The sequence below is a fragment of the Armigeres subalbatus genome, unplaced genomic scaffold (assembly GCF_024139115.2).
Source record: "Armigeres subalbatus isolate Guangzhou_Male unplaced genomic scaffold, GZ_Asu_2 Contig515, whole genome shotgun sequence".
Taxonomy (NCBI): Eukaryota; Metazoa; Arthropoda; class Insecta; order Diptera; family Culicidae; genus Armigeres; species Armigeres subalbatus.
Window position 1 is genome coordinate 335,321 of NW_026943277.1, and position 132,491 is coordinate 467,811.

General features: G+C 39.8%; 1 protein-coding gene across 7 annotated transcripts; it reads right to left on the reverse strand.

Annotated features, from left to right (window-relative positions):
* Window positions 1–14,037: 14,037 nt before the first annotated feature.
* Window positions 14,038–107,577, reverse strand: LOC134204299 (syntaxin-1A). 7 transcript variants are annotated; one of them, XR_009977828.1, is made up of 8 exons: window positions 107,364–107,577; window positions 99,693–99,766; window positions 99,440–99,623; window positions 99,269–99,342; window positions 99,025–99,162; window positions 84,968–85,078; window positions 32,360–32,830; window positions 18,036–18,175 (listed from the first exon to the last, which is right to left on the reverse strand). XR_009977828.1 is itself a non-coding variant. In XM_062679117.1 (7 exons), the coding sequence occupies exons 1-7, from the start codon at window positions 107,560–107,562 to the stop codon at window positions 18,044–18,046; spliced, it is 912 nt and encodes a 303-aa protein (XP_062535101.1). In that variant the 5' UTR covers window positions 107,563–107,577; the 3' UTR covers window positions 14,038–18,043. The 7 variants fall into 7 exon arrangements, 5 of the variants coding, with proteins under 5 accessions (XP_062535101.1, XP_062535105.1, XP_062535103.1 ...); XR_009977827.1 differs by lacking the exon at window positions 84,968–85,078 and adding an exon at window positions 86,311–86,421; XM_062679117.1 differs by lacking the exon at window positions 32,360–32,830 and having other exon boundaries at window positions 14,038–18,175.
* Window positions 107,578–132,491: the final 24,914 nt, after the last annotated feature.

The following is a 132,491-nucleotide window of genomic DNA, read 5'->3' on the forward strand; positions in this document are numbered from 1 at the left end:
AGATCAGGTTTACGAGCTTTTAGATATCATATCAGTCTTCAAAGACAAAACATTATATTTCATCATACTCATACCCCAACTAGAACCTTCCAGCTTCAACCAACTACTCTTAGAGCCAGTACCTATCAACGGTAGAACGATGAAGATACCTACAACATCAGCACTATTCGGAATAAACTCAACGTTTTTCATCAAAAGGGATTGTCGAGCAATCGAAACAAACACTTTATGCAACCGGAACGACCTCATGGATGTTTCCACAGATAACTGCTTTTCAAAAATTCTAAGAGGATACCCAGGTAAATGCCCTTTCACCGAACACTCCAATACAACAGTAGTCAAAAGACTCACCGAAAACCACATCATCATCAAGAACACATCATCTATTGAAATGGGTACAAACTGCAATTTATCCAACAGAACTCTGAAGGGAACAATACTGATATATTTTTCAAACTGTACAATAACACTGAATAACAAGACTTACAGTAACTTGGAACTGTACAGCAAACCTCATCAACACATCATCCCACTCGACGGAGTTCAGATAGAACACAAAATCGAACACGATATTTCCATGCACAAGCTACATGAGTTGCATATCCATAATCGTCAGAAACTTTCTGACTTAGAAAACGAGAATATCAAATCCACCTACACCAGTGTAGGCCTTTCAACTTTAGTATCCTTTCAGTGCTCCTTGTTACCTCATACATCATTATCAGGAGACGTTCAACAACCATTCCAATAATCGTATCGGGACGATACGATCTTAAAGGGAGCAGTTACCAACCAACCCACCACGTCACATCAAGTTGGCAACGATAAAACACCAAACATCCTACAAACACTATTTGGCCCGAATCATCAAAAGCATCAACCCCAACAACCACGTGAGCGACCGGCAAACGCATAACAGCCTACAGCACATTTACCTTTTGACGATAAACTGCGGCATCAACAAAATAACATCCGGACAACGACGACAACAGTGATCGACCCTTGGACAGGCTTCGGAAAGTGTAGGTCAGCTAGTTTCAATTGCATAGGTTAGCTCTAAGTAGAATTGAATATAATTATCATTCTTGGTTTAACAGTGATTTAGAGTAGACGTTCTTTTTTTAAAAACTCATGTTCGAATCCCCGTGATTTAACTTATATATATATATATATATATATATATATGCGACAAAATCGCATTCGCTAATATATATATATATATATATATATATATATATGCGACAAAATCGCATTCGCTAATATATATATATATATATATATATATATATATATATATATATATATATATATATATATATATATATATATATATATATATATATACAAAATCGCATTCGCATATATATATATATATATATATATATATATATATATATATATATATATATATATATATATATATATATGACAAAATCGCATTCACAATATATATATATATATATATATATGACAAAAACTCATACACTAATATACATATATATATATATATATATATATATATATATATATATGCGACAAAATCGCATTCGCTAATATATATATATATATATATATATATATATGACAAAATCGCATTCATAATATATATATATATATATATATATATATATATATATATATATATATATATGACACAAAATCGCATTCGCTAATATATATATATATATATATATATATATGCCACAAAATCGCATTCGCTAATATATATATATATATATATATATATATATATATATGCGACAAAATCGCATTCGCTAATATATATATATATATATATATATATATATATATATATATATATAGAATAGACCTCTTCATGTTTTCAAAAGGTATCAAAAATTTAACCGGTCAGCCCAGAATCACAATTCTGATGCTAAAATAAGCCTCCTGCCAAATTTTCAGCTTATTCGGATAAAATTTCGAGGTGGCTCAAGTCGATTTTGTGATTTTGGGCTATTTTCAATTTTGAAAAAAATGTATCAAGAGATATAAACGTCGGAAATCATCGCAACAACCTCTAAATGGAAGCTTTTGGTGTGCTCTACAAGTCTTGTGAACATTGCGATTCGTTCCGTTCACGTTTTGACCATGTTAAAGTGATTTTCAAGCTTTTAAGTGCATAAAAACACTGTTTCCCCTAAAAGTCGTTGTTCTACCAAATTCTTGAATTTATTACAAATCATGGCTAATTTATTATGTTATTGTTCCTCTGTTTTCCCTGGACATTTGAGTAATATAATTGCCAATTTGCGACTTACCGTTAAATTCTTAAAAATCAGAAGCCGAACCTTTGTCATAAATTTGCACGTTAGGATTTCTTCAAACAAATTATTCGAACAAAACATAAATCAAATCATATGATATTTGATGCCTACAACAAACGACTTCCAAATTTGATTCATTGCATCATATGTCTGTATGTTTTTACCATTGAGTGCATCCTAGTAACAAGTGAAATAAAAGCTTCTTTGTTCGAACAACTTGTTTGAAGAAATCCTAACGTGCAAATTTATGACAAGGGTTCGGATTCTGATTTTTAAGAATTTAACGGTAAGTCGCAAATTGGCAATTATATTACTCAAATGTCCAGGGAAAAAAGATGAATAATAACATAATAAATTAGCAATGATTTGTATTAAATTCAAGAATTTTGTAGAACAACGAATTTTAGGGGAAACAGTCTTTTTATGCACTTAAAAGCTTGAAAATCACTTTAACATAGTCAAAACGTAAACGGAACGAATCGCAATGTTCACAAGACTTGTAGAGCACACCCAAAGCTTCCGTTAGGAGGTTGTTGCGATGATTTCCGACGTTTATATCTATTGATACATTTTTTTCAAAATTGAAAATAGCCCAAAATCACAAAATTGACTTGAGCCACCTCGAAATTTTATCCGAATAAGCTGAAAATTTGACAGAAGCCTTATTTTAGCACCAGAATTGTGGTTGAATTTTCGATACTTTTTGAAAACATGAAGAGGTCTAATATATATATATAGCTAGCTATATGTACCCGGCTTTGCTCGGATTTGAAAGGTAAATTATGCAATTCAAATGTCCATTGTTGTAGCACGATACCCACAGAGGTAAATCTAAAGCGCTTCGAATTGTATCCATGTATCGATCTATTTTTATATATTTCTATAGCCATTCTACCTTTTCAATAAACATCTTTTAAAAATAAAGAATATGTTTACCAAATCTGGCTGGAATTGTTCCTGGGGGTTGGAGGTTACACTGAATTGCTCGTTTTCTGAAGACATTGGTGTGGGTTTAGTGAGCCGGCATTCTGTCAACCCCAATTCCCTGAGTGATAATTGCAGGTGTCTGTTTGCATATTTCCCTTCATCGCTCTATAAAAAAATACACACACAACCACAACCACATCCACGTCGACATCCACATCCCCATCCCCATCCACATCCCCATCCAAATCCCCATCCCCATCCCCATCCCCATCCCCATCCACATCCCCATCCTCATCCAAATCCAAGCCAGTTCCAATTCAAATCCAATCTAAATCCAATCCAAATCCAATCCAAATCCAATCCAGTCAAACCCAATCCAGTCAAATCCAAACCAGTCAAGTCAAATCCAATCCAGTCAAATCCAATCCAAATCTAATCCAGTCAAATCCAATCCAAATCCAATCCAGTCAAATCCAATCCAAAACCAATTCAGTAAAATCCAATCCAAATCCAATTCAGTCAAATCCAATCCAGTCAAATCCAAATCCAATCCCAATCCAATTAAAATACGTTCAAATCAAATCAAATCCAATCCAGTCAAATGCAATCCAAATCCAATCCAAATTCAGTCCAGTCAAATCCAAACCCAATCCCGATCCAATTCAAGTCCATTCCAAATCCTTTCCAAATCCATTCCATCTATTCTAAATCTATTCCAAATATATTCCAAATCAATTCCAAATCCATTCCAAATCCAATTCATATAAAATCCATATCCAATCCAAATCCAATCCAAATACAATTCAAATCCAAATCCAATCCAATCCAGTCAAATCCAATCCAATTCAAATCCATTCCATTCCAAATCTATTCTAAATCCATTCCAAATCTATTCCAAATCCTTTCCAAATCCAAATCCAATCCAAATTCAAACCAAATCCAATCCAGTCAAATCTAATCCATTCCAAGTCCATTCCAAATTCATTCCAAATCCATTCCAGATCCATTCCAATTCTATTCTAAATCCATTCTAAATATATTCCAAATCCATTCCAAATCCAATCCAAATCCAAACCAAATCCAATTCAGTCAAATCTAATTGAAATTCAATCCCGATCCCATTCCAAATCTATTCCAAATCCATTCCAAATCCATTCCAAATCCATTTCAAATCCGTTCCTTTCAGTCTTAGTTTACTTATACTTTCGCGTATTATAGGGTAAAGTGCCCAATAGTGGACCCCCAACCATTAGTGGACCCTCCAGCCATTTTTGCATTATTACAGCACAATGTGAACATTTTGCTATGAAATCTATTCCAAATCCTTTCCAAATCCAAATCCAATCCAAAATCCAATCCAAATTCAAACCAAATCCAATCCAGTCAAATCTAATCCAAATCCAATCCCGATCCAATTCAAATTCATTCATTCAAAATCATTCCAAGTCCATTCCAAATCCAATCCAAATCCAATCCAGTCAAATTCAATCCCGATCCCATTCCGAATCCATTCCAAATCCATTCCAAATCTATTCCAAATCCATTCCAAATCCATTTCAAATCCGTTCCTTTCAGTCTTAGTTTACTTATAATTTCGCGTATTATAGGGTAAAGTGCCCAATAGTGTACCCCCAACCATTTTTGCATTATTACAGCACAATGTGAACATTTTGCTATGAAATTCCATCGGGAGAAACTACCTTATAGTCCTATGATTTGATTACATGCATTAGAAATGCTATGGAAAGTAAAATTTTATGATATTTTGATGATTCTATAAAAAATAAACACGAGAGTGTCCACTATTGGAATATTTTGGGGGGTCCATAATAAAGAAGCAGTTATATTATACCGAAATGAGAGCCGTGAAAACTAATACACCCGGTTCTTTTTTTTTACACGGGTGGGTTTTAGTTGATTACGACCTTTAGCGTTGATGAAACTATGAGTTAATCCCATGGAAAAATTCACGAAAAATCAAAGAAAATTCAGGTGATATTTGAAAAGCTGTGAAAAATCAGGTTAACCGGGAAATTAAAAAATACCAACCGTGTAAAAAAATTGGGTGTACTGCTAGCCAATAACTCCAAACTAATCTTTCGCATAATAAATTCAAACTTCCGAATAGCTTTGTGAAAATCCAGCCCCTTATTAATTTTGCAAATTCCAAGATATCTGATCCTACTGGTAATTCCGCAACGGCTACTAAGTCAGCACATTCTAAGATAAATTTCCAGATAATATATTTGGTTTTCCGAACAGTTTCGAACAATACATCATAGAATATATCTCCATTTCTCTCAGATTTCTTAAATCATATAGCTCAATTGGTAGTCCCATGTACATGTACAGTATCGCCGCCAAGTGGCTACATGAAATCTAAATTTGTTTTCACCAAAATCAATGCTCCCAGGACTTTAAGATTCTCTAGTTCGTAAATCATTTTCATTTTGGTCTTCCATACGCACCTTGTAGTTTCACAAACTGATATACATTTTTCGGCCACTTCTCAGACACGTTTTATAGTTTTCTAAACCACAAACCATTTTCCACCGCTCCTCAGACGCGCATTGTGATTTTGGTTCTTCAAACCACATACCATTTTTTCCAGCGGTCTTTTAGACGCGCCACCACAATCTATTTTGGTGGATTTTCGGACGGTCTCCGAGACGCGTCTTGTGATTTTGCAAACCACAAACCAGTTTCCAAAGGTCTTCGTTGACACGTCTTGCAATTTTGCGAATCACAAACCAATATCCGACGGTCTTCAGACGTGCCTTGTGATTTTGCAAACCACAAATCATTTTTCGACGGTCTTCGAGACGCGTCTTGTGATTTTGCGAACCAAAAACCATCATCTAACCGTCTTCGAGTCGCGTCTCGTTATTTTGTGAACCACAAACCAATATCCGACGGTCTTCGAGAAGCGTCTAGTGATTTTCCAAACCACAAACCATTTTCAACGGTCTTCGCAATTTACCCACTTGAATTCAACACACCTGATGAAATCAGCGACAGGATTAAAAAGTAGACTGGATGGATCGCCAAAATGTGTGGCCCTAAATGGCCGGAAGGAAATTATGACAGCGACTCTCCGTGGATGTGTGTGCACGCCGTGGAGATTTGACCAGAAGAGCCAGCATCATGGCTTGCTGCTCGCCGATTGCCTCAAATCTATAAAAAAAATTCACTTGTCATAAGACGAGTTTGTACAATCCCATTTGATTCCACCACTTAATTCGACCTCAACAGTAAGGTCGTCTTCAATGTCTCGTACTTGACTCAACTCGTCGAGTTCCATGCGAATCTTCGGCGAACCCCAAGATCGAAGTACAAGAATCGAGTCACGTAGGTTTTAATGTTCGAATTGGTTGGCGTTTTGCGTTTGTCGTTCGATGTTGCGGGGATAATGGACACATCCGAACCCTTGTCGATTAGGAAGCGCATGTGGTTGACACGATCGCAAATAACTACGACTATGTGAAGCACCACCTCCGCTGTTTGAGATGAGTGTGTAATTAGTTTTTTTATGACCGCCTAAAACCACAAAGTGAACGACATCGACGGGCTCCGTTGCCTTTCTTATGATTGACGGACACAAGAAGTAGAACGTACTCGACGATTCCCCCATTGTCTTACTCTTAACTTACGAATTTCGACTGTGAGGAAAGCAACCTGCTCACTAGGCTCTTGTAGCTTTGGAACTACTGTTGAAGCTGTAATCGTTGGTGAAACAGAACATTCGGCGACAGCCTTTAAAGGAACAACATCTTCATCAGGTTGTCGTCGACTTTCAACCCAGCCGCCAGTTTTTGCATTTTGGCAAACAAATGAGTTGGCTTCATGTCCCCCAAGTCACACGAGGTTAGAAATTTCTCTATTTTTGCTTGAGGCAACATTTCGATGCGTTTGAGTAGCCTTTCCTTTACCGCATCATATTTGCCTGGTGCGGGTGGATTTGCGACGACAAAATACTGATAGTAAATCACGTTCAGTGCCGAACTTATTGATTTACTATCCAACCACTTCCGGTACGTAACATGTTCAATCACGAACTCCGCAATGTACTTACTTGCTCGAAGGCTACTGCAAACTATTGTAGATCGCGCTTGTTTCGACCAGAGCAAAGCGCAATACATGTGCGTGGGCCACCGAACACCAAACAAAAAGTAAAAAATCTTTCACACGATTGGCAATTAAAAGTGAGGATTTTTTTATTTTTTATTTAAAACTAGAATCAATAATACTATCCAATAAGCAGCTCGATGTAGCTCGAAGTGCGGGCTAGTCTCTGATTTGACGTTTGAGGAAGTCAACTCCACCCACCGTTCCGAGTATTTTATAGACAGAATCGCCGTCTTCGACAAGAGATCGCACATACTGAACATTTAACATCTAGCATGAGACAACGGACAGGACATTTTACACAACACCCAGTGGACCAGTGGATCGCTTTACGAAAAGTTTCCTTCTTACCAGGGTGGGAATCGAACTCACACTCCACAGCACATGCGTCTAGACGATTAACGTCGCTAACCGCACGGATACGAAGCCCACCACATCAATGTTGTAAATAAGAAGGTGCTGATGAAGTGAATTCACGCCTTCTTATTTACCACATTGGTCAAAATGCTCGGAACGGTGGGTGCTGTAGACCTCCACAAACGTCACAAAATCAGAGACTATCCCATAGGCAAGCTGTCGGCCATTACCGCTCGCAGAAAATTAGATAGAAGCCGAGTACAGGGGTGTATCATCACCACACACGTTTCAGGCCTGTGTTCAGTTTTGCCACCTTTGCAAATGTTTGGCCGACACCCACCGTACCGAGTATTTTATAGACAGAATCGCCGTCTTCGACCAGAGATCGTACATACTGAACATTTAACATCTAGCATGAGACAACGGACAGGATATTTTACACAACACCCAGTGGACCAGTGGATCGCTTTACGAAAAGTTTCCTTCTTACCAGGGTGGGAATCGAACTCACACTCCACAGCACATGCGTCTAGACGATTAACGTCGCTAACCGCACGGATACGAAGCCCACCACATCAATGTTGTAAATAAGAAGGTGCTGATGAAGTGAATTCACGCCTTCTTATTTACCACATTGGTCAAAATGCTCGGAACGGTGGGTGCTGTAGACCTCCACAAACGTCACAAAATCAGAGACTATCCCACAGGCAAGCTGACGGCCATTACCGCTCGCAGAAAATTGGATAGAAGCCGAGTACAGGGGTGTATCATCACCACACACGTTTCAGGCCTGTGTTCAGTTTTGCCACCTTTGCAAATGTTTGGCCGACAATGTCCATTAGAGTGGCCCAGCCTAGTATGGGGAGGAAAAAAAGTCGTCGGATTCTACGGGAAATATATGGGAAAATAGATCTCTGTTACTATTTCGTACAGGAAATTGGATGGAAAAGCCCGATTGAGCCCAGATTTGCAGGAAATGAAGTTAACATTCCAATGAACAATTCGACATAAAATTCTACTATTACTAAATAAACTTTAAATCAGTTTTTGACTGATTTATTTGGAGTTGGGTTGAGCACTTTAAAATTCATTAATTGCCATGAAATCATTAGGGTCTCGCCGACATTTCTCACCAACACGAACGCAGGTTCGTGGTTGCAAACAATCCCATTTGATTTTGCCGTGACAGCTGCTCGTGGTTGCAAACAAACCGAGTAAAAGTGTGAGTGAAACGTGCGTGTACGTACACGATCGCTGAAAGCCTAATATGCATGCAATCAAAGGTGCCTGCGATGCGTTATTTCGCGCGCACTGAAACATAAGTAACTGCACGCGCGCCACAACACATATCGCAGCTACCTTCGATTACATGCGCTTGTTTTCAAGGCAATCAATGAATTTCAAAGTGCTCAACCAAACTCCAAATAAATCAGCTAAAAACTAATTTAAAGTTTATTTAACCTTCTGTCTGTGCTCAAAAAAACTTACGTTGTCTGTGCTCTGGGGTCAAATTGACCCCAAATTGAAATTGATATAACTTTTTTAATGCTTGGCCAATTTTGGAATTTTGGGGCTGTTTCGAAAGATAATTTAATCATCTTTCAGGTCGTTACAAAATATTAACTATTGGTGGGCAGGTACATCGCGGGAGGGTTTTAGTGAACAAGGGTATTAAACCAGTGATTTTTATGATTATTTTACTTATATCCGAAAATCCTACCCATTTTGAACTGCACCTTTTTAAAAGGTTATGCAGGAAGGCATGTGCTCTGGCATGAGGCGTTGATAAGTTTAGAACTCGGCCGCCAGGTGGTGGTATATTTGAATTAATTATTTTGGACTACTTAAGATATTCCGATATATAGAATTCTCCTCAGTGTAAATATTCTTATCGCACAAATTCAAAACTTGGAAGACGTACTCATTATATTGAGCACCGCTTTGTAGTGCTAGACATCCTGAACAATGTTGCCGAATACAACTTGAGTGTAGGTATGAGGGATCTCAAGCTAAAGCAATATTTCATATATGCAAGGCGCCGCCTATTTGTAAATTTCCTAATTATTCATTTCGTCACATGACAGTCCATTCCCACCAGACGAACTTTATTAAAGACGTCATCTTTACAAATTTCAAATTTGTGCGATAAGAATATTTACAATGAGGAAAATTCCATATATCGGAATTACTTGAGTAGTCTAAAGTAATGAATTCAAATATACCGCCACCTAGCGACCAAGCTCTAAACTAATCAATGCCTCATATCAAAAAACACGCCTTCCTGCATAACCTTTTTGAAAAGGTGCAGTTCAAAATGGGTAGGATTTTCAGATATAAGTAAAATAAGCATGAAAAATCACTATTTTTGTACCCTTTTTACGAAAACCCCTCCCCGCGATGTACCCGCCCACCTATAGTCAATCTTTGGTAACGACCTGAAAGATGATTAAATTATCTTTCGAAACAGCCCCAAAAATCCAAAATTAGCCAAGCATTAAAAAAGTTATAGCAATTTCAATTTGGGGTCAATTTGACCCCAGAGCACAGACAACGTAAGTTTTTTGAAAAAAGTACACTGTAGCGCATATTTTCAAGATTTTTGAAGTGAATTTGCACCTAGGAGACAGATCTCGGCGAGTTTTACCAAACTACCAAAAATTAGGAGAATCGGTTGCAAATTAAAAAAATGGCAGCCACTCAAAGTGGCCTGGGGTCATATTGACCCCAGAGCACAGACAAAAGGTTAATCATAGTAGAATTTTATGCCGAATTGTTCATTGGAATGTTAACTTCATTTTCTGCAAATTTGGGCTCAATCGGGCTTTTCCATCCAATTTCCTGTACGAAATAGTAACAGAGGTGTATTTTCCCATATATTTCGGCTGAAACCCCCATATTAACTTCAAATCAATTGCGCCAGCTTATGCAATAACCAATCAGGCTGAAATTTTCAGAGAATGATTTTCTTACCCAAAGGCAAAATCCTGGTGGTGCCCCGTAGAATCGGACGACTTTTTGTATCCTGGGCCAGTCTAAATTTTCCATGTTATTCGCGAAACAAATAAATTGACTGGATCTGTTGAGAATCGTTCCCCGACTATTACACCCGGCTCTTCGCATGACACCTTCTAGCGCAATGTTGAACAGCAGGCTCGAGAGTTCATCACCTTCTCTTAGTCCCCGGCGCGATTCGAACGAACTGGAGTGTTCGCCCGAAATATTCTCTACCCACAGTTTTGCACACCATCCACCGTTGCTTTGGTGGGACCACCCTTGACCAGTTGGATGGTCGGCAAGCCTGCAGCGAAGGCCTTCGCTCCGACAAAGATAAAGCGCGTTTTACCAATTTCTATTCGGCAGAGTGGCAATTTATATTCACAACAAAAGTAGCGCCTCCTGAATTGGGTTTAATCAATTTCAAATATTTTTGATTTTCATCAGCTCTTTTCAATTTAGTTTTTGACCGTTTCTCAGACATTAAATTATTTATGATTAAACGAGAAATGAGAAACGAAAAAACATTGAAAACATGATTGTTCTTTCCAATAAAACGCAGTAGACTATAGAAGTCGTTTTTTTTTTTTTAATTTTTATCCTTAATATTTTCATCTTTATTGCAACGATTTTGTTTTTCTCTGGTTCTGTGAAATTTCATTACATACTATAATAGCATTTTTTTTGTTTGTTTTTGTTTTGAATTAGATTACAGCTGATTACTTGGTTTTTCATTCTCTGATTTTGCTTTCTGCGGTTTTATGCTTCCTGGTTTCTGTGTGTATGATAGTGTTTCGTAAATTACTTTTCTTCCATTTTTTCAGCGTGTTTTGCTGTGTTGTCTTTGTTGTTTCTGTGGTTTTGATGATTTTGTGGATGTTACACATTGAACCGATTCTTACTGAATTCGCGTTCAGTTACTATTGCTACTGAATTGTAGTCGAAAGAAGGAAATCCACTTTCATTTGGGTTTCGTTTCTATTTTCCCATTTTCACAAGTGTGATGGTAGCTGTTTGTGATAGGTTTGCATTTGTTTGACAACTGCGCTGGTTTCAAACTTAGTTTGATGATGTTGTTCTTGCTGTTGTTTGCTGGTTGTTTGTTGTTGCTGTTGTTCCTAAATGTTGGTTTTCGATTTTTCTTAGTAGATGTTTCATTTCTTTATGCTAAAAATTGACAAGTTTTACACACAGTTACTCTCACTTTGTTTGCATTTGCTTTGCTTTCTTGTTGGTTTGTGTTTTCTTTTGGGTACTACTGTTTCTCCCTCGAGCTGTTGTATTTCCTGTTGTAAAGTGATATGTTCTATTCCTTGAAGTGAAGGTACCAATAAGTTTCGGGCAGAACGAAAAGAGTTCTTCTACGACTTCTCTTGAAATGTGTGTATCTTCTGTGTTAGGTTTGTGTGAGTTGGGAAAGGAAATTTGGTAGCAGTAGTTGTAAAAGTTGTGGTAGTCCCGAGACGTGACCGGTGGGGTCGCACAAAAGATGGGCGATTCGCTTCATACGCTCGCACGTTCCTTCTTTGTGTATTAGGTAATCAATGTTTGTGAGTGTGAGTGTGTGTGTATTTGCTTTTGCATATTTGCGTTGCCTTAGAGACAGGGATATCTACCAGGAAGAAATTGAACGGTGTCGTTTATCTACGAGTGCGGTAAAATTTTCAAAGTCTTTCCGTTTGTTTTATCATTTATGTATTGTGATTTTTTTTTGTTCTTGTGTAAGTGTTTTCCTTCATATTGTTTCTATTATCTTCAGAGAGACAGAAACAGAGAGAAATATAATTTAGTATTGTTACTTTTCCTAATCACTGGTTGTTGGCTAGCATTGATGTTTTGTATGTTTGTGTTACATGTGTCAGTGTATGTATGTTTCGTGTACGTGATGTGTGTTTAATGCAAAAGGCGAAAAATTGTTAGCTTTTATTAACTTTATTTATTTTTTTAGATTCTTCTTTTATATAATTTTGAAAGCCATCACTTGATTCTCCTTTAATCTTATTAACTTGTTTCGTTTTATTAAATAACATGAAACCAATTTTCAATTGTCCATTTTTCATCTTGATTTTTCTTCGTTAGTCGCTATTTTTCCATTGTTATAGGTTATTGTTAATACATCATCTCTTTTCTATGTTCTTGGGTATGCCTTTAAACCTGTTGGTGTGGTTGATTTTATTCTCAGTTAAGTGACTAAAGTTTCTGTGTATGCTGAAATGAGTGTATGTATGTGTGTACATGAGTGTGTTTCCGTTTGATTTTCGTTCGGTAACTGGAACTGTGTGTACGTGTTTGTGTAATGGCAAACTGCTGTCAAACCGAGGAAGGGCTAATTGGTATTTTATTGTATTCCTTGCACTGCCTGTGTAGATAGAGATGAATGATTTTCCTACGATTCTTTCAACACTATTTTGAGAGATTCTTCATTAACTTGTCAGTAACTTCAAAATGGACTTACGATTAAATGTAACAATATACACGATCCATCTCTAAACATGTTTTGTTTATTTATACTTCTGTCAAACGCTTTTCCGCCGATTCCTCCCAATAGCAACGCTTGTTTCGCTTTCGTTTTGCAATATTTTTTTTTATCAACATCAAGATTTCAAGAAAAAATAAATGCCTTATCTAATACAAGAGAAAGGGTTAGGAGGAAAAATTAAAATTAACACGTGTCGATTTTTTTGTTTGTTTGTTTGCTTTTTATATCTCACAATAATGCTGCTGCCTCTGCTGCGCTTATATATATATTTGCTAATTTTCTCTTTTCCAGGTTGACATACCCAAGATGGCGCCGCTTGCGACTCGCTGTCACGACAGTCGTCTGTAAAAAACGTGTCACGAGTTTTCTAACAGGGTTAAAATTGAATGCAACTTTTTTGTGTGATTACAATATTGAGATATATGGAAAAGAAGAGAAACAATGATTCGAGTGCTATGCAGCGTCTAAATGGGATTGTAAAATCTTCACAACCTACAGTGCACGAAAATAGGGGGATTTTGATCTAGAGAGGGTTCACTGCAGGTGGTGACAGCACTCGCACGCAGTGCCATCTTTGGCCGGTCTGTCAATGCTTTTCGTCATCCAAGTAGCTTATGTTTTATTTAAATACTTTGTTCTTAATAGTAATCTTACTAGTTATTAACCGATATAGAGAAATATAGAGAAAAATATTTTCTGTACAACCAGAGGCGCTTTTATTTGTTTTTTCTCCTAGATGACGTGATATTGTTTGGTTTTGTTTTTGTGTGCATTCCTTTTTGTTAGGGCTTTCGTGTGTGTTTTGATCTTATTCGCAAAGTATCTTTTGTATTTGTTTTTTATTCGCTGTCCACGAGAGGAAGAAAGATTGAATTACATTTTATCTTTCACTTGATTTTAAATTTGTTGCTCTTTTAGCGATTAGCAGACGTCCTATACGTGAGTTCTTTTTCTAACTGACTAGTATTTCGGCTATAAGAATTTAATTGTTATTTTTACCTTGCTATTACTTGCTTCGTCTTTAAGGTAAATAACTATTTTAAATGAATAGGCTAGCTCTTTGTGTTTTCATCAGATATTACTTTTTTAAATGCTACATATATAGACTTCATTCCTTGTGTAATGCTGATAACGTTGTCGCTCACTGTTTTACTCAAAACTGTCATTAATAAATATGTTAACAAAAATAAAATATGTTGCTGCTATTTGCCTTTGGCTGATTTTCCAATTTTTCAATACAGGAGTCCAAACTATTGGGTTAAATCAAACCAGTTGAGCATTATGAGCAACAATTGTAGCCTCACTGCAGAAGATATTCTCTTTATTACACACGAACGTCTTATAAATTAAAACCTTACAAAAAAGGTAATTGTCATAAGCTCAAAACAAAAGATTTGGTGGCGCAACAACTGTACAGTTTGGGTAGCGTTTTTCGCCTTGATTTGCGTCTGGGTTTCGGTTTCCTACTAGTGAAAAATCTTATCGTGAATTGTTGTAAAATTCTTAAATCTCACTTTCGTAAGTTTAAATTTTCTGGGCAGTATAGTACGATTCATGTTTTCTCGTTTCTTTCTCTGAGTGTCGTCCCGCTTTGCGTCGAGTATTCTTTGTATGTGTGAGTGTAATGACTGTATGACTGAATGATTCGAATGAATTTCGGTAACGCTTCTTATCGCACCTTGATTAGCAAGTAAGAGAAACAATTGGAATATCAGAAAAAACTAAATTTTGAATATCAAAAATTGGGGAGCTGTATACAATCGTTTCATAATAATAAGTCGAGTTAAATGGGCAGTCAAGAGCGTATTTGAAAATCAAAGATTGACATTTACAATTACAGTATTGTCTACTATAGTGAACAATGGATCCCCATTTCTAAATTCACGAAAATAGAGATACAAAAATCATTGTCAAATCAAATCAAATTGGAGCAGCATCTGCATTACAGCAATCATGAATAGAAAAATAAAGGCGGTTGACTGGTGAATCATTGAGCTGTGTGCCCTTGACAATTCGGAAGGAACAAGGATGGCCATTGTGGCAACTATAGTTGCATACTAAGAGGTTCGTCGATTCGAGAATCAACCTAAACAATGTGGCCTTAATTCATAGTAAAATTGACAATTATTTTCGATTGTATGATTTTTTTAGTTTAACTGCTATCAATGCTTGTAAATAAACAATACACATTCGAAATGACACAAGATGCAATGGTGCTACAGTTGATGAAAATTTCATTCATTGTCAAGTCCATGATTCTCCATATTTTGTAATTTATTCAACGTTTATTTTGTGAGTAGCTACTCTTTTTAGATGGCTATAAATCAATTTTAACGAAGTATTTCCAAAAAAAAAATAAAAGAGTCGTGTTATCAGAAGCTGGGAGGGAGAAACAGATTCAAAAAATGTGTGTGTCAAGCCGAGCCGAAATCTATCTGTCATGACATGTCAGTGCGAGCCGAGAACAAAACCCTCGACAAGAAAATTTTCTAAGGCAATATAACAACAATAACACACAAAACTAAATTTAGTCTTTTTAGGTGGCGCCTACGTTGATTGTTTATTCTTGTAAAAAATTTGCTTGTTGCCTGACGACAGTATTTGTTTATTTGATGTGTAGTATCGAGAGCTCCCTCCCAGATCAGAAGTATTAGTGATTGACTCTAAAATGATGTTTTTTTAATGAGCGTCATCGATTTTGTCTGTACATCGATAATCGTAGCAATCTTGTTGTTTACAGAAAAAAAAATGACAGCATTATCAGTTGATACACAGTAGTCATGGAGAAAAAAAAAAGCAACTACGCTTGATGACTTGTTTATTGTGACAATTCGATTCCGGAGCGGCCATGAAAGAGCTGAAGTACTGACGATATCTATCTTTAATCAGCCATGGTTAAGATTCCAATCAACTACCGTGAAGCCGCTCTGCAGCCCTTTGAAGCATTCCTATTATAAGGCAACCCATGAGACAGCTCTGATCAGCTGACGAGATTTACTCGATTTTGACAGCTTCAGACCGGACTGACACAACAGCACAAAGAAATTTGTTAAGCGCGGGTAACACCAGCAGCTCATTGTCATTACCTTATTGAAACTCCCATCTCGATATCACATGAGAGACAAATAGCTTCTAAAAAATGCCCAAAGAAATTTCGCCACTCACAGATGAAATACAGAAGAACGTTGTCAACGGTCAAATGACCAACGGTTTCCCGCTATTGTCCATTTTTTTAAAGTCACTTGCTGACTTCTTGTTAGGATGTCTCGTCTCGTGAATAGGTGTTGTAGTAGCATGTAAGTAGTATATCTATAGGCTTCCTCTTGTATATTTCCCCTCAAATTAATGTTAGAGATTATTATTTTTTTAAATATTATCACACATTTTCTTGAACATTTTAAATTTTTTCTTCCTCTTTATTAGTGTTCGTGTTATGATTTTGTTCTGTACTCTCTTCTCGCATTTCTAAATCACGTGTTAGCCTTTACATTCATGCTCGCGCGCTAAAACAATCGCTTCCTTGAACTCGCACACTTGACCACTGATTTGTTCGGCATTTTGCTTTGCTATACATTTTGCTTGCATATATAGAGAGAGATCGTTAAGCCCATTTCAATAGCTTGCATGATTTTAACCTGTCCTCCCCTGAGTGCAATGGATTCCGTTGGCCGCAGACGATCGCACCACATTATGTACACTCGAGATCCGCAGACGGCCAATCAAACCCAGTGGGCTACCCTTTCCCCCGTGTGAGTGACTGTGTGTATGTGTAATTTATTCTACTTTTAACGCTGATTGGAAGTGTCCCTCTTCATTGTATTATTGCTAAGGAGGCGTCTCTAAATAGAACTTCTTATCACACACACTACATCCCGTTTTGTTTTCTTTTTAAAAGATCATTCTGTTTTATCTAATCGCCCAAATACGCATATGCATTGCCCTAAAACACTCCAATTTTGCAAGCAAAAACTGCAAACTGCAACTTGTATCAATTAGAACGAGAGTACATAACCTTGCGCGCAAAATTCAACCGTTTCCTTCATTCTTTATTGTTTACGGCTATTATGTTGTATGCTTGGAAAATAGCTTTGAAGTCACTGTTCATTTATAAACTTTAGCAGGGAATCTGTATTTTACATTGCTTGGTGCCTCATATATATTTACCATGTTTTACTTCTATGTTCACAATATTCGTCCTACTTTAAGATCATATCACTATATGGAGCACCAAACGTCTTCATTTCACAAATAAAGACATACAGTGTCCCTGACAAAGGTTTTAAACGAACTGAAACGTCAGTACTGAAAGCCATTTTCCAAGTTTCCGTTACACACCGCTTCGTTTCGAGTAGGATACATAGCTTCAACGAAAACGAAATAAAATTTCCCTAAATAGTATATACACATCAGAACCAACTCAAAGCCTAGCCCCGTACGAAGTCGGATGTTCGGGTGTTGTATGCGTTCGCTTGGTGTTCAACTAGGCTAAGAGTAACTTGATTATGGGGCGCCGAACTCCACTGCGGACTCGCCCGCCCATCACTCAGTTTGACTAGATATAGAGTGCAATGGCTGTTTCGCCTAATGTTCAAATCAACAGCGGAAAAAACCCATCGCGAATTGAATCAACAGTACAAACGCACGCCTCCCGACGACGGCGAGAAACTTATCCTAATCCTATACCCAAACTTAATGAAATATCTCAACCAACAAGCGGGGTGTGTTCAGAAGCTTTATACACAGTTTAAGCAATTGTTCGAGCCGAATCACGAGTTCGTGGATGGAAAGCACACTACACCACTAATCCTGTTAAACTGGAACGTATTTCGAGATTACACGACCGTCCCACACATATGGCCTAGGATAGTCTCTTCACTTATTCCCGCCAGCGTAATTGAATCGTGGCTCCTGATGCTGATGCTGAGTTGAACGCTAGTTGAATTGCATTGTCGACGGCATTGACGAAATCCGAAAAATATAGACCGACTGCCACTGAGACGAAAATTATCTAAAATGAAGAAATTGATAAATAATGTTTCATTTCGGTTTCATTCAGTACATTTAATGATATTAGGTCCTTGGATTGTACAATAATAATGAAACATATTATTTCGGTATGTTGTATTTACGTTTTTAAAATTTCATTACGTTGTGCTACAAAAACTAGTGTATTAATGTAGTATTCAAGATTTAAATAATAATACATTTCCTAGAAACTTTGTTAATCACATTATTCTGCAATTCAAACGTATTGAAATCGACGAGAGATTTGATTTTCTACTAATAAAACCGAATAATTTGTTATTGAAATCCACTGCTACGGCCAGAACAATGAAACTATGCTGTATTTTTATAACTTTCTTTTAGTGATTTTTGTATACGAGTTTTGAATACGCAGCACATAAACATTAGAAGAACATTGATCACTTGCGAAAAAACAAGTTGAAGAAAGCAACCGTATTCGACGAGAGGTCATTTAGACATTTGACGCCGCACAGCCACAAAACCCGCAGTTTTCGAGTTCAGTACGAGACACTGAGGAAGACCTTACTGCCGAGATCGAAATACGTATCTTTAAAGTTACAAAATAGTGGAATTGAACGACAAATCATCAGAATAGCCGTCGCGGCGATGAAATCGCTTAGGTCTGGGGTAACCTTAATACGGGGAATGCAGCCGCGTGATACGCGCCTGGCACCTAGCTACCAGACTCAACAGAAGAAATCCCCAACATCGTTAACCTTGCGTCTCCATCTAACCAAGTGACTGCGTTACAAACAGTGAAGAGACTTGAATGCCGTGAATCGACAAACCTTATAATCAGATGTTATAATAAAAAAAATTGTTTGCGTGAATTTCGCTAACTTTTGAAATACTGTCAGCTTGTCGCCATCGCTACATTATATTAACCCTTGAGCCCCCATTTCTGACCTGCATAGATTCTCAACGAACGCATAAACTGCGACGAAACTGTAAATCAAACTTTCGTGGATCTTCTTCTTCTTCTTATTGGCATTACATCCCCACACTGGGACAGAGCCGCCTCGCAGCTTAGTGTTCATTAAGCACTTCCACAGTTATTAACTGCGAGGTTTCTGAGCCAGGTTACCATTTTTGCATTCGTACATCATGAGCCTAACACGATGATACTTTTATGCCCAGGGAAGTCGAGACAATTTCCAATCCGAAAATTGCGTAGACCGGCACCGGGAATCGAACCCAGCCACCCTCAGCATGGTGTTGCTGTGTAGCCGCGCGTCTTACCGCACGGCTAAGGAGGGCCCGTGGATGATAGTTGCAAATAGGCAGTGGATAACGGTCGCATCGCGTTGAATGATGGCTCTCCAACGTACTATTGCAACACCTCGAGAGTTTTCACTGCAGTAGATACTTTTAGATACCTACCTAGATACTTGGTTGGCTACAGCGTCGATACTCAGTTGTTTTGCTTCACAGCTTGAACCAAGGAGGATAGGTAGAGATATTAGAAATTATCCAGCACCGTGGGCTTTTTGATCAATTTCGCATAAAAGTATTCATGAAAGTGTGCGGTATCGTTTGGCCGTGGATAGTAGACTGGCCCAGCCGTGTATGGGGAGAAAAAATGGTCCTCGAATTCTACGGGGCTCCCCCCAGGATTGTTCCTTTGGGTGAGAAAATCAATCAATGAAAATCGCAGCTCAATCACTTGTTGCATAAGCTGGCGCACGTTTTTCATGGCAATCAATGAATTCCAAAGTACACAATTTAACTCCCAATAAATCAGCCGGAAACTATATGAAAGTTCATTTAATAGTCGTATAATGTTCTGTGGGATTGATCTTTAACTCAACTACCTTTGTTGCAATTCTGAACTCAATCGAGCATACCGAACATACACACACATAGATTGTAGTCAGCTTACTACGCATTTATGATTCATTTGTTCGGTTAATAAAAAAAAGCTTTGGGCTCATGTGCAGCGGCTCATGATATATATTACACTAATTTGTTTTGAGTGCGTGCTGGGATATTCGACGGTTATGTGCGCACATATCTCTATATATAAAAATGAATTTGCATTTCCTTTGAGGCAATATAACCCACGATACGATGGAGCAATTCTTTTCCTGGATAAATAATTTTAATCCTGAAAAGGACTCACTTGTCATAAGACGAGTTAATACAATCCCATTGAATTCCACCACTTAATTGTATCTTGACAGATACGTATTTCGACCTCAACAGTAAGGCCGTCTTCAGTGTCTCGTACTTGACTCGACTTGAAGAAAATGATCGCAGCTTACACTATTTATATTATGCGTAGGTATAATAATTTATCTAGGTACTTATCTAGTTACATTTACTACGGTGTTTACTTTTACTTCTACTTAGTAGAAGTAAACATCGTAGTAAATGTAACTAACAATACCTAGATAAATATACTACTATAATAGTATAATTCAAAAATCGATTTTGCTCCACAGTGCTCATCTGATTCTTTACCATGTTCTGAGTGTCCTCTGAAAATTTGAGCTCATTTGGATTAAAACTGATTTAGCACAAGCCCTTTCAAGTTTGCATGCAAATTAGCACGGGGAAATTTATTTTTTCATTATACTGTTAATGACGCTTCCCCATCAAGCGCATGTTAAAAGAAAACCTTCATAGCCAAAAGGAATACTCAACAGCTTTCACTCAGTGAAAACCGCGTCTTAATTAATCGTTCCAATAATTAGTAATCGAATTTAATCTATACCGTGGTTTTCTGGAGCTAATTGCATAACTCATCAACAGGCAACATTGCTGCTCGTGGCGCGAAAGATATCACACACAAATTCAGGCTACTATGTTGCACTGCACATTTCAGTGATGCCCTCAAAGAAGTTTAACGATCATGACTAAAGATTCGCAACCTGTCTTAAAATCGATTACTAATTATTGGGACGATTAATCAACATGCGGTTTTCGTTGGGTGAAAGCTGTTGCGTATCCCTTCTAGCTATGTAGGTTTTCTGTTAACATGCGCTTGATGGGAAGCGTCATTAACAGTATAATAAAAAAAAATTTCCCATACTAATTTGCATGCAAACTTGAAACGGCTTGTGCTAAATCAGTTTTAATCCAAATGAGCTCAAATTTTCAGAGGACACTCAGAACATGGTAAAGAATCAGATGAGCACTGTGGAGCAAAATCGATTTTTTTTAACCACTCTTATAAATAGTGTAAGCTGCGATCATTTTCTTCAAGTCGAGTCAAGTACGAGACACTGAAGACGGCCTTACTGTTGAGGTCGAAATGTCAAGATACAATTAAGTGGTGGAATTCAATGGGATTGTATTAACTCGTCTTATGACAAGTGAAGACATTCCACTAAAAAGCTCAAAATAATTTTCTTAACTGAAAAGGACTGTTTGTAATCAATTCTTGAACTTCCTTTGCCTTTTTCATCGGCCCCATAGAGAACGATACACGTATCCCTCCACCGCGGGCGGAAACAAAACGTTGCAAACAAATATATTTGGGTTTAGTTTCACGCCGCTTCCGGTTCTGCTTGTTTTTTCTTTTTATTACATTTTTTGGAGGATGATGTTTTCTGGGATTCCGATGTCTTTCACCGATCCACCTGATCCCCATCGAAAACTAAAACCAACGGCTCTTTTTAGAGCCACCCATCTGTGATGAGGAAGAGAGAGTTTATACTGAGATTTTCTTAAGAGTGAAATATCAATGTTAATAAAGAAAGAGACACAAACTGTGATGACACTTACTTTACTTACTTATGGATCCTGTACACCTCCGGTGCACAGTGGGACCAATTTCAAAAAATATATTTCATTATATTTCATTGAATACATGGTTCATCTTATCCGCATTATATTCCAAAGTGGGGCTCACTGACTAGTAACTAGTAACGACTGACCAGTCGTCGCAAGCACGCTATAGTTCTTAAAGACAACGTGCTTGCACCAAGTGGTGCGCCATCAATTATCAATGTCTGGCGACGCCTGTGTAGCATTCTATGAGCAGTTCCACAGATATTAACTGCTAGCTTTAATTACCGATTTCAGTCGCCTCACTGCAATGCTAACGAAAAATGTATTCTATTATTGAAAATTGTAAACATATGGAATGGGTTTTGTTTCGTTGCTAATCAACGTAAAGCCGTAAAGGCGTAAATCGTGACTTGATATTACGGTTCATGTGAAAAATTCATGATCTTTTTCACAGAATGAGTTTGGAAAATTAGAGGTAAGGAATAAAACAAAATCCTCTCCTAAAATTATCCATTGCATCTAGACATGACTTGATAGTAGTCCTACTTTTCCTATCATTATTTAAAAAAAATCAGAGCGCAGGAGCTTCAGTGCGCAAAAGTAAGAATTTATGATCACGAGTAATTTCCTTAACAAAAGTACGTTTAAGGCAAGAACAAAATGTGCTAGATAATTCTCAGCAGATGTCGCACCAGTGCATTGGGGCACGAAGGAGAAAGAGAGGTGAAACATATTGTGCGTTGCTGTACTGCACTATCAAGGCCGAAAGGACCACCGTCAGTAAAACCGAAATAACTAAGCGGGCGGAGGGTGGCGGAACCTAATTTTTGCAGGATCGGATTCTTGAGAAAAAAAATTGAGCTACAGTGTGAATTTCATTGATGGTATCTTTTTGAATTTTACAATGAATATTGTAAATAAACAATATAATAATAATTTTATACATAATAAGGATCGAGTATTTTCTGCGCGATCGAAAAAAAATTACGAACGTAAATGTGTGGCTTTATTAGCTTTAGGGCTACACTTTGTAATGGTGCCGAATGTAATAGGTTTGGGTGATGTATACGTTGTTGTCACCATATTGAAGCAGTAAGATAAATGTTACAAGATTCAGCAGAATTGAAAATCAACAACATGCTCAACTTGTATTGACTGTAAACGTAAGATCCATCTGATTCAAATGACTCAAAACTGTGTTTACATCATCGTCAAGTATTCTACAATCAATTCGTGATCCAAGTTTGTAATTTGGATCACTTTGAAAAAATGGTTTTTTACCGTCTTTTTGAAGATTGGTCCTTCTGTGCGGTGGTGCTAAAGGCCGGTTTGAAAAATCTGCATCCTGAGCTATCGCTTTAACCTGTTGCCAGGTTAGATTTCGGTCGACTTCTTTTATTTCTCTATTGAGGCTTCGCCACCATGATCCTCCGGGTCTGCCTCTGCTGCGATGTCCCGCTGGGTTCCAGTTTAATGCTTGTTTGCAGATTTCGTTCCCGCCCCTACATACATACAGTGTGGCCGACCCAGCCCCACTTCCGGTCCCTAATTTCTGTTGCTATCGGCCTCTGGTGACAACGACGATGGAGCTCGTTGTTTGAGATCCAGTTGTGCGGCCACCAGGCCCGAATTATATACCGCAGGCATCTGTTGACGAACACCTGCAGCCGTAGTGTTCTCCACTAATACACACCATGTTTCGCTAGCATATGACAGCACAGATTTCACGTTAGAGTTGATTCGTAATTCGGTGCGTGCATTTATCTGCCTGTAATTCCAGATATTTCTTAAACTCGCAAAGGCAGCCCTTGCTTTCTTGATCCGTGCGCCTATGTCGATCTTGGTAACGCCGTCTAACACCATTTGGCTACCAAGATATTGGAAGCTTTCAACATTCTCCACTAGTTGCCCGGCTACTGTGAAACTGAAAGGGGTCACCGTGTCTACAGCCAACGATTTGGTTTTGTTGACGTTGATGACTAAACCTTCCGAAGAGGAGCGCTCGGCAAGGTTGTTGAGCTTACTCTGCATGTTAGAGCGCCGTTGAGCGAGGAGGGCAACGTCATCAGCCAATTCGAAGTCGTTTAGATGCTCCATGGTTATAGGCTGCCATAACAGCCCGCGGTTTGGTTCACGGTCAATCGCATCTACCAGAATCTCGTCGATTACGATGAGGAACAGTAACGGTGATAGAATACATCCTTGCCTCACACCAGCTACGACCCGGATAGGGTCGGACAAGACCCATTGTGCAGCACTCTACGCGGGAAGGCCTCGTAATGTGCCTCAATGAGGCCGATGATATCCTCAGGAGCCCCCTTACGTCTTAGGGCGCCCCACATATTCTCGTGATTGAGACGGGCGTAAGCTTATGCGTAGTCAATGAAAATCAAATGAAGGAACTCTTGGAATTCGTTGACCTGCTCCATGACGATGCGGAGCGTGATAATATGGTCCACACATGACCTACCGACACGGAATTCAGCCTGCTCCCGCCACATCGATCTTCTCCTGAATCTAGGCTAGGTTAACTTTGTAATGGACTTTGAGAGCGGTACACAGCAACATTATGCCTCGGCATTTATCGCATACAGTCAGATCATCCTTTTTTGGGTACCTTCACTAAGATACCTTGCATCCAGTCGACCGGGAAAGTTGCGGTGTCCCAGATATTACGAAATAAACGATGCAGTAGTTGAGCGGATATCATGGGGTCAGCTTTGAGCATCTCGGCTGATATGCGATCGACCCCTGGGGTTTTATTCGATTTCATGCTTTGGATGGCTGTTTGAATCTCTAGCAGTGATGGAGCTTCGGTATTGACGCGTGTTATACGGCACAAACTCCGCGTTTGGTGGGTGGAGATTTGTTTTTGATTTTTGTTGTTGTAATTTCAAAGCCTTCTTTCCAATTCTATGCCCTGAAAGCTTACTGTCAAGTATCTGAACAAGATAAGATTAATTATTTCTACATTAACTACCTTTAACCTCCTTTAATTTATTGATATCTCATAAGGTGGACGGATTTCGGTGCTGTACGGATTTCGGTCCCGCACGGTATATGGCCGGTTTGGCGAATTGGATTGCTATTGGTTACTTGCGAGGGATGCTCAAAATATGTTCCTATGTTCCAGGTGATGTCTTTCATATGTTATGTCAATATTTGGGGGCAGCAGGGACTATGTCCAAGGGCTTGACGATCCCTCCCCAGGCCATCTGCGAGTTGTGGCGCCTGCCTAGGATGTGGTGGGGGTTGACAGTGGGCCCTGTTAAACCTCTATAAAAAGCTGCATGTATCCGCAAGTAGGCTCCGCCAAAGCGACCGTGTGCCGCTCAAAGCGCACAAGCCCAAGTCCTGGTGTTAGGTGGGACGCTAAACAGCCCTGACACGACGGCCCTCCGGCGAGACAGGGGGTTTGCGCAGGCCCAATAAGCCGCCTTTAAAAACAACTATTCGAACGACACAGAAGATAATACGACTCGATACAATCGGCAACGACTTAGGCGACGAATAAAGGATCACGATTGAAAGCTTGGAACTGCCAGTCGCTAGGCTTCGCAGGTTGCGACAGGATAATCTACGATAAATTTCATCCCCGCAACTTCGATGTCGTAGCGTTGCAGGAAATCTGCTGGACAGGACAGAAAGTGTGGAAAAGCGGGCATCGAGCGGCTACCTTCTACCAAAGCTGTGGCACCACCAACGAGCTAGGAACCGGTTTCATAGTGCTGGGAAAGATGCGCCAACGCGTGATTGGGTGGCAGCCAATGAACGCAAGGATGTGCAAGCTGAAGATAAAAGGCCGTTTCTTCAACTATAGCATCATCAACGTGCACTGCCCACACGCAGGGAGATCCGACGACGAGAAAGAAGCGTTCTATGCGCAGCTGGAGCAGACCGGTGGATGGATGCCCACTGCGGGACGTCAAAATCGTCATCGGTGACATGAACGCTCAGGTAGGAAGGGAGGAAATGTATAGACCGGTCATCGGACCGGATAGTCTGCATACCGTATCGAACGACAACGGCCAACGATGCATAAACTTTGCAGCCTCCCGCGAAATGGTAGTCCGAAGCACTTTCTTCCCCCGCAAGAATATCCACAAGGCCACATGGAAATCACCTAATCAAGTAACGGAAAACCAAATCGACCACGTTCTAATCGACGGTAAATTCTTCTCCGACATCACGAACGTACGCACTTATCGCAGTGCGAATATTGAATCCGACCACTACCTCGTCGCAGTATGTCTGCGCTCAAAACTCTCGACGGTGATCAACACGCGTCGGAGTCGTCCGCCGCGGCTTAACATTGGGCGGTTACAAGACGGTAGACTAGCCCAAGAATACGCGCAGCAGCTGGAAGTGGCACTCCCAACGGAAGAGCAGCTAGGCGCAGCATCTCTTGAAGATGGCTGGAGAGATATTCGATCCGCCATTGGTAGCACCGCAACCACTGCACTAGGCACGGTGGCTCCGGATCAGAGAAACGACTGGTATGACGGCGAATGTGAGCAGTTAGTTGAGGAGAAGATGGCAGCATGGGCGAGATTGCTGCAGCAACGCACGAGGGCGAACGAGGCGCGATACAAACGGGCGCGGAACAGACAAAACTCGATTTTCCGGAGGAAAAAGCGCCAGCAGGAATATCGAGACCGTGAAGAGACGGAGGAACTGTACCGCGCTAATAAAGCACGAAAGTTCTATGAGAAGTTGAACCGTTCACGTAAGGGCCACGTGCCGCAGCCCGATATGTGTAAGGACATAAACGGGAACCTTCTTACGAACGAGCGTGAGGTGATCCAAAGGTGGCGGCAGCACTACGAAGAGCACCTGAATGGCAATATGGTAGACAACGGTAGCGGTATGGTAATGAACCTAGGAGCACGCGCGCAGGACATGCGACTTCCGGCTCAGAATCTCCAGGAAATCCATGAGGAGATCGGCTGGCTGAAAAACAACAAAGCCCCTGGAGTTGACCAACTACCAGGAGAGCTGTTTAAACACGGTGGTGAAGCACTGGCTAGAGCGCTGCACTGGGTGATTACCAAGGTTTGGGAGGATGAGGTTCTGCCGCAGGAGTGGATGGAAGGTGTCGTGTGTCCCATCTACAAAAAGGGCGATTAGCTGGAATGTAGGTGGTTGAAGAATTCGTGTACTTGGGCTCACTGATGACCGCCGATAACGATACCAGCAGAGAAATTCGGAGACGCATAGGGGCTGGAAATCGTACGTACTTTGGACTCCGCAAGACGCTCCGATCGAATAGAGTTCGCCGCCGTACCAAACTGACTATCTACAAAACGCTTATAAGACCGGTAGTTCTCTACGGACACGAGACCTGGACGATGCTCGTGGAGGACCAACGCGCACTGGGAGTTTTCGAAGGGAAAGTGTTGCGTACCATCTATGGTGGGGTGCAGATGGCGGACGGTACGTGGAGGAGGCGAATGAACCACGAGTTGCATCAGCTGTTGAAGAACCATCCATCGTTCACACCGCGAAAATCGGAAGACTGCGGTGGGCCGGGCACGTAGCCAGAATGTCGGACAGTAATCCGGTGAAAATGGTTCTTGACAACGATCCGACGGGAACAAGAAGGCGAGGTGCACAGCGGGCAAGGTGGATCGATCAGGTGGAGGACGACTTGCGGACCCTCCGCAGACTGCGTGGTTGGCGAAGTGCAGCCATGGACCGAGCTGAATGGAGAAGTCTTTTATGTGCAGCGCAGGCCACTCCGGCCTTAGTCTGATGATAAATAAATAAATCAATATTTCCATCATCACTAGATGGATATACATCATTTTCGGTAATAAAATATGATTATTATTATTTATTCAGACTAAGGCCGAAGTGGCCTGTGCGGTATATAAGAGTCTTCTCCATTCGGCTCGGTCCATGGCTACACGTCGCCAACCATGCAGTCTACGGAGGGTCGCAAGTCATCTTCCACCTGATCGATACACCTTGCTCGCTGCGCACCTTGCCTTCTTGTGCCCGTCGGATCGTTGTCGAGAACCATTTGCACCGGGTTACTGTCCGACATTCTGGCTACGTGCCCGGCCCACCGCAGTCATCCGATTTTCGCGTTGTGAATGATGGATGGTTCTCCCAACAGCTGATGCAACTCGTGGTTCATTCGCCTCCTCCACGTACCGTCCGCCATCTGCACCCCACCATAGATGGTACGCAGCACTTTCCTTTCGAAAACTCCAAGTGCGCGTTGGTCCTCCACGAGCATCGTCCAGGTCTCGTGTCCGTAAAGGACTACCGGTCTAATGAGCGTTTTGTAGATTGTCAGTTTGGTACGGCGGCGAACTCTATTCGATCGGAGCGATCGGATGTTTTCCATTTTTCTGTTAAAGAGCTCGATGAGTAGTACTCATTAACACCATTTTTGGAAAATAGCGTATACACTGGATTCTGTTTTTACGCGATTTACATTTTCTCAATTTTCCACTCACCCTAAATGTTTAACGCATATTAATTACTATGTGATTTTTCTTTGATTTATTCTGGATTTTTTGAAACATGTTGCGAAGAGTTTGGTGGTAAATTGAGGTCACACGATCAAAAATACGAGCGAAAAAAAATCGTGTAAAAACAAAATCCTGTGTACTTCACTTTTTCAGATTACGGCAGTACAATATCACGTTGAAATTTCAGAGATTTTTTTGTGATTGACAATGATTTTCTTGAAAATTCCATACAATTTCTTGTAGAAATTTCGAAAAACTTTCCGTAAAAAGTGAGAAAAAAAATCGTGTGAAAATTGCGATGGATTTCCCGTTGAAATTTAAAAAAAAAAGTCTTGTCGAAATTGAATTTCTGAACGGGAAAGGGTCCTTCGATAGAAACCCATTTGACCAAGGTTGAAAAAGTTATTTGACCGAATATTTCGTTTGACCGAATAAACCATTTGGAAAAAGACAATCTAGCCTAATGTTATTTGGCCAAAAATGTAATTTGGTCAAACAGTTCTTTCGGTTGAAAAAATTGGTTGACCGAAGAGCTCAATTGGTCGAAAACGCAATTTGGCCGAAATAGTTGTTTTACAGAAAGTGCCATTTGGTCGAAAGTTTCGTTCGGCTGAATTAGTCATATGGGATATTTGCAAGACACTAACGGAAGAATCTTTTCAATTTTACCTAAAAAATCTAACAAACTTCTTCAGAAAATGCTTTAAGTTTTTCAAACATATTCATTTGGATTTATTTTCCAGATTTTTCACGAGAACTGCTTCGAAGTTTCGAGAATTCTTTGGAATTACCAAGAAGAGCTCTATGAATATCCCAAGGAAAATTTCAGAGGAAAATTTGTGTGATTTTACATGAGAATCTCTCCAGACTTTTTACGGGAAGTTGTTCCAAATTTCTACAGGAAAAGATTAGGAATATACGCTGTTAGTTCCTGTTCAGTTTCTGTTCAGTATTCTTCGAAATGTACACAGAAAATGCTTCAATGTTGACTTTCTCAATCTAGATTATTTTGGTCTTAAAATGAAGAATATATATTCGATATTCTTAGCTTCGCCAATCATTCAAAACGCTTCAAGTTATTTTCCGACTCAGAAATCAAGAGGAACATTATTTAATTTGAAATTTAAAAGCAGATGGAAAATGCTTCCTCGACATTTTCGGTCTTGTTTGACGTACAGAATAAAGTGGTATAATGTGGTTTCAAACGCACAAACAAAACACAGCGGAGTACTTCATTCCAACTTTTGACAGTTAGTATATGGGGCTGACGTTTTGGATTGATGGTTCATTCGTACTGTAATGTTGCATTTTCAGTAAAAGGGGTTGCTCAGTCTAAAATTTTTCTCAAAGTGTTTTAAACACAAAAATATATTTTTTTACGGACTTGTATTTTCCATAAGAAGATCTTGGGAAATTCTACTGCCAGAAAGCGACATACGGCCGAACTATTAATTTGTCCGAAAAAGCCTAACAGGTCGTTTGGTCGTAGAAGTCATTAGGCCGAAATGCCGTTTGGCCATTTGGCCGAAAATGTCATTTGGCATACGGTCAAATGTCTACTGAACGGATAATATGGTCAAAAATGGCCACTCGTTTGGCGTAATGGCCTTTTAGTATAATGACCATTGAACAAAATACCGTAACCTCTCTACTTTTTAGGCCGATGCTGGCCTTTAATACGCCAAAATTCATCTAGCCAAATTCCATTTAGCCGAGCCAAATTGAACGTATATCTGAAACTATCATTAGGTCGAAAATGGTTTGGCCGAAAATGTAGTTAAGGTCGGAAGGAGCATTCAGCCGAACTGGTAATTTGACTGAAACAGTTGTTTGCCCTTAAAGGTCATTTGACTGAAAATACCATTCGGCCGAAAAAGTCGGTTGACCGAATAGATCATTTGACCAAAAAATGCAATTTGGTAATAATTGTCATTTGGCAGAAAGACCAAACGGCGACCAAAAACGTCCTATCTTCAAAACAACTATTTTGTCAAATTACTATTTATGTAACGGGTGGCAACAAAAAAATGGAATAACTTCAGTACTTTTTTATCAGAATAATAATCCTTTCACAGAAATATGACTTTATGGGAATGAATCCTTAGCATTGTCGCACACACACTAAAACTCCAACATTGCTTACAGCATGCTGTCGAAAACGGAAGTGTTTCGGCACACATTGTAACTTTTTCAAGCGAGCAAAAACCAAACACGGTCGAACATTTTAAGCCTGAGAATGTTTCGAAAACTGTCATTGCATTTTTTGGTCGACTTAGCTCCGTTGTATTGAAAGATGATTGTAAGACCAAAGACACGAAGCAACTCATAAGTAGGATCTGAAGCGGCATTCCGAAAATCGATGTGGCAGATCCGTACAGCGGTCATGTCATACCAGCAAGACTAAGCTGCTGGTTCAGTTCGGCTTTTTTTCATTCTTTTGTCGAGATCCGCACAGCCGAGTACTCGATTCGAGACTTTCTGCTGATATATCAGCTGAAAAAGTAATCTATTTATTGCGGCAGAGCCGCCGATATTACAGAAAACTAAATTAAACCGAGTATTGCACAGCCGAGATCGGTGAAAAAACTTAAGTGTGTAACAATTATATTATTTATGTAATTTACGAAAAAACAAACAACCGTAGAATTGCATTTGGTTTTTTCGATAGTTAAATAGCATTTCTATTTAACAGTTTGAACTGGAAAACAACGAAAATTCATATGGGACTGATATGCGATCATAGACAGTATCATCGTGCTTGTTGCTTCTGGTGCAAGATTAAACCATCATTTGTCACATCGAACCATTAAATCTATGGCAAACTTCCGCAATTCGCTTTAATAAAAGAAAAAACATCATCTAAAACAAATCGATCAATGCAGTTATATCCCTATGATAATAAGGGCTCATGTGTGTGTGTTAGAGGATTCTAAACACGAAATTCAACGTCTGTTAAAAACATAGTTTTTTTTTTTTTTCAATTCAAAATTTCCTGTAGGTTTTAGTTTGAAAGATGTTTATGGTAATTAGATATCAGTTGCATATGTGTGCAACATGTTGTATTCTATAATAACAATCGAACAATGCATGGCATGGAAGGCCAAGCGCCTCCTTCAAGTTTGCTTGTGAAATCGTCTTGCGATATCGTCTACTGTATGCATTCTATCTGACAAAGAAACCATGCCTACCTACAATCCTTATGAAAGCTTCAAAACAGATTACGCTTTGGCACGAAAATTACTTTATTTTATTATGAAGGAAGAGCATAACAGAGTTGCTTTTAAAGCTGATACTCACACGCCGTGACCGCTCCAAATTCTGCGCATTTTTTGCAACAGTTTTTACGAAATATTGGAATTACACAGAAATCTGTTTTTACACGATTTTTTTCCGGTCGTATTTTTGATTGCCTAGCGTCAATTTACCACCAAAATATATGCAACTTGTTCCTAAAAATCCTAAATAATTATAAGAGAAATCGGATGGTAATTAATGTACGGTAAACATTACACGGTGTCTCTATGGGGAAATATTATTTTTCAAACATCAGTATCTCTGAAACACCCACTTGGTAGTGGGTGTTTTGGAGATACTGATTTTTTGAAAATAAGCCTCATCGGACAAAGACACCGTGATTATAGATGAGCACAAAACTGAGAAAATGTAAATAGTGTAAAAACAGAATCCTGTGTATTACCCTGAACACTTACATAGTATGAAAAAAAAAATTCTACATTTGGGCTTTCATGAACTGCCATATATTATGTGTTTGATTTTCTATGACAAATACAAAGTGCTCAGAACAAGACCCTAAGTGCGAAGAATATGCTGCATTCGTCATAGTACTTTGTAGTATCTGTTTAAATAAATTTAGTATTCTCCAGATATATTTATGTATTTGAGATATTTTCCAAGGACCTACAATCAAAAGTTCTATTATCAGTAATAATACTTACGAATTGCATGGTAAATATATCACGTTCCCCGCTTTTCTGAGCAAAGCGATGATGCAGACAACGTATTGATGTTGCTGCTGCCTTCATTAGTGTTCTCCAGACATCGATGATAACCGCTGAAGCCTCGACAATGGACAAATCTGACTCTTCGAAATGTGGATGCGTCAGGGAAACCGAAGAAAAAACGTTTGGAATTCGCACGATAGCTTCTCCTGTAGGCTAATTGCCTTCTCACCATCATCACTGTCGTTGGCAACTGTTGATATCGTTAGGTTTGAATTGGCTGTGGGCGTGTGTATCTCGAAAAATCATTACGTTTCAACATTCGTTTTTCTTTTTGTCTTTTTTCTGCTTTTGGATTACGATACGATCGATGCTTTGCTTATTGATTTAAAAACCGAAATATCCGGCAATTGTTGACGCAACCACTATCAGAAGGATGCTCACACATATCAGGATAATGATCTTCTTCTGCTCTCACGTGTGCCGAAAGTATATTCGCAGGGTTGGAGTATGGAAATAGTTTTCGGAATGCGACAGTGGAAGAACAAGAGATGAAAAAAAGAGAAGAAAAAGTCCCAAATCGTAATTAGTTGGCATCTATCGAGAAAAAGTGAACGAAAAAAAAATCATTACGGCAGCGTGGAGCTTATTAGACTGTCGTATTTGAAAGAAAAAAACCTTCAGAACCGAAACTTGCACACAACAGAAAAGTGTAACAGAAGAGCTTGTGAATAAGAAAAAAGACAAATAAAAATATGTTTTAAACATTGAATTATTCATTTATTGATATTAAATTTCATTTGTTTTGTTCGATAGTTGTTCGAATTCGCTTAATTCGGCTTCAACATGATCGATTTAACACGAGTGTGAATTACGACGCTTACTAATTTACAACTCTTGCAACTTTGATGTTTAACGTCTTCGAATTAGAACTCCAATGATAGCATACCAATCCAACAATTATTGGTCGTTACTACTATGGAATCGTTAGCGGTACATTATATCAATAAATATAGGCAAACTTCTGAACAATGTAACACATGAGTGCCGAATCAGTTGATCATCAAAGTTGGTTGTATTCCGCAGGAACAGGCTTTTAAAACTAAAAGTAAAATATTAAATTATAAAAGTACAGTTTGAATACTTTTGCATTGTAAATAAAACTCATAAAACTAACTTGCATTTATTAACACACGCCGTTTCTGGCTGCTACATTTAGCGTAGTTTTGTTCGTTTGCTTGACTTATTTGCCCACAAAACCATAATAACAATAATTGTTAAAAACTATTTTACTTGCATTCTTCATTCGATCGCACAACACTTACATTATGTTATGTTCATATTTACTGTATTTACTTACACGATCATTCTCTTTTATGCACAATATCAATTATCAATAAGGGATTTTAGGGGCACATGAGCGTAGTTTTACATTATGCAAGGACAGGGCGAATGGGAGAATAACTAAACAAGGATGGTTGATATTTATGTCGTATCTATACACAATGATGGGAAATGATGTTTTTTTGTTTTGGAGGTAATTACAAACAAATACGTGTTCAAGTTCTAATACGATTGGACAATCAAAGTGGTCAATTGGATATGAATTTTCAAATGCGGTAGATTTACAGTATTCGAGATGACTGAATGCGATGCAAAACATAAAATAAATATGATGTTGTTAAACCTATAAGTGTCGATACTAAATATACAAGATAATGAGAAATGCTATTATCAAACGATTTACACGGGTTGCAAGATCTATCTGGGCTGATCAGCGGAAAGAACAGTTTTTTTACTTGAAAGAATAAACGACGTTTATAAATTATAATCTTTTATTAGAATGTTTTTCTTCGAAACCAATTGTGCTAAAATTGGGCATAAATATTGTTTGTACTTCAAAATATTCATTAACCAATTTCAGAAAAATATCTTCTATATCTAATTTCAGAAAAATATCTTCGAAGAACCCGTAAATAATGAATTAAAACCTACTGAAACACTTGTCATAAGACGAGTTTGTACAATTCCATTAAAATTCGACCTCAACAGTAAGGCTGTCTCCAGTGTCTCGTACTTGACTCGACTTAAGAGACACTGAGGACACTGAAATACGTATCGGTACAAGTACAATCAAGTGGTGGAATTAAATGGAATTGTACAGACTCGTCTTAAGACAAGTAAAGACATTCCACTGAAAGCTCAAAATAACTTTCTTATCTACTGAAACACAAATTTTTCCTCTCTTTACGATCTTTATTCTTTGAAACGGTAACTATACTTAAAATACACTATCCCAAATCAGTGTCTTTTTGACTTTTTAGACGAACTGTGCATTTCATGCGAGAACCGCTCAGGTGCATACAAAAATTAATAACCCTAAATCGTAATGATTTGCGGACCTTCCACAGACTACATGGCTGGCGACGTTGGGGAAGAAGAGACTGGTTTAATGTCTCAGCTGTAACGATTTTCACGAGTATATTTACCTCATGGAACAGTTAAACAATATGCTAGCTGATGCCTTCTAAAAATTGTAGAAAATCTCAATCATATTGATAATATTCACATTTCAAAAGAGTTATGATATTTCGTTTGTATAAAACTCATGCGGCAAATGCCTTTTAGCTGGCAGACAGTGCCCCACGCGTTGGCGAATCAACATTCTGGTATGGACAGTGCGTGGAGACGCGTAGTACATTGTAGTCCCACTAGGACGTATTGCCTTGCCGTTTTGGGACCTCTTCATCTACAGATATGGGCTGAATGGAGACGCACTGAGCACTAAATGTGAGTACTTTTCGCCTTCTTTACAAAAATTAGCAATACTTAGAGCAGATTCCTTCACCTCCGCTTAGTCAATAAACCCTTTTTGAGCGTATGAGTAAGCATCGCGTAAAGGTTAAGCGGAGGTGAAGATATTGGCTCAATGTCGTTCTCTCGCTCATACAAAAATTGGAAACACTAAATGTGATGTATCTGCAACCAAATATCGAATGAAACTCGTAAGTAGGGAAAATGATGCCTTTGGCAAGTTTTGCAGGGGTTTTTTTCCTAAGTATGCTCAAATTTGGCCTAACCATTCTTTGCATATCAATAAGTCAACAAAAACCCCCTGACAATAAAAGAACAAAATCTGCCAAAGTCGTCATTTCCCCCAAATAATTATGTCGCTTTCCTCCATACGTCCGTAATACTTTGAAATTATAGAGTGCCAATGATGCAGCAGTCACTTGGAATTTGTAATTGCAAATTCCATTGAAAAATCCTTCAGGATGTCTTCCTTTGAGTTCTTCTGGAATTCTTTCGAAAATACCTTCAGGAATTCCTCCAGGAATTCCTTCTGAAATTCCTCCACTAAAAATTCCTCAGGCACATGCACTAGCAATTGCTTCGCGAATTCCTCTCAAAAGCAATTTCGGAAGATTCGCCGAAAAATCCACTAGATACGGTTCTCAACCTTTTTCTTGACGGGTACCCCTTCGAATTTTTGCATTAATTGAGGAACCCCCTCCTGAAAGTAAGCTTCTAAGCCTATTAAAAGAAAGAGTGGCTTCCGAGCTCTTGAAAGGAGTTTCCAAATCTCTTGAAAGTAGGTTTCCGCACCTCTAGATAAGAGGCTTCTAAGCCTCTTGTAGAGAAACTTTCAAGCCTCTAAAATGACGGCTTTCGAGCTACTAAAAGGAGGCTCCCTTTGCATCTTGAAAAGACGCTTCTAAAAGGAGGTCTCCAAGCATCATGAAAGGATGCTTCCAAGCCTTTTGGAAGAAAGCTTCCAAGCCTATTGAAAGGAGGCTTCCAAGCCTCTTGAAAGGAGGCTTCCAAGCCTCTTGAAAGGAGGCTTCCAAGCCTCTTGAAAGGAGGCTTCCAAGTCTCTTGAAAGGAGGCTTCCGAGCCTCTTGAAAGAAGGCTTCCGAGCCTCTTGAAAGGAGGCTTCTGAGCTCTTGAAAGGAGGCTTCTGAGCCTCTTGAAAGGAGGCTTCCTGAGCCTCTTGAAAGGAGGCTTGAGCCTCTTGAAAGGAGGCTTCCTGAGCCTCTTGAAAGGAGGCTTCTGAGCCTCTTGAAAGGAGGCTTCCAGGCCTCTTGAAAGGAGGCTTCCTGAGCCTCTTGAAAGGAGGCCTGAGCCTCTTGAAAGGAGGCTTCCTGAGCCTCTTGAAAGGGGGCTTGGAGCCTCTTGAAAGGGGGCCTGAGCCTCTTGAAAGGAGGCTTCTGAGCCTCTTGAAAGGGGCCTGAGCCTCTTGAAAGGAGGCTCTGAGCCTCTTGAAAGGAGGCTTCTGAGCCTCTTGAAAGGAGGCTTCCAGGCCTCTTGAAAGGAGGCTCTGAGCTCTTGAAAGGAGGCTTCTGAGCCTCTTGAAAGGAGGCTTCCTGAGCCTCTTGAAAGGAGGCCTGAGCCTCTTAAAAGGAGGCTTCCGAGCCTCTTGAAAGGAGGCTTCGAGCCTCTTGAAAGGAGGCTCCTGAGCCTCTTGAAAGGAGGCTTCTGAGCCTCTTGAAAGGAGGCTTTGAGCCTCTTGAAAGGAGGCTTCGAGCCTCTTGAAAGGAGGCTTCTGAGCCTCTTGAAAGGAGGCTTCTGAGCCTCTTGAAAGGAAGCTTCCTGAGCCTCTTGAAAGGAGGCTTCTGAGCCTCTTGAAAGGAGGCTTGAGCCTCTTGAAAGGAGGCTTCTGAGCCTCTTGAAAGGAGGCTTGAGCCTCTTGAAAGGAGGCTTCTGAGCCTCTTGAAAGGAGGCTTCCGAGCCTCTTGAAAGGAGGCTTCTGAGCCTCTTGAAAGGGAGCTTCTGAGCTCTTGAAAGGAGGCTTCTGAGCCTCTTGAAAGGAGGCTTTGAGCCTCTTGAAAGGAGGCTTCTGAGCTCTTGAAAGGAGGCTTGAGCCTCTTGAAAGGAGGCTTCCAGCTCTTGAAAGGAGGCTTGAGCCTCTTGAAAGGAGGCTTCTGAGCCTCTTGAAAGGAGGCTGGAGCCTCTTGAAAGGAGGCTTCTGAGCCTCTTGAAAGGAGGCTTCTGAGCCTCTTGAAAGGAGGCTCTGAGCCTCTTGAAAGGAGGCTGGAGCCTCTTGAAAGGAGGCTTCTGAGCCTCTTGAAAGGAGGCTTCCGAGCCTCTTGAAAGGAGGCTTCTGAGCCTCTTGAAAGGAGGCTTCTGAGCCTTTGAAAGGAGGCTTGAGCCTCTTGAAAGGAGGCTTGAGCCTCTTGAAAGGAAGCTTCTGAGCCTCTTGAAAGGAGGCTTCCGAGCCTCTTGAAAGGAGGCTTGAGCCTCTTGAAAGGAGGCTTCCGAGCCTCTTGAAAGGAGGCTTCCGAGCCTCTTGAAAGGAGGCTTCCGAGCCTCTTGAAAGGAGGCTTCCGAGCCTCTTGAAAGGAGGCCTTTGAGCCTCTTGAAAGGAGGCTTCCGAGCCTCTTGAAAGGAGGCCTTTGAGCCTCTTGAAAGGAGGCTTCCGAGCCTCTTGAAAGGAGGCTTCCGAGCCTCTTGAAAGGAGGCTCTGAGCCTCTTGAAAGGAAGCTTCCTGAGCCTCTTGAAAGGAGGCTTCCAGGCCTCTTGAAAGGAGGCTTCCGAGCCTCTTGAAAGGAGGCTTCTGAGCCTCTTGAAAGGAGGCTTCTGAGCCTCTTGAAAGGAGGCTTCCTGAGCCTCTTGAAAGGAGGCTCTGAGCCTCTTGAAAGGAGGCTTCTGAGCCTCTTGAAAGGAGGCTCTGAGCCTCTTGAAAGGAAGCCTGAGCCTCTTGAAAGGAGGCTTCCGAGCCTCTTGAAAGGAGGCTTCTGAGCCTCTTGAAAGGAGGCTTCTGAGCCTCTTGAAAGGGAGGCTTCAGGCCTCTTGAAAGGAGGCTTCTGAGCCTCTTGAAAGGAGGCTTCCTAGCCTTTGAAAGGAGGCTTCTGAGCCTCTTGAAAGGAGGCTTCTGAGCCTCTTGAAAGGAAGCTTCCTGGAGCCTCTTGAAAGGAGGCTTCCGAGCCTCTTGAAAGGAGGCTCTGAGCCTCTTGAAAGCAGGCTTCCAGCCTCTTGAAAGAGGCTCTGAGCCTCTTGAAAGGAGGCTCTGAGCCTCTTGAAAGGAAGCTTCCAGAGCCTCTTGAAAGGAGGCTTCTGAGCCTCTTGAAAGGAGGCTTCTGAGCCTCTTGAAAGGAGGCTTCCAGGCCTCTTGAAAGGAGGCTTCCTGAGCCTCTTGAAAGGAGGCTTCTGAGCCTCTTGAAAGGAGGCTTCCTGAGCCTCTTGAAAGGAGGCTTGAGCCTCTTGAAAGGAGGCTGAGCTCTTGAAAGGAGGCTTTGAGCCTCTTGAAAGGAGGCTTTCGGGCCTCTTGAAGGAGGCTTTGAGGCCTCTTGAAAGGAGGCTTCTGAGCCTCTTGAAAGGAGGCTTCCTGAGCCTCTTGAAAGGAGGCTTCTGAGCCTCTTGAAAGGAGGCTTCTGAGCCTCTTGAAAGGAGGCTTCTGAGCCTCTTGAAAGGAGGCTTCCTGAGCCTCTTGAAAGGAGGCTTCCTGAGCCTCTTGAAAGGAGGCTTCTGAGCCTCTTGAAAGGAGGCTTCTGAGCCTCTTGAAAGGAGGCTTCTGAGCCTCTTGAAAGGAGGCTTCTGGAGCCTCTTGAAAGGAGGCTTCTGAGCCTCTTGAAAGGAGGCTTCTGAGCCTCTTGAAAGGAGGCTTCCAGGCCTCTTGAAAGGAGGCTTGAGCCTCTTGAAAGGAGGCTTCCTGAGCCTCTTGAAAGGAGGCTCTGAGCCTCTTGAAAGGAGGCTTGAGCCTCTTGAAAGGAGGCTTCCGAGCCTCTTGAAAGGAGGCTTCTGAGCCTCTTGAAAGGAGGCTTCTGAGCCTCTTGAAAGGAGGCTTCCGAGCCTCTTGAAAGGAGGCTTCCGAGCCTCTTGAAAGGATGCTTACAGCAGTTCCTCCTGGAACTTCCTCAGAAATTCCTTCTGGAGTTCGTTCTGGAATTCATACAGAAATGTCTTTCATTTATAAACCCTCCCAGTAGTTCCTCCGGGAATTCATCCGAGAGTTAGTGCTGGAATTACTCTAAGAGTTACTTCAGGAATTCCTTCAGTGGATCCTACTGAAATTCCATCAGAAGTTCCTCCTGGAATTCATCCAAAATTTTCACCTGAATCCAGGAATGTTCTTAGGTATTCTTCCATTAAATTCTTCCAAAAATTTCACCATGAAAAAGGTTCCTTAATAACATTCTCCAGGCATGCCTCCAGGAATTTGACCAGGACAACCTTGGGGAATTCCTCCAAATTTCGTCTATGTCCAAGTATGTCCAAGAATTCCTCCAGGAATTTATCCAGAATTACCTACAGGATACACCTGAAGGGAAATCCGGAAAAACTCGTGAGGAAGTCCTGGAAGGATTCTCGGAAGAATATCCAGAGCATATCCTGGAGTGATTTTCGGAGGAATTCAAGGAACAATTTCCGGAAGAAATGATGAAGGATATTTTGGAAGAATTCACAGATTAAATTATTACTAGAATGATTTTTAAGGATTTTATGGAAAAAGGTTTAAATAATTTTCAAAAAGATTTCCTACAGGAATTTCTAGATGAATTTGTGTGTAAAATAGCAGATGAAACACTGTATCATTTCTTAGAATTCTTTCAGAATTCACGACAGAAAATTTCGTATTTCGTATTATTTCGTATTTCTTCTCCAAATATTAATATGTATTGTACAATTCCATTCACAATGTATTCGAACATTTATGATCAGCCACAACAGATCTTGACAACCCGCCATGATAGTTATTTTAATCCTAGATTTCTTTCCGTCCATTTCCTCGAATAAAAACCCGTGAGATTCTAAAATTCCACTAACAAAAATTAAAATAATAAATTACAATCTACTCAAAATTGACGACGGTGTTTTTTTTTTCATAAGACTTATACAATTCGAATAAATATTGATTAAGATATGTACCTGATTAATTTACACGGGCTATTGACTTGCTCGAATACGAGTAGTGGTAGTACTAGCATTAGTAGTACGTGGTAGTGGGGTGGTGGTGGTAGTAGTAGTAGAGCGGTAGTATTGTTGGCTGTTGGTAATGGTGATGGTTGAAAGGGGGCATTCGCTACACTGACACTTTTTCTTGTTTACGGAGGGGGTTGCATTAGTCTGCTGTCTTATTTAGTGATATTGGTGATTGTGGTAGTGGTGACGACGCGTGCCGTCCGGGATAATTCTATTGTGAGCTTGCAACAGTAGATACGAAGGATATACACACGTACACAGAGACAACGACAGACATTACAAGAGATGGACACTCTGTGAGGGTTTGTGCACTTGTTTCGGATCGGACTCCGGTCGGATATCAATTTTTCGTTTTCATTTGTTGGTTGTTGTGATGCTGCGGTTTGTGCACGGGTTAGTAGTGGTTTTACAATAAATGCAAGGAGAGTTTTGCTGGGTTCTAGTAAAGTTCGGTGCATCGTCTCCGTCAGTTGAACTTCTCCATCACAGACTTCAGTTGTGAGTCCTTAAGTGTCATTGTCTGGTAGAACGCAGGGGCGGCAGCAACACACGACCGTATGTGGTGTAGTGTTAGTATGCATACTAATGCAGTGGTGGTTGCAGTTGTTGAGGGTGGCTATTACGCGGATCTGTGGTGTGGGAGCGTTCCATTCTCAGCGCACTTCACTTGGCATTGGCTCTCTTCGATACTCGTGGGAACAACGCGTGAAAATAACAAACAATTTAACTAAGGGATCATAAATTGAAGAGATTTGCTTCAACTTTTCTTCACTATGACCAACTTTTTACCGAGACACTAGTGAGAGATTGAGAGACACTGTGCTTAATGCTAATACCGAGCGATTACTTTTGTTTCGTATCTATATGACTATTTTGCTTATGATGATATCTTTCGCTTTGCTCCCGACTGGGGGCACTGCAACGCCGATGTAATACTAGATTTGTTCTGTTTGATAGTTGTTGTTGATGATGTTGGTGGTGATGGTGTTGTTTTATGCTACTGTTTTGTAGGGTAGTCCTACTGGAATTCTCAGATTTCTGACTGATTCTTCGTCTCTATCAGTTGTTTTCCTGCCGGATTTGATCGGGGCGGATTAGTAGTGGTTGTAGTAATAGTGGTTGTTGTTGATGGTGCTCTTGTTGGTTGTTATTGCCGCCGCTGGTGCTGAGACGTTTTACATAAAGTAGCTACTGACGTACGAGGCCGCAATGAGACCGAGTACGGTGAGACATATCAGGATCATGATCTTCTTCTGCAGGGTGTGCAACGAGAAAAGGGAGAGAAACGCACGTTGAGCAGTGAGGCAGAGGAAATGTAACGAAATAAGAGCAAAATAACGAATAATGAACAAAATAGGAAGACAATCAACATAAAACGAGTTTGGAAAAAGGTTGCAATGTTATCGAAGTGAAGATAAAACGACAACTCTCTATAGGTGAGAGAAATCATTAAGCTTAATGAAAGAATCGGAAGATGTAATAAAAAGTAATAGTTTGTACTAAGGGGGGTAACGTTACGAATGGTGCAACAATGCATAGTAATTGTATGTATCTGAACATTCAAAAAATGCATGAACGCTTGCTTTCACACATCGTCCACATTCAAAGGAGATTCCTGCTTAAGAAATATCATTTGGTTCGAAACTTACAGCCACAGAATAATGAATTTCAAAAACTTATCTTCTTCAGGCATACGTTGAAAATTCCACAGGAAATTCAAAGAAATATTCAAGAGAAATTTATTTCAATTTTCTAGAGAAGTTTGTTTAAATTTCAACGGGCAAATCGTTGGAATTTCCACAGGAAAATCGTTGGAGCTCCCAACGATTTTTTTTTAATTTTCACGGTAAATGTGTTTGAAGTTCCCCGGGAAGTTCGTCGAACATTCCTCGAGAAATTCGTAGGAATATCATCCGGGAATGCGTTCGAATTTTCATGTGAAATTCGATTAAAGTTTTTAAGAAAATTGGAAATGAGAAATTCATTGAACTTTCCACGGAAAATCGTTAGAACTTCAATGGAAAATTCGTTGTAAATTCCAAGGGAAAATTGTGGGTATTTCCTCGAGAAATTTGTTAGCCTTTTCACGGAAAATTCGTTGGAATTTCCTTCTAAAATGTTAATGGAATTTTCAAGGAAACTCGTTGAATGTCCTCGAGGAAATTGTTGGAATTTCGGAGAATTTCCATTTTTCCACATGCACAAATTTTAAAAGGTAATTCGTTGTAATTTCCAAGAGAAATTCGTTATAATTTTCACGATAAACGAATAAAAATTTGTTATACTTTTGGCTTGTAATAACTGAGCTCAGGGTGCCAATAGAATGTATGTGAAAAATTTGACCATCGAATTTCAACAACGGGTAGTATTCAAAAGCTTCATCTCCTCAAAAAAAAAGTCCGCATGCAGAATTTCAGCTCAATTGGACTTAGTTAAAAGTTTGACCAAAGCGGTCAAAGTTTGACATTTTCGAAACACAAGAATTTCCTTAGGGGGGAGAGGGTTTTGGTATAGGAAAATCTCGAAATCAATTTTTTTGTTTAATGCCAAATGCCCTTGAAATGCATGAAACGCCTAGATTCGAGGTTACCTCTAAAACAAATTTCGAAGAAATATGAGTTTTTGAGACTAGGATTTTTGTTTTAGAAATCGATTTTTTATGCCAAATGTCTTAGAAGTGCATATAACGTCGACATTTGGTGTTACTCCGAATAAAAAAAAATGAAAATAATGATGGTTAAGGAACTTCCAAAATTTTTGGGACTAGGATTTTTTTTTCGAGATCGAATTTTTTTATGCCAAATACCACATAAATATAAAAATATATAAGCTTGACTATTTGAATTTTCCGTGGAAAATCCGAAGATTCAGTGAAACTTCAGTAGATTTTTTTCCAATTAATCCCTAGAACATCACGTTAGAACTCCCGTAATTTTTCGTGGAAATACCAAAGATTTCTCGGTAGAAAACATCGAATGTAAATTTCAAAGGATTTCCCGTTGAAATCCAAAAAAATATACGTAGAAACAGGATTTTTTAACAGAGAAGAGTCTTTTCGCATTTTGCCGAAGGCCACAAACCAACAAACATTGAAGATGAATAGAGCGCTTATGACCAAAACTAGTCCTCGATAGCTTATATAGCTAAAATTGTTTGTTGGTAAGGCTGAAAATTGTTTGGTTTAATATGTAGTTTGACAAAACAAACCATTTGACTGAAGCCCATCTATTTTGCAAAAATCATTTGGTCGAACAGTTGCTTTGGTTGAAAAACAAAACAGTTGGCCGAATAGTTCAATCGGGTGAAATGGTCGTGAAGAAGAAAGGGTCATTTGGATAAGATGAGCATTCGACCGAAAGTGTCGTTCTGCCGGGTTTTCCGGGTTTTTCGAGCCCTATTTGTAAGATTTTTTCCATACAAAATATTTTTTGTTTAAAAATCCATTCATCTGAATAGGTCATTTGGCAGAAAATGCCGTTTCGTCGAACTGGTTGCTTTGCAAAAAGGGCATTTTTGAGGCAAATGGCTTTTTCTGCCAAACGACGATTTCTACCGAATGATCTATTCGGCTAAATGACTTTTCCGGCCAACGACCATTTCGGCCAAATTACATCTTCAGCCAAATGAACTGTTAGGGCAAATAACTTTTTAGTCAATTTACAAGTTCGGCCAAATGTACCTTTTGACTACTTGTCGCTTTCGGCCAAACGTAATTTTCGGTCAAACTATTTTCGACCTGATTCCGTTTCAGACAAACGTTTATTTAAACCGAAATATGTAATTTGTAATGTAATTTGACTAGATGACTTTCGGCCTAACATGTTATTTAACCAAGTGGCATTCGAATAAATGACTTTTCGCCGATTGACATTCGGCTAGACGACAGGTAGGATCATTTGGCCGAAAGATGTTTGGCCAAACATGTCATTTGACCGAACAAACCATTAAGCAACAATTCATCTAGCCGAAAATTTCATTCAGCCGTAATGGACATTCGGCCGAAAATGTCGTTCGTTCGACTGACCAAAAAGTCGTTTGACCAAAAAGGGTTGTTTTGCCATAAAGGCCATTTGGCCGAAAATGTTATTTGGCCAAACAGGTGGATTTTTTGACCATGTAACCCGTTCAGTACTCAACATTTGCCCGTTGGACCAAATGACATTTTTGATCAAATGGCCCTTTCTGTCAAACAAACATTTCGGCCAAACGACGTTTTCGGCCTTACAACTTATTTGGCAAAATAACGTGTTGGGGAAGACTGCTTTTTCAGCTAAATTAACAACTCAGTCATATGTCGCTTTGACCAAATGAAATTGTTGGCCAAACTGTTTTCCGTTGTATAACCATTTCACCCAAAAATTCATTTCAGCCAAACGCCGTAAAATTAAAAAAAAAACGTAGAAGTTCTGAATAATTCTGGAATTTTTTTTGGCTTTCTCAGTCTTATGTATTCAAAACGATGTGTTTTGCCCGACGTTTCGGCCTTTTATTTTGGTATTTTTTAAGGGTGAAACTGTCTTCCGTTTTTCGTTTTTTGGTCTGCCGTTTTTCATGAAGGAAGGGCTTCTAGTAACACATGTTTCCATGTGTTAAACATGTTTAGAATTTCTAGAAGCCCTCCCTACATGAAAAACTGCAAACCAAAAAACGAAAAACGGAAGACAGTTTCACCCTTGAAAAAGCCCAAATAAAAGACCTAAACGTCGGGCAAAACAAAACCCATCGTTTTGAATACATGAGACTAAGAAAGCCAAAAAAATCCAGAACAAATCTTCTAGTCGATCTCTCTCTTCGAAAGTTCTGAATAATTTAGTTAAATTTTCGGGGAAAAACCTAAAAATTTTCCAAAAAATAGAATTTTTAAAAAATCTCGTGCAAATTACAATGAATTTTCTACGAAAATTTCATACAATTTCCCGTAAAATATTTTTTCTCAACAATCTCCCGCGGAAAATCTGAAAAATGCTTTGTGTAAAAACTTTCCGTGAATTTTCTGAATATTTTCCTGTAGAAAATATTCTGAGACAATCTTTCATGAAAATTAGGAATATTTTTTCATGTAAATTTCAAAGAATTTCCTACGGAAATACCAAACAATTTTCCTTGGAAATTCCAAAGAATTCTCAAAACTTTAAAGAAGTTACCATTTTTTCCACGGAAAATTCGTTCAAACTTCCATGGGAAAATTGTTGCAATTTTCTCGATCAATTCGATGATTTTTTCACGAAAAATTCGTTGAGATTTACACGGAAAAATCCTAAGCATTTCCACGGGAAATTAGTTGAGCTTTTATAGAAAAATCGTTGGGAATTCCACGGGAAATTTTTTGGAATTTCTCCGTCAAATTTGTTGAACATTTCACGGAAACCCTTTTCAGAAAAAATATTTCAAGCTCTTTTTAGTGGAATGTATTCAACCGTCTAAAAAGAGTTAAGTAACTCCATTTACTAAGATAGATTAGCCGGCATAATAAAGTGCCCACTTGCCGTTTTTCATACAAAATGGTCAACTTTGGAGCTCTAGATCTTGGTTGCACGTGAACCGATTTTGCTGAAAATTTGACCAGAGCTCAGATATAATTTGTTGAATAATAACTAAATTGCGACCATATTGATTCACAGGATAAACAATTATTGCGGTGTGTGTCCATTCTACCCCCACTACATGTTATGGAAAAAAGCTAACTATTACAGTCAGATTTAGTCCGGAAGTTAGAAGGTGCTAGCTCTACTGTAGCTCGAGTGACCCATTTCAGACTGCCTGGTATTTCATGAGCAGTCCGAAATCATTTTTGCTTACAATAAGCCCGCCTGTTTATGCTACCATTATCAAATGGATAATGGATCCACAGACAAACTTTCGGATTTGAAATCCAGCGCGTATATAGTTTCTTTTATAATTGAAATTTTAATAAAAGTACATTGAAACAATCTCACCAAATTAATCGATTATTGTGCAACTCCGGGCTTTTCCAGGACCGGCTTTTCGAGGATTGGCCTTGATAGGTGTGAGTGTCGCACATAAGGCCACATTAAGGTGATAGATTTTTTCACGAATGATCCTTCAGGGTAAAAATGATTGCGGTAATACCAAAATGATTTTTAGCAAAAATGTTTTACCTAAATGTCTTGAACTCTATGAGCTGTAGACTAATGACATGTTCATCAAAAACGCGTATTTTAGCAATCCAGAAAAGTTTGCTGAAGATACCTTTACACTAAGAGTGGTAGTTTTCAAGATATTTGAAAACTATTTTTTTTGCCAACAATACATTTGGTATACGTATTACCGTAATGTTGTTCTACACTGTGAATTAATATGGTCGCAACATAGAAAAAAAAATCAATTTATATTTGAGCTCTGGTCAAATTTTCAGCAAATCGGTTCACGGGCAACTGAGATCTAGAGCACCAAAGTTGACCATTTTGTATGAAAAACTACCAGTGAAAATCATTACATTTAGATACAATGTTCAGAAGATTATATAATGAGACTTGTTGCACCATTTGTAACCTTACGAATGTTAGAAGATTAGTTAAGCTTGTATTAGTAGAAGTTACTATTATTATTGACTGATCAATACGCAAAACATAAAATACGTAACTAAACTATGGTAGAAAATCATGCAGAAAGTCCGCCAAAAAACGTTATTTTTTTTTTGGTGGGAAATAGTGGAAGAAGTGGCAGAAGAAAATCGAAACGCGGGCGTGCCCAGTGAAACCTATCGCTATCTAAGAGATAAATGGGTTTAAATGCATGGCATCTGGGATGTATAAAAGGAAGGTTCCAAATAACGGCGACATTGATACTTTCAAAACAAACTGGTGGTATATTAAAAGGGAAAAACGAAGCTAAACGAATAGAGCCTATGGCAAACAGTATCGATTTGGTCCATTTGTTGTTCAGTTTGTTGCAGATATTTTGGCTGGAGTGGGCTGGTGGTGATGGTGGTGGTAGTGGTGGTTGTGATGCTGTATATGAAGGGTACAACTCTAGGATCTAGATGTTTTGCTGCGTGACCAAGATTCATCTCTGTTTCAGTCTAGTTTGTAGATTATCTTTCTAGTGATTGTGTGGGTGAACAATATATGTGCCAATAAGCGATATTCGATGAATGATTGTACCGGTAATAAAATTGATTGAGGGGCATTCGTTAAAACTACTTAAAACTATTCTAAGAAACGTTTTAAATTATTCGTAGTTAATTCAACTGTCTACTACTACTACTACTGATAAATTGAAATGTTATTGTTATACTAAATAACGATGTATTCATGCAGATTTGATAAACTTATTCATGCTTCGCGCTAAAACATACCATTCTTCATTCAATACCGTCCATTCATTCATTCGATTGCACTTCACACACCTTCTTTCAATCTATGCTCAGTGTACGCTGTGGGTAAATTTAGGCCGCTCGATGGATAATCCCACACGAAAGTTTACCAGATAAGGTTTATTCATGGCACGCACATGTCACAGTCAAGTGTGAACCACGGCTTGCAAAAAATGTCATTTTTTTTCTATTCCATCAATGATAAGCCGTGTTGCTTGGCGTCGCGACGATGAGATGGCTGGCACTACAATGTAGAACAAGGAAAGATACTCAGATGAAAATAGAAAAGCACGTTCCCCAGGCTCACGGCGATGGGAAGAGGCACCCAACTTTCCTGCAGCTTATCGATATGCGGCGTATTCTTGCCTCCCACCTGCATTACCAATCGAAGCTGGCGAACCTCCTGTAGCACAAAAGGTTAAGGATAAGGCGTTGGTGGTTATGGGGTGCGATGAATCGTGTTTCGTGGTCAACGTTGAAGGTAACGACAGCGGACGATTGTAAGATAATGTTAATATTAAGTGCAAATTACCAGGAGGGTGAAAGCACCACTCATAATCAAATTCATATATTCACTGCTTTATTGATTATTATATAACTGGTTCAGAATATTCGTATTCATAAGAACACTTTTCGTACTTGAATTCTGGATTTCGTTTTGTTTTTACTAGGATTATTATTTTTTATATTTATGTTTTAAGCCGGAAGTACAAAACATCAATTTTATCTCATTTCATGATTCATGCGAATTGAAAAGAATTAAAAAGTAACAGACTAACAGAAGATTTTTTTACAATTGAAAATTACAAGTGGAATTCTGAACTTTTAGAGGGTTCAGATTTCGAATTAGATGCCGAATTCTCAAACCATCGAAGGTTTTCTAACAAATTGTTGTTATTTTTCGGGTATTGATCTTGGACATGGACATTAATAACACTGGGGTCGCTTTTTACGTGGGTCGTTTTTACGCGGTTTTTTACGTGGATTTTTCGAAAAAGTCGGCACATAATTTACAATGTTCTGAACAACTCCTATGTGAATATATACATTATGTGAACAATTTTGATTTGAAGAATGTAAGAGGTATAACCACCTTCCTTCGATGGGATTCAAACCCATGACCCTCAGTACGCTAGACTGGGCTAAAAATCAATTTTCGATGAAGTCGTTTTTTAAGCGGTTGGAATTTTTAAGGCGTTTTTTACACCTTTTTTGGATTAACCCGGTACGTATCCTCCACGTAAAAACCGACTCCAGTGCAATGGTTTTTTGAGGTTAGAGAATTCAAGCCCACCGAAGAAAAGTGGTTACAACCAAAATATTTTTTTCGGAAGAATACTTCTACATGCTATTTAACCCTTATGCGGCCAACAAAAAAACACCGGCAGGGTACCCGTGTTCCCATAAATTGATATTCTCATAACATCAACAATTTTCAACCGATTTGGATAATTTTGACAGTTTTGGAACCAGAAACTCATATACATTGTCAAGGTTTACAACTTATGTCCATGGTTATACAAGAAATCTTTGAAGTAAGACTTAAGAGTCTACACGCGTAACCAAAGACCATTCAACCAGTTTCAATTATGCTATAAGCTCTTTGCGCTTCTTAGAATTGAAGGTGCTCACCGTGCAAAGCCTAAGGATCTACTCGCGTAACCAAAGGCCTATTATCCTAATTTAAATATGGTACATGCTCTTTGTGGTACTTAGCATAGAACGCGTCCACAGTATATGTTCCGAGTCATCCAAGAAATCTCTGGAAAAAGGCCTTCAGGTCTACACTCGTAACCATGGGTCTATGAACTTGTCTCAAAAGTGGTACATGCTCTTTGTGCACCTTGAAATCAAATGTGATCACTACATAACAGCGCAGAACATATGGTCGGGGTTCAGCCAAACCGCACCAAGCGGATTTTTGACTGACTTGTAATATTTTGTTCGCACAAGAAACACGGGAATCATTTCATATCAACTCATACGTATATTTAATGTATGATATCCTCAGTTATGAAGTTGGGGGATATTCGATACGATTTGCGATCAATTAAATCCGCTAAACGAAAGTTTGGACAGAAAAATGGGTGATTTTTTCCTGGCGCTTGATGTGTTTCGGCAGAACCCCGACCATATTATGTTCTGCGCTATCGGAGAAATCTCTCGAGTAAGCCCTCAGCCATACAAGAAATTCTTGGAGAAAGGCTATAGGGTCTACGTGCGTAACCGAAGGTCTGTAAATTGGTTGGCCCAAAACGGGGGAGCGTAAATGGAATCAGAGCGTAAAAAGAGGGAGCGTTATTTGGAATTTTGAGCGTGAAAAGAGGGAGCGCTATTTCAATCCCAGTCAATCATTTAGTTGATTCTTTGTGCAATTTCACTGATTCTGGTCAATAACGGAGTAGCAACCATAGATATGTGTAGTCAGTCAAAGCTAAGCTAAGCTAAAATATAGACGCCAAAATTTACGATAAAACGGTAAATTTTAGTTCTTACAAATATAATGGAACAAAGGAAGCAATTTATCATTTGCTGCAGAACTGTAATTGTGATACATTTTTCTGCTTTAATAGCTACATCCAATTGAAAATTATTAGGGATGGATTGCACGGCAACACATCCGGTAACGGACAAAGCACAACGATTGGAAAAAAGTATATTGAAACGAAAGAACTTTGTTCCTGGCTCGTGAGCTACAGAAAGTCGGCGTAAGCTTGGCAGCAATCCAGGAAGAATGGTGGTGCAAAACTGGAGAACGTGAATTCCAAGTTGTGATCCCATCGCAAGCACTTTATTCAAGTTGTGGAGTTGGCTTCATGGTGATCTGGAATAGAGTTATCCGGTTGAAGCCGATAAGCAATCACATCTGCGTGTGAAGCGACAAAAAAGTCAATGCGGCCTGATGAGCATTAATGCCCGTACGAACGATAAGCTCGATGACCTGAAGGATGCAGTCTATGATAGCCGAGATAAGGAGAGTGCCTAACACACGAAGTAAAGATTTGCGTAGACGTGCAGATCGGGAGAGAAACCTTCTTTCACCCATGTAGCGACACTTGCCCACAGATAGACAACGAACGGCAAACCGGTGTACTGGTGGACGAGCACGACAGCTGAATCGCAGAATCTGTCTTAGAACTAAAAGAAGGTCGCAACGTGCCAGAACACGTACAGGCTGGTGTCGTCGGGTGTTCCAAACAGCGAGCAAAGCTCTGAACTAGGATATCAAATGCAGTAAGAGAGCTTTGAAGAGCTGTGTAGAATGGCCAACAATATTCCATGGGGGATGCACACATGATAGTGATGGCTATTACCAACAGCACACCTTCTGAGAAATACCCGGATATGTTAGTCAGAATCGTCGAAGGTTTTTTCCCGACGCCTAACACATCGGACTGGCCCACTACAACATACGTCCACGAGTCAGTGGACATGGTACCGCTGCGCTAGTGACTAACGACGAGCTTATCGCTGCTGCAAGAAAACTTCTAAATAAGGTACCAGGCGAGTTGTATTCCTAACCTGGTCTTTAAGCACGCGTTTCTTGCCGCTCCAGATATATTCAGGAGCTGCCTCCAACGTTGCCGGAACGAGGGGAAATTCCTAGATCGCTGGAAACGGCAGAAGTTGGTGCTATTGCCTAAGCCTGGGAAATCCCCCGGAGATTCTTCAGCATACGGACCAATTTTCCTACTCGACATAACTGGTTATTTGTTGGAGAGGGTGATCCTGAAAAGATTGAAGGGACTATACGGAGTGTGCTGGTGGCTTATCAAGCAACCAGTATGACTTCCGTCAAGGCCGTTCTACCTTCGAAACAATTCGGTCGGTAATGGACACAGCTGAGATAGCGCGTAGTCTAAACTAAATAGGAGTGGCATTAGGTAGTGTGCATTGGTTACAATAGACGTAAAAAATGCATTTAATAACGCTAGCTGAGCAACTGATTCCCTGCATCTATTGAAAGTGGATTTATCTGTGCAGGATTCTGAAAAATTGTTTTCAGAACAGGATATTATTGTACGATACCGATGCTGGTCAGCAGTCGGTTGAAGTGTCAGCGGATATTCCACACGAATCGATCCTCGGACCGATCCTTAAATCTCCCAACCGGTGCGATATTTGTGGATGTGAGTGTGTATGTGTTTAAAAACAGTGCGCTATGTTACCGCACACCTTTACAGTCCCCAAAGCCAACATTTTGTGTCCCCGCAGGCGCAGTTTCGCACTGCTTGCGCCCCAATTCCCAAAAAGCCAACATTTTGTGCTCCTGCAGGGACAGACTCGCTCTATCATCGCACATATGGGTCCCGATTCCACATTGAAAGTATCCGATTCCCCCAAAATTTTATTTTAACATTATCTGAAAACATATTTTATTTTGGGATACTTGGAACATTACACCCACATACACGGGTTGCAAGGGCTGCGAAATGGTGAGTTGACATTCGGGAAGGTGCGCCTAACATAGCTCTGGTCCTCACAAGTTCCAATACTCACGCTTCCACGGGTCTACCGATGACAATTGACCGCCAGCTAAGGGTTGCGTACTGTTGTCCTTCTGACATCAGCTAGAGTGAGATAGTGCGTCCTGTAGGGTATGCCTAGGATGTGGTGGGGTTCGACAGTGGGCTCTGTTGAACTTCTATAAAAAGCTGCATGTGTCCCCAAGCAGGCCCTATCAAAGCGACCGTGTGCCGCTCAAAGCGCACTAGCCTAGTCCTGGTGTTGGGTGGAACTTTAAACAAATTTAACCCGACTGATCGAGCGTCTGTCCACCAAGGAGGTGCGGCTCCAACAGCGTCTGTTCTGGCATCCAGCGGCTGAGTATGAAATGCTATTCCCCGGAAGCTATACCTAAGATGGCAGCCCCATCCCGGTGGATAGGGAACCTTGGGCCAACAACCTACTGTTCCCGAAACATCAATTTGTTCGAGAATCCGATAATAAAAGAATACGGACTGATTTTACGGCGACGACTCTTATCGCGAAACAACGGACACGAATAGGAACATGAAACGTTTTAACCCTAGCCCAGCAGGGTAAATTGGCACAACTTGCCAATGAGGCACGCCGCATGAAGCTTGAGATCCTGGGACTGAGTGAAGTCCGTTGGCCAAACTTTGGAGAACACAGAACGCCGTCGGGACAAGTTCTGCTATACTCTGGTTTACGAGGTGAACACGCTCCCCGGCATCGCGGAGTTGGCTTTCTACTAAGCGCTCAGGCACACTCTGCACTTATGATGTGGGAACCTATAAGTGAAAGGATAATCGTTGCCAGATTTAGAACACGGGTCCGAAACCTTATTATAATCCAATGTTATGCGCCAACCGATGCTGCCGATCTGCAAGACAAAGAGAACTTCTACAGTCAACTCAATGCCGTCGTAGATAGAATTCCGAAGGGTGATATCAAGATCTGTTTGGGCGACTTCAATGCGAAGATCGGATCCGACAACTCGAACCATGAGCGCATTATGGGACGGTCTCGGAGAAATGAGCGAAAACGGAGAGCTGTTCGCAGAATTTTGTGGTAATAACGACATGGTGATCGAGGGATCGCTCTTCCCTCATCGACCGGTTCACAAGGTCACGTGGGTCTCCCGTGACGGCTTTACAGAAAATCAAATCGACCACATCTGCATCAGCCGAAAATGGAAACGGAGCCTTCTCGATGTACGGAATAAACGTAGTGCCGATATCGCGTCTGATCATCACCTCCTCATCGGCGAAATACGCCTGCACATTGCGCGGATTCGTCGGCAGGAGGAAAGAGTTGGACGACGATTCAACACACGCCGACTGGAAGATGCCACGGTGAAACGGTCCTTCGTTGAAGAACTGGAGACGCGTGCTGCAGATATTCCGGAAGCTGGCAGCGTGGAAGACCAATGGATCGCCATCGAAAATGCCTTCATCGCCACCAGCGAGAACAATCTGGGCGAACTGCGCACCCAGAGAAAACAATGGATCACCGATGAGACCTGGAGGAAGATAGAGGAGCGAAGAGAAGCCAAAGCCGCGATAGAGCGATCGAAAACCAGAGGAGCCAAAGTCTTAGCCCGTCAACGATACGCGGCTCTTGAGAAGGAAGTAAAACGCTCATGTCGACGGGACAAGCGAGCGTGAGCAGACTCTCTGGCCGACGAAGGAGAGAGAGCCGCCACAACCGGGGACATTCGCCTCCTCTACGATATCTCACGACGCTTAAGCGGGGCGAAGATGAATGCAACGATGCCTGTGAAAGACGCGAATGATCAGTTATTGACCGACCCAACTGACCAGCTGAAACGCTGGTTCGAGCACTTCGAACAACTTTTTCAAGTGCCAACCAGGCCATCACCACCTCGGCATGATCTGCCTAGGATCCGACGTATAACACGCGTCAATACCGAAGCTTCATCACTGCTAGAGATTCAAACATCCATCCAAAGCATGAAATCGAATAAAGTCCCAGGGGTCGACCGCATATCAGCCGAGATGCTCAAAGCTGACCCCATGACATCCGCTCAACTACTGCATCGTTTATTTCGTAATATCTGGGACACCGCAACTTTCCCGGTCGACTAGATGCAAGGTATCTTAGTGAAGGTGACCAAAAAAGGTGACCTGGCTGTATGCGATAACTGGCGAGGCATTATGTTGCTGTGTACCGTTCTCAAAGTTCTGTGCAAAATTATCCTAACCCGGATTCAGGAGAAGATCGATGCGACTCTCCGGCGGCAGCAAGCCAGATTCCGTGCCGGAAGATCCTGTGTGGACCATATTGTCACGCTCCGCATAATTCTGGAGCAAGTCAACGAATTCCAAGAGTCCCTTTACTTGGTATTCATTGACTACGAAAAAGCTTTCGACCGTCTCAATCACGAGAATATGTGGGGCGCCCTGAGACGCAAGGGGGTTCCTGAGAAAATCATCGGCCTCATCAAAGCACAGTACGAGGCCTTTTCGTGTAGAGTGCTGCACAATGGGGTCCTGTCCGACCCTATCCGGGTCGTAGCTGGTGTGAGGCAAGGATGTATTCTATCACCGTTACTGTTCCTCATCGTAATCGATGAGATTCTGGTAGATGCGATTGACCGTGAACCAAACCGCGGGCTGTTATGGCAGCCTATAACCATGGAGCACCTAAACGACTTCGAATTGGCTGATGACGTTGCACTCCTCGCGCAACGGCGCTCTGATATGCAGAGTAAGCTCAACGACCTTGCCGAGTGCTCTTCTTCGGCAGGTTTAGTCATCAACGTCAACAAAACCAAATCGTTGGATGTAAACACGGTGACTCCTTCCAGTTTCACAGTAGCCGGGCAACCAGTGGAGAATGTTGAAAGCTTCCAATATCTTGGTAGCCAAATGGCGTCAGACGGCGGTACCAAGATCGACATAGGCGCACGGATCAAGAAAGCAAGGGCTGCCTTTGCGAGTTTAAGAAATATCTGGAAAAAAGGCAGATGAGTGAAATACGAATTTTCAACTCTAACGTGAAATCTGTGCTGTTATAGTGAAACATGGTGTGTATCAACGGCTGCAGGTGTTCATTGACAGATGCCTGCGGTATATAACTCGGGCCTGGTGCCCTCACAACTGGATCCCAAACAATGAGCTCCATCGTCGTTGTCACCAGAGGCCGATAGCAATAGAAATTCGAGATCGGAAGTGGGGCTGGGTTGGCCACACTCTACGTAGGGGCGGAAACAAAATCTGTAAACAAGCATTAGACTGGAACCCAGCGGGACAGCGCAGCAGAAGCAGACCCAGAGGCTCATGGCGGCGAAGCCTCAATAAAGAAATAAAAGAAGTCGACCGAAATCTAACCTGGCAACCGGTTAAAGCGATAGCCGGGCAACGCTCAGGATGGAGATCTTTTAAGTCGGCCCTTTGCACCACCGGAGGTGTACATGATCCATAAGTACCTAAGTAAGCAGGCGCCGAATCGCACTGCTTGCGCCTCAACTCCCAAAAATCCAACATTTTGTGCTCCTGCAGGGACAGACTCGCTATACTAGCGCTCAGATGGGTCTCAATTCCGCATTGAAAGTATCCGATTATTCCCCCAAAATTTTATTTTAACATCATCTTAAAACATGTTACAGACGATAACAATTTTCGAGGATTATCAGCCAGAATGCACTAAAAGGTACCTCTTACTAACCGAACACTAATCAAAGAACAAAATATTGTGAGGCTATGCATGAAGCACTTCAGTTAGCGAATAGGCACATAAATAAAATAATTATTATGTGGCTATTCCGGCTTGACCGTGTATCCGACTAACGCCACCGGTTCACATCTCCACTGCGGCGACGGCGAAGAGATACATCCGGAGCGAATTGACAACCGAAAGAGAAGGAAGACAAAAAGTATGAGAAAACGGGAGGGGGATAGAAAGGTGGAGAGAAAAAAAAAAGGGAACCAGCCGGCAGTCAACGGAGACCAGTCACGAGAAGAGGTCGAAAAGCAGCGAGTTTCCGCGTGGATTTTTCTCGGGATCGAAGTTCACGATCCAACCGCCGTCGTTTGGCGTTGAAAAGTGAGGACCCCAATCGTCAAGGGCCAGAGACAGAGGTCACCAAACACGCGTTAGGAAACCAGCCAACTTTTGAAGATTTCCGAGGCCGCCTGTAGCGCTAGTGAAGCTGTGGAAGATCGCAACCCCTCCACGTTGGTCGGTGCGGCGTCGACACGTAGCTGGACGTAAGAGGAGTGTATCGCCCCAGCCGGTCAGTGAAGCCCGGGAGTGCAGAAGAGCTCCGAACGATACCCCTCGCAGCAAAGGAAGCCACACGTCAACTTTTGGTCGGTACGCCGCCGACAAGCAGACAGCGGCCAGGGTAACCTCAAAATTTGTCGTCCGCAAACACGAGGTTTTCTGCCACGCGACGCCAACCGCGAAGAACCCGGGGCCACTCCAAAAAAAAACCCGCTCCGTGCAGCTCGGATCGCTCTCTCCGGTCATCGTCCCGGTCGACCCTCCCGAAGGGTGGTGGAGCAGGCTCGACACACCCAGCCGGAACATCGAGTACCGTCGAAACATCGATCCCGCCTTGTGGCCAGGCTAGCCCCGCCGTTGTAGGAAAGTCTCTCAAGCGAAGGCCCAGGTACCCACCCAGCGCCGCCAACCGGGTGACGTAGATCGCTTTCCTTCGAACCCGAGCTTCTTCTGAATGGAGCGCTCGCTCCGGTCCTCCATGATCATCGCGTACGATCCAACACCGCAAAGAGTCCTGCATCAAGAGCTCAGAGCATTGGCCCGCTTCTATCCCCGAATCCTCGCCAAGACTCCGGAAGTGACCACCCAAGTCCCCCACTCCGGAAAAGGTATGTTTGAACGCCCACCTACCCTACCTGTAGCATGCCAACCATGGGCCCCAACTATTCCGATCGGCCGCAACGTTACTAACATTTAACCCTAACCCACGATTCAACCTAAAATAAAAACAATATGAATTAGAATGTACCTGTCCGTCTTTTGATTTCGGAAGCTATCCCTGTGCTATCTCTGAAGCTCTTCTTTATTGTTCCGTCTACCTGGAAGGTTGCGTGTGCCCCTTAAGCAGGATGATAGTCGACCCTGGGAGAAATACAAGGTGAGCTAGTTAGGGGCGTCAGGACGTCCACTCCACAGACGTGAGGACGTCAAAGGAGATTGTTGCAATTGGCGATCTAGCGAAATAAAAAAAATATTCTTACTTTGTTTCGAATATTTTGCACCTGCTCGGGGAGAGCCACGAATTCTATATTCGTTGGTTTATTGGAAAACTCTTGGTGGCGTCAATGAAAAGGGCTGTTTCGGGAGAAGGCAAAGGTTTGTTTGAGCTTCTGTTTAGCTCTTGCTGGTCCGAGTCACACCCTGCGATCATTCGAACTCTTGTGATTTGACTTACGTTATATTTTCTTGTTTTATTGATTATTACAATCTTACTATTCTTCGCTATTATAAATATTGAACTCGAACTAAAAAAAAGCTAGCTTAAGATTTGAATTTTGCATTCATAACGGTAGTATAGTAGTATAATCAATGGCAGAAGGAGGCCAGGAATTAGTGCTGAGAGATGATCTGAAAAAAATGTTTTACGACATCCGAGTTGATCATCTCAACGATGATGAACTCGACTTCGAATTAGAAGTTCGAGACATTATTTTTGAAAAGGACGAATCAATGTCCAGAAAACGTAGGGCCTTAAGCGATAGGTTGAAACAGGAAAAATTGGATGGGCGATGAAAGAGGATACGCGATGCAACTTGATCCTAGGAATGAGATTGGAGTTCTTAGGGAGCCACCAGCCCATGCGTGAACTCTTTCCTGACGCAAATAAACCCTTCTAAATCAGTTGCATCGGATTTAGAAGGACTCTGATTCCGTCGAATCCTTGATCATATCTTTATCACAGCATAAAGATAATCGGCCTTATGCCACAATTCAAATTAACGGAGTAATCGTCAAAGGGCTTCTTGATTCTGGAAGTCAGTTGACTATAATTAGCGAAGCAGTTAATCACAATTTGAACGGTGCAAAAATAAGACCTCTTCAACGACCTATTAAGATCAATTCGGCAAATGGCTCCGAGCTTCAGGTTCAATTTCCAAGACCGGATTGAAATTCTTTCAACAATTGTGGTCCGAAAACTGACCGATGATTGCATCTTGGGGATTGATTTCTGGCACAAATTTAGTATATGGCCTAACGTTAAAATTTGTGCCTCATTCACTGCAGTAAGCACTGGCGTTACGAATGCCAGTAATTAATTTTTTTAACGAGTCCAACTCCGATAAAGTGAAGAAACTACAATTTCGGCTAACAGGAGTCGTCATATGAACTGAAGGACATCGATGGTATCTCCCTTGTTCTTGAGCCAGCATCATATCTAAAAGCGGAGTAATAACTCCTCTCTCTCATATGAACCAGGTAGGCTATCCAATAGTAGTATATAGGTACTCCGCCGTATGAAAATCTAAATGTATTTTATTCCAGGCTAGCTCTCAAAACGAACGATTATCTCAATCACTATGTTTTGATTTATATAAACTTTATTTTACTTTCATTCGCGAACTGTCAAATCGCAGAATGAAGTTCGCTGCGATGTCAGGTCAGCTGCGAACCGCACGAAAAGGGAGCGTTCACGAATTCAAATTCGCCGGTTTTCAACCGGATTGATTTCAGTAGCGGGATTGTTTACTGCTGAATTTTTCCACAAAATAGGGTAAAATATACCTATAATAGGTAATTGAAAACCCAACAAAGCATAAGAACTGTATCATTCGAGGCAGGAAGTGCCTCGATGAAATCCGTATAAGACGGTAGGCGTCTTACGGAGACCTCAAATAAAAACCGTATAAGACGGTAGGCGTCTTACGGAGACCTCAATGAAATCCGTATAAGACGGTAGGAGTCTGACGGAGGTCTTGATAAATATCTGATAAGACGGTAGGCGTCTTACAGAAAGTATATGATAGGCAGAATAGAAATAGTAAACTAGAATAATTCATTAATATAATAGTTTTGAGAGTGGTCGAAGGAATGAATGAGTAAGGGCCCAATGAGTGTTGATGAATGAGATGGATGTGTGATAATATGTAGGAAAGTAGAATAAAGAAAGAAAGAAGCAGGAAGTGGCTTCTCCATAAGGGAGTTCTATTATGTTCCTTAGAAGCGAATAGCGAAAATAGATAAGTAATTTGACGAAAACTAAGAACCTCGAGAATGAGTTCAAACTTCATAGTCATTTCAGAAGATTTCATTGTCCAAAGAAAGTGAATGCAAATTAGTACGAGCTCTTAAATATACTAGTTCCGAACTGGCGCTCAATCTGGATAGCTCCTACGTTGTCGCTGTCAAGAAATTATTTCCAGTATTCAACTTAAATACATCACTTATCACAAAAAAATTAAGCTGAAGCTTAATTTTTCCTCCTTCAGAGGGGCAATTGTTACCGAAAATGGTAACAATAAGCAAACCAACGGACTCGAGTTGCGGTAATATGTAAATTAATAACCAAGTATTGTAATACTTTTGCACGCAGTAAAAAGTAAGACTATGAATAAACACATCGATCTTCAATCAATGTGAGTATTCTAGCTTAACAGTGTATAAATATGTACCACTAATACTTCACACACCCCTACTCGGTGGCTCAAATAAAAAAGGCGAATCCCTCGCGACAACCCCTGGAATTCGTGGAAATGTGGAAAGAGGAAAGCGCGAAGAGAAAGGATGATGATGTGAGATAAACGGGGAGTCGAGCTGAAACCATCGTTGAAGGAGGATGGTAACGACGATCGCAGAAGAAAACGGAAAGGAACTAAAACCGCGTGTGAAACAGAACGCCAGCGTTTGGTGTGATCCGCGTGAAAAAAAAACGTGTTCTGGATACGGCCCGAAACTATCGATCGGTCCTTATCAAACAGTGTCAACCAGCGGGTGCAATTCTAGCTTTTTGTTTACGGTATTCGTGAGCAGTAATTAACTCCAGCGGCCTCCGCCGCATGTGAATCTTGTCCGTCACTACCTGGCCGCCACCGGGCACCGAGTATCCGTTTTTGATCCGGTCCAAATCGATGTTAGCTCCGCACAGGAGCGTTTGCCAAACCGGGACTAGATTCGGCCAATTTCCGTTCGCCGCATGGGAACACAAGCCTCCACGTGTCCAACCCTCGACCTCCGGTGGATACTCCAGACGACAGTATCAACGATATCCCTTAGTGGCCGGATGTCTTCTGATCGTCGGTTCAAAGCATCTACGCTTCCAAGCCTTGCCATCCGGCGGACAGTCCAGATGGAATTATTGTCGCTACCCGTCAGTGGCCGGCCGACTTCCAATCGCCACAAAAGCCAGCACGGGTCCATCCATCGCCATCCGACGGGCAATCCGGTCGGAAATATCCTCGCTACTCCGCCTTGGCAGGTCTGCGGAACCAAAGTCACCACGCGTCCAAGCCTCTTATGTTCGCGCATCACATCGCTTTCCACCTTATCTGAATACGGACTCAATCGGGCTACTAGAGCCGAATGCTATAACGGTGGATCCGGAAGCATGCAGACAAGGTATGTCAAAATTCATCACATGCCAACAATGGGCCCCAACGATCCGATCGGCCGCACCTTTACTAACCCTAAATCAAAACTAACCTTTTCGTCAAAATTTAAATAAAAAAATGCTTTAAAATAGACTATAAATATTCTTTTCCACTATATCTTTCCGCATGTTTGTCAACTCGTCATTGTAACGTCCGCTTTCGTACAGATAAGGTTCGTGTGTTCCCCTGAGCAAGTGTCTAGCCGACCCTGAGAACCCCAAAATAGCAAAGAGAGCTAGTTAGGAGGACGTGAGGACGTCCACTCCGCAGGCGTACGGACGCCGTCATAGGAGTTTGTTACAAGAATTTTATTTATTTGAATTTATTGTTGTCTTATGATTCTTGTGCCACGAATTCTATATTCGTTGGTTTATTGGAAAACTCTTGGTGGCGTCAATGAAAAGGGCTGTTTCGGGAGAAGGCAAAGGTTTGTTTGAGCTTCTGTTTAGCTCTTGCTGGTCCGAGTCACACCCTGCGATCATTCGAACTCTTGTGATTTGACTTACGTTATATTTTCTTGTTTTATTGATTATTACAATCTTACTATTCTTCGCTATTATAAATATTGAACTCGAACTAAAAAAAGCTAGCTTAAGATTTGAATTTTGCATTCATAACGGTAGTATAGTAGTATAATCAATGGCAGAAGGAGGCCAGGAATTAGTGCTGAGAGATGATCTGAAAAATGTTTTACGACATCCGAGTTGATCATCTCAACGATGATGAACTCGACTTCGAATTAGAAGTTCGAGACATTATTTTTGAAAAGGACGAATCAATGTCCAGAAAACGTAGGGCCTTAAGCGATAGGTTGAAACAGGAAAAATTGGATGGGCGATGAAAGAGGATACGCGATGCAACTTGATCCTAGGAATGAGATTGGAGTTCTTAGGGAGCCACCAGCCCATGCGTGAACTCTTTCCTGACGCAAATAAACCCTTCTAAATCAGTTGCATCGGATTTAGAAGGACTCTGATTCCGTCGAATCCTTGATCATATCTTTATCGCAGCACAAAGATAATCGGCCTTATGCCACAATTCAAATTAACGGAGTAATCGTCAAAGGGCTTCTTGATTCGGGAAGTCAGTTGACTATAATTAGCGAAGCAGTTAATCACAATTTGAACGGTGCAAAAATAAGACCTCTTCAACGACCTATTAAGATCAATTCGGCAAATGGCTCCGAGCTTCAGGTTCAATTTCCAAGACCGGATTGAAATTCTTTCAACAATTGTGGTCCGAAAACTGACCGATGATTGCATCTTGGGGATTGATTTCTGGCACAAATTTAGTATATGGCCTAACGTTAAAATTTGTGCCTCATTCACTGCAGTAAGCACTGGCGTTACGAATGCCAGTAATTAATTTTTTTAACGAGTCCAACTCCGATAAAGTGAAGAAACTACAATTTCGGCCCCTATATTATCCCCTCCGAATTTCGAACTGGAATTTACGATCCAGACGGATGCCAGTGACGTGGCGGTGGCAGGAATACTCACCCAAATTCAGCAGGGACAGGAGAGAGTTATCGCTTACTTCTCACATAAAATGACTACTCCGCAAAGGAATTATCATGCATGTGAGAAGGAAGCTTTAGCTGCTCTCCTGTCCATCGAGGCTTTCCGAGGTTATGTTGAAGGGTCACACTTTACTCTAATAACTGACTCGGCAGCCTTGACCCATATTATGACCACCAAATGGAAGACTTCTTCCAGGTGTAGTCGATGGTGTCTTCAGTTACAATACCACGACATGACCATTCACCACCGAAAGGGCAGAGAAAACACAGTTCCTGATGCGCTATCGCGAAGCGTACCGGTATCCGTAGCTGCTCTCGCCATTGAAGCCGAACGTCTGGGTTCCTCTAAGGGAGTAGAGATAATCGAACGGTCCGATACTAGTCCTGGTAAGGAGTGGTATGAGAATTTAATAAGTCAAATTGTCGAAAGTCCGGAAAAGTATCTTGACTTTCAATTGAGGGACGGAAAGCTTTTCAAATATTTATCCTCCCCTGGATCGATCCACGATCAACGTTTCGATTGGAAGGAAGTTCCCTCCCCGCACGAGAGATCCATGATTCTAGTGGAGAATCATGAAGGCTCCATGCACTTGGGCACGGATAAGACCCTGGCGCGAATCCGACAGCGCTATTTTTGGCCACGAATGGTCATCGACGTCCGAGAACATATACAAAAATGCACAATATGCAAGGAAACAAAGGGAGCGAATATTTCCTTGGCACCACCGTTAGGAAACCAAAGAATTACCACCCACCCTTGGCAAATCATTGCTTTAGACTTCATAGGTCCACTACCTCGAAGCAAGAAGCAGAACCAGTATCTATTCACGGTAATTGATCTCTTCAGCAAATGGGTCATGCTGGTACCCTTCCGGAGAATTGATAGTGTTTCCTTCTGTGTCGCACTCAGGGACCAGTGGTTCTTCCGCAACTCTGTCCCTGAAGTGGTCATCACCGACAACGCGACTTGTTTCCTCTCTCACGAGTTCCGGAAATTACTGGATCGGTTTGATATTAGGCATTGGCTGAACTCAAAATATAATTCTCAAGCCAATCCTGTGGAACGAGTTCACCGCACAATAAATGCCGCGATTCGCACCTATGTGCGAGAAGATCAACGGCTATGGGATTGTAAAATCTCTGAAATAGAAACGGTTTTAAATAATTCCTTACATACGTCCACTGATCTTACACCCTATTTCACAACCCATGGATATGAGATACTAATTCGGGGCTCAGATCATAAGCTCTACGAGCCGGAAAATGATTTCAATCTACAGGAAAGGTCCAAACAACAGAAGGAACTTTACGGAGAAATTTGTGACTTGGTCAAGGAAAATCTTGCCAAGGCCCACAATGAAACCAAAAAACGGTACGATCTCCGACACCAGAGGTTTGGGAAAAGTTTCACGGAAGGGCAACTAGTTTTTCGCAGAAACATGAAGCTGTCCAGCGCCCTTGAACACTATAACGCCAAATATGGGCCACAGTTCTTGCCGGCACGAGTAATTAGGAAAAAGGGGTCCTCATCGTACGAGCTTGAAGACCTCGATGGTAAGCCTCTCGGTGTCTGGCCAGCGCAGCACCTCAAACCCGGGTAATATGTTTGATTAAGGTCTCAGGAGGATGTCCAGCAATCCAGGTTGTTTCCTTCGACAATTTAAGTCACAATTTTCCACAAACTCATTGATCTCAACGCTTTGCATTCCCTCAGAAAAAGTTTTGTTTTGTTTATTTTCATGACATTCGGTTCATTGATGTGTCAAATTAGGAGCTAAAGTTAGCTGCGATGACTGCACGAAAAGAGTGCGTTCAAAAATATTCACGGATATCGCCGCACAAGCTTATACACATAGTTTAATTGAAGGAAAAAGGAGTCTAGAATGAACCCAGTCAGTAGACGATTCCCACCGGCATCGACGGGGGAATCGTTAGTTTGCCACAAGAGGTGAATGAAGCCTCGGGGTTACCCGATATGACGGGATGCGTCTTTCGGAAATGAAGGAGAGGATAAGTTTAGTATTATAATAGGGAATAAAATAAGCGTGAATGAAGCATATGGAATGAATGAATAAGGGCCCAATGAATGCAGGTGAATGAGTAGAATGACTGAGTCTCGGGAAAAATCTATTAATAGGACATAAAGTGAAAGTATATAGTCTGTTTCACGATAATCAGCAAAGGAAGTTCAATTCTGTTCCTTAGATAATATAAGTGAAAAATTAGTCAAGTAAGCAAAAAAAAAAAAAAAAAACAAAAAAAAAATTACATTCAAAAGCAATTTCAGAATAGTAAACTTTTCAGGTGAGGTGAATGCAAATTGGCACGAGCATTTAATAATTCATGGAACCGAACCTGCGCCTTTACTGGATGGCCTCCGAGCTGCTGTTATTAATAGATTATCCGGTTAACCACATTTGATAACCCACAACCAAACCAAACAAAAAAATTGAGCTCTTACTAAGGCTCAATTTTTCTCCCTTCAAACATATTTTATTTTGGGATACACCGGCTGATGTGTCTGTGGGTTGCAAGCGCATGATGCCGATAGACATACTCCTGGCGGAAGATGTTAAGTGCTTCAACGACAGGGAATAAGTGCAACAGCGACGAGAGCAGCTTCGCCTCTCAAATGGCAGAGAGCATGGGACACCATAGTAAAAGGTCTTTAGACCCTCAGATTAATTCCGAATATGTCGAGTTGGGTTAATAGAAAGCATGGTCAGATCAACTATCCTCTTACAGAGATGTTGTCTGAACAGCTGTTTTATAAAGTTCTTGCATAGGTTCGAATTCGCAGCATGTGCAGAGTGCCCGGAATGCATGGGCGTGGTAGAGTCGGGAAAGCATGTGATGTTTACATGCCCACGATTCAATGTTGAGCGACATGATATGCTGCTTGTCAGCGGCATGGCACGACCCCGGACAACCTCACTAAGAGGATGTCCCGGGATGAAGTTATTTGGAATGTGGTGAACACGCCAGTTCAGCAGATTATGTCGAAGCTGCAGCTGTGGTAGCCTCTTGAATAAAACCAACTACTGTGATGCTGGTTTGTTTAAGTCTTAGTCCGTAATGCCAAATTCAAGCTCTATTGGACAAGGTTTGGCCTCTAAAATTCTCTAGATTTGGAAAACCCACCAAAAGAACATATTTTGGATCCAAACTTCAGCAGATTTGAGGCAGCTCTTAATCAACAATTTCACGTCAACTGCAATACTCGTTCCATGGCAAGCCACTAAGCTAGAGAACGCGTTTTCAGATGGATTAGAAAAGAGTAGGAATCCTCTCCAATCCGTGCTGGTCGGGATAACAAACTTATCTCGAGTTCGGGACTCTAACCAAAGGCGAAATCGCAAAAGACAGAATCTCGAAAGGTAGACCTTCTTATGCATGTAACAAAAGGCGGAATATATCATATGGCAGAAATTTGTCATTTCTTTGTTTTACACAGACGTCTGTTTGAGGTAAGGAAGGACATATTTTATTCTAAGTTGAAGGCTTCTTCTTTAAAAGCACGCCCCTCCGTATATTTGTCTACTTTCCATTTATTGGAATCTCATCTCACAACTGAAACACTAGCAGCCTCTTAGTTTAGTATCCATTGAGCACTTCCAGAGTTATTAAGTGTTTGATTTCTATGCATCGGAAAGGCGAGAAAATTTCCCACCCAACAACCTTTCAGGCCGTATAGAGATCAGTCAGCTTCAGCATGGTATGCTTCGTACAAAGCGATATGCCTTATCGCTGCGCTTCGGAAGGTCTCCTCCCCACTAAACAACAAGAAAGCATGCATCTGGTCGATCAAAGTCCAAAGAATATCTTATCATAGAGAAAGGAGAATCATGAATTCTGCCTTTTGTGATTCCGCCTTTCGTGTTTCTGCCTTTTGTATCATTCAGCCTGTCGGGCAGTCATTACAGAACGTGTTTTCAGATGGATTCAAAAAACCCGAGCAGACGAAAATAGCTCAATTTATTTTCTGTTATCCAAACATGACAGGTAACATCTCGCGACATGCTCTCTGTCGAGACAATATAAAATTATGTAAAATGATATTTTCTCATTTTTTCTGTCTATTGAACTACTAGTTACCATTGACTTACTAACGACAACCTAAGGATTTCGATAAGGATTGACACCCAAACAAATCACAATAATCATAAGACAACAATAAATTCAAATAAATAAAATTCTTTAATACACATATACCAAATAACTTAAGCCCACTTTATACAAATATTACTTTCAGTAGTATCATAGCATTCATCCAACTGGAAAACATTTACAATGCTTCCTCTTATTAGACTTTTCTTGTACACCAATTTTGTTTCTAATAATTTCTGTTGTTCGTTCTACAGCTCAGTGACAACAAGCAGCCCTAGCGACTAAGTAGTATTTCCCAAAATCCTAATAACTGGTTCGGTTGACTAGTGCGAGGAATGTTTCACTCTATGTCTGTCTTCAAAGGACGCTTACTTAAATTTTGTTCTCCTAAGATCTACCTTTCCTAATATGGTTCTAAACTGGGGTGGCATTGCGCATATCGATTTGAAACGAGCAAATCATATAAACTGTCGTAGGAAAATGCGGTCGAGGCGAGATGCGCAATGGGGCCCCTGATTTGGCAGCAAATATCTATGGTTGTTCTTTTGTTGTCTAGACTTGTGCTTATTCTATGAGTAGAGTGGCGTGAGATTGTCCCATTTGAATTACAAGTTTACAGACTCAAGGATAGTCAAGATCGAGTGACTCTTCGTTACTCATCTACTCGTAGAATAAGCCTAACATACTTCTCTATCATATGTACAACTAAAACGAAACAACACAGCAATCAAATATTCTATATAGTGGAACGAGTTCCTCAACGATGATAAACGACAATTACATGACTATTATTCACTTTTTATCGTTTTACAATCAGAAATTTCTGATTTATTCGGCATTCCAACGACGGTGACATCTACTTAAAATGGTAAACATTTTGGAAAACTTGAGGTTGTGATAAGAAGTGTTACTTGTGTGCGTAGCTGGTAGCTCGCCATGATCCCTTTAAAACTACGCTTGCACTTGCACTCCTATCAGCGAATCAAGAATTAATGTCGAAGTACGTGAGGAATATTTAGGGGAATTATTCATCTCTCGGTGCAATATTTGGTTCTAACTTTGGTACTTATGTTAAGTAAATTGCTAGAAAGACTATTAAAATGATGAGTGTTATCGCAACGCATATGGCAATCAAGACAGCTTTCTGCAAAGAAGTACAAAATAGAGAAAGAAAAAGAAGAGAAACGAAAAAGAAAAGAAAAGTTTAATTATGGCTTCGCGATAAAGGTGCTCTTCACACTGCTGGCACACTTATGCTGGTTAGATAAAGGACGGCAACAACCAAGAACCCAAATTGATGGTGTGTAGGACAACAAGGAGCAATGAGAAGATGATATGAACTAGACTGATCGAAAATTGTTGCCAAACGTATCATCGGAATCAATTTTGAAACATAGATTTTTAGGCTTATCAGAATTATATGATTATCCAAAGAAAAAACAGCCTTGCGAATAACAAATGAAAGTTACCAATTTTGAATCAGTCTAATTACATTGAAGTTCCGACTACGGATTCATACCCCAATTACAATCATTGAAATGACGATGAAACGAAACGTCTTTTGCAAAACTGTGCGCTAACCATTGGAAGAAGCTACATTTACACAAGCAACGGCGGGCATGACAATAGAATGTATATAGAAATGGGGAGCAAATTATTTTCCACTTTAATAAACGATTGATTTTCCGGTAACCGGATAGGAACACAAAACTTCCCCGCCCTCTTTACAAGTTTGGATGATCCCAACGATCACACATCGAATGGACATTTAAGTTGGATGCTTAAACGGACAAATCGGAAATGTACACAGACACAAAGACAGAGATACGCCACAAATAAATGTCATGTCATGTTGCGCTTATGGTGCTAAATCATCAATTGACCTTATCAAAATGCTGATACAGCCACGACCTTTCAATCACTCGTATAATGAGCAGAATGTCATTCCATGAAGCCCAATAAATTGGAAATAACGAGCCATGCTACCACTTCAAACCTACATAAAAAGTACTGGAAAACAAAAATGAAAATTCCAGCACCGAGAAGTTCAATCGCATGAGAGATAACAACCGTTCGTTGTTGGAAGACGATGAGTAATGATAACCAACGTGTTTCAATATAACAGAAAATAATCAGCTTTTCAGTCGCTTTAAGTATGTCGTACCCACGATGCCAATATTCCAAGAAACCATTAACAAACTGCTTAAATAAAAACAAAATCAACAAAAACAAAATCAACACAGAGTCTGGAGCAGGTTCTATCACGAACGCCCAAATGGAACAGATATGAATGACATATGCCCGAATTAAATTCGCTCGAAGAGACCATTTGTTCGTTTGGAACAAACGGTTTGGTCAGGTAGGATTGTTTTCCGAATAACATAAGGAAATGCCATTCGAAATAAACAGGAAGTAAAAGAATGCTTAATCCATTTGCCCTGAATATGACACAAGAGAATTCTTTTATAACACCCATATTCCCGGTTAGGTACCTTGAAGAAAGTGAATTGTTTTCTTTAAATAATTTTAATTTTTTCTCGTTTGGAATAACACTGATTAGAATGATGGTGAATAGAGAAGGAATCAATTGCTCTTCGCATTTTCTGGAAGAATTCGTGCTTTAAGAGGAGAAGGTATAACCCATTAGGCATAAATACTTTAGGCATAATGGACGTCAGGCGCTACGAAGGCAGACATATGGCATCAAGATCGTAAAGGCAACCTGCAGTACGGGGTAATCGAAAACATCCTGATTAATATGGAATCACGGTTTGTGACGTCTCAAAGTATATGAATTAAGAAAACAAGCGTCCAGAGCTCCATCTGATCATATTGCGAGACATACATACTGTACTGCCGTGAATCTCATATCTTTGCTGGATTTCCTATTCATATGGGACAAATATGCGATTCACGGCAGTGTAGTAGCAATTTGTTTTTGTGTTAAAGGAGGATATCACCGCGATAGGTGCATTTGGAAAAAGGCGAACTTGCGGAAAATTAGGTCTCTCAACGATATCATTGTCCAAAGTGTTCAGCATCGAAAGCATAAGAAACGCAATGCTACGCTGTACACCACTTGCCCCGCTTTTGGCCAAGGTACACGCAACTGTCATATGAAGTCTGGTTGTGTGAATTGTACGAAAAACCACGCACCCAAGGATTGCCTTATTGGACGAAAAATTACTTGTCATAGGGCAAGTTTGTACAATCCCATTTAATTCCATTACTTAAGTGGTGGAATTAAATGGGATTGTACAAACTCGTCTTATGACAAGTGAAGACATTCCACTAAAAAGCACAAAAAAATTTCTTAACGAAAAAATTGAGCCTAAGAGAGATGCCGGTCATGAAAGCAGCAACCAAGTTTGCTCCAAAATATGCGGAGTTGCGGAGTAAGTAGGGGGAATGACGGCTTTGGCAGGTTTTGTTCTATTATTGGCAGGGGTTTTTTTATGTCTGACTATGCTCAAATTTGGCCTAAACATTCTTTGCATATCAAAAAACATTGTGGCCAAATTTCATAAAATTTGGTCGACAAAAACCCCCCTGCCAATAATAGAACAAAACCTGCCAAAGCCGTCTTTCCCCCTATATGGAGATCCGCAAAAAGGCGTCCACGAAAAGCAATCGTGATACTAAATGACGTCCCGTCTGTCCCTCCGGTACAATGTACAGAATCTGCCACCACTTTAGCCTCGTCGCCAAGCATTTCCATTGCCTTTTCTATCAGTGCAAGAACGTATTGCGGCAGCCACTGCATCCCCTTCGGCTTCACCTCCAGGGTAGGACAATATTGGACCTAATGCCTCCACCAACAAGCATCCTCTACTCCTCGGACTCGGAGGAGATCACTGAGCTAACTCTGTGTTTGAACCTACGACGGTTACGCACCAGTCGATCCAAAGAACAACAAATTCAGGCCGCTGCTTCAGCGGTTTTGGAGTTGCTTGCTATATATGGGACTTAAAGTCTCCATCGGTATCCTAAATCGGGACGCCTGTTCAACCAAGAACAAACATTTTGAGCTCAGTGACATTGACATCGCAATCATTGTCACGCATCTCAAGCATGAGTCGTGAGTAACGTCTACATACCAGATTTTCGTATCGACAGAAGGAAGAGGCGTAGCCATTGTTCTGCGACGAAATATCGACTGGCTAGCTTCCCGCATTGAATCATCGAAGCCCAGGAATTTCTGCAGAAGTTCCTCCAGGAATTCCTCCAGAAGTTCCTCCGGGAATTCCTCCAGAAGTTCCTCCAGGAATTCCTCCGGAAGTTCCTCCAGGAACTCCTCCGGAAGTTCCTCCAGGAACTCCTTCGGAAGTTCCCCCAGGAACTCATCCGGAAGTTCCCCCAGGAACTCATCCGGAAGTTCCCCCAGAAACTCCTCCGGAAGTTCCCCAGAAACTCCTCCGGAAGTTCCCCCAGGAACTCCTCCGGAAGTTCCTCCAGAAACTCCTCTGGAAGTTCCTCCAGGAACTCCTCCGGAAGTTCCTCCAGGAACTCCTCCGGAAGTTCCTCCAGGAACTCCTCCGGAAGTTCTTCCAAGAACTCCTCCGGAAGTTCCTCCAGGAGTTCCTCCAAGAAATCCTCCAGAAGTTCCTCCAGGAAATCCTCCAGAAGTTCTTCCAGGAAATCCTCCAGAAGTTCTTCCAGGAAATCCTCTGGAAGTTCATCCAGGAAATCCTCCGGGAACTACTCCTCCGGAAGTTCCTCCAGGAACTCCTCCGGAAGTTCCTCCAGGAATTTCTCCGGAAGTTCCTTCAGGAATTCCACTATAAGTTCCTCCAGGAATTCCTCCGGAAGTTCTTCCAGGAATTCCTCCGGAAGTTCCTCCAGGAATTTCCCCGGAAGTTCCTCCAGGAATTCCCCCGGAAGTTCCTCCAGGAATTTCTTCGGAAGTTCCTCCAGGAATTTCTCTGGAAGTTCTTCCAGGATTTTCTCCGGAAGTTCCTCCAGGAATTCCTCCGGAAGTTCCTCCTGGCATTCCTCCGGAAGTTCCTCCAGGAATTCTTACGGAAGTTCTTCCAGGAATTCCTCCGGAAGTGCTTCCATGAATTTCTTCGGAAGTTTCTCTACGAATTCCTCCGGAAGTTTCTCCAGGAATTTCTCCGGAGGTTCCTTCAGGAATTCCTCAGGAAGTTTCTCCAGGAATTCCTCCGGAAGTTCGTCCAGGAATTCTCCGGAAGGTCCTCCAGGAATTCCTCCGAAAGTTCCTCCAGGAATTCCTCCGAAAGTTCCTCCAGGAATTTCTCCTTAAGTTCCTCCGAAAGTTCCTCTTAGAATTCCTCCGGTAGTTCCTTCAGGAATTTCTCCGAAAGTTCCTTCAGGAATTCCTCCGGAAGTTCCTCCAGGAATTCCTCCCGAAGTTCCTCCAGGAATTCCTCCGGAAGGTCCTCCAGGAATTCCTCCCGAATTCCTCCATCCTCCCGAATTCCTCCTTCCTCCAGGAATTCCTCCTTAAGTTCCTCCGTAAGTCCCCCCAGGAATTCTTCCGAAATTTCCTCCAGGAATTCATCCGAAAGTTCCTCCAGGAATTCCTCCGGAAGTTCCTCTAAGAATTCTTCCGGTAGTTCCTCCAGGAATTCCTCCAGTAATTCCTCCGGAAGTTCCTCTAAGAATTCCTCCGGTAGTTCCTCCAGTAATTCCTCCGGAAGTTCCTTCAGGAATTCCTCCAGGAATTCCTCCGGAAGTTCCTCCAGGAATTCCTCAAGGAATTTCTCCGGAAGCTCCTCCAGGAACTCCTCTGGAAATTCTTCTAGGAATTCCTCAGGAAGTTCCACAAGGAATTCCCTCGAAAGTTCCTGAAGGTATTTCTTCAGGATTTCCTCCGGAAGTTGCTTCAGGAATTCCTTCGGAAGTTCCTCCAGGAACTCCTCCGAAAGTACTACCAGAAATTGCTCCGGAAGTTCCTCCAGGAACTCCTCCGAAAGTTTTTCGAGAAGCTCTATTCCTCCGGAAGTTCCTCCAACCATTCTTCCATTAATTCCTCCAGAAGTTCCTCCAACCATTACTTAGGAACTTCCTCCAGCCTTCAGGAATCACTTCGAACTTCCTTCAGGAATTTTCTTCAGGGATTCCTCCAAAATTGCCTAAAAAACATTCCTCCAAAATTCGTACGGAAGTTTTTCCATGAATTCTTCTGTAAATTTCCCCATGAATTCTTCCAGAAATTCCTCCGGAATTCCTACGATGGTTTTTCCAGCCTCCAGAAATTGCTTCGGAAGTTCCTCCAAGCATTCCTTCGAGAGTTCCTTCGGGAACTCCTTCGGAAGTTCCTACCGGAACTCCTATGGTAGATCGTTCCGGTAATTACTCAAGAAGTTCCTTCAAGAATCCCTTCGGAGGGTCCTACACAAATTCGTTCGGAAGTTCCTCATGGAATTCTTTAAAACGTTCCTTTCGAAATTCCATGGAAATTCATATGGGAGTTCCTTCAGGAATTTATCTTGGAAACTCCACCTGAATATTGTCTTATTTGCCTTATTCGTTAACAGTCTGATTTATTTGTCACCGGAAGTTCCTCCAGGAATTCCTTTGACGAAAGTTTTTTATGGAAATCTTTCAAAAATTCCTTCCGGAAATCCTCAGAAATTCAGATGAAAGTTCTTCCAGGAATTCCTCCGAAAACTTCTTCATAAATGCCTCAAGAAATTCCTCCGGAAATTTGTCGTATTTTTCTTGTCTTATTTCCCTTTTTTGTTGAATATCTCGGCTGTGCATATGCACAGCACACACAGATAAAAATACACAGAAAAAAATAATGAAAAATAAACAGCGCGTAAAACTTGGCATGCGGAAATTTACGCCATTCTACGCTGAAATTGTCCTCTTCCTAACAAGATTGCTTACAACTTGTATACAATAATGACGATTCACGTCAAATATTGTATACATTTAGGCTATATCCTGTGTGGAATTACGCTAATAATGGCGTTCCATTTATGTGCATGATTTATAGCGTAAATTTCAGTGAATTTTTCTATCTGTGTATGTTGTGATTTTGCACATATGCATATGCACATATTTGGAGCGTGCAAATAAACGTAACATTCAACCGATCTTACTGTTCTTTTGAATCGAAATAAATTTAATCTGTGCTTGCTTGTAAAATCCAATCAAATTTAATTGAATATCAAATGCTAATTCGTTTGATAGAGTTCGCTGCAATTTTACACGTCGTTGAATTTTCAAAATTATTTGCTGTGCATGTTTCAAAATAGACAAATTGATATGAAATTTGCGAAAAATAATCCACGTGTCTTCAGGACAACTTTAAACACAGTTGGCAAAAAATCAGCACTTATATTTTTCACAACTTTTAACAATAAAATAAAATTCATTCAGTGAGTGCAACTAATAGTTGGATATTTGAGTTTTCGAAAAGTCACTTCAATCTGTCAAAAAACTAAAAGAGCAGATTTTTCGCCTACTGTGTATGACAACTCTGCGAGTCTTAGAAAGACACGAACTCTCAAGCTCCTGCTCTTTATTTAGGCGTGATAACGCCTACACCACCAGACCACTTAAAGGCCACATTTGCGAAAAAGCTATCAGAATCCGAATAGCTCTTTTTTGCAAATTGAATATCCTTCGGATGCTTGATTTACCCAATCGTCACATGTGATTTACTGTTGTATATCCACAGTCAAGTAAGGGGCCGTACACTAATTACGTAAGCATTTTTTCTGGGATTTTAAACCCCCCCTCCCCCCATGTAAGATTTCTCCCATATAAATATTTTTTTATTTATATGGAGCGTAAGAAAATGGCAGACCCCCACTCCCCCCATACGTGCTTACGTAATTAGTGTACGACCCCTAAGCCCACATTGTTTATTATTCAGAACTTAACACACTACCCGGGCAAAGTCATGTTTTCAGAGCATGAGAGCATATTTTGGTTTAGACATCAAATTGAAATCATAATTTGTTTTCAAATATGAAACATAATGATTGATTACATATTTTGATCTCATTTTGCTATAGATTGACATCAAACTTTGCACTTATTTTGTTATCGAAACCAATATAATTATTAGTTTTCGATATGCTCTCATCGAAAACAGGATTAGATTTCCATTTGATGTTACAGTAAGATTTTTCTGCGTTCTACGTTTTGTTATTTCAACCGTCCAAAGAGATAACAAATAAAGTAATCACATTCGGCGATTTCACAACATCAAAACATGTTATCGATTTGCTCTCAAGCTTTGCTCGGATATGCCCCCAGCAACGGGCTGGGCGAATTTTTAAAGAGTGTGAATCCAGTTGTGTAGCCAGACACAAATTATAAAACGTAAACATCGGTTGATGAATACTTGCAGTCTTTGCGTGATCTCTGCTGATACACATTTGTCTTGGTTTGATTTGTCGTATTTGATTTGTTTTATTTATCTGCATTTTTTGTCTGCTATTATTTGTCTTCTCTTACTACTGATTTACTACTACAGATTTACTGACTTACTACTTACAGACAAGTATCATACTAGATACTTGTATTATTTCTCTTGTCTTGTCTTATTCATCTTTCCTTGATATGCTTTTCTCATTTGTCTTATCTAATACACCCAGGTTTTTTACACGGTTGGAATTCATTAATTTCCCGGTTAACCCGAACTTTCACAGCTTTTTAAATACCACCTGAATTTTCTTTGATTTTTGTGAATTTTTTCGTGGGGTTATCTCATTATTTTATTGACGCTGAAGGTCTTAAACGACTAAAACCAAACCGTGTAAAAAAACCTGGGTGTATATCACATATCTTATTTTAATTTATATACTTGTTTATCCCTTGTTAACAAATGTTAAAATTGACAGACTCAACACCACTCGAATGGGAATTTTTGCCGTGGACTGAGAAAAAATATACTGTATTTTTGTTAAGGATCCATAGTATGTACTTTTTATTACACCAAAATGCATACAGAAAAACAGAAAAATCAATAACTAATTTCTGAATCAATTCCTAGACTTTTGAACACTGAAAAGAAACAGCCTTGACAACAAAACTGGAGTTTTTTTTAGAAATTGATAAAAAAATAGAGACGCTTTTATAGAAATTTCTAACAGAAACATATTTTTTGAAAAAAATGCGATTTTTCTTGGGTTATCTGCTGCAACTTGGGCTTAACAAATGCATCAATCATTGAAGTATCATCACTATTGATATACCCGTCACCGAAAAATATCAACATATTGATGATGAAAAAACCCTGCATGACCGTAGAAACCCTATTTAGTAATCATACATTTTGACTGAAATAGAAACCCATTTTTCCTAGATTAAAATAAATTAAAGGGAATCGATAAGCTTGACACAGAATTCTTGACGAGATATAATAATGTTATTATTCCAGTACAAAATAAATATTTATGATAAAATGTCACGGCAGAGGGAGGCTTCACAAAACCCACGTGTAGCTTTTGACATAGCAGCTACATATGACTGAGCTGTACGTAGGCAGCAACGAGTTGATCCAATTTCGAGGAACAGCTCACACATAGCAGCATCAAAAACACCGCAACGCAACGGTCGGTACATTTACTTCAGAAGGCATCACAGGAAGTGAAAATACCACCACCCACTAAACTCCCGTTCAGCATTCACCGCTGAATGGTACAGCAGCAGGAAGCTACCTGCTAATTACCAGAGGTCACCAGTGGCAAGACCTTTCGACGCAAGAAAAAAAAACGAAACACATTCTCCTAGCATCAAGCTGACGAAACCAAAACCGGTAAACAGGAATAAATCTCGGGTAATTTGTACCCTTCAGTTTTCCTCGTGTAGGTTGTCGGTGCCTGGCAGGCAAACAAGCCGGATAAAATTTGCAAATGCCACCCTATGGCTGTGGGATGAATCTACCGAGGGTAGGCTCTGTTGTTGTGCTGTGCCATTTAAAGGTGAAAGATGGTTCGGTACCTGAACTCAAATGTTTTGAAGTAATAACAGAGGATTACTAAGTAGTCTCTCATGAATTTGACTGAAGCAGCTTGCTCACATCCAAGTCTGTTCTTGTACAAATAGTGGCAAACTTTGTAAAATAAACTTCAAGTGACGTTGGTTCGCAACGTTGGTTGGTTTAAAAATTTACTTCAACATTGTCTACATGAAAATAAAGTAACAAACGAAAATCAGTTCTCTTTCAAGACTTCATCATATCATCATATCTAGCTTAATCCATGTAGACCCATCGAATGAAATCACAATGGATTTCAGTATGAAAACAGAAGGAAATGAGAATTCCGGCCTTAGTGGTGCATCGAAGCGACACCTACGTTCCACATTTCACAAAAGTTAACGATGCTGGTGGTAAGTAAAGTTCGTGGCTGTGACACACCTTCAAGGTACCACCACGTTGTCCCTTGCATATGGAGGTATATGTGCTGATAAGACCCATCATGCTCCACGCCCACAGGCAGGCTGCCAGTTTGGCATCTGACTCCCGAGCCGTGGATAAGTGAAAAAAGGACAAGCAACGGATGAATAAAGCGAGTGGCCCAGTGATGGTTGTTTGCCCAGATAGGCATCATCCACATCACACCACCGAGACGAAGAGAGACGAAACGAAAAGTAAGCAAACCCCTCCGGCACGGACTGACACCGATCTTAAGCTAAAGCTGAGGATAATGTGCGATAGATGGTATTACATTTTTTGAGCGATATGATGTAGGCACGTGGAATTCTTTTACTGTTAAGAAAAACGAGAAATCAAGGTAGGATAAAAGGCCACATAACGCCCCTCTCCCCTCGGGAGGTCTTTACAGTATTTTCGCATTTTTAGCATGTTTGAGCAAGATGTATAAACCGCATAGGAAATATTACCAAGAATACGAAGTTGTTAAGCGCTGAATTTGGTGAAAGATTTGTCAAAATTTCGGAAAACTTTACAGAGGATTTAGTAATCGTTAGACATCTCATCATAATATTAAAATAAACAAATTACAAAAAAAACTGTCGAAATATACCAAATTTCAAAAAAAAATAAGTCTACAGAGATCTAGGATGCTGCTAAGTATGACAATCCAAAGGTTCCCCCTAACGCATGCTACAAGACTGTCTTCCGTTATGGTCGTTTTGTAAGGCTCAATCCTTTGAGCTGATAAAATGACTGAGTGAGTGAATGAAGGGTACGTGCATAAAAAGTTTCACTTTTGCGGCAGGCAAGAGTGCCTTACAGATGGTAAGTGAAGAGTGGCTTACAGACTCAACAATTTTAGTGGGTCGATTCTGAGCAGCCCAACTCCACAATATCGGGATTACCTTCCCATGTGTCTGATTATTGGTTCCTTTCACCGCTAAAAACTAGATTTATTATGTAGTCGAACTAGATTCAATACATTGATTGGAATAAACATAAAGAAAAGCCCGGTTTTTTCTGAAATCTTTTCAATATGTATGATACGAGACGCTAAAACTATTTTATTATTTTTATTCGCTAGTGATAAACCGCTAAATAAACAAAATTCACAAAACAATGAAGGAAAATAAATGAGATGTAAAAGACTTTTTCTTTGTTTTGTTTGAGACAGATTGATGAGGTTCAGAATTCAAAAAGTTCTTGAAAATTCCACCAGGAGAGGCCAAAGTTGAGCTGAAAAAACGCATCCTTTACCTCGCAGTTAATAACTGTGGAATATAGATAGTGGAATATATAGATGAGCGAAGATAAATCCTCTGTCTCCAAACGAACTGCCAAACGTGTCTCCAAACGAGCATGACGTCACGATTTCAATGGAAAAGTTAAGGGCTGTGTCGTCATATGCACGTGTGCACGGGCAAAAAAAATCGACTCAGCCATGCTTTCGCTCATCTATAGATTCTACTATCTATACTGTGGAAGTGCTTAATGAACACTAAGCTGCGAGGCGGTAATCAAGATTTTTTATTTACAGGTTATCCGACTTCGTCAGTAGATGGGAATAACCAGCGCGAGGGGGAAACATACATTTTCAGTGCAAAACGTAAACAAACGAGCATAAATTCCATACAAAAATCCAAGATGACTGATTTGGGGATATTGACAAGTCGGATAACCTGTACATAAAAAAATCTTGGCGGTAATGTCCCTGTGGGGAATGTAATACCAATTAAGAAGAATAGGCGCTTCCCAGTTTAAAAATTTGATTTAAACGAATAATAATTATTAATTCACTGAAAGTAGAGTTTATACAAAAAGTGGTTTGAAATTTGCATGGATATTATTTGAAATATTTAGAATTTTCGGTTTTTTTATGGTTTCCACAGAAAAGTCTTACTAGGAATTCCGAAGACTATTCTTTGGGTTTCAACGGCAATTTCCACCGAATGTTCAGAATGAACTTTTCTGAATGTTTCAGAAAAGCGAACCCTAGTACCCTAGTAGACATAATTTAGAATAGCAATATTTTTCACTTTCTTCGAGTTATGGATATTAAAATGTGTTAGTACATATAGCTTATTCGAATGTCTAGCTAAACATCTTACATCCTACTCTAAAATCCAACCTTTTGCAATGCCATCCTCAAATTTTCGTTCTACTTATTTCTATGGCTTTCTGATATCATAGTAAGAAGAAGCAATTGAATTGAAGTAATTTTAACAAAACAGGTGTAAAAATGACTATTTGCTTCCATAAGAATATCACTGTCCGGACAGCCGGGGGACAGCTGCCGGTTAGAAGAAACTGATTTTGCACCACAATTACATGACTTATCTAACAAATCATGATCATTATTCAAAATATGGCTGTTATTGATCATCTGATAGGATGCTTCCGATCGAATTTGATCTTGTTGATTCAAACCTTCTAATAAAAGGTAATAAAATTTTGATCATTTTTTTTAATCTAAAATTTTGAACAAAGTTTTCAACCTAAGAATCTAATTCTCCCTGCAGCTGAACGACTTTGAAATAGCTTTCCTTTGCACTACATAAGATGGTGAAAGAACCTCTGGAAGTGTCGTTTTGAGAAGTGTCCGGTGTTGGGAGGTGTCCGGCGCTGGGGGATCTCCCCCTACAATAATACAATTAAATTTTATCGTAATTGCAGCTTTGATCTGCCGTTAATAAAGGCCGATTATCAAAGACAGTTTGTATCGATTTAATCTCAACAAATCAAAGGATTTTAAATCGGATCACTTCAACATGGCGTCTTCTCCTAACAAGATAGAGCAATGTTTATTCTGCTGAAAGACATAATCGACATAAGACGATGTGAATTGGGTCCAATGTGGGATGTGCAAGCAGTGGGCTCATTTCTCCTGCGCTGGCGTAGACCAGGAGTGGATAAGTGGTTTGAAGACCACACCAAGAAAGCAGTAGAGCAGCCTTCGACCGTCGACTTTCAAGGAGCGTATCCGCAGGGAACAGATCTTTTGGAAGCGAGTGCAGGTTTTAGCAAAGTTGGTGAAAAGCCAAAGACTGCGAGAAAAGTGCCGATACCTTCCGAGAATGAAGACGAATCGGACGATGAAAGTGAAACAGGCGAAGAACCGGAGGACCAGGTGAAACGCAACCAGAGCCGCCATAAAAGTGTACGTAGCAGCAAAGTTTGTGATGGGTCGGGCGAGTAGGCAGAATAACGCGAAATCAGCTAGCCGCTCGAAACGAATTGTCACAACAGCGCCATCCAACGATTCGCGGTGAACGAGAAGTCTGACCGTTGTTTATTAGCAGCTTCGAATACACTACAGTTGCTTGTGGATTTTCAAACCTTGAGAATATGAAACGTCTACAGCAGCGGTTCTCAACCTGGGGTACATGTACCCCTGGGGGTACCTTCGCCGGGCCCAGGGGGTACCTCGGACAAAAATGCATAATGGCGGAGTTTATGCAATTTTAATCAAAACTTATTGATAAAATTTTTATATACGTATATTTTTTTCACAATTTTGTTTTGCTCATAATATGCATGGCGATCGGGGCCCTACTTAGCCGTGCGGTAAGACGCGCGGCTACAAAGCAAGACCATTCTGAGGGTGACTGGGTTCGATTCCCGGTGCCGATCTTAGCAATATTCGGATTGGAAATTGTCTCGACTTCCCTGGGCATAAAAGAATCATTGTGTTAGCCTTATGATATACGAATGCAAAAATGGTAACTTGGCTTAAAAACCTCGCAGTTAATAACTGTGGAAGTGCTTAATGAACACTAAGCTGCGATCCGGCTCTGTCCGTAGTGGGGATGTAATGCCAATAAGAAGAAGAAGATGCATGGCGATCAGTAACTCAAATATTATTGAGTCATTCCCTTTACAATCAGCACAGTGGATTAGGGGCAGTGGATAAAAAATCAAAAGAACAGAACGACGAATGAACCAATTAAAATCTTCTATACCATCTACCTGATCGAAGCAAAATGTTGAATTATATTTTCTGCTATGCTTAATATGCTATGCAGATAAAGATTTGCTTCTGAACTAAATTTTAGAGTCTACACGTTTGGAAGCTTCCATTTGAGAGACATGAAAGCTTTTTTCCGCAAAGCTCAGTTGCTTCGTTGCAAGAGGATTGGAACCAATCCTTCTACGCTGCTCGAAAGCCTCCTTTCAATCAGCCCGGAGGACCCCTTTCAAGAGGCTCGAAAGCCTCCTTTCAAAAGGCCCGGAAGCCTCCATTCAAGAGGCCCGAAAGCCTCCTTTCAACAGGCCCGGAAGCCTCCTTTCAAGAGGCCCGGAAATCTTTGGAAGCCTCTTTCAAGAGGCCCGGAAGCCTTCTTTCAAGAAGCCCAGAAGCCTCGTTTCAATAGCCCCGGAAGCCTCCTTTCAAGGGGCCCGGAATCCTCCTTTCAAGGGGCCCGGAATCCTCCTTTCAAGAGGCCCAGAATCCTCCTTTCAAGAGGCCCAGAATCCTCCTTTCAAGAGGCCCGGAATCCTCCTTTCAAGAGGCCCGGAAGCCTCCTTTCAAGAGGCCCGGAAGCCTCCTTTCAAGAGGCCCGGAAGCCTCCTTTCAAGAGACCCGGAAGCCTCCTTTCAAGAGGCCCGGAAGCCTCCTTTCAAGAGGCCCGGAAGCCTCCTTTCAAGAGGCCCGGAAGCCTCCTTTCAAGAGGCCTGAAGCCTCCTTTCAAGAGGCCCGGAAGCCTCCTCTCAAGAGGCCCGGAAGCCTCCTTTCAAGAGGCCCGGAAGCCTCCTTTCAAGAGGCCCGGAAGCCTCCTTTCAAGATGCCCGAAAGCCTCCTTTCAAGAGGCCAGAAAGCCTCCTTTCAAGAGGCCCGGAAGCCTCTTTTCAAGAGGCTCGGAAGCCTCCTTTCAAGAGGCACGGAATCCTCCTTTCAAGAGGCCCGGAGGCCTCCTTTCTAGAAGCCCGGAATCCTCCTTTCAAGTGGCCCGGAAGCCTCGAAATCCAAGTGACTCGGAAGCTTTTCTCCAAGAGCTCGGAATAATGAAGATTTCAGCCAATTTTATGTAGAGTCATATAGCCCGTTAATTTTTAGTTGTTTTTTTTCCACGTCACACTTATGTTCATTTAACAGCAAAAAAATGAACAGGGGGTACCTCCATTTATGCGAAGGGGTACCCCTCACGAAAAAGGTTGAGAACCGCTGGTCTACAGGATTGTCTTCAAGGAAATGCGCTTGAAGCAGTAAGAAGCAGTTGAAGCCGCATTTGATTCCAAATGTGATTTGCGATCTTCGAAACCTATTTGGCAGGCCGGAGAAACTTCTGAAGACATTGATGGTGAAGGTTAGGAGTACTCCCCTCCGAATGCTAACAGACTGGAAACTTTCATCAACTTCCGAATAACAGTGAAGCAGTTGTGTGATCATCTGGAAGCTGAACGATCAGGAGATCACCTCAAAAATCCGATGCTGGTACAGGAGTTAGTCGATAAGCTTCCGCCGATTTACAAACTGGATTAGGTCCGATATAAGCGTGGGAAGCCCATTGAGGATGTTCACGAACTTCGCAACAGACATTGTCGCTGACGTGTCCAAAGTTGCGGATTTTTCTTTACTGTCGATAAACGAGAGATCGCGTGCTGGAATAGAAAAACCCAGAAAGGAGATTTTGCATGTACATGATTCAGCTCACGAGCAAAGTGAAGACTCGTGTGGTGAAGACTCAAGTGGTGGAGAAGTCGTCCGGTCATGCTGGATTTGCAAAAGTTCAGATCATCTGATCCGGGCTTACTCAACATTCAAAGACATGAACATTGTAGCGATCAGAAGGCAGCAGCTCTGTGAAGTCTGCCTGAATAAACATGGTGGTGGACGCTGCTTTTCGATGATCCGGTGTATGGTGCAGAGATGTAATGGAAACCACCATCCTCTCTTGCATCGAATAGAAGAATCGGTACAGTTGCAAAGGGCAAAATCGAACTGTTCCGTCATATTTCGAATGATGCATGTAACGCTTCATTTTGGTAAACGACAGCTTGATACGATCGCCTTTCTGTCATCCGCTACTCTAATGGACGAGAGTACGAGACGGTGGCCGAACGACTGAAAGTCGAAGGAACTGAGCCGCAAATTGTCACGTGGACATGAAACATAAAACGACTAGCGAACCAGTCCAGAAGGGTAAAATTAAAGATTTCGGCAAAGAGATCCAAAGAAAAAATTGATTTGGCGAATACACGAACAGTGTCTAAGCTGCAGCTGCCAAAACAACATGTTCGATACGAACACACTTAGTTTTTATATCTGCAGCTCGGCAAACATCCGCACAGCCGTACGCCAGCACAATAAAAAGCTGATATTCCGGCAAAATAATGTTTGTTAGCTGATTTTTGGCAAATCCTTTGCTGATTTTCAGCACTTTTGACAGAAATCTCGGCAAAAAACATGTTTGCTGGGGCACAGCTGTGCGAATCTCGGTAAAAGTTGACCATTTTGCTGAGATCCCGGTTAAAAAAATTAAGTGTGAAGATACGGTAAAGCGACACACGCATCTGGCAGGTTAAGGATTGTTTATCAGAGCTACCAATGATTCTTCTAGGATTGGACATAAAAATATTATCGTGCTAGCCTCATGATATACGAATGCGAAAATGGTAACCTGGCTTAGAAACCTCGCAGTTAATAACTGTGGAAGTGCTTAATGAACACTAAGCAGCGAGGCGGCTCTGTCCCAGTGTGGGGATGTAATGCCAATAAGAAGAAGAAGAAGATATAGAAGCGAGAAGAAACGAGAGTTAAAATTTGTTTCTTTCATTCAATTGCAAAAGGATTGGAAGCATATCTCTAGGATAATCGAAAGCCTCCTACCAAGAAGCTCGGAGGACTCCTTTCATGAGGTTCGGAACCCTCCTTTTATAAGGTTCAGAAACTTTCTTCCAAGCGGTCTGAAAGCATTCTTTTCTTTAAACTTTCTCTTTTTTAGAGCCTTTTAGGCTCGGAAGTCTCTTTTCGAGAGGCCCGGAAGACTCCTTTCAAGAGGCTCGAAATTCTCATTTTAAGCAACTCGGAATTCTACTACTCTAAACTCGGAAACCTTCTTCCAAAAGGACCGGATGCTTTCTTTAATACTTTTTTCCTCTATACTTTAAGTTGTCAGAGTTTTTTTTTTCGAATTCCTGAAGAAGTTTTCAGGGAAACTAAAAAGAGTTTCATGAGAAAATTCAAAAAATAAATGACTCGAAGAAACTTAAATAACCATTCAACGTGGAAATTAGTTTCCCATGCAATTGAGAAGAATTCCACATGTAAGCTCAAAATAATTCCGAATAATTTCCAAAGCGCTTTCTGAAGAATTTCACGAAGAAATTGAGAATAGGTTATTGAAGGAACTTTGAAGAATTTTTAGAAGAAAAAAATCAGAAGAATTTCTCAAGATATTTAGAAGAATATTCTTGAGATAGAACTCTTAAAGGAAATTGAGAAGAATGTCACGAACATATTCAGAAAAATTACTCGAGGAAATGCATAGAAATGTCCAGAGGAAATTCAGAAAATAATCATACTCTTAAAAATTCAAATGATTTTCCTGCGAAATGTCTTCGAGAATACATAAAGCTTCATCTCATAAATCTTATGTTCATCCCATCAAAAACAAATCAATGAAAAGAAATTAGATTTGTTTCTTATTTTTGTATTTTTTTCGGCAGTGAACACCCATGTTAAGTAGAAAGACAAGAGGGATTCTTTCGCCACTAGATGAATATACGTTAAGATAAAAATGGGAGCAGTTCTACGACTTTTTACCTCACAATTGATAAATACGTTTGACATAGTTGCTTAGAAAAGGTAATTCAGTATCAATTACGACACATTTTGATGCATAACAATTAAAGCAATTTAAGTTCAAAAGAGCCTCCAGCGAACTCCATTGAACAAATATGGAATAACCTCTTTGTTACAGGGTTTTCACCCACTACTATTTGCGAGCTATTATTATATCCTCTAATGCTGTAAACAACTAGAAAGGAGAAAAACATATTCAGAAGACCCTTCACCAGATCCGAGCCGCGAACAACGATACAAAACATCATTAGCCGAGTTAACGTCAATCGATCAGTAATAAGTTAGTTTCTGAGGTTAACTACAATCAACGACAACAGCAGCAGCGATATCTCCACCCTCCGAGCGGGCACCCACCGAGGAAAAGCCAGCAGCGCTATTCTCGGTGTTGCCGCTGTTGCTGTTATTGTCCTTCCTACACATATATACAACCGCACTCATACGCACGAGAGGATGCGTACCGCGGGAGTGTGCGCTCATCATAAATACCTTTCTTGCTTTGGACATGTACTTGTTCGCCTGAACCAGTTCCTGTTGACCTTGTGCCACATAGTTCCCGCTTTGCTCAACATGGTACTCAATTCGGTCCACCAGGTCGCCCTTTCGTTCGACGACGATGGTCCAGGATGACATTCGACGGCACGCAGATCGGTGGTCGATTGCGATTTTCCGGTCGGCAGCGAAGAACGCGGCGCCGCAGCGAGAAGATTCAGTTTCCGATGGGCGGATTGGGGAGTTCGGTTCGCCGGGGAGAATTTGGGATTGGGGAGGATTTCGTGGGAACGGGAATGGGATCGATTCAAACGATTATAGCGTGAGAGAGGCATTGCCGGAGAGGGAGGATATTTATAGTAGCGAGAGACGCCACCGGCACCGGCCGAGGTTGTGGCGGAGGAAGAAGCGGCGACCACGTGACCGTGTTCGGAGGAATGAAAACTCGGAAGAACCCGTAGGAAAAAGAGAGAGACAGTTGTAGCAGTTGTTGTTTTGGCGATTTTTATGGTTTTGGTTGTATCAACAAGGTTTTGTTTCGGTTAGTTTAGCAGCATTGGCGAAAAAACAGTGTTAGCCAAATTGAGTTTGCCGATACCGGAAATCGTTAGTTGCAGTTACAGAGTCAGCATTCGATTCGATATACGTGTAATTAAACATCCCAGTGAAAAAAAAATATAGTGCAGTTGGTGCACACAGTAGATCAAGGCCATTCATAATTGATGAGACGTGAATTATAGTGTGATATCCATTTTCCCGCGGATTAGTTGCACCGAGCACCGGATTTGTCACATTACACAAACGTTTAACCCATTTAGCATTCAGAGCACATACATACATTGTCGCACATACACGCGCATACAGACACACATAGATATCATATAATAGTTATTTTTATATTAGTATTTCGAAAAGCACACATGCATTATCAAATATAGTACATGCAACAAACATTAAACAATAAAAAGTTTATATGATGATAATCAAAACATGCAGGTTAAGTATAAAGTACATTGATTTATATATGGTTTAGATGTTTATAAGCCGTAACGAAATAACGTAAAAACATAATAATTTAGATTTTTTAAGATTCCAAAGCCACACACCACACGAAAGTGTGAAAAAAACAGTTATGTTTGTGGTTATCAGTGTGGATTAGAGAAAAGCGTGGAAACATTTTGGAAATCAAGGACGACGACGTATAGTTTTCACATCGACCAGGACGGGACAGGATGGATCAGGCGGCGGATGATTCGGGATTCGAATTCGGAACATAAAAATGGAAAGAAAAAAAGAAAAAAAAAACACACATTAGTTAAAAAGTCGTCAAATGTACTCACCCGGCGGGCTTTGCTTTGATATTTAAGCGCTTTCTTTGTGTCTTGCGTCGCTGTTTGGACATAATCCATTGCGTGTTCAACATGATATTCTATACGATCAATCATTTCACCCTGTTGAGTGGTAGATAGAGAGAAGAACGGCAAACGGTAGAGAAAAGGGGTGACATTCGGTATTCGATAAAGGGGAGGTGGGAGTCATAATTTCGGCGTGAATTTGAATAGTTCGGTCCCTAGTTGGTAACGTCAATCGTTGATCCTTGGCGTGTTTTCCTTGCGTGCGGAGCCGGTAATTGACGAAGAGATGTGCTGATTTCGACGATTTACCTCTCATTGATTAAATCTAGATGGGTATCGACTTTGCTACAGCATTTGGTTTGAGAGAGGGAATTACTCTAGCAATCAACAGTAGATCAACAAACAAGAAATGTGGGTTTTGTGTCTTCCAGATGCTATACTTAGTTATTACACACGAAGGAGCAATACATTTAAACAACATTATTTACACAACAGTAGCAACGGAGAAAGAGCTTGGGTAATCGATAGACAGGGAATGTACAGCGACGACGAATTAGACCAAATCGTAGAATGACGAAACTTGGATTTTTTCACTTCATATTGCTGGATTTTTTTTTTGATTGGTGTTTAGTATGCATTCATATTGTATTTAAACATATTCTTGCAAAATGAATTGCTATTAATTTCTTCACGAATTATCATGAATTGTTCATGTAGTACGATATCAGTTATTTTTTGAACAATTAATTGTTATCATTTTTATATTGTTTGGTTCATTTTTCTTTCTGAAAACATTTTTTTATATCTCAAGGTTCCAAATTTTTATATAAGAGTAAGTAATGTAACGCTTAATTAAATGTCAACTAGTCTAGTTCGATACATGTTTCTTTCTTATATAACCCAAAAATTGAATGAATGTTACTTCTTTATTGAAGTAACGATTTCATGGAAATTAAAGGATTATTCACCACCAAAAAATTATTAAACGTAAAAAACATACTCGACGAGGCATTTTTTATTGAAAACGTAGCAAAATATCAACGGATAAACCATTTTCAAAAAGTTTTATCTGTATGATGTCTAGGAAAATGATATTCATTTCTATTGGTTTCGAGTCGCCATCGCCAAATTAAAAAAAAAGAAAATTGATAATTCGGTCTCCAAGCAACACAGATTTGTAGTGCAAAGCCTTATTTGCACAGTGAGACCAGATCTCCAGTGCATTTTACAGTTTCATTCATTTACAAAGTAGGCGTAGAATTAATAGAACGCTAGAAGCGCTGTTTTCCCAGTTGATTCAAAATATACGCGATTTACGCGGGGGATACGTTCCGCGTAAAACCAAACCGCTTAAAAAACGTGCCAAAAACGACATCACACAAAATCGTTTTTTTTTTATGGTTTTTACATGTTTCCTAACCTTTAAAAAAAAAAACGCGTGAAAAAAAACTTTTGAAAAAATCCGCGTAAATCCCAAAATCCGCGAAAAAAATCGCGTAAAAGCGACCCGCGTAAAAAAACGCGTAAAAAGCGACCCCAGTGTATTTTTATATATACATATTTGCTGTTCGCGTGACTAACATTTAGGTTACTTTGACCTGGCAGCCAAAATACCGGTACTACAAGTGTCAAACCGATGTTGGTGATGAAACCAAACATCCAATTGAAGTTTGTTGAAGTATGAAGTCATGTTGAAATGACTACAGCGCCACTAACGTTCTAGTACTTGTGCTTCTACTGTTTTCCCATACAGCATTTGTGATCAACATGATTCAACCATAAAAACCGGGATTCTGCACAAAGAGTTCAATCGGTTCCTCGAATGTCAAATTTATTGTTTTTGTTTTTGATTGAATCAATTTCGTATGAAGGGGATTTTTACAAACTTCAGACAAATTGAGCGACAACCCGGAAATCGGAAAATCACAATTTTCAAAAATGCTGTTTCGCAAATCATTTGACAAATTATGTGGTCCTAAAGCTGTTGTTCCAGCTTTTGGATTCAAACAAAATCCAATACTTTCCTAAACACGATAAACAAGCAAAAAACATCTAAAGGAAACCAAACGCCGTATAAGGGAAGCGGCCCCAAAACGCCCCCCGGGGCAAAACGACTTTTGGGTATTCACTTATGTTTACCATGTTTGAGATAGCCTTACCAAAACTAAACGTAAAATTATGTAGGCTAGGAAAAACCCAAAATTTTCCACATTTTGACGAAACATCTAACATTTCGGGGAGCAACCGTCTAAGACCAGTTTAGTACTCTCCATTTAATTCCACTACGTTTTGTTATCTTTGCAGATACGTATTTCGACCACAACCGTGTGGTCGTCTTCAGTGTCTCGTACTTACGTACGTACGTAGTGGAATTAAATGGAGAGTACTAAACTCGTCTTAGACGGTTGAATACATTCCACTAAAAGAGCCTAAAATATTTTTTTCTGATTTCGAGGAAGCAAAACGCCCTAGTGGAACTAACCGACAAAGTACTACGCGTCTCCACGCACTGTGCATACCAGAATGCTGATTCGCCGACACGTGATGCGTTGTTCCCTAAAAGCTGCCGGCTAAAAGGCGTTTTGCCTCATGTTTCCGGCAACAAAATATCACCACTTTTTTAAAATGTGAAAATTATCAATATGATTGAGATTTTTTTCTAATGGCATCAGCTATATAGCTATTGTTTAACTGCTGCATGAGGTAGAAACACCCATGAAAATCGTTATAGCTAAGGCATAAAAGCAGTCTATTCTTAGCTAGGGCATATTCCCCTAACATTTTCTATGGAATCGCAACAATCTTAACATTTTTATCAAAGTACCAAAGTGATTCTCGAAACCCACAAGCAACAAGGTTCAATGAAAATTTAAAAAAAAATCACATCCTACACAATGAGCATGAGTATAAGCCTTACAATTCGTAGTTGTTACTCCTTCATGGACTAGAACTTGCAAAATTGTTCAGAGAACCATGTGAACGACGAACAGGAGTTGGAAAACTTCTAAACCCCACTAAACCCCACTTTTTCGAGATGAATTATTTTTAACACACGCTCTTAAAAACATACTTCTTCGAAGCACTTCTAAGTATGAAGAAACCTCTGAAAATGTCAAGATAAAAATACAAAATGGTATTTCGCAAATCCTTAATGCCTGAAGCTGTGCAATGCAATGTAATTTTTGAACGATCCTTTATCAGACAGTAACCTGTGAAAAGACCGATCACTATTCTCAGATAACTTTTTCTCAGATTTTACAATTTATTTGAAATTTTATTGAATGAAATGATGATTTGTTCAGTTGCCTGGAGGTCCTTCTAACATGACTGGGCACTTAAACCTTGTCTTGCGAGTAAATCAGCTTTCTTATTTCCTTCAATTCCACAATGGCCTGAGAGTCTTGAATTGAAGTCACAGTTAGACGATTTTCAACCTGGTACATACCTTCGCTGACCACAGGAGGTACCTCGGATCAGAATTCGTAATGACGGATGTAGTACAATTTCAATAAAAACTTCTTTATACAGTTTTTATTATTGTATGATTTTTCACTCAAAAACTTTGTATTGTACATAATATGCATGTCAATCAGTAAATAAAAGACTTTAATCTTCATTGTAATCTACCTGATCGCGCCAAAAAGTTGAAATTATGCTTAAAATTATGCTTCTTCAATTATACAATTATTTATATTTATATTAATAATTATCGCTGAGAGATGCTTTGGATTGTTTTGTGATGAATTTAAGGTTGTATCAAATCACTACTCGAAGGAACATTGGTAGACTCCATGAAATTTTCATTATCTGCTTTTCGCACATAACATCTTTTTACCTCTGAGTCAATTGCAAGATCGTCGTTGACTATGACAAACTAGAAAAGACGGAAACTCGAATAGCAAAATTGTAAGTACTCAAGAGCAAAAACTATTTTATTAATTATTTCTAGTGGAGAAATAATCATCTCTTTATCACTTTGTGGCGCATAAGTCTAAAAAGTATACACTTCCTTCTTCAAAGAATGATTTTTTCCGGAAGATATGATTCCTTTTTTCAAATAATGCATTTTCCCGGCATAACACAAGGGAGAATGTGTATTCTTTTAATTCTCAATGTATGCATTTATTCAGTTAAAGGAAAGGGAAGATATAATTCCTTCTTTCAAAGGATGCATTTATTCGGCAAAAGACAAGAGAGGATATGTTTCATTTGTTTAATTAAAGCAATTGCTCTGTTTAAGGCAAGGGAAGATATGAACCCTTTTTTCAAAGGTTGGTCAGGTCAGAAGGCAAAACACGACATGGTTCCCTTATTCAATTCAGACATTTGCGCAGTTTAAGGCAACGGAAGATATTATCCCTTATTGCATAGAATGCAGTTGCCCATCAGAAGGCAAACTACGATATGGTTTCTACTTTTAGTTCAGGCATTTACTCGGTGAAACGCAAGGTAGAATATGATCCCTTCCAGGGAATCAATTTTTCTGGAATGCGCGTGCGAAACAAGCGTCAAAAGCGTACCAACGACAAAGCTTTATTTTTGTCGGAGATAATAATGACAAAGATCCGAAAAATTGTGTCAGCAACAAAAAAGAAGACAATCTTGTCGCTAATTTTTCAACCCGTTGTTTTGCATTATTTCTTGAGCAAATTTCGGTTTTATGTTATCATAGTTTCTGCTTTTATGGAAATATTCGAGAATCGAACAATGATTACAACATTAGCATCGTATTTTCGGAAATATCAGAGCATGCAATGATTGATGACAAAGAGTATATTTTTAGGCGTTGCCCGAATATTGATTCCCTGACCCCTTCTTTTAAAGGATGCATTTGCCCGGCAGATGGCAAAAAACGATATGATGCCTTCCTCTAATTCAGGAATTTGCTCGCTTTAAAAATAAGGAAGATATGATCGCTTCTTTCAAAGGATGACAAAAGGTCCATCAGAAATCAAAACATGATATAGTTCCTTCTTTCAACTCAAGTATTTGCTTAGGGGTCGTACACAAATTACGTAAGCACTTATGGGGGGAGGGGGGTTTGTACTTTTTTTACGCACCACATAAAAAAAATCATTTGTATAAGAAAAATCTTACATGGGGGTAGGGGGTCGAAAAACCCAGAAAAAAATGATTACGTAATTAGTGTACGACCCCTTAGTTCAATGCAAGGGAGGGTATTATTCCTTCTTTCGAAGAATGTATCTCCCAGCAGACGACGAGAGAAGATATGGTTCCTTCATTCATAGAATGCATTTGCCCGGCAAGAAAGGATATGGGTCCTTATTCCAATTCAGGCATTTGCTTGGTTTAAGGCAAGAGAAGATATGATATGATCCCTTCTTGCAAAGGATGCATTTTCTCGGCAGACAGCTAGAGACGATATGGTACTTTCTTTCAATTTATGCATTTGTTCGGTTTAAAGAAAGGGAATTAATGCCCAGAAAAAGCCAGAAAGGCTATGACCCCTTCGTTCAATACAAGCAGAGAATATATGGCCTAATAGAAGGCCTGGAGTTCCATAATGTTATATACCAATAGACTCAGCTTGACAAATAGAAGTGATTTCAGCATGCATCAGTGCGCGAAAATATGATTTCTCTTTTAAAAAAAATTGTTTTTTCGTAGCGCATGAGAGAATACGAATTCCTTTCCCAATAAAAGGGTGAAATGGGCAAGTTTTCTGGCATATCCTTACATGAGAAACAAAACTAGCCACCAATGTCAAATTAATTGAATGCTGATTTATCTTCCCATTTTTACAGGAATCTTCTTTATTCTTAACTAGCAGACCCGCCGAGCTTTGTCTCGCCTCAAAGATGTTAGTCTATCTATTTTGTATTCACAAATTAAGTTTTAATGTTTGCTCGATTCGTTTGGCAGAGTAAAAGTCAAAACTTTTTTTTTGCATATTCCACATTGGGTTCCATTTGCTTGATTGACGAGTTATGCAGAAATATGAATTTCATTTGTATGGGAGCCCCCATTTCTAGAGCAGGAAGGGGTCTCGAACCATCTTAAAAACCTTACACAGCCTCAAAAACCACCGCATACAACTTTTCACGCCTACAAACAGGGTCAGACAAACAGAAAATCATTTTTACGTATATAGATTTGCCATGCCATACAATCCTGTTTCCAATTATCATGTATTGCCCTTATAGTGGAACCAACGTAGCTGAATGGCTCGGCAAGTTCAGTTCAAATAACAATCATGCCAAATGACTTTATGCCAAACGACTTTATGCCAAACAGGGTACAATCCTTTCAAGAGGCTCGGAAGCCTCCTTTCAAGAGGTTGAGAATCCTTATATTCCGGAGAGCCTTATATCCCGTTAGTTCCCGGATCCATTTTTCATATGGTCGGGGTTCTGCCAAACTGCACCAAACGGCTTTTTGACTGACTTGCGATAATTTGTTCATAAAAGGAAAACGGAAATCAATTCATACGTACATTTGCTGTAGGATATTCTCAGTTACGGGATTGAGGAACATCCAATAAGATTTTTAATCATCTTCTTCTTTTTCTTCTTCTTCAATGGCTCTACATTCCAACTGGAAATTGGCCTGCTTTTCAACTTAATATACTATTAGCATTTCCACAGTTATTATTTAAAAGCTTTTCTATGTCCGCCATTGCATGACTATGTGGCAAGTACAATTGGTACACTATGCCCAGGGAGTCGAGAATGTTTCCCACCGAAAACATCCTAGACCGGACTAAGAATCGAACTCGCCATCTCCGGATTGGCAATCCTACGCCTTTTCTTACAAGGCTACTGGAGACCCCTAAGATTTGTAATCAGGTAAATCTGTTAATCAATAAAACTTGGGCTGACAAAAAGTTATTTTTTTAATACGGTTGGTACGATTTGGCAGAACCCCGGCCATATATCCTATTATGCTTATTTTCATTTACAGCGAAAAAAAAGGAAGTAGCTCAATGAATGCAAAATCTCGAATCAGCGATGCCAGATCTACGGAAATTTCCGTAGATTTACGGAACAAACAAACAACATTCGAATCTCTTTGATTTATAGGATTACTTCTGCATAAGATTAACCGCATTTTACAAAGATGTAGAAATACAAATATACATCATCTTCCAAACTCAGATGTACATTTTCATTATAGAATTAGAGGCGAAAATATAGAGTTGATAGTTCCATTTAGATACGACAGAAATTTTAAAAAAATATATAGAAGTGGATTTTAAAAAGCGAGCCGTGGACAACTTTCGTTACGATTTGAATCGAACAAACTTCTGTCAAGCTTCCATTTGAAGAGAAAGGGCAGAGAGATAAATTTCCACGCTGATACTCCTTCCTCTCCCTTTCCTTAATGCCCTTTTTCTGATCGATCATTGACCGGATTACCACTGCCTAAAGTCCAATAAAGAATCACATTGAAAATAATTCTTGTGTATGATTCATGAAACTTGTAGCAAATAACAAATTCATTCAGTGATATCGAACATCCTATTTAAATTCTTGAATAACACTCTTGCTCTTGTGTTCTAATCCTGAAGCTAAGTTTAAACAGCCGTGTGTACAATCTTTGTGAAATTTAGGATTCTCCCTGAACCAGTCGGAAGTCAGTGAAGGAAGGTCCCACTGATTGAAAACGAAGAAGGTAAGCCTGCTACCCAACATTTGGTCCTTCGAACCGTATAGTTTTCCAATAATCCGGATCGAAGGACCATCATATTGAATTGCCGTACCCTCTTCAACATACAGAGAGATAATTATAGTGCGCTGCCATAAACGTAATTAATTTCAAGGCTCAAGCACACCCAGTCGTCTGGATTCTTGACTGCACAATTCATAACACAACTCAAACATTTATTAAACATTTTATTACATGTACATCATTACTTAAAAAAATATACTGGCGGAGTTCAACTGGAACAAAATGATGCACGTGACCCACTAAACTGAATATTTTCCCTCAAATTTGTTTTTTTACGCCAAAATTGTTCGTAAACATAATTTTTCGCCAATCCGAAACCCCGAAAAAAAATTCTAGCGAAATCTAGGAATTTTTAGGAAGATAGATTTGACATTTCAATGTAAATTCCTTCGAAAAACGCTTCAGGGATTTATCCGGAAGTTCCTTAAAGATTTTTTTTAGAAACTCCTTCAGAAATTCTTTTAGGAATTCTCTCAGAAATTCCTTTAGAAATACCATTCAAGTTCTCCTTCTGAAAATCCTTCAATAGTTCATTTGTAAATTCTTCCAAAAATACTTTCAGGGGCTCTTCCAGTAGTTCCAAATAATTAAAAAAAAAATCCGCCAGTAATTCCATTGCACATTCTTCCAGGAATACCTTCGGAAAAGTCCTTGTAAATTTCTCAGGAAGTTTCTTCGAAAATTTCTACGGGAAATCTATTGATTTTTTTTAAATTTTGCGTTTCGAACATTTTTTTTACCAATCTTTCGAAATACCTTTTGTAATTCGTTCGGATACTGCTAGAGCTTCGTCCTAGAATTTTCTAGAGAAAATTCCAAATGAACTACTGGATAAATTTCTAAATAAACGGAATTTTTCATGTAGCGATTTCCATAAAAAATAATTAAATAATTTCTGAATAAATTTCTGTAGATTTTTTGGGGAAATTCCTTTAATAATCCTTAGAAGAATTTCTGATCAAATTTCCGGAAGAATTCTTTACGTAACTTACTAAGGTTGTCCCATAAAAATTTCCGAGGGAATTTGTGGGAAGTGGAATTCTTAAAACTTCTTTAAGAAGTTTCTGAATTCATCTGCGAAGGATTTACCAAAGAAAGTCATGTCGAAATTTTAAAATGAATTCCTGAAATGGTTTTTGATGGAATATCTAGAGGATTTCTGTATATCTGTATAATGAAAGAATGCCTGAAGAATGTTTTTATTAATTCCTGGAGGTTTTTTCTATAGAATTTTTAAAATATTTACAGAAAAACGTCTAGAAGACTTTCCAAAGGGTTGCCGGATAAATCTATGAAATATATATTTTTTTTTTGCAAAAGTGGTCAATCGGAATTTTGCAACCTCAATTTTTTTCAATGGAATTCAATTCAATTGGAAGTTCGCCTGACACGTGTTTTTTTTTAAATACAGCTTTGAAGGACCTCCGTCAGCCTTCGCAACCCGGCCGAGTAGTTAAGTTACATTGTCTGTTTTAATCATTATGGCTGCATGGATCATTTCACTTTCCAATCCAGATTCTACCTCGTCTCTACTAAAAATATCCCTCCTGAGACAACTGTGCATAAGTGATCTTGGTCTCATCAGGTAATAAAGAATTTCGCACCCGCACTCCTTGAAAATCCGTAAGCAATCGACCCGCGCCATTATTGATTCATCAATATCTGTGCACACTGACGTTGAACGCTTAATCCCAAGCTCCAACTATTGGTTCCCCATTGCATGTTTGATTGGTCTTTGAATACAATAATTCCATTCAATTCAAAATGTTTAAATGTAATACAAATTTGAAAACACTGTTTCGCGAAATATAGATATAATAGTTTGACAATATGAACCTAAACCCTTAAAACATCCAGGCACTAAGTTTCATCATTCTACGACACGTCGACGCTGTCCGAAACCTACACATAAGCTCACGTTTGGAAGTTTGCGCCCGAATGGTTGCTCGAAACGCGTAGCCAAACAAATAAGCAGGAAACGTTACAGTCACAGTTTACAGTGGAGCGGGGAACATAGAATAGTAATCCCAATCATAACTTTTGTGAAATACAGGTCATTGCAGTGTATCATTTGCTGTCAGCAACAATTCGGAAAGGAGACAGACACATAGTCAAGAAACATGGCCATTAGGTCAAACACGTTGCTCTTACACGTAGGTAGTTACAATAGTTTGAAAGAATAGGACAGACAAATACAGAACTACAATCACGAGGCGTTACATCATCATTAGTCAGTGTGGTTCTTACTCTGGATGTTTACAAAACTGGCCTGGCAGCAACACAGCAACTTATTCACGATCCAGTTATCAGGTAGGCACGGTACATCAACAGACAGAGACAGTGAAAGAGTGACAGAGAGGGTATAGGACGACAACACACGCACACAGACAGAGAGAACATTCCGTCGATTCTGCTCGGGCGTTAGCTTTCGTGGGCGGTCGGTGCTACCTGTGCTACACCAAGCTTTCTTCCTGGCCGTCGTCTTCGATTATTCGCTGGAGCTGTGGGGAGCTGGCTTTGGCTTGGTGTGCGTGGAGCCAACAGGTAGCGTCGTCGAACGATGTAGTAAGCCTCCAAAGTAGCGCTTGAGGATCAACGCAAAGTCCTTGGACCCCCGCTTTCCCCCATCGGGGACGGGAGGTCACTTCTGTGTTGCATATGGCTCGATCCTGGGGGATCGGAGTCAGCTGTGTCGAACAACACCGTCGAAAACGATCCGGTTTAGGGAGTTTCGACGGTATTGGAACAGCTGCGTCGTTTGATAATGTTTGATGTACGGTTTTAAGGAAGTGCTCGACAAGCATTTTAAGGTGAACAGTTTCAAACTAATTGTAACAGCGGAGGAAATGTAATCCAAGCAATAATTAAAAACGAAAGGGTTGCAGTAATTAAGAATTGAATTGAAGCGAAATAGTCGGAAAACCTGATTATACAATGAGAACCTAAAAAGAATCCCCTGAACACCTTCGCTAGTACTTGATTGTATGGTCTGTATTTCAAATTGGGGTTCAGGTGAGTCGTTTTAGAATTTTCACAATACCTTTTCTTTGAAAAACTCGTTTGGTCTTTCCAGGCAAAATTTTTTATTTGATTCGCTTTATCGATTCTTTAACTTATTTAGGGACAACTTTCTCAAAGATCCCATATTTTTTTGTACGCCTCTAACTATTTTTAAAATCAAAAACAATAAAATCGAATCTGTACTGTTTTTTAAGTGTGGCCTAATATTCGCCCGATTTTGAACCAACATCAGACAAATTATACAAGACGATTCATACGTGCAGCATGATTTCAGTCTTCATTTTCGGTTTTCAAAACAGAGATTTTAAAAATATGGGTCCTTTGGAAATGTTGATCAAATAAGTAAGAAAAAAATAACTGAGACAATTAAACGGTATAAAGCTTTTATCTCGTTTCATTGTCTTAGTTGATTATTTGAGTTACTTACGATCAACATTCCCGAAGAACCCATATATTTTGAAAACCCTAAACTTTTTTATAAACAAAATGAAAAAGTGCTGCAGTGTGAAAGGGTCAGCAGAATTGACCGGAATTTGGAATTCGGTTAGGTCAAAATAAAAAAAGGGAATAACTTTTTAGTTTTAAACATTCAAATTCAGTTGAAGGCATAAAAAATATGGGTTCTCTGGAAAAGTTGCCAATAAATAAGTTGTAGCATCTATGAAAACATGACGGGAAAGGCCAATTTTACTGGAAAATACTATCCAAAATTTGAAGAAAAAAAACTGTTATTTGAATCACTCCGTTGATAGTACAAATAAGGCTGACAACATAAACAAGAAAAGGGAGGCAACTACAACACTGTTCACTATATGACTGCAACGATAACGACAATGATGCTGGATAAAGGAATGGGTCAGTAAAACTGTACCAACGAAACGAATGGTCGGATCACACAATTTAAAACGATGATGTAGGCAGTTAGATCTGTGCGAAATCTGTGGGGCAAAGAGTGAAGAGCGGCTGGCGCATCTTTTATTATCTCGCACTTTGAATGAATGTGCGGCGCGCGGTAAACACGCGGGATGATAAATAACGAGTAAATTAAATTAAACCGGCAGAGGAGCGAATAATAATTCGCACCAGCTCAACAAGCAGTTATGGGCGGATAGCGCCAACATTCGTTGCTGCTTGCACCACCGTCGAACTTTCGCACCGTCCGTCAGGCAAGGATCAACAAATTGAATGTTTCAGACGTGGTTTGCATCGAGATAAATGGAGCTGGACTATGGAATGCCAATTCGTTTTGTCAGACGAATTAGAAGCGCTGTAAAATTCGAAAAGAGTGGGCTCAAATTGTATGAAAAAAAAATTGGCACCTGGGTGATAGTTATTAAATGAATTTCCAGAAAACATTTTTCAGGTGTTTCCGTTTGTGAATAGCTTAAAAATTGCGCCACCAGCATCTTCCCACTCAAACCTCACCTGTTTTAAATCGCACAAATCTAATCAGCAGAAATAATGATAAAATGACCAGGAGGAAAGGGAAATTGCATCATATAGTGAACACACGCTATGCTATAGAACTACATACACGAACACAGAATCTGTAAGATCTACTGAACAAACTGGGATAAAAGTAGGTTGTTGATGCTGAGTGCTGCTTTTTTTCAGAAGCACCCACTCACTAACTTCCAATGTCTGTGACACAACACGTTCTACTCCGAATATACAGAACAGGGGTAATCTGGCTGAAGATTGTCGTATGGATTTTGTGTGTCTTACATTTACTTATAGGTATAGTTGTTTCCTCGATGTAAGAGGTGCGCTGTGATATGGTGCTTCTGCCACCGATCGTTCGACAGTCACAAACTTGCAACATGCAGTCTCCCCCCACCCCCTTGGATGAGGATGCTGCATGCCACCAAGACGTATCTGTGGCACGGTCGGTTCGGTCGGCAAAATTCATCGTCATCATCATCAAGGACTTGAGACAGAGAGACTCACCGGGAGTCGCCGAGGCATAATAGTAATTGAATTCCACTTTACCTGACTCTCGACGAGCATCGCCATATCCATGAACATATCATGTAGCTCCCTAATTGAATTCTCCAATTTTATAATATCTGCATGCCGTGCTTCGATATCGGCAAGCGTTTGTTTTGCTTGTTGGGTTTCCATGATAATCTGCGCGGTCGTGGATGGGGAAGAAACAAAAGCGGGAAATACGAGATTAGTTCAACACTGACACCGGTCCACGGTGCTTCGCCGTCACAGGAAGACGCGACATTACCCCTTGCGTGAACACTGCGGAATTGCCCTGCTCCAACATCTCCTCCAGTTCTTCGTTTGTCGTCGCTCTACCCGCTGCAAAGATAAACGAACAACGTCGTCGTCGACGACGACGACGCCGGTACAAGTTAGAAGCTCGCCCGGGACGGACAGGAAATCACGGGTCACTTACTAATTTCCAATTGTCGTTGTATTCTTCCTTTGCACCGCTCTCGGTAGTCAGTCTGGGTCCGGTTGTACTCGGTCATCACCTCGACGAATTTGCGTGACAGCGCCGAGTGCTGTGTCTTCCGTATCCTAAGATCGGCATTGGACTTGTTCGTCTGCTCCTCCTGCTCAATGTTCTGTTCGATACCCTGCGGAAACGGAACGGAACGGTTAGTTTACTGTGGTTTGGGATTTCGAAGACGGTATTCCGTGCTTACCTTGAGCTTCCCTCTTACTCTGTTGGCAGTTTTTTTGATATCGGCCATTAGGTCTTCGAGTTCCTGTTTGGTTTCTGTGGGATAGAAAAATAATCACTCTTGGGTCGGTGCGCAAATGCTGGTAGGTATGAACACTGTGTGCTATATTACGAAATAATTTTGACCCACTATCATGTTATGCTTGCTTGAAGTCGAAAATAAAACTATTTAATTTCTCGACAGATAACTAGTGCCTGTTGAAAAATTGACTACACGAAAACAGTATCATGATTGAACGAAAATGTTCTATCGCTTGAATATCTATCTGAAAGAAATTAAATTTATGTCAGTATTTTAGTGAAAATTCTACACAAAACTGGAATGATAAATAATTTTATCATACTTCCCTACAATGGGAGAATTCACCCCCTGGAACTTCATGAAAGACTGTAAATATCCCAATATCCTAAATTCATGAATTTTCAATTATCAAATTTTTGAATTCCTATAAAAAAAATCTACGTTCTTAAATTTCTAAGCCACTAAAATCCTTTATTCTCAAATTTCCTAATTTTTACATTCCAATATGTCTTAAATTCTGAATACCCAAACTCCAAGATTCCAAAATTCTTAAATTCCCAATTGCCTAAATTCCTAAATTCTTGAAATCCAAAATCTTCAAAATCCCAAATTTATAAATTGTCTAATTCCTTTATTCCTAAGTTCCTAAATTCCTGAAAATCTAAATAAATTCCCAAATGCCAAAATACCAGATTTCCTGAATTCCTTAACTACAAAATTCCTATTCCTAAACTCTAAAATTTCTGAATTTCTGAATCCTAAATCCATAAATTCTTCAATTTCCAAATACCTAAATTCCTTAACAATTCCTAAATTTCCCAATGCCCTAAATTCCAAAATTCTTGATTTCAGTATTCCAAAAAATTCTCTAGAGTCCCTAGGTCCCTAAATTCCCAAATTTCTAGTGTTCCAAATTTTTATGCTCTTAAGTCCCTAAATTCCCAAATTTCCAAAATTATAAAATTTCGAATTTTTTTTCAGTATTTCGAAATCTCTTATTTCCAAAATTCCTAAATTACATGATTCTTTAAATCCTACTTTCCAAAATTTCTAAATTACTAAAATCCTAAAATATGAAACTCCAAAATTCCCACCTGATTTTCTTTTTTTATCTTTGTTTAAGAAATTTGCAGCCCGGCGCAATTCCTCAATTCCTTAGTTCCTTAATTCCTTAATTCCTTAATTCCTTAATTCCTTAATTCCTTAATTCCTTAATTCCTTAATTCCTTAATTCCTTAATTCCTTAATTCCTTAATTCCTTAATTCCTTAATTCCTCAATTCTCCATTCCTTAATTCCTTAATTCCTCAATTCCTTAATCCCCAATTTTATTCCTTAATTCCTCAATTCTCAATTCCTTAATTGCTCAATTCCTTAATTCTCAATTCTTAATTCCTTAATTCCTTAATTCCTTAATTCCTTAATTCCTTAATTCCTTACTTAATTCCTTAATTCCTTAATTCCTTAATTCCTTAATTCCTCAATTCCTTAATTCCTTAATTCCTTTATTCCGTAATTCCGTGATTCCTTAATTCCTTAATTCCTTAATTCCTAAATTCCTTAATTCCTGTAATTCAGCAATTCCTTAATCGTGCATTCCTTAATTCCTAAATTCCCAAATTCCCAAATTCCTAAATTCTCAAATTCCTAAATTCCCAAATTCTCAATTCCTTAATTCCAATTCCTTAATTCCTTTTAATTCGTAGTTCCTGGAGTTCCTTAGTTCGTAGTTCCGTTGCAATTTCGTAATTCTTAGTTTTGGTTCGTAGTTCCTTGGTTGTAGTTCGTAGTTCCTTTTGAATTCCTTAATTCGTAGTTCCTTAATTCCTTCATTCGTAGTTCCTTGATTCCTTGGTTCCTTGATTCGTAGTTCGCCTGTTCGTAGTTCGTAGTTCCTTAATTCCTTAATCTTAATTCTAAGTTCGTAGTTCTTGAATTCCTTAATTCGTGATCTAGAGTTAATTCCTTGAGTTCGTAGTTCGTAGTTCGTAGTTCGTATTAGTTCGTAGTTCCTTAGTTCGTAGTTCCTTGACCTTAATTCATCGTAGTTCCTTGGTTCCTTAATTCCAATTCCCCACCCCAGTTCTTAATTCAATTCAATTCCTCAATTCCCAATTCCTCAATTCCTCACCCCAATTCTCAATCTCAATTCCTTAATTCCTTGATTCCCAATTCCTTAATTCCTTAATTCTTAATTAAATTCTTAATTCCTTAATTCCTTAATCTCAATTCTTAATTCCTTAATTCCTTAATTCCTAATTTCCTTAATTCCAATTCGTAATCTTTAATTCCTTAATTCGTAATTCCTCAATTCCTAAATTCCTTAATTCCTTAATTCCTTAATTCATTAATTATCAATTCCTTAATTCCCACCTTAATTCTAATTCTTTAATTCCTTAATTCCTTAATTCCTTAATTCCTTAATTCATTAATTCCTCAATTCTTTCCTTACCTCAATTCCCAATTCCTCAATTCCTTAATTCCTTAATTCCTCAATTCCCACCTTAATTCCTCAATCTTAATTCCTTAATTCCTTAATTCTCAATTCCTTAATTCAATCTCAATTCCAATTCCCACCTCAATTCCTCAATTCCTTAATCTCAATTCCTTAATTCCTTAATCTCAATTCCTTAATTCCAATTCCTTAATTCCTAATTCCTTAATTCCAATTCCTCATTTCGTAATTCCTAATTCTCAATTCCCAATTCCTTAATTCCTCAATTCTCAATTCCTCAATTTCCTTAGTTCAATTCCTTAATCAATTCCTTAATTCCTTAATTCCCTTAATTCCTTAATTCCTTAATCATAATTCCTCAATTCGTAATTCCTCAATTCCTTAATTCCCACCCTTAATTCCTTCTCAATTCTTTAATTCTTTAATTCCTTAATTCAATTCCTTAATTCCTTAATTCCCACCTTCAATTCGTAATTCAATTCGTAGTCCCTCAATTCCTTAATTCCTTAATTCCCAATTCAATTCCTTAATTCCTTAATTCCTCAATTCCCTCAATTCCTCACCCTTAATTCTTAATTCCCACCTTCTCAATTCCTCAATTCCTTAATTCTCAATTTCAATTCGTAATTCCTCAATTCCTCAATCTCAATCTTCGTAATTCCCCAATTCCTTAATTCCTTAATTCCTTAATTCTCAATTCCTTAATTCACCTCAATTCCCACCCTCAATTCCTTAATCTGATTCCTTAATTCCCAATTCCTTAATTCCTTAATTCCTCAATTCCCAATTCCTTAATCTCCTTAATTCCTTAATTCCTTAATTCCTTAATTCTAATTCCTTAATTCCCAATTCCTTAATTCCTTAATTCCTCAATTCATAAATTCCTTAGTTCCCATATTCCTCAATTCCTTAATTCCTTAATTCCTCAATTCCTCAATTCCTTAATTCTCAATTCCTTAATTCCTCAATTCCCAATTCCTTAATTCAATTCAATTCCTTAATTCCTTAATTCCTTAATTCCTTAATTCCTCAATTTCTCAATTCCTTAATTCCTTAATTCCTTAATTCCTTAATTCCTTAATTCCTTAATTCCTTAATTCCTTAATTCCTTAATTCCTTAATTCCTTAATTCCTTAATTCCTTAATTCCTTAATTCCTTAATTCCTTAATTCCTTAATTCTCAATTCCTTTTCCAATTTCAATTCCTTTGTCCTAAAAACTTCTAATTTGCTAAATTTGTGAACTCCTGAATTCTTAAATTCCTAAATTTCAAAGTTCCTAAATCACTGAATTCCTAAATTCTTGAACTTTCAATTTCTTAAAATCCAAAATTCCTCAATTATTGAATGCCTTAAATTCAAAAATCACTAAATGCCTAAGTTCCTTAATTCCTCAAATCATCAGTTCTCAAATTCCTAGATTCCTGAATACTTGAACTCCTCAATTTATAAATTTCTCAACTCCTCAATTTCTTAGTTACTAAACACCTAAGTTCCCAAATTCCTAATTTCCTGAATCTTCAAATTCCTAAGTCCCAAAATGCCAAAATTCCTAAAATCCTAAACTCCTTAATACCTAAATTCCTTAATTCCAAAGTTCTCAAATACCCAAATTTCTGAATTCTTAAATTCCTTAACTAGGCAATTCCTACGTTCCTAAGCTTTTGAATTTTTAAATTCCTGAATTCGTAAATTACTTAATTCTTCAATTTCTCTACTCCTCAATCTCTAGATTCCTGAATTTCTAAATCTCTAAATCCCTGATTCCTAAATTCCTGAAAGCCTGAATTCTTAAATTGCTTTTCCGCAAACGTGACCTTTACGTAGTTTTGTTGTGTAGGGGTTATCACGCCTATCTAGAGAGTAGGAGGTTGAGTGTTCGAGTCCCTCCAAGACACGTGAATTCTTTTTCGCAAATTTCATATCAATTTGTTCATTTCGATGCATGTGCTGTGCAAAGTGCACAGAGATATTAACCAAAAAAAATGATTTTCGTACGGCTGAGTTGCAGAATAAAATGCAATTTAAATTTCCTTCATTCCTTAATTTCTAAATACCGAAATTCTCAAATCCCCCAGTTCATCAATTTCCAATTCGCCTTTTCCAACATTCCTAAATTCTTAAATTCCGTAATTTCTTAACTCATAAATTACTAAATCCTTAATACCGTTTTGACTCAAATTCCGAAGATGACTCATATTGCAAACACTTGCGTTTTTGCGCCCTAAAACTAAAACTTTTGTAGGTTTTCCGTACTGAGGATCAAGATTACAAACAAATTCAAGATCTTATCGAGAAAATTACACGAAAAAAGCCAAAATGGCAGATTAAAAACAAGTGTTCAGAATATGAGTCATGTTCGGAATATGCCATTATCATCATTCAGGTGTCTTGTTGATAGTTGGATGGCATCTTTCTGTTTCAAATTTGGTAGTTTTTTCGTTTATATTTCTCAGAAAATCAAAAATACAAAGTAGCTCCCGGAATCAAAAGAACCCCGCGCCTAAATCCCTCAATTTTTTAATTCCAAAATTCCTGAAATTCCAAAATGCCATATTTCTAAATTCCTGAATTCCTAAACTCCACAATTTCTCAATAACTAAATTCTTAAATTCCCAAATTCATAAATTCCTAAATTTACGAATTCTTGAATTTCTAAATGAATAAACTCTTCAATTCTTAAACTTTTAAATACCTGAATTCCCAAATTTCTGATTGAATAAATTCTTCAATTCTTAAACTTTTAAATACCTGAATTCCCAAATTCCTTATTTAATTCCTCAACTGCTCAGTTCGCTAATTTCCCAAAAGGCGTTATTAATTATTTCTTTAATACTCAAATTCTTAATTTTAACAATTCTTAAAAATCAATATTCCTTAATTCCAGAATTCATCAACTCCTTAATTCCAAATTATTAAGTTCATAAATTTCCAAATTCTTGACATTCTTAATTCCTGAATTCCTAAATTCTTCAGGTCCTTAATTTCCAAATCCCTTAATTCAAGAATTCCTCATCTCCTGAGTTCCTAAGCTTCTCAATTCCTAAATTCTCAAATATTTTAATTTCCTATATACTAAATTCTTAAATTCCCAAACTTCTAATTCCAATAATATTCCAAACTTCTTATTACCAAAATTCCATAGATCCAAAATTTTACCATTCCAAAATTTTCAAATTCCTAAAATTTCTTTTTTCTAAAATCCTAATTCTCTAATATCCTGAGCTCGAAAACTCCTAAATTCCTTAAATCCTAAAATCCCAGATTTCTCCCAATCCAAATGTTGACTTACTGTTACCTGACTGTGGGTTCGACAGGAAATTTCTCAGAATTTCGAAATTCCTAAATTTCTGAATATAAAAACCCCAAATTCCTAAATTGTTAAATTCTTGAATTTCTAAATGCTTAAAGTCCAAATTGCTCAATCCCTGAATACCTAAATTCCTCGATTTTTAAATTATTTTTTTTTTAAATCCCTTATGTTGATATTTCTCAATTCCTGAAATCGTAAACTCCTCAACTTCTCAATTCCCAGATTCATAAATTCCTGATTTCCTAAAACCCTAAATTTTTCAATTTCTAAAAATTCCTAAATGCCTAAATTTCTTTATTTCCAAATATCAAAATGCCTATATTTCTAAATGCCTATATTCCTAAATTTCTAAATGCCTAAATTCCCAAATTTCTGAATGCCTAAATTCCTCAATTTCCAAATCCTTAATTCCTTCTTTAATTCCTCAACTGCTTAATTCCAAAATTCTCAAAGTCTTTAATTCATTAATACCTCAATACCCTAATTCTTAATTTCATCAATACTTGAATATCTAAATTCCTGACTTCCAGAATTCCTCAACTCCTCAATTCTAATTTTCTAAATTCCTCAACCCCTGAATTCCTAAATGACGCAACTTCTCAATTCCTAAATTCTCAAACACCTAAATTCCTAAATTCTTAAACTTTTAATTTTCTAAGCTGTTGAGTTTCTAAATCCCTCAATTCCTCCATTCCCAAATTCCTATGCTCCTCAATTTTCCTCTCACTTCCAAAATTGCAAAATTGTATAATTTTAACATTTCAAAATTTCTAATTTTCTAATTTTCCTAATCCAAATTTTATAATATCTTAAGCTTTGAAACTCCTAAATTCATTAATTCCTAAGTTCCTAAATTCCAATTTTTTTCAATTATTTATAATTTGATCTTCTTCTTATATGGATCTTGGATCTACATTCCAACTGGAACTTGGACTGCTTTTCAACTTAGTACTCTATTAGCATTTCATTAGTATCTTGTGTGGCAAGTACAATGGATACACTATGCCCAGGGAGTTCGAGAAAGAATTCTAAAAATCGTAAATTCCTTAATTCTAAAAATCGTAAATGCCTTAATTCCTAAATTTTCATTCCTAAATGCCTAAATGCCTATATCCTTAAATTTTTAAATTTCTGAATTCTTCAATTCATAAATTCTCAAATTACTTAATGCCTATATTCCTATATCCCTAAATTTCTTAGTTCTAAAATTCCTAAATTAATAAATTCTTCAATTCCTTAACTTTTGAATACCTAAATTTCTTAATTCAACTGCTCAATTCCCAAAGTCCTTAATTCATAATACCTCAATACCCGCATTCCTAATTTCATCAATTCTTGAATATCTAAATTCCTGAATTCCTAAATTCCTGAATTCTTCAACTCCTCCTTCAAATTCCTAATTTTTTTAATTCTTCAACTGCTAGTTTCTCAATTCCTAAATTCTAAAATACCTAAATTCCCAATTTCCTAAATTATTATTTTCCCTAAGCTCTTGAGTTCTTAAATTCCTCAATTTCTTAATACCCAAATTCCTATGCTCCAATATTTCCAATTTCCAAAATTCGAAAATTGAAAAATTCCAAAAATGTTACATTTCAGAATTTCTAATTTCCTAAATTTCCAAGCTTCCTAATTCCAAAATTCCCAATTTTCTAACATCCTAAACTTTGAAACCTCTGAATTCCTCAATTCCAAAGTGACATAATACCCAAATTCCTAAATTTCTAAATTCTTTATAATCTAAACTGATTTGCCGCCGACCGGTTCATTGGCAAAGTTTCCTTTCTCCACAAGCACACAAATATTCATCCGAAAAAAACTCAACAATCCAAAATTTTGACTTACTCTCATCTGACTGTGGGGCCGACAGGATGGCACTGTGCTTTTTCTTCACCTCCTCCACGTTCGCCTGGATTTTGTCGATCATGATACGGATCTCTTCCACCTCGTTGAAAAAATCCTCCATAAAGCTGCCCTCCACCGGCACGGCCACATCTTCCGGCATGTCCTCATCGTCGCTCTGTGCCTGCGGTTTTCCGAACATCGGGGGTTTTCACAATTCGGACAGCGAGGATAGAACGGGGAAAGAAAAACGAAGATGGAAACGATGGGGAGAGAAAAAAAATCATTAGTTGCTTTCTCATTGGCATAGCGAACTTGGTTTGTAAAAGAATTAACAGAAAGAAAAATCTATAAAAAAAAAAACTGAGAGAAGCCAAGGCAAAAATAAGCACCCCGGAAAAGTTTTCCCGTGGGGGAAAGAACAAATGCCGATCATTGACCTGGATAATAGTTTTCAAGTGGAAACAATTTGGAAGCTAGCCAAACAAACTATTTATTCCGAATACTGCGCTCGCTACGAGGGAACACGGGTGCTGTGGAGATAAAAAAACAAGAATGAAACACCTTACCAACTATAGAATCCGCGTTTGGGAATTCTCGATTCTGCTCATCATAACCTGGAGAAGGAAACACGCTGCAAATGGAAACACGGCGAGCTAGCTCGGCGGCAACCGCACCGGCAAGGAATCAAGTCAGCAGCACAAATCTATCGGATCAATATTTTGGTTCTTTTTTTGGTCTGCTCATATAACTTCGTGAGAATAAAAAAGCACTATCGGCGGCAAGCGACATAAACATAAAAAAAACTTTGCCCCAACTATTTTAATGAGCAGTCAGCCATAATCGGGGATGCAACAACTCAAATTGTGCAGAATAATGCTAATTTCCGAAAGTTCAGCGCTCTAATATCAGAAAGTTTGAATGACCTCAGGGGGTCATTCATATACAGTGGAGTTCTGGTAAAAGAATATTTGAATTATCAAGTTAATTTATTCTTAACGATATCGTGAAAAGAATAATGAACGATTATCTGGACCATGAGTTCAGTGGGATTTAGCTCGCGATTTGATTCATGCATAAGATATGAGAATTTTAATATTCGCAACTTTGTAATATAAGCAACATGAAAAACTACATCTCGTTGCAATTACACAAGATAAGTGACCGAAAATGCATCGAAAATGATTAGTAATTTTACTATTTTTTTATACGCTGGGCAAGCTTATTGTTTTTCGATCTTAACCTGTCTATGGTTTTGTGGTAAATGGTAAAGAATACATACAAAATGTCTCTTTTATGGACGTATAACCGTTTGAAAAATCATGCTTGAATTATTCAAACAAACGCCCCACATTTATCATCAATACAAAGCAAAATCCAGCACGCCCCTACCGACTTTTCAAAGTCCTTTCCTTGCGTCAGCATATTTAGTCAGCTTATTCATCCGAGAGTATGAGAATCAGCATCCTCTAAATTTGTGCCTTCCAGCTCAGTAGTTCTCACACATGGTAACAACGCAACATTCGGTATTCACGTAATGTTGGGAGAATGGGGTTGGTTGTTGGCAACAACACGAAAACGCATCCGTCTGGATGGTCGATGATGGAAACCTGCTGAAACATAATCTCCCGATGTTCGAAACTATACTGAATTGGATTCTATGGCACACGCCATCATCATCGTCGTCATCGGCGTTTTCCACTCGGTTTGGTGATGATGGGCTATTTTTGTGGTCTTATTGCAGTTGCTATATGAGCCATTGTTGTTGTCCTCGCCGCCGCCATCGCCGACATGGAACTGACGTAGCTCAGCGACTCGGTCCATCCAGCCATTTCCCGAAGGATGAGACCCGGAGACGGAAAATTGACGGGTTTTTTTTCGGTGGGCATTTGTTGTTGTTGTTATTCTTGCATCGTCATCAGCACTTCCAATGAGGCCAAATGAGACTATTTTTATGTACTCTCGTTGGTCAAAATAACCGAGTGCCAGGTGGATCAATTTTCACAAATTCCTGAAATTGAATACTTTTGATTTCATTTGCTTAACACATCTGGCTGCCCCCTGTGATGTCGATCCCGTGCTAAAAGCATGCAAGCTGTCAAATGTGGAATCAATCTTCAACTCATAGATCGGATTGACGTCATCTGTAAAACGTTTGACTACAAGCGATGGTTCAGTAGGGAATCCCCTCTCAGTGATTGTATAAAACACAAGGCCGATGACTGGACAGGACGTATCGAAACATGACAAACTTTCGCAGCGATAATGTAAGAAGCAGTCGTTAGAGCAATATCAACTAGTAGTTGATTTTCCGGTCGCAATGAGATATGGTATGATAGCTTAAAGCCAACCAAATAAATTCCCCATTAAAAATATAACCAAAATCCATAAAAAAATTAAAATACATTAGAATATGAATTGAACTTTACATTGTTTCTTTACATTGTTTCTAGAAAGGACTATGTACTAAATTATGAATCGTTCTACTTTCTCGATAAGTTTGTAATAATCAGCACAACGGTTGTTACATCGTTTAAAGCAAACGTGAGAACATTTTGCGCACAGCAAAACTGGAACAAACGGACGTTCATTACTAAATCTTGATAGTAGCCGTTTGACGTGCTCAAACACCGTTTCACGTTCCAACAATATCGATCCATCGTTGTGACATTTTTGCAGACGCTCATTTGAATGCCTACGCTTCGCCGCGCCACCGTCATGCTTCTCCTATTCACCTCGCCCACCCACTTCGCCAGACTCCAGCGTACAGATTGCAGATAATGAAACTTTCATTAAATGAGGATTTTCAAATTCCTGCACCATCAGCACCCACACTGTAGGTTTGCCATTCAAAGCAGGTACCTCGAACAGAAGGCGGATGATGATCGTCAACATTGCGCTGAATGGCTGCTGGATGCTGAGCTTGAAGGCAGAACGGAAAGCAAAATGGCATCAATCTTACTGGTGGGCCGATTTCATGATTGCTGCTTTACCTGTTTCTGGTGGGGTTTTAGAATCGTGTCAGATGTTATACAAGGATCATTGTCATATTGTCATATTTTCCCGTTTCAGCAAGTTATATTATGCTCAAGACATCACATAGTATACAGTCAAACAGATTCAAAACAAATTTTCCAACGAAACTTCTAACAATCAAACTAAGGAATGTGGCATTTTAAGAGCAGAGCAACATCAAAACATCGATGATCGTCAACGTCAGTTAAATTGGCTAGTCGTCTAAATAAATTACAATCTGGTGCGCTCAATGGCGCGAGGTTCAATGGTAGAAACATTAGTACTAGAAACATTAGATAGTGCCGCTGTAGCTATTTAAGATATTTTGTCAAAATATGCTTCAACAAACTTAATTTGGTTGTATTTTATGCATCGTTTGTAGTATATGTTTGGTTTTATCACCTACATCGGTTAAATTAGATGTTAGTCACGCGAATTGGAGCGACATTAGCAATCTTATACTTTTGCATCAACTGTCCAATAAGGAATCAATTAAAGTTCTGGAAGGCACGTCATTGGCAGCGTTTGGCATGTGACTTGTGAAAACGAGGCTGGCATTGCCATTTTTCTTTGTTTGAAAATCCCGGTGGTAATGACTACAGACGGTGGGTGGACTGTTTTCAGTTTCAAAACCATGCCAGCCCTTTTAGCACACTGTTCTAAGCGTGCCACTTACTTTTGCCTACCGGGTGGAAGTTGGCTCAGATAAAGCTTGACTAACGCTAATCACGCTCTGGCCACGTACCAACCCTGGCATGGTCTCCCTACAGCATGCCTGCCTGTAAACAACCAAGGGAACAGAAGGATTCGATGACATCCCAAGAGGACGCCAATTGCAATTATATAATCTCTCAATTCTTGTGGTACGATGGGTGAGGGCGCATCAACCGCAGTGATGAATCCCTTCACAAGAAAGGACTTGAGATCTCCTTTCAATAGGGTTAATAGTGGAGTAAAGAAGTCCTTAGTGCCACGACTCCTCATATGGCGATGGCTGATAGCCTGGCTATCAACACGTTGTCGTCGAACAACTAAATGCAATCATCAAATTCATGAGTGTTCTAAATAACATCATCATGGAAATTGAGCAGAACTTCTGGTACTTCCGACAGTATGTCGCAAGTCCCGAGGCTTTAACAAAACGCGCTTATTAGGCAGGTGACTGGAAGCAGGTAGGGCGAGAAATAATCCCAGACCTGGGCATTCCACTTTCAAGGAGGTTCGACGATGGCACAAGTGGCGATTGATTTCGCCATACGTGCCAACGAGGGAGGAATGCGACGTGCTCCAAACCCGTCAGGCAGCAGTCTGCTAGAGAATTACCGTAACGCCAAACATCGTGCTACAGCCAATGCGAAGCTTCGTTGGTTGGTACTAAAGTGGTCGATATTGGCCTTTATGAAAAAAAATAGATATTCGGTATTAGGTATTTGGTGGATTCAAAACTGCTAATATCCGTAAAATACCGCTATTCGTAAAAGTGCCAACCCTAGCATGGTCTCCCTGCAGCTAACTTTGCCTTTAAAGGCAACCAAGGTAACATTAAAGTTCTATGACATCCAAGGACGCCAACTGCAATTATATAATCTTCCAATTCTAGTAGACTATTGGTAGGGGCGCCTCAACCGCGGCAGCGAATCTCTTCGAAAGAAAGGACTTGAGATCTCCACTCAATGGGTTAACAGTGGAGTAAAGGGTTCCTAGTAGACCGACTTCTTTTGATTAGGTGGAAGACAAACTCAAATGTGAAAATCATTTGCTGTGAGCTGGGCAAGTGAAACTTAATAGACTACATAATAAAGCAGTTCCAATCCGCATTGTTGGAAATATTGCCAGCTTCTGAGAATCCCACCTCTGGTTCGCCCAAAATTTGACAATTGATCCCAAGAGCATCAATCCCAAAAAATCAATGTCAAGTACTTGTTTTTAATCCCTTCAGATTCATAGTAGGTGAGTTCTTCATGGGGTGCTGGCAAGGATCCTGGCGTCAGCGTAGTTGCCACCGGCAATGCAAGAGTTTTGCTCTGAAGCATCTCATCGAATCCACAGACGCATCTTCTTCGTACTGGTCGTCAGGTGTGGTCTTTGTCTCAGCTTCGACGATCGCATCAGGAATGATTAGACTATTCAAGATCTGGTCCGCTTGCTTAATCAAAAGTATGGATGTCTTGAAGAAATTACCAAAATCATTTCTGATCGATTGCGTTACAGGAATTTGAGAGCATCGAAAAAGTTGGCGGCATTTTCTCAGAATGAAGTGCAGAACTCACGGCAGAGTAGTTCCACAGCAGCTTTAACAGGTTCGAGGGCTTGAAGCATTTCACCTACCTCCATAAATTCATCCCCACTGAAGATGAATTTGGATTGAAGCTTCACTTCGATCAGAGTTGTTTTTGAACGGGTCCCTTAAACTAACAGAACCGTTTGAGCATGGATAGCATTCTATTCCAGTGTGTCTTGATATCAGCTACCAATGCAAGTTCTTTCGTCAACTCGTCAATTCGTCATCAGCGCCAGGATTTTTCATTACCCTTTTTTAATTCAATCGAAGTCAACTCGTTATCCCATCACAACGAAGTGGTTTTGAAATTCTACTGAAACCCCAAGTGACTAAACTCAAGCGGATAAACTCATATTGGGCAAGAATCCTGTACGATATACCATCCTTCAAAGCCATTCGGGCTAGAGCAGTTTCACGAAAGGAGACCGTCAATGGAAAATATTGCGTGATTGTTGTACCCCTTTTTGGAAATAAGGCCCGAACAGCACACATGTGGTATATAGGTTTATGTTACCTTTATGCAACTAAATTCGGTCGTATTTGAGTTGCAGCAACCAGAATGGTTCGAATTGTGCTGCTAGGGGGTTTAAGTTGATGTTAACGGTTGATCACCAGCCCCATCTGGAGAAACAGCACGTTTCAGAATAATGTTGTACAATCCTTTGAGATGTGTTTTCATTCCACTTGTGCTGGAGCCTTCACACTTAATTACTTTTGAACACTTCACGATCTTGGCTATGCCACGGGTTTCCTTTCCGCGTAAAAACTACACAGAAGCAATGGCGCACTGAGGAGCATTTCAGCCCAAATCCTGGCCAAAAGTCAAAAACAAATTTGTTTGATATTTCCATGTTATTTTTCGTCTTTGAACTCTCAAATAGTAATAATAGTTTGCCAAGGGATTTTTGAGACAATATTGTTTATTTGTAAGCAATGCTGACTGTCAAAACTTTACCATAATTCCATGCTAGTTTAATAAAAAAAAATGTACATGAATGTTCACGTTTATCGTGTTTTTCTTGGTTTTTAATGATTTTTAAGATGAAAATCAATATAGGTATCAATGATGAGGGTATGTAAAACGTTTTCAAAAGTTATTTGATCTGAAACCGTTTTCAGAAAATCCATAATCAAAATTTTATTTACTAGTTTTTTCTACCTTTTTTACAATAATAATAATTTGATCAATTATACTAAATCTACTAATTACATAACTTAATATATTATACTAAATTAAATTACTATTAACTTAATTACGTTCCAAACTCGTCCAAGCAACAAAATTATCAGCGTTGGAATGCTTGGAGTTTCCTTAGAAATCTCCACAAAAAGCATTTCACGCATCCTTAGTTACGCAATCGTGACTTATTTTTATTTTAATAAAGTAAAGTTTGCTAAAAAAGCTAGACGAAAAAAAACCCTTATTAATCCACCTAGCAGTGTTAGTGCCTTTCTCGTCAAAAAAAATGCTGAAAAATATGGGTGAGTGTTTTTTAGCGTGTTATGTATTTTTTAATATTTTGACCAAAAAATAGTCATAAGAATAATCAAGGATGAAGTTAACATAAGAAAGATCATAGTCACTGATGGAACCAGAGGTGGGCCCCTCGTCACAAGAACGCTGTTGTTCTCAAAGTCAGCTTTCTTGCGCCAAGTGATATCAAATAACAACAACTGACTCCGTGTCATCCAGATGGTCATACCATCCAGATGAATCAAAGACATAAATACAAAAATACACTTTGTTGTTTATATTGAATGCATTTACAGACGAGAAAATGATTGACATAGTTTTGGCCAGTTATGTCTTCCTCTCATTGTTGTCTCCCAAAAAATGTTTGTCCGTTACAGATGTGAAACATCGCCAAGAATGTCAACTATGTGAACATCAGCATCGTAATTACTTAAGCACCCCAAATTCCCTTCCTTCCCTACTATATTATTCCTACTTTATGGGCAGCAGGGACTATGTCCAAGGGCTTGACGATCCCTCCCCAGGCCATCTGCGAGTTGTGGGGCTTGCCTAGGATGTGGTGGGGTTTGACAGTGGCCCTGTTAAACCTCTATAAAAAGCTGCATGTATCCGCAAGTAGGCCCCACCAAACGACCGTGTGCCGCTCAAAGCCCACAACCCAATCCTGGTGTTAGGTGGGACGCTAAACAGCCCTGACACGACGGCCTCCGACGAGACAGGAGGTTTGCCCAGGCCAATAAACCTGAAAACCAATAATTACAATATAACAATATAAGAGATAAAGCGACTCGATATAATCGCAAAGACCTAGGCGACGAATAAAGGATCACGATTGGAAGCTTGGTAGGAACTGCAATTGCTAGGTTTCGCAGGTTGCACAGGATGATCTACGATAATTACATCCCCAACTTCGACGTCGTGGCGCTGCAGGAGATTGCTGGACAGGACAGAAGTGTGGAAAGCGGGCATCGAGCGGCTACCTTCTACAAAGCTGTGGCACCACCAACGAGCTGGGAACCGGCTTCATAGTGCGGGTAAGATGCGCCGCGGTGATTGGGTGGCATCCAATCAACGCAAGGATGTGCAAGCGGATTAAAGCGTTTCTTCAACTATAGCATCATCAGCAGCTGCCCATACGAAGGAGACCGACGACGAGAAAGAAGCGTTCTACGCACAGCTGGACAGACATACGATGATACCCACTGCGGGACGTCAAAATCGTCATCGGCGACGAGACGCACAGGTAGGAAGGGAAATGTAAACCGGTCATCGGACCGGATATGATCTACACCGTATCGAATGACAACGCCACGATGCATAAACTGCAGCCTCCGCGGAATGGTGTCCGAAGCACCTTCTTTCCCGCAAAATATCCACAAGGCCACATGGAGATCACCTAAAGAAACGGAAAACCATGACCACGTTCTAATCGATGAGAATTCTTCTCGACATCACGAACGTCCGCACACCGCAGTGCGAATATTGAATCGACCACTACCTCGTTGCAGTATGCCTGCGCTCAAAACTCTCGACGGTGTACAAACGTCGAAGTCGACGCCGCGGCTTAACATTGGGCGGCTACAGACGCTAGACTCCAAGACACGCGCAGCAGCTGGAAGTGGCACTCAACGGAAGAGCAGCTGGCGCAGCGTCTCGAAGATGGCTGGAGAGATATTCAATCCGCCATTGGAAGCACCACAACCTGCAGCTGGCATGGTGCCCCCGGATCAGAGAAACGACTGGTATGACGGCGAATGTGAGCAGTTAGTAAAAGAGAAGAATGCAGCATGGGCGAGATTGCTCACAACACCGCACGAGATTTGGGATGGAAGTTTTGCCGCAGGAGTGGATGGAAGGTGCCGTGTGTCCCATCTACAAAAAGGGCGATAAGCTGGATTGTAGCAACTACCGCGCAATCACACTGCTGAACGCCGCCACAAGGTACTCTCCCAAATTTTATGCCGTCGACTAGCACCAATTGCAAGGGAGTTCGTGGGCATTACCAGGCGGGTTTTATGGGCGAACGCTTCACCACGGCCCAGGTGTTCACCATTGCCAAGTATGCGATACCGCAGCAATACAACGTGCCCACCATCTATTCATCGACTCAAAGCCACATAGATACAATCGATCGGAACCAGCTATGCGCTAATGCACGAACAGGGTTCCGGATAAACTGACACGGTTGATCAAAGCGACGATGGATCGGGTGATGTGCGTAGTTCGAGTTTCAGGGGCATTCTGAGTCCCTTCGAAACCCGTTGAGGGTTACGGCAAGGTGATGGTCTTTCGTGTCTACTATTCAACATCGCTTTGGAAGGGTAATACGAAGAGCAGGCCGACGACATAGATATTATAGCACGTCATACTTTGAGAAGATGGAGGAAGCCACATCAGACTAAAGAGGAAGCCAAGCGGATCGGACTAGTCATCAACACGTCGAAGACGAAGTACATGATAGAGAGTGGCCTAATCAGATAGAGGACAGTCGATAGTCACACACGTCGAAGACGAAGTACATGAGAAGGTTCAAGAAGACATGGAACCACCCACCGCGGTGCATCGTGACGAAATCGATGTGAAGAATTTGTGCTCACTGGTGACCCGAAATGATACCATCAGAGAAATTCGGAGACGCATAGTGGCTGGAAATCGTACGTACTTTGACTCCAAGACGCTCCGATCGAATAGAGTTCGCCGCCGTACCAAACTGGCAATCTACAAAACGCTCATTAGACCGGTAGTCCTCTACGGACACGAGACCTGGACGATGCTCGTGGAGGACCAACGCGCACTGGGGTTTCGAAGGAAGTGCTGCGTACCATCTATGGTGGGGTGCAGATGGCGGACGGTACGTGGAGGCGAATGAACCACGAGTTGCATGAGCTGCTGGGAGAACCATCCATCGTTCACCTCAAAATCGGACGACTGTGGTGGGCCGGGCACGACACCAGAATGTCGGACGTAACCCGGTGAAAATGGTTCTCGACAACGATCCGATGAGCACAAGAAGGGGAGGTGCGCAGCGGGAAGTGGATCGATCAGGTGGAGATGACTTGCGGACCCCCGTAGACTGCGTGGTTGGCGACTAGCCATGGACCAAGCCGAATGGAGAAGACTCTTATATCCGCACAGGCCAGCTTCAGCCTTAGTCTGAATTACACAAATTTCATTATAATCAACCCAGGAGGCAACATTTTATCGATCTTTGAAAGTGATGCAATTTGATTCCGTTAATCCTTTAATATATGTTTTGAATAATCATGCGACGTTTGTTTGTTTGAATTCATGAACGTGAATATTTTATGCTCTAGCCGTAAGCGTCTGCAAGAACACTACAAAGCGGGACCGGATGCACTTGTGGTAATGATCGACAAAAGATGTACAAAAAGTTTTAAGCGGTGGAGAGGGTGCAAACACTCCGATTGCCTGGATTTCGCAGCAAATCTTGCAGCAAATAGGGGAACGGTTCGCCACTTAATCTCATAGCTCCTATTTCCATCCCATCAAAAACAAAGCAATGGAAAGGAATTTGGTTTGTTTGTTATTTTTGTGATTTTTTCAGCAGTGAGCACGCATGTTGACAAAAGAAGCGACAATTTGTTGTTTCTTTGTTTAGCAATGAGATGGATATATGTACACTGAGATGGAGATCGAACAGTTCCCCTCAACTAAGAGAACAAAAGTGGGCAGAATTTTTCCGCAATTTTACCCATACGGAGATGGCGAGTTTGATTCTCGGTCCTTCTAGGATGTTTTCGGGTTGAAACTTTCTCGACACCCTGGACATGGTGTATCCAGATGTGTCACACAAGATACATATTCATGCAATGTCGGGCATAGCTTTCAATAAAAATTCTAATAGAATACTAAGTTGAAAAGCCGGACAAGTTCCAGTTAGAATGTAGAGCCATTGAAGAAGAAGAAGTGCTAAGAAACAATGCAATATATTTCGCCATCTCCTTAATTGATTGTTATCAACGATGTTATCGATTTTTTAGTATTCTTGTTTCAATCTTTTAGTAGTTTGTCAATAACTCATTCTAGAGGCTGAATTTCAAAATATGTTGAATGATGGACTTCTAGTGCGAATATATTTTAACAACCTAATAGTTCATTGTTTAATTCCGTAATAACTGTGTAACAACTCTAGTTATTAGTGGAATTCAAACAACAGGACTAGAGCGAAGCTAAGAAAACCTTCACACTAGAAGTCACTTAAAACATTTTGAAATTCAGCCTAGGAATGAGTTATTGACAAACTACTAAAGATCAAACCCGAATAACTATGATCGATAATATCCTTGATTGTTATGCAAAAAGTGCAATGATACAAAAAAAATCATGAATTGTGCGTTTATCACACCAGTTTTGCTGTACTGCGTAACGATTCATCACGTTTCACCAGAAACGGACAGCAACTCCCATAAACTCGGTTTGATTACGTGTATCAGGATCCGGGACGTGTCCATTCCAAATGCGAAATGACGTGATCGACACACTTGCTCAGCCAGATAGAAATCCTCTACCATCGGGAATAAAATTCCACCGCAGCCTCCATCACATCTTCTCGGCCAGACCGGCTACGATACGAAGTGGAGAAACTGTGTCACACTCTTTGCTGCACCATTTTAAGACCAGCCAACAACGGAACGCGCACAAAGCCTCATCGTTCAGCCCCACTAATAAGGACTACAGATAAGAACAGGATAGCCCATCTGGTGGCGCCAGCCTCTTCGGCATGTTCGTACTTTATGATTTGTTCTGTTCGTGTCTTTAAAAGAACCCATCTACTGCTGACTGGGCTGATGAGAGGGATGGAACGGTTCAGATCGATTCCACTTCTACTCGGTTAACAGCACCATCTCGGATAACAATCAACATGTAAGAGTGTGAAGACATTCTCTGATTGCACAACTTGTGCATAGCTATTTATGCAGTTTTATATATAGTAGTTTTGCATATAGTGAAACTAAAAGTTCTAAAAAAATATGGAATCACAATCCAATGAAACTAACTTTTTAAAAGTTAATGTGAACATTTTCTAGAAATTGAAATCGGTTCAAAATTACTGTTAAAGCAAACTTGTTTCTTAATAAACACCAGACAATTTTCTTATATCTCATACCAGACGAAAGACGAATTGACGATAGCATATGATCATAATGTCTTGGGCAGAACAATGAGCGCGGGGGCGCGCTCGGTGGGATATCGTGACGGAATAGCACAGAGGATAGGATCTTCCGACAGTTAGCAGGCAATTTTTCCTCACTGCTCAATCAGGCTGATTTGGATTGGTTTCTGAATTGCTTATGAATCATTTATCTGATGGGTGATAGTCACGCGGTTGGAAACACAAAAGAGCGTATTGGAGATTCACATGCCGGAAATATAGAGGCGATAATTTTATCATGATGGGGTGTGACCTTGCATAATCAATTACGATCAATTGGCTCAGTGATTTGATACCGATTTGCAGAGGTATATGCAGTTGCCAGTTTTGCTTACTCTATATATAACCATATAGGAAGTAATACGTCTGTTGCTTTCAATTTGCTTCAAACGACTGGAAATCAAACGGATGGCAAAATGGTACCATGTGCATAATTTACAGCTTAATAATACGGACCTGGAACTGCTAGCCCTAATGAAGGATTTTATCCTGCCTAATAGAATAGAGCACCTCCCATATCAACAATAGAGACGTATGTGATTTTAGGAAAGCTCAGTGTCGAGCATATTGCAAGGATGTGAAGAGTTTATTCAATCTAGAATTTGAACCACTTGAAATGTAGATCAAACCAACTTCAAAGAGTACCGACATCGGAAGATGCATTCGTCGCTAAAGCATCACCATTATTCAACTTAAAATCACATTATTAGCGTTAACTGCACCGACGGCAATCGGTGTTTATTGGTAAACAAATTTCAATTTCAATATCAGCCCCGAAGCTTAGTCGGTGTCCAAACAATTGAAGCATCCCATTCAAACATGACTGAAAGTAAAACCCGCTTTATTTTGAATATAAAGCTTCCTGTGCTTGGAAGGGTGAGTGAAAGGCGCCGCACGGCGGGCAGCGCTGGATAAATCCATACAATAATTTATGTATGAGTCAGGGGAATGGATGATGCCGTAATTCGATTTTTTTTTTACATCATGCATCTATTAATGGATCGATTAGTACGAACCGTGGTCGATGTGGAGGAGTGGGTGGATACAAAGCTCGAATCGCTGTACGTTGCTGGAAACGCATATTGGATGAGTGTAGCAACGTACGGCTAATCACGAACACTATGCACGGACATTGTTCAGTTTAGGATACTCTCTCGGCTATGAGCACCTGGAACTGCACTCTGGCATAGTCGGTGTGTGAATGGGACACAAATAACTGTTTATAAATGCCTAATTACTTATAGGTTGGTGAGCTAGTGGTACGTGTCCCGGCTATTCGCAGCTCTTAGCCAGTGTAGCATACACGATGGTTCGCTATGTGCTGATCTATTTGCCCACGCCATCGGGAAAGGTCGTTGTAACGGCTCCATGTAAGCTAATTATACGCCAATCCATGCAATAATCGGCTGAATTAAAGTGCATCATTCCGTGCCGTGAGGAAGCTTTCGCATATCCGGATAATGGATGTTTATTGTGAGTGACTTTTAGGCGAATTGCCATCTAATAACTCAATTTAAATTGAGCCAAACCAAGTTTACTGCAATAGAACTCTAGTTGTCAGTGCATCATGAAAAATAGATGAGACTCATTTGGTTTGGAGATGAACTATTTGTTTTGGAAAGAAATCAAGATAGGCTTTACACAATTTATTTACTGCAACTAGCGCCTCAATAACTCCGTTGACTAGTTGAATTAAAAAATTAAATAAACTGTTCAAGGTAGAACTGTAGAGAAAACATAGCGCTAGAAGTCCACATTTCGGAATACAGCCACTGAAATGAGTTATAGACAAACTACTAAGGCAGCGTTTCTTTACCCGAATTAAACTCATGGTGAAACTAAAAGGAGACAGTCAGATATTGAAATATCATAAAAATCGCAACGGCTCTACAATAAGACCAATAATCTCATAAGCATAAACGACTCTACACAGATGTACATTATAAACATTTCACACTATGTTTTTTAAAACATCCAATAAAACTGAACGTTATTTGACTCTAAAGTAATTGAAGAACAATAAAAGCATTTTGTTTTCATTATGTTCACAGAAAAAAAATAGAAATTCATTGAAACTAACGTTCAGGATTTACAAGAATTATTCGTGAAAATCACGAACATTTAGTTTCGCATTGCCCGTTTGCGTTCGTAAAATGTCCTCCTACATGTTCCTCGGATGTTCCCTGAGGTTTTGGGAGTGGCAATGACATTTTCCCCAAAATAAGAACACAGAAGTTTATGCATGATTTTAGGGTTTGACTGTATTATTGCTAATAATAGGATTTCAGCTTTCGCCATAGACAGGTTACAATCTCGAGCCCTGATGAAAATCAAACCCCGGATCAATGTCATTTCAAGGACTAATTTGCAAAATACTTTTTTAGAGAGTTTACAATTTACTTACAATTGTTTTAGAACAGGTGGTAAATGAACACGTTAAGGACTTGCGTTGAATACAATCATAAAAACGAGGACAACTTGCTAGTTTTACCACTTGGTCCAACAATTTAACTCATATTCTTGTACTGAACATTTTTTCGCTATATAAACATTGTTTTATATAGTCTTTTTCGAAATAAAAAACGGGGGGTCCTGTAGCGTAGTTGGCTATACGTTCGCCTTACAAGCGGGATGGTCATGATTCAGCTTCCTCCACTAAACCCTCGTCAGTCGCCAGATCCCCGCAGCCATACGGTGGCGTTTTGGGGGCACTTACCGTCACGGCTGCCTGATGACGACTAACAACATTCTTCCAGGATTCATCAACGTTACCCGATAAATGACAACCGAACAATGCAACGATCTGGATGCGACATGGACAAACGGACACAGGACTCACGTGAGATGGACTCAACGCAACAATAAATGAGTAATGGAAAAATCTAAAATAGAATCTGTGTGGATTCTGCAGCAGAATACCACAGTAGACCCAACTAATGGCGTTAAGTAACACAGAATTCTATCAAATAAAAAGAATAAAAAAAATAAAATTAAAAACGTGAAATTTTCGTATGTACAAAAATAATGCGGATAAAATGAACACCGCCTGGTGGTAACAGGACATCGATTCTTAAACCCTTTTGGAACGATTTAATTTCTTTTTCGCTAGCACTGCATATATAACTAGTTAAGATTACGAGCGTCTTTTGAAAAATATGGTATAACTTTTAGCTCTTAATTTCAATATAATAAAAAGAAGAAAAAAGTTTTTAAATATCAGTTATTTTAAATTAAATTTACATATTCAAAGTTTTATCTTGGTTATTTGATATGGATTGTTTCTAAGCTTCCGGTTCATAATTGCACGAATTTTATCATAAATTTGTGAAAGTTGATACAAGTGTTCATTTACCCCCATACATGCCTTGGATAAATAACTCTTCCTCTAACTATGACCAAACCAATAATTTTACTATTTACCCCGCAGCATCTTTGTGAAGGTTGTCTATTCGCGCTGTACTAAGAACAGGTTTAATCAATGTTATTATGAATTTATAAAATTAAAGCTTGCGGAAAATTGTTGAAAATCATATCAGACCCTATTTTTACAGCCTCGTTTGATATTTTGGATAGTAATAGCTATTTTATTCCGAGGAATAATTATATATTAATATAAATATAGCCTACTGTTACTACTGGAAATCGTACCCTTTGGACTCGCAAGACGCTCCGATCGAATAGAGTTCGCCGCCGTACCATGACCAATCTACAAACGCTCATTAGACCGGTATCCTCTGGACACGAGACCTGGACGATGCTCGTGGAGGACCAACGCGCACTCAGTTTTCGAAGGAAAGTGTTGCGTACTATCTGTGGTAGTGCAGATGGCGGACGGTACGTGGAGGCGGGCGAACCACGAGTTGCATCAGCTGTTGGGAGAATCCATCCATCGTTCACACCGCGAAATCGGACGACTGCGGTGGGCCGGGCACATGTGGAATGTCGGACAATAACCGGTGAAAATGGTTCTCGACAACGATCAACAAGAAGGCGAGGTGCGAGCAGGCAAGGTGGATCGATCGGAGGAGATGACTTGTGACCCTCCGTAGACTGCGTGGTGGCGACGTGTAGCCATGGACCGAGCCGAATGGAGAAGACTCTTATATACCGCACAGGTCACTTCGGCCTTAGTCTGAATAAATAATAATAATAGCCTAATGTTCATATTACCACCCTGTTCATTTTACCTCTTCCCTATAAACATCTAGCTTAAAGTATTCTATTTTTTTTTCTTATAGGTCATTCTCTAAAACTGATTTTGACGCGTGAGCTAAATAGTGTCAAATGACATTACTTAATAAACATCCGTGACATTTTTTAATTTCAGCTCTCACGGCTCACACTTTATATTTAGAACAACGAGCATTACATGTTAAAAATAATTCAAATTGTAAATAGCTTTTGAAAAAAGTTACGAGCAATCGCATGACATTTTTTGACATTTCCCATCATTGGTCGCATTACAGATTTTGGCGGCAACGGTTTCTAATAATAAAGGTTCCTAAAATAGCAAAATAAGATCTTACTTCTAGTTGAAGATTACTCATGAGAAAAACGTGAAAGGTACGAGGCTGTTGCGTGACGGATCTAATGTCTACAAACGAAATTTCCCTTCAAAGGCTCCTCGGCACAGTCGTGAGGTTCCGGAGTATATGAGGTCTTTTGCACACAGACTCCCAGAAGATTATTCGTGAGAAATCATGGGAAGAAGAAGCTGCTGCATGTCATGTTCTGGTCTACAACAGGAATCGTATCGGGACTCGGATCTCAGGAGTGGCCAATGAGGTTTAGAAGGGTCGTGAGAAACCATGAAAAATGAGCTTTGTGAGGTTCCGGGACTTCATTGGTCAAGTATTTCACCCTTACCAAAGACTTCAGAAGTCTATTGTATACCATTTCGCCGAAAACCATTTCGCGGAATTCGTTTTCACGGTTGAACATTTCACGGAATAGCATTTGGCGTTGTAACCTTTTCGCGGTACGACATTTGGCGAATTATACCTTTCGTCGAATGACTTTTAACGGAATGTATCACTTGTTCTGTTGAATATTGCTTTAGAAGATTGAATTTTCACACATCCTCGCGGAATGCACCTTTTACGAAAGACATTTCGCGGAATGTACCTTTTCGAAAATAATTCCGGAATGCCATTTGGAATTCAGTTGATAATTATCATTCAAATATTTAGATTTCTTAATTACATGAATCGAGTTCATTTTTTTTTGGATTTAATGCAAACCGACGTACCCGAAATTTTGCTTCAAACCGTCCTCGACCCGAACCGACATAATTTAATTATTAAAGCCAAAAGTTTTCCCTGAAAACTAAACTGACATGTAAAAATGTAGTCCAACGAACTACGTCACAATAAAAGTAAAATAATCTTTAGTATTTTATTTCTTAAGCCGTACCGACCGACTGATTTTTTATTCAAAACCCGTACACGACAAAACGATCTTGTACTATTTTTCAAATCCGAATCCGTCGATTGGTGGGTAAAATCTGAAACTCCAATATGTACTGCCCGTATAGGCAAAGGCGTTTAATGTCTTCTTCAAAGAACGCGTCTTCCGGTATAAGGCGAAGGAAGGGTTACGCTTCTTTAAATGGTTGCATTTGCATTTGGTATGAGCGAAGGTTAATTAATAATGCCTTCTTTAAAAGAACGCGTCTGTCCGGTATACGGCAGGGAGGGTAACGCCTTCTTTAAATGGATGCATCGGCCCGGTATAAGGGAAGGGAGGGCAAGCTTCTTTAAATGGATGCATCTGTCTGGTATAGGAAAGGAGTTGATAATGCCTTCTTTAAAAGAACGGTCTGCTCGCGAAAGCGAAGCGAGGGGTAACCGCATTCTTTAAATGATGCATCTGCTCGGTATAAGGCGAAAGGCGGTGATAATTCCTTCTTTAAAAGAACGCGTCTGCCTCGGTATAAGACGAAGGGGTAATGCCTTCTTTAAATGAATGCATCTGCCCGATATTAAGGCCGTTATTATGTGCGAGGTGAAAGCTGTGAGTAGCCGTCAATAATGTTTCAACCCTTACGACTAAAAATACTTTCAGTTTTGCCCTGAGGTGAATGAACATTCGAAAGTCGGCTACTAAAACGGTTGTTTTATTAGTATCGCGTGGACCGATATAACGCCTTAAACCAAAAAAATCTTTAAATGATGACATCTGCTGTATAAGGACGAAAGGAGTTGATAATGCCTCTTTAAAGAACGCGTCTGCCGATATAAAGCGAAGGCAGGAGTAAAGTCTTTTTAAATGGACGGCACTGCCCGGTATAAGGCGAATAAATTGATAATGCTTCTTTAAATGAGCGCTGTGTGCCCGGTTATAAGGCGAAAGAAGGTAACGCCTTCTTTAAATGGATGTATCTCCGGTATAGGGCAATTGAAATTTGAAAACTACTTCTACATATTCTGGGAGGCCTTCCTTGGCGGGAAGATGCGTGCTGCCAAGACGAAGACTATGCTGAAGGAGGCTGGGTTCAACTTCTGCTGGTCTAGAAATTTATCGAAAAAAAATTATTCGACTTTTAGATAAAATTTTCAACGTGTTAAATCTCGAATGCAAAAATAAAGGTAACCTTGGCTTAGAAACCTCGCAGGTAATAATTGGAAATGCCGAATGGACAAAGGCTATTGTTATTATTATTCCGCGAAATGGTACATTCCGCCATAATGATTTTAGTAGAGCTGTCTTGATCAACTTCACCCCAAACCAGATTACTCAAAAATGTGTGATTATTTAATTTATTTTATAATGCAAGTAGACGCATTTCAGAAAACTAAAGTTGTTGATTATTGCAACGTATAGCAGTACATGTTTTGAAAATATTTGTTTCGATTTAAAATAAACACATTGGTATCATGTTTTGTCTTAAAATGATCATCTTCCCCCAGATGAGGTACTACAAAAGAAATGTATTGAAAAGTACTTCACCTGCATCGAATATCAGATCCTTATGTTGTAAAGTTTGTATGAAATCGAACAAAAATGCCAAAAATATGTTTCGCCTTACTTTAGAAGATTTAAATTAACAATATTAAAATGAATCAAATGCATTATGAATATGTGGAGCTGGTCAATATTAGCCATATTTTAAACAACGATCATGATTTGTTAGATACATTATGTAACTGTGGTGCAAAATCAATTTCATCCTCCGGGTCCAGACAGTGAGATTTTTCATGTGATCAAATTGCCATTCTTTAAACCTGTTGTTTAACTTATTTCAATTCAGTTCAATCAAAGTTAATTGCCTATATCCGGGGATTAAACCACCCGACTTGGACGTTAATTTACAATGTTATGAAACTCATATGTGAATATGTACGTTATGTGGAAGATATTTTATAGACATTCTAAATACTCACGCTCTACTAATGTGGGACTGTACTAGTCCACATGTGGAAGTATTGGCTGAGAATGGATTGCGAGTGATTTGTCTATGCGTCCAATTTGGGAATCTCGAGCTCGTTCAGATAGCGCTAGGTTGAAAGGCCGACGGAGGTCCTTCTGCAAGAGATTGGTTAACACCAGTCTAGCGTACGTAGAGGTCATGGTCGAGTCCCATGAAAAAGTGGTACCTCCAATACATTTTCCAAATCAATATCTTCCAATAACGTACATATTCACATGAGTTTCATAACATTATAATTTTCAATTAAATTGTTTCTTTTTACGTATGCAAGCTAATCACTTCAGCACGTATATTCTGTGCTGCTTATATACGGGGATGGCGATGAGAATGAAGGTCGATTTGAGCAAAATTGTTGTGTCACATACTCTCACACCTTCCTTCTATAGCTCCCGTATAAGGGAAGTGACCAGAATACATGTGTAGCCAAAGTCATATCTCCATGGCGTAATATCACAGAGAAGTACACACAGAAATCATTAATTGTGTTTCTTCTTGCTGAAGTATCACAAAGTCACAGAAATAAGCAGCATTAGCATTGTTGTAATTGTAGACTGGACACTAGTCATACTCATGTTTAACTTTTGAGATCTTTATCTAGAATGCTATCAGAAATCAAGAAGTGGAGTAATCCTTAATTACAGTCTTAGACATAAATAACAAAAGCGACGATTTCTCCTGACCACGCCCATCTTCACCGTAACTAGAAGGGGAAGGAAGTGTTGATGTAATACTTCTCAACGAGAGGCCACTGACTTGCAACCTCATAAGTACCACGAAGTTGGATAATGAGGAAGGTATTCGTTGGGTCAGGATTTGCCTGTAGCTGGCAATGTAGCCGTGGTAAATCTTACTCCGTTACACCACGTAAAGGCGTTACGGGTAATCAGAAAGTCACAGAAATAAGCAGAAACAAAAATTGAAGATGTCATTGAAAAAGGTGGGAATTTTAGTAAGATGTTAAAAAATTAGCTGGAGAGTCATAAATATACATCATTCAATTTTCTTCTTCTAATTTACATCATAATTTACATACATTTCACGATTATGAATTTGATTGACAATTTTGCAAATTTGACATTTTTCTTTTTGTGGTTCAGCTTTTAAACTGTCAGAAAAAAAAGAAAGAATCAAACCACCTAGATTTAAAGAAAGAAACATTTGTTTCTAATAGCAGGAGCCAAAAATTCAGATCAGTCCTCTAGCAATGTTACCTTTCTCGTGCATTTGGAGGATATTGAAAACAATCACAAAGAAAGATTAAATTGCATTTAGGTAAATGGATTTCATTTTTTCCATTGATTTACGTATATTGCATTAAAACAAAACTCTGATTAATCACCCTAGCGGTAATGGTGCCTTTCTGTTCATTAAATAATATTTTGTCATACATTTATCTTATCCGATTTGACCAATATTCAGCAAGAAAGCATAGGAAGATTTCCGTCGAAGCAACTTTTGCAAGAAATCAGTAACTTTAGTTCTAGAAAAGTAATATTCAATACAGACAGCCCAAAAATAAAATAATAATTACTCATTATTTCTAGAAAAATATATTAAGCTCTTTTTAGTGGAATGATAGTTAAGCGATTGTATACATCCATTATTCCCGTTAATCAATGAGATAGTATTCAAAATGTGTGTCGCTTGATATCTATCTTGACTCGATTATTATCGTGACTTAGTTAGCAAGTACAAGACCTGAAGGCTGACACACAGTTAATGAATCGTTTATTCTGAAAGTAACGAAACTGAAGAATAAAATATAACTCATCTTAAACGTTCATTATTTCTATCAATTATGTCATAATCAATTATAAAACTGCTTGAAAACGACCATTAAAAAATAAGTTACAGACAACTAAAGCATGATTGAGTTGTCATTAAAATCGAGGTGACCACAACTCAACCAATACCGAACAACGAATTTCGCGCCTTTTGAAATGTTGAAGAAAAAAATCGTCTCTCAAATTTGATGGCAATCGTTATTGATCCTTAAAATAGATTAAATTTGCACGATACAATACGCATTGGAACTAATTTTTTCAATTGAATCACTTTAGTTTATGACACGATGAAAAAGGTAAAAAAACTTTTATTCAAGAAAATTGTTTAGCTCTTTTTAGTGAAAAGTAATAGGTTTTGTAGAAAAATGATTTGTTCTGTAGTTCAAAGTAGAGATATCTATTTCGTTTGATTTGAGCAAATATCTTGTTACTATAGCAAACAATGACGATTGTCAGAATGACAGCATCTGTTATCTGTCAAAAAGATACGTGGGTCCCATAACGAACGTGCCCAACCGAACCTTTTCCCCTAAGAAACTGCGAGGAGAACTTTTTTGAGAAATCCCTTTGAATTTTCACATAAAATTCCTCTGTATTTTTACAGGAAATTTATTTAAATTTCCACTGGAATATTTCACAGCAAATTCCTCTGAATTCTTCCAAGAAACTCAACTTGTTTATATATTTCTGAAATAAAATTGTATTTTCAAAAGTTTACCCAATTAGGTAATTAATATCTTCTGTAAAAATAATTGTTTCTGCATTTATAAGTAGGATGGATGAGTTATTGCAGTGCAAAAACCTTTGAGAGACAACACCCAAACGCGAAACCACTCACTCAAATTATACTCAGACAATTCGCTATATAAATTGACCATTCTAAGATCACTTCCACCTCAAGCCTACTGAAGCCATAGAAACGCCCGCTTCCTAAGCTATCAAGCCTGGAAGAAAATCGCACTCATAAAGCAAAATAGCAACGATAATCTCTATGCTAATGAGGGGGTTTCCTTATGGGGGTATTTTTCCATCAATGGCAAAGAGGACGGCTGTGTCTAATGTCGCCCAACTACACACGCCAGTGCAGTGTGACAGCACCGACTACGATGGCAACGATGATGATGATGACGTTGATAGAAACAATTGACCACTCCTCCGCTGTTAGCGTGAACTACACGAATTCAACAGGAAGTGAGCCTAAGAAAATTGGAGGCTAAAGCGGAAAATAGCAGTAGAGAATTAAAGTATACAGACGATTTATCGTGATGTCTATGTCAATTTTGATCTACGATTATAGATATCAGTTTATAGTCAATTCAGCTAGTTGTTATAGTATATCGTAGCATATGATAAGCTATCAAGAATCTTTTTTATTTTTATTTAAAGCAATCTAAATTTGTGTGTATAAGTATTGTAGATTTTTTTCTAACAATATACTCTACTCTGCTAAAGGTGATAGATTCAGTGCTATACACCTTTTATCGTCCCGATTTTATCACTAGATGAGTAACTTATAGACAGTGATGCCCAAATGGTTTTTCACTCTATGTTGTTGAATAATTCACACAAAAATTGCTATTTGAATGCTTTCATGAAATATTACGTATCAGACCACAGCCCCGTCATCAGTAAACCCGATAGGCATTCGTTATCCAGTTCCAACCTCAACATGCTCGGTGGCATTTGAACAAAACTAATCGTCGTTTGAATACCGATCTGTTCGTTGGCCGTGCTTTCACACCACGCATTAGGTGCAAAGAGAATGACGTTATGTGACTGCACTGACTGCGGAGATTAATTCCAGAACGTACCTAACGCACGCACACACTGCAATGATGAAGAGGACCCTCACCCCCATGTTTTGTTTGCGGGAATGAATGCACTGACTGGCGGACATCAATCGGCCGGCTGAGATCAATCCCATGCCCCGTACAAAAATAATTCAATCATCATCCGTTTGCGATTCGCTGCGATGAAGACGTGATCTGTATTCGATTGTTCTCAAGACGCTTCACGCCCATGGGCGTAGTCGGCATGGCCATCTTTTTTTGCCTCTACACTGAAGCAAATTGACAAAAGAAGTTTCACACATTACGGTGGAGATCAAACAACTGAGTGCTGACCTGACACCGCTTACGGTTTCAGCTTGTTAGAACAAGTAGAAAACAAAAAACAATTTGCTGTCAATCTTCCTGAAGTAGCAGCATCAGAGTTGAACAGTGCAAGTGCACACGGGAGCGAAATTGAATCAGAACCTTCCGTTTCAATCAAGCTCTATATTTAACTTTAAATTGATTACATTCCGTGCCGGTTCGAGATTCTATATTGTGTTGATCCCGTTGATAGCTTCGAGCAATGAATCGGCGACGGTAATGCGCCGAAGAAGTGAAAACAAGTCCTCGATGTATTGTCTCTGCGATCAACAGTTGCTTATCCTTATCCAGAGCAGTAGAATAATGGTGACCGTTGACCACCCTCACACCCGGCCATGTGCAATTGAAACATCGCGTGCCGGTGGTGATTAGGTTTAGAAACGTGAAAAACGAGACCGGAAAGGTTGACAAGTATTTTGTGGTGGGGCACCCAACGTAGGGGAGAAAAGTGCATAACGCACCCACGGGACAAAAAGGCCTCACTCATAAAATCACTCACTGTTATAGAACGTTTGTGATCAAATATTACCATTAAATGCAATAATATTTATTCAATATTAAACATCAATGAGCAAAATTCCTTTATATTCAGTTAAATTTAACGATTTGAAAAAAAAACAAACAACCATGCGTTCACCATTATTTTACATGCAATTGAGTCATTTTTAAATGCGTTAGAAACTCATGAAAACCTCCTCGTCGTTTTAGATAGGAGATCATTGTGAAATGTAGCTGGTTTTGTAAATTTTGCATCTACACGTTGAAATGGTTCGGTATTCTTGTTTATATTGGTGGAAACATCGAAAAAGCTTAAGAGGTGTATTTCGGACAGTTCTCCCCTACATATATCTCGGTGACGGCGTTCACTCGGTCAACGATGAGAAGTGAAAAAGGATCATGTCACGGGGGCCCCAGTAATTGGACCTTAAACGAGTTTAACTGACAATTCTGTTGTCGGTCCTCTTCTTGAGCTCATGTGTGAACTTGCACTAATGGATGTTTAATTAGGTGATAGTTTAGAGAAACAAGGACGCAAGACTATAATTATGATTATTGATTTGATGTTTATGGCAAGTAATAATTTATATACATATTTGTTATCCAACTGGGTGAGTTTAGGTGATATTGTTTATTGCTTCCATTTAAGTTAGATATCATTCGTTTTTTTATGTTTCACCTATGCAATGAAATCTTTAAGGGTTAAATTTAGTATACCAAAGTCAATACACATACAACAAACATTATATTCAATCCCTAAAGCTGGATTAATTTATCAGATTGAAAAACAACTGATGATGAAGGAAGCCTACATTAGACAGAAGTGGAGAGCTAAGAGGACTAACCATCAATAATTTGAACATGAAGTTGTAAGACAAGACAATGTTAGCTACCCATAATGAAATAGCATAGGAGGTGACGAAAACCGGTTATCCATAAATGTGTATACCTCAGAGAAATTAGAGACGCATCTTGCGTTGAATAGATTTTTTTATTGAATTTTATAATTAAATAGTATAATAGATTAATGATTTATTGAAATCTTCCGTAATAGTATATACTAAAATTGTTTTTAGTGTCCGTAAGACTCTTATGCCGAACTGTATCAAAATGGATCATTCACTAGTTACGTATATCTCTAGAAGACCATCTATGGTAAATAGAAGAAGATTGCAGATGTAATTGGAGGAGACGAATGAACCATGAATTGCATCAACTGTTTTGTGAACCATCCATATCACGAAAATCAGACAACTCCCATTGGCCGGGCACGTAAGCAGAATGTTGGACAATAACTCGGTGAAAATGTTAGCAATACGCTTCT

Excerpts from the sequence above, each read along its gene's own strand:
- LOC134204299 (XM_062679117.1), bottom strand. The coding sequence starts at position 107,562 with ATGTTCGGAAAACCGCAGGCACAGAGCGACGATGAGGACATGCCGGAA. Across the intron at positions 99,343-99,439 it reads ACAACGACAATTGGAAATTA|CGGGTAGAGCGACGACAAAC; the intron begins GTAAGTGACCCG and ends TTATCTTTGCAG. Across the intron at positions 85,079-99,024 it reads CGATGCTCGTCGAGAGTCAG|GGCGACCTGGTGGACCGAAT; the intron begins GTAAAGTGGAAT and ends GTCGAACGAAAG.